The following is a 126659-nucleotide window of genomic DNA, read 5'->3' on the forward strand; positions in this document are numbered from 1 at the left end:
AACTGATTTTTGGCTTCATTTTTCCTGTCTCTGAGGTTGCTGCCTGGTAGCAGCCAAATGCTAATGTGTGCCCTGCATAATCATCTAAATTTACTCTGAAGGGGATGCTAGTTTACAAAATAAACATCATGTTGCTTCAAAGAAGACTTTAAAGTAGAAACTGAGACCATAAACACATCGGGGAAGTGTTTACCGAAGTGAACAGTGGAGCCATTTTTCCCACAGACTTCTATACACTTACACTTCTTTTTGCTCTCAGGGCAGCTGCCCTCTGCTGGCCAGCAGAGAGAATGCAGGTTTCAGGTGCTTCTTCACTTCTTCACAAGTCAGCTACCTCCAAATTTTACATACAATTACAGCTCAAATATTTTGTGTTGTGATTTTTATATCTTAATTTTTAAACAATATTCATTATATATAAAGTCAAATATTTCAAGACTTTAAAAAATAATAATTGTTATAATTATGGCTTATAGATTATGACAATCAGATGATATATCTTGTTTGAGTAAGTTACTGTTCAGACGGCATCAGTACCTCTTAGTCTGTGTCAGTACACACAAACATAACCATGGGGTTGTCAGCTCACCTGACAGCTGTCTGGATGAAGATGATCGACACCACAAGGAGGCTAAGCCACAGGTCATTGCTGAAAAGTCTGGCTGTTCACAGTGTGCTGTACCGAAGCATATTAATGAAAAAATTGACGAGAAGGGGAAAAATGTGGTGCACAAGCATGAAAAAGCACACCAGCATATAGGAAATCAGCAACTTTGACAGGACTGTTAAGCAAAGTCGATTCAAGAGTGCGGACAGCTTCACAAAGAGAGGACTGAGGCGGTATCAGAGCATCAAGAGCAACAGCATCCATCCATTTTCAGAAAGAAGTGGCAGTCATGAACCAGAGACAACAACAGAACCACCTTAATTGAACTAAGAAGAAACAGAACTGAACAGCTGCTCAGTGTCTGAAGGAAGAGTTTAGTGTTTAACGTTTCAGCAGTCTGTGATGATTTGGGATGTCACGTCATCTTCTGGTGTTGGTGGTGGTTGAACAATTGCGTCCACAGTGCAAAGCCAATGCCACATCTACCAGGAAGCTTTAGAGCACTTCATAGGACCATCTGAAGACACTGAGTTCTTTTTCCACAGTGCCAAAACTACCACCAGATTGTTTGCTGATCATACTGTGCTAATGTTGCCTGATAATTCAACTGACCTGAACCCCACAGAGACTCTACTGTCAAAAATAAGGTGAGAAATGTCGAATGCAAAACTGTAGACAAGCCGAAGGCTTCATGGTAATGGAAGATGTTCAGAAGGTCAGAAATATTATTTTTGAATGATCATGGGATATGGGATTTGTGAGATACAGCCATGGTACAATAAAAAGGTAAAAGACATAATAAAATGATCTACTGGGTCTTTAAATTGAGTAAATACAACCTGAGCTTTATTGAGTAAACAAAAACTAGGCTTTTTAGGACCAGAACCCAAGTGCTTGAAACAGGAAGCAGAATGAATGATTTATTTATTTAGGCTAATGGACAGAGTCTAAAACAAAGTCCATATCATGAAGCACAAAATCCAAAATAACTTAGAAGGAAAACACCTCAGCAGGATAACAGACATCCCGACAAAGGGAAAACAGCACTATTTATACACACACACCGGATAATCGGGTAAGCAACCACATCTGGGAAAACGAGACAATCAGGGAAAATGACAGACAGAAGATAAAACTTGAGACAAGACACAAGAGACACAAAGTAAAACAAGCAGTGACAAAACACTAAGTCAAAATACTCATACAGCAACTTGACACTAAGGGATACTGCTGGCTGGGGAAATAACTCAAAATAACAAACTCACAGCTGATGATAAAATTTCAGAAGCAGTGTCTGGGAGAACTAAGAAGATGCTCTGATTGGGTAACTTGTAGTACGACTCTCCAAAGCAATAACTTGATGTAATCTCCATTCTTCTTTAGTGTTGCTTCAATTCATTGAGGTTTGCAGGTATTTGTTTACACGCAGCTGAAGCCTGGACTCTGGTTGGGACTTTGAAACACTTTGATTCCTTTCTTTTTCAGCCCTTCTTTTGCAGATTTGGCAATGTGCTTGCTGTCATGTTATATGATGCAAAGATCACTTTGTTATACAGTGGAGCTCATGGACGACTCAGTGATTGTAAGGTGCCCACGTCCAAGTCAGCACGCCTCCACCACTATGCTCACAGTTGGTAGGAGGTGTTTGTGCTGATATTCATCATGACCAAACATCTGCATTGTTAAAGAAATCTTTTGGTTCCCTTCCAAACAAACTATACTGGTTCACTCTTTTCCTAATTGTGATGAACTTTAACATTTAACATGTCAGCTGAGACATGTAGTGTATGACATGTAGTTTATTTATTTTGGTTTTTATTTTGCAATTACTTTAAGGAATGCAGAGTCTGGCCTTGGGGTGAATTTGCTGGGATGTCCACTCCTGGAAAGATAAACAACTGTCTTGAATTTTCAGTCTTTCTGACTGTAGAGTGAAGTTGTTTGAAAATTGCCTTAATACCTTTCCCGGATTGATGGGCAGCAACAATTCCTTCTCTATTATTGCTGATGTATTTCCTCTTTGTCACGGTGTTAAAACACACCTAAATGCTTCCGACTAGCAAACTGCCCAAACTTCACACTTGCCCATAATCACCTGGCTGCTTCTTACCCTCTTTGTTCTCACAGAAGCCGTATAGGTCTGCTTAGTGTTTTTACATTCTGCTTTTGAATGTTGCTCATGTTTGTTTTGTTTTTTTTTTAAAGATAAATAATCACACAGTGTAATATATCACACCTAATCCTAAGATCTGCGAAGGACCAGATGATTCTTGAAGTCCTGATATATAAAACTTTAGAAGTGACAAAAGGGTGTACTTTCTAATCATCAAAATTAAACCAAAAAAGCATGAAATGGTGTGTACTGAATATAGGATACACAAAAAGTATTGCTTGTCACAATATTCTAATGTTATGAGATGGTGCAGTTCATGAAAACAAAAACTGTTTTACATTTAAAAACAACAAAAACCCACAAAAAATCATTATTTGTCCTAAAATGTCAAATCTAATCTCCCTACCCTTAAAATTAAATCTGTCACCATAAGATTCACATGTAATAATTCAACTATGGCTGAAAGTAATTCACTCACACATAAAATAAATGTTAACAACTGTTTGTTGTGGCTTTAACATTAATAATACTACAAGAATGCACCAGTGATATCAGTTTTATAACTTAAGTGCATTAAATGTTGCAGAGGACCCCATAAATATCATCACCTTGCTATGTGAAAAATAGAATTGCTGTAAAAGTAATAACAGCAGACCTTGGTCAAACAGCATTCACCTTGATCAAATGGCACTAGAGCTGGCTAAAACAAATAAATCTTGGCAGTAGTTTTAGTCTGCACACCAGATGGATGAGCTTTGACATGCCGGATAATAACTGAGTGAATGAGGACAGCAGACTTCATGCAATGACAGCAAAGTATTTGAAAGTCAATTTGATACGGTTTCCTTTTGCTGTCAAATTACCTGTCTGGATGTTTTAATGTGGTAATGCTCACCATCTGCTCTGTCAGATTTGGCCAGAATAAAGCACATATTTTAAAACGATTAAACCTTTGAGAAAATGGGAAAGGCTGAGTTTTAAAAAAAATAATTCTATTAACTATGTCCCACTCCTGATATTTCTCGTTTTGAGTGATCTGTTCATAAAAAATGTTTGCAATATGTTTGTAATAAAACCCTGCTATCGGGAGATGTAGTATATGTACAATTCACTGACTACATAAAGAAGATGGACACAAACACTGTGACAGTAGCCGTACGCTCATCGTGAAACTGAGGCGATGTTGGTGTTTTGAAACTAGATGAAATCAGATGCAGTGTGGGTCTTACTGAGACACTGCATGGTCCAGCTCAATGTGACTTTCACTGATACTTTTGGTTTAGGCAAGGCAAGGCAAATTTATTTGTATAGCACAATTCAACAACAAGGTGATTCAAAGTGCTTTACAGAGACATTAGAAACAAAAACAAATAAAAAGCATGATTTAAAATTGATTAAAACAAGCAAACAAACTAACTAACTAAACACACACATTTCACACCTGTTCGCGCGATCTGAACCCTTATCGTAAGGGGAGCTACCAGTCCTTCTGTGGACGAGCTACTTTCTATTTTAAATTCCCTGAATTTAAAATACTCTCTAGACCCAGTTGGGGAGCTACCCAGAGCTCTAATCCCACTTAACAAACAAACAAAACCGTATATAAAATCAAAACAGATAAAATCAGAACAGTAGATAAAATCAGTAGTTAGTGTAAGTTTTGAAATTTAAGCTTAAAAGTGTGGATTTGGTGCTTTATTCAAATGCAGCTGAGAATAGGTGAGTCTTCAACCTGGATTTAAATAAACTGAGTGTTTCAGCTGATCTGAGGCTTTCTGGGAGTTTGTTCCAGATATAAAAATAATAATATAATAATAATAAAATAATTTCCCCCAGGGATCAATAAAGTATTCTGATTCTGATTCTGATTCTGATATAAGGAGCATAAAAGCTGAATGCAGCTTCTCCGTGTCTGGTTCTGACTCTGGGAACTGATAAAAGACCGGATCCAGATGACCTGAGGGATCTGGAAGGTTCATACTGGGTCAGGAGGTCACTGATGTATTTTGGTCCTAAACCATTCAGAGCTTTATAGGCCAGCATCAGAAGGTTTAGTGACCATTTTAAGCAAAAATGACCTTTTTTTTTTTTTTCTTAAGGTTTAGTCTAGTCCATGCTGTCATCAAGGTCATTTTAGTTTTGAGTCTTTATCTGTTCTCATGTGTCTCTCCTTGTGTTCTGTGTCTCCCCAGTCTGTCGTGTGTCTCCTGTGTTACATGTTGTCAAGCTCTTGTTGTCTATGTCCCGTTTCCTGTTTTATTTTGAAGAATCTTGTGTTCCATGTTCAGTGTGTTTAGTTTTGCTTCTGTTGTTGATGCGTCATGTTGATTTGTGTCAGCTGTGTTTCCCCAGATGTTTCCACTTCCCTCATTACCCTTCTGTATATTTAAGTCCTCTGTCTCCCTCTGTTCATTGTCAGGTTATCTGCTTATCTCGCCTCATGTCTATGGATTATTTGTGTTTCCACAAGTAGGGATGGGTATCGTTTAGGTTTTATCCGATACCAGTACCAAACCGGTACTTTTGAAACGCTGCCGGTGCTTAAACGGTGCTCGAACTGGTGCTTAAAGAATGGAGAACACAAAATTGGTCCAAAAACCTCTCCTGTTCAGCTGGTTTTTTGTAAAAAGATAACAATGTTAGCCTTTTCTGCAGCTATAGGGGATTTATGGCATCACTCTTGGCTGGAAGCAGTGCTTAATCAATGGAAAAAACACAACTTTTGTCCAAAATCCTCTCATGTTCAGCTGTTTTCCACTTTTTCTTTGGTCGTTTTAGCCTTTTTGGCCAGGGTGAAGGGAGTATCTGCCATCAAACAAGAAGACAGCCGCATGTAACTACCACGGTGTTTGCTAGTTCACCTTACATGCATTAATGTAATAACGTGGTTAGCCTACTCAACGTAAATTACACACGGACAACATTAAGCTACTCACGCAGAGAAGAACGGCTGCTGCTGCATCATCATCCTCATCATTTCTGCTACACTGGCAGGGCTAGGGGCCAGGACTCTCCTCTTCGGGTTTTTGGGGGATGTTGCTAACTCCGGGTCCGATAACAGGCACCACACCCGCAGTAGATGTGCTCGATGTGAGGTCTCGCAGCAAGCTATCAAATACGGCGCATTTTTCGGCTTTTAAAAAAAAACGCTATGCGTTGCCAGGTGTTTCATCGGATTCGAGGTGTTACCTCCTTTGACAGTATCACAGTATCAGCTTAAAGCACTTGTTGCAGGCTGCTGAGTTTGCATCTTTTGCTGTGAAGTACAGCCAGACTTTGCCATAATGGCACCGGATATCAGTACCCATCCCTATCCACAAGTCTCCATTTGTCATGCTTCTTTTCAGGTTCATGTTAATGTCATACTTTTCTTGTCTCATTCTAGCTGTTCTCAGTTTAGGTTATCATTTAGTCTTTTCCTCAGTTCGTCTTTGCCTTTGTTTTTGTTTTTACCATCAGCCTAAATAAACGGCGCGCTTTTTGTTATACTTTGTTTTCTTTCCTGTGTCTGCTTTTGGGTCCACTCCACAACACACTGGCCATCCTGGCTGTGACAGGATTCAGGTGTCATCACCTTTATAAGGGGACAAAATTGGCACTCTGGAAACACAGAAAGCAGCACACGATCAGGTGTTATGACCTAGAACATAATCGTTCCCTAACAATAAGTGGTTACCAAGTATCATATGATGTAAACGTGAAATTACCAGTAAGTGAAAAGTTACATTTTTTTGATAGTAGTGTAGAAAACAGTGAGCTTAGAGTCATCAAGACAAATACACAAAAAATCACTTAACATTGATTTCGCCAGAAATTTGAAATAAAGTAAATGACTTCAATGGGAAAATGATTTTAGGAAAATCTTTAATACTGAAATTAAATAGCAGCCCGAAGTCATGATTCCCAAAAGCCATATTTAGTAAAACATTCTCAAGTTTGACTTTTAAATTGTCAGATCTGTGAAGCATATCCTGAAAATCAAGTCAACATTTGTAGAAAATATTTTCTGGGAGCTGCGGTGAACTGAGAAAATGTCATCTTAAAGTCATTTGTTTCCCATCAGTGTACAGAATATTCAAATATGTCAGTCAGATGTTGGCATTAAAGTGAAGGGATGAGTAATCAGATTGCAAAAAGCAGGATTTCTGAAATACTCTCATATGTATGTGCTTAATATTAACCTTTCTTAAAGTAGCCCTTTCCCTAAATTCAGCTTTTACTCTGAACGTCAAATTAAAACTTCCTCCCCGCTTCAAGATATTTCTGCAGCGCCCAAATCCGTCTCACCTTCCCCTCCACTTGGATGGGCTTTGATTTATAATTCTAAAGTAAACCAGCTGGGGCATGTTTGCATAGACACGCACACGCACACACACACACACGCACGCACGCACGCACAGCTTGTGTGCGCACTGATGCGTGAATATACACCAACAGCAGCGCCTCGCCTCTGCAGACAACTTCTAATACACTGTTATCTTTGTGTTTTTTCCACCTCGCGACTTATCGAGTGCAGCCTGCAGGCATATGACCAAAGGAGAGGGGAGCAGAGATGATTGATAATTAAGTGAAGTACCTGTATCGGTGACGTGGGTGGGGAAGACAGAGAGCGAGAGAGAGAGAGAGAGAGAGAGAGAGAGCGATGGAAGGAGGCGGGCCGGAGAGGAGAGAGAGGTCTTGCCTCTTGTCTTGCCGAGGCTCTTTGATTCAGTGGCAGTGGCTGAGACAACCCTGTTACCGGCCAATGTTAACCTGGTAAGTCCTCATGTTCTTCTTCTCTCTCTTTAAATCAGACCATTTGCCATTTATCTCTCTTTAGAAACGAGTAGAAGTTACTTTACAGGTCAGGAAGTCGGAAGAAATAAAGTTTGCGCATAAAATGGAAACAGATGAGGCGACACAACGCAACGCAGCGGCATATTTGGGATCTCCGTGCAAGTCAACATTAAGAATTGGTTCTTTTTTAAACCAAAGTAGCTGATATTGGTGTTTTGAATTATATGAATATAGAAACGGGTCGGTGTTTTTTTTTTACTTTCCGGGTGCTGAAGCGCTCCAGCAAACCAAAGGGAAACTTGGGCGCTGTCCACGGTGCTGAAAGTGTTCGCGTGTTTAAAGACGGTCCGGTTGTCGCAGCTTTATCTCTGTCTGTATTGACAAAGTTTCTCATGGATAACCCCTCTCTTCTCCACAGTGTAACTAAGAGCCCCGATCATACTCGAGACCAACAGCTCGTGGCAAAGCAAAGACAGATTCCCCTGAAGGACTCTGTGTATTTATCGGGTATCTGTGTCCAGATATAAATCCAGACCTTGGGTCAGACCCAACTTTAGAAGAAAAACACGCTCTTTATTGGATGACCACGACGTGTGAAGATGCATTGCGTGTCCGATGAGTGCAAAATCTGCCAGTTAAAGTCCGTGATCAAGAGCTCGGCGCAGACAGGAGTACCCGCGGTGAAGAAACCCGCAAGAAGCTCCACCCGGTAAGAAGTGGAAGAGTGATATTCAGTGAAGAAAGAGAAGAGAGTGGGGGCCAGCAAACAAACACCAGCGCGTCATCAAATGATGGGGATAAAGCACCTTCTGCTTCTTTTGGTTTACTTAGACCCTCTGAATGTCCTGTGCGCCGCCACCACCAACAAAAAGAACAAAACCCCGCCGAGGAGGATCCCAAAGGTGAAGGAGGTCAACGGCAGCACCACCGCGGTCCCCGGAGCCGCCGCCGTCCCGGGGAAGATCACCCAGGTCCAGGCTCCGCCGCTCGTCGCGTTCCAGCACGACACCTGTAAGGGCTACTACGACGTGAGCGGTCAGTTCGACAACGCGTTCGCCTGCAATAATACCGATCACCGCTTCTGCTGCGGCAGCTGCTTTCTGCGCTTCTGCTGCGCGGACCGGGGTAAGCGGCTGGAGCAGAACAGCTGCAACAACTACATCACCCCGGACTGGATCAAAACCCAGCCCCCGTCACCGGCGCCAACAGGTGACACGTACGACCCCGCGCTGGACCAGACCAACACCACAGTGTACATCACCTGCGGGGTCATTGCGCTCATCATTGCCATTGGGATTTCTGCAAAAGTTGCCTACGATAAAGCCACGAAGCCCCCTCAGGAAATGAACGTGCACAGGTGAGATCTTTTTTTCTTTTTTTTAATGTTGTCACAATCCAATCTGGGAAATTATAAATTTTAAAAGATGTCCTTTATGTAATTTCAGTTTTACACTTGTGTTCCTGTCTGGACTCTGTCAGTGCCTTACTCATATAAATCTGAACCTGTTTTCATGTGTCAGAGTAATTAAGACTAATTCTTAAAACTACAGTTTATCAAATGATCAGATGGGGAAGCCTTTTTTGCAGATTGACACAGACTTCAGCTCACAATCAGATTTTTTGCTGTCAATTCCTTCCAATAGATTTAAAACCCAATCTATATAGTTGCTCTCATGGGGAATCAACTAATCTATAGTAACGCACATAACTTACACCTTCAGTATCATGGGTTCAGTCTACCCCATGACCTTTTAACATTACCATTACTCTTTTTCCCAGAGATTTGCTTTAAAAAAAATCATAGATACCTTTACAGGGCACACATCCCATTCTCTGGCAATCCTTGAAGGCGGGTGGTGGTATTTTATGTCCGTCAAACCTCCAGGGAATAAAGCAAATGCCACTGAAAACCATTATAAGTGATCACGTTCATCGTGATGGGAGTGGTCTCTTTTGCAATGACTTTTTTTTAAGTCCTCGAGGCACCAGTAGTGGTCACTGAATTGCTCAGTGAATATTAAAGCCACATAAAACCACATCCTGTAGCCATTTCAGTCACAAGCTGAACAAATTGCTGTATGATGTGTGGAACAGGCCAAAGGCAATGTTTGCCCCCCCCACACACACACACACATCATGATCATCATCATCAGAAAGTCAATTATAAGATATTTTCCATGCAAATGACTTCTGTTTCCATCCTTATGTCCTGAATCAGACCTCTTCGTCTATTTTTTCAGCTTCAAGGCATTTTTTGTTGCCTAAAAATAATTCCGCTGACCAAATTATGGGCACCGTTGTGCATTTGAAAGTCTGCTGTGCTAAACACTGCAAATGGTGTGCTGTTGTATAGAAAGCTTTAACCTGGGTGTAAAATCTTGCAGTTTCTTATAATTTGAAAAATTTATGACTGTCAATTTGAAAGCTTGGAGTATTGCAGCTAGACTCTTAATAAATTACAAAGAATAACTGATCTTTCAGGACTGTATTGTCTGCAGCCCAGAAATAGCCAGATAACTGTGGAAAAATTCAGACTGTGGTTCATTTCAGCAGGATATATCATTTCCAAATTTCTCATTTATTTTCCATGCAGTGCAGTCTGGAGGCTTTGCATTGCATTCTAAGTGATAAAACGTGCAGGACCCTACTCCCTATTTGAATAAAACTGAGAACTTTGGTACTTTATGCAAATCAAAGGCCAGATGCAAGATCATTGGGAGCTTATTTCTCACTTCAAGTGTTGTCACTGTCTGTCTATCCATCCATCCATAGAACCCTAAAGCGACTGAAAACTTTGTTATCTTTCTTATCTTTAATAACAAAGGGATTACAGATAAAGTAAATCTACATTTTAATCATCCTCTTTGGCACGATAGCTCAAAATGCCACACTAGTTGTTCATGTTTGCTACCAAATGTGTGCAGCTGTGGTTTCAAATATGGCTCTTTCACTGTCTGTAGCTTTAAATGGAAGTGAGCCACTGTGGCCACCCCATCTTTCTGGAAGAGGTCTGTGAAATGGCAGCACACAGATCGCATGTCACCTGACACAGACTGAATGATACTTCGAATGGAAAAAATTATGCCTATTCTGCCTTTCTGAACTATTATTTTACAATGAACTATAATGTGATAATAATAATAATGATGATAGGAAACATTTTAGAAGCAACTTTATGCCAAATGGTAGCACAAAAGTCATCATGGAAAAACACCAAAGGATCTTATAGTTATGTCCTTGTTATTTGGCTTCACAGTTTTGACATGCATTGTGCTGACATTAAAGATAAAAGAAATAAACTTGGTGTTCAGTTCCTCAGATACCAGCAAAAGACCATGCGGCCTACTTTGCTCATGGCTGAAACATTTTTGGTAACAGAGGATCTGATGGTGGACTGTTCTGAAGATTTAGCAGAGTGTGGTGACTGTAACTGTGATGCCATAATGTTACAGAAGTCTTTATAGGTTGCTTTCGTCCACAGGAATGACTTTTATGGTATCGTAGTATATCAGCTCATGCTGTTATAGAGTAAATTTCTACAGTAGGGGTTCTTTTATTGTTCGTGTGGTGTGTGGTTAGATAGAATTTCTTGTGTTTTGAATTTTGGTTTCCACCTTGAGATTAAAAAAATCTTTTTAGATGCATCTCCGTCAGCATTCCTGCAGAAAAGGTAAAATGGAAAACCACTGTCTGTTTTACTGTTTGATAGACATTTTCCACGTAGCTGATTGCTTCCATGTCTAATGGATATTCCGTCGTCACTGAAGCAGGTATTAAAAGGATAATTAAGGATAGTGTTTAATTAGTCGTAGGTTTGACTAAAATTGCATTTTCCACCCACAATTAAAGAAAAATTATAGTCAGTTAGTCACTGCTGGTGTTCAATAGTCTCTGGAGTCACCTCGTATTATCCATAGTTGACTCTGGACAGAGCAGTAGAGGATGTCTTGTTTCTCTCCAGAGCCCAGAAGTTGACTTAATGATAATTGCGCATTGTTATGCTCGGGTCATGAAGCTTTGTTGCCTGCTGATTTGAAAATGTCGAGGGAGATTACTCAGCTGTCTTTCTTAGAGAAACACAGTAACAAGTTCTTGATAGAAAATGTCCAAATTCAAGCTCTGACAAACAACACAAAGAAACCTTTTCAGCAAATCAATTATAGATTCAATTTAAGCTAGAGTGTTGGCTTTCTCCTTTCAAAAGCTGGCACAGCAAGCTTTTAATATCCATATGGACTTTATAATACAGTGTTGTGTTTGTAATGGACACAAAAATAACAACAAATATCACGATGCAGATTTTTTTTTAGTCTGTACTCTGAAAAGTGAAGCAACATTTAGATTTATGCCTTCGTACTGCTTTTCCATCCTAGCCATGGGGTGTACTTTCAAGTGGATCTGCTTAATGTCACCACTTCAATATGAGGGCTGGTGTCGAGAGTTTAGAGAGAGGACAATTAAACGAGGAGGCACGGCCTGCTGGGTGCTCAGTAGCATTTTCCCTCTTTTTATGATTTATTTATTTTCACCAGCCATTTGGCACATAGAGCTGTTGTAATGATGTCTGCTGGAATAGACCTCAGAGGCTGCCAGCAGACATTCATGCTGACAGCCGTGACCACAAAGAAGTAGTGGAACATGGGATCAGCTTTATATTTGGCAAGGGCCTGCTCCTGAAAAGTGTGAGCGTCTCTCTTAATTTCCGGTGCTTCTCCAAAGTGATTTAGACTCCTACCTCTGTGACTGAGGGAGGAATGTGAGCAGAATATTGAGCTGTTGGCAGACCTTTGCCGTTTGGTCTGTGACCTTCACCGAAACGCAAGAAATGTGAGTGAGAGCTAAAGTTTTATTGATCGCTTTTCTCGGAAAAAAAAAACAAGATGCAATTTATGCTAGTTACACATTTGGTGCTTGTGAGCGTTTGGGGCAGCGCGGTGCAGGGCGGTTGGTTTGACTTACCTCTTCACATCCACCAGGACACGGGAGACCACATCTAGGGTTTGGGAGTGGAGTCTGGTTAATGTTCAAACCCTTTATACGACAGTTTTATCAGAAAACGTATAACATCAATAAGGACGAGACTTCATTTGAAATGTAAAAGCTCCAAGTTTCCATAATTCTTATTCAAATCTAACCCTGCACAGCTCACCTGTAACTTTGTAGATGTTCAAAGACAAATGAAAGGCGTCTTACAACAATTCAATTCAATTCAATTCAATTTCTTTATTGTCCCACAAGGGGAAATTAGTTTAGCAGCAGGAGGATAAGAACAAACAGAACAATACTATAAAACAATAATAACAATAATAATGATAGAAAATTCAAGGACAATTATTTGCCATTAAGGAGACAAGACGCAGTAGGGATAAAAGAGACCTGGAGTCTTTTAGTCCTCCTCGGAGGTACTCTAAAACGGCGGCCGGAAGGCAACAACTCAAACTCACTGTGAAGTGGATGGTTCACACAATTAATAATAGAATGAGCCTTTCTAAGCACATTTCTATTGTAAATGGCCAAAAGTCCATCTTGCCAGCGCCCTGAAATTTTGCTAGCAGTTTTTACCAGAAGTCCCAACCGATTCTTATTCTTCACCGTCAGGTTACCAAACCAGGCAGCGATACAAAAAGACATCACAGATTCGATAAAACTTCTATAAAACAAGGACAACATCTCACATGAGACGTTAAAAGATCTCATTTTCCTTAAAAAGAACAGTCTTTGTTTAACTTTTTTAGTAGTGGCATCAGCATGAGATTCAAAACACAGTTCGACTCACTCACGTTCACGTAAATCACTGAAATTGGAGGATTTTTGCTTTCATTTCAGTTCAACAAGAAAACATATGCAATATTATACCTATCCTTTATATTAAAGTTGTTACATACACAGTGTTGCTATTAGATCTCTAACAACAGTAGGTGAGTTTAATTGCGGTGTTCCCCAAGGATCGATTCTTGGCCCTTTGTAATTACTATTGTAAAACTTGGTTTACCACAGTAATTATTTTTCTCAGTTCATTTTGAGGCTGCCTTCATTTTAAAATCTCTAATGTTCTGACTGTAAAATATGATCAGATTGGATTATGCATCTTTGACTGATTATTCTTGCTCCAAATTTTTTTCTTATTGTATCCTAAAAGATTCTTCTTTACATGAGCTTTTATGAATATTGTATATAGCCGAGCTCATGTAATCATGGCACAAAGTTTATCTAAACTTGTAACTTACTTTTAGGACTTTATTTTTACCAAGTACTTTTTTACATATTGAGTCTTCTTCTTTGTAAATAACATAGATAGATAGAATATATTCCATATAAACAGTAATCACATTTATAACAGCTGCTCCTACAGTTTTGAAGAAGCTGTGTGAAACTTGCTTCCTTCACATTTTGCAGTTTTATACCTGATTAAAGTTGGGTCAGTTCCTGCAAACTATACAGGATGTGCTCCTGCTGCACGCAATGAGGTATCAACTGGGACAATGCAAAATCAGGTCGCCTCTGTCTGTGAAAACGAAACAGCTAAAGTGTGCTCATCCTGGAAGGGAAATGCTATTAATATACAGTATATCTCCCAAAGTCACAGAGTTATGGAAAAGTGGACTATGTGGTTCCTTTAGGTTGACATTGACACAGTTAAATTGCCCTTTCATTTCTTCTAAGAAAGCGCACTGCTGGCACTCCGTGTCAGAGACAGACACTGAGCCTCCAAAAGTTGGAAGCAGAATTAGTGAAATATCACTTTTATTTTGCGGCTGCAAAGAAAAGACACGGATTTATCGCTTTGCAAACAGGCCTCGAGCTTGAGTCCGGTACAAATAACACTCTGTATCGTGTGCATTGCTTTATTGACCACCTGACTCCCTCGTGATTGTGGATGTAATTAGGATTTCCTTTTCGCCTTGCCCCAAACCTCTGTGGCTCAAATTGAAGCTGCAGCTAAACAAATTAAGAAGAGCTAAGAAAAGAAAATGTTGGCAGTTGGAAACGAGAACATATCAGTTCATGTTTTTAACATCACTGCGGTTTCCTTTCAGAGCCCTGGCTGACATTTTGAGACAACAAGGACCGGTTCCCATATCTCAGTATGAGCACGAAAACATCGCAGCGCTTGACGGGTCCCCCAAAGATGAGACACCGGTCAGAACCTTGAAGAATCATTACACACCTGTTCACGCTAAGGCAGCAAACCACGGTAGGTGACACTGACTGTAAAATAGAGTGTGTGTGTGTGTGAAGGCCAAATAACTGGCTTCATGTGTAGCTCTCACCGTACGTCCATTTACAAATCCAGCTTTACGATGTTGTGACGTGCAGGCGTAAACAGAGACCTCCTTTGCTCTGGTTAATCTGCCACAGCGTCCTGTGATTGGCGTCCAGTGAAACAGATCCTTTTTCTTGAGTTGCTCTGTAGAGCCAGCACTCACGGAGGTGCATAAATGAAGCACAATCCTCTGTCTGAGTTCTCCTCTTCCTCATGCTAAGGTTGCATAAGCCTACTCAGCATTGGCTAAAAATTGAGTCGTAAACTATAATGTTCTGCGGGATTACGCCAGCTTTTTGTCCAGAGATAATTCTGGTGTAACGCTGTTCCTGCTACTTTTATCTGGTTGGTCTCCAGATCCCTGCTCCAGGGATTAGCTTGTTTGCTAAGTGCCCTAGTATGGTGTCCCAGATTCCGTAGTGTTATGTTTTACTCTGGTGTCATTCTGCCTTCACCATTTTCTCCATCAGCACCACCACCCAACATGAAGTGTCAGAGGAGAGCTCATACTGAGTAGCAGGATATCAGAGCATGACTCCTTTTCTGCTACAGAATGACTTGATTTCATTGGCATATATGATTGAAATGGAACTGCTCCAACAGACAGGAGAAGCAACACAAGCCTATAAGTTTGTGTTTTACCAAAGAAAAGCAAACAAGAAAGAAAAGTAAATCACGTCTCACATAATCACCAACTCAGATGGTCGAAAATAATACAGTGTACATTCTTTTCCATAATTTTCCTATAATTTGTTGCCATTTTGCTCTGCTTTGGGATTCAAAGGTGAACTTCATAAACTCTCAAAACAACAGCCGAGACCCAGGGGGATGTTTTCTGAGATATTGCCTTTGCTACTGGAACTTATAACTGAATTAGTGAGTGTATCTTTAAAGTAATAAACTGCATTTTATTTGTCAAGGTTGAGCTAATACAATCACTTTCTGATGCAGTAGTAATTTGGCGTATAAGCTGCAGCACTGGTTCAAAAAGTTGTCAAAGCCAGGAAGCCTGCGGGAGAGGCACACATACACACATGCATGTCTGTTTGACAATCTTTATTGGCATTAATGCATTCTTTAAACATCACAACCAAGCCTGAGACTATTACCTAAACCATAAACCAATTCTAGGTTTAACCCTGGCGATCGTGGCTCAACAGTTGGGAGTTTGCCTTGTAATCGGAAGGTTGCCGGTTCGAGCCCCGGCTTGGACAGTCTCAGTCGTTGTGTCCTTGGGCGAAACACTTCACCCGTTGCCTACTGGTGGTGGTCAGAGGGCCCGGTGGCGCCAGTGTCCAGCAGCCTCGCCTCTGTCAGTGCGCCCCAGGGTGGCTGTGGCTACAATGTAGCTGCCATCACCAATGTGTGAATGGGTGGATGACTGGTTGTGTAAAGCGCTTTGGGGTCCTTAGGGACTAGAAAAGCGCTACACAAATACAGGCCATTTATTATTTACCAACCCTTAACCTGAAACAGGCAGAAGTGACGCCAAAGTAGCAGAAATGCACTAGGGGTAAGTTTAAAAGCTCATCCGCTTTGATAAAACATTGAAGCAGCTTTTAGAATAAGCTTCAGTGTCTGTTTGTGTGAGTACAAACACTGTGTAAGGACTAGTCTGTGTGTGATTCACAAAGTGACACATAACTTTCTTCAGTATATGGTAACACCCACAGAAAAGATGTTGGTAAATTATGAAACCCGTGTTTTATTACCCGGCTATTGTTTGCTGTGTGAACAGAAGACCTCCCAGTGAACGGGTGAATGGTGACCTTAAGGAGGATGACGGATGTTTAGGCTGAGATGGCTGAAATTTTGGACAGTGATGGGAATTTAAAATGAGGAAAACTATCTCGTTTAAGTATTACAGTGTTAGTGCGAGCATTTACACGATGTATTGCAACATATTATTACTACTACTGTTAAGTATGTGGATTTGTGAGCCCACTCATTTACACCAGAAGAATGGGGAGAGTTTGTTGCTGCTTGGCAGCATGCGGCTTTATTTTCATTATCATAATTATTGTTAGCTTTACAGAACATTACAAAGACAGATCAGTTTATGCACAAAACACACACGTCTCATAAGACTGCGTTTGGTTTTCATTATATCGAGAAACTGAGGAAATGTAAGTTTTTATGAGGGCGACAACAAAACACTGCAGTAATTTTAAAGTAGTAGAAGAGGTCTGAGCTAAAGAGGACATGTTTATGTTTTAGTTCTATATTTTTATCCTTGGACTCTATTGGAGCAATTTACATTTCATGTTTCTTCACTGCTCGTCTGTTTCAAACAGTAGATGAACTTGAATTCCTGCTTCATCCTTTCCTTGACCTCATGGTGTTTACTATTTAAGCCAGCTATTTAAGCAGAAAAAGAAAGAAAGATGTCGATGATCCCACAGGTGCAGTATTCTTTTGGCAGCCTGAAACCATCCTCTGGATCGCTGCAACAAATCAGAGTTAATGGGCAGAGAGAATGAAGACAGATTTGAATAGACTTCTGTGAAACACTGATATACAACCATGAAAGAGAATAAAATATACTCAGAAGAAGCTACACTCAGCGGATGGGCTCTAACAGTATGAAGCTCATTCTCTCTTCTTAATCTTTTTTATCACTGTCTTTATATGTTGTGATTAAAAAAATAGCCCTTCAAAGAATTATAAGCCTACAAGAGCCAAGTCATATCTCCCCCAAAAAAAGGACAGAGTTGGAAAAAAGGGGGGAAAACTCATTAAAAGAGGTTTATGACGTGTAGCAAGTTGTGTTCTGGATGTGAACTCGAAACATCAGCAGTGCGTTATGAGCAAATCGCACTTGCTGTTCCGGAGGAGAAACTGTATTATAGCCTACCAAGATATGATGGTGATGGAGTGTGTCTTCTGGTGAGGATAGTACCCCTCCAGAACTGTCCCAGAGTGAGCATTATCACTTCAATTTCCTAAAGTTTTGTTCTCTACTCTCATTTTGTCCTCTAAAGTTTCTATGTTTCTGCGAAAATAGGCGACAAATGTCTTCCACACTTTCCACACGGAGAATGAAATCATCCTTTCAGGACACTTACAGCAACTGGGTTCATCTTAGTTTTGATGGAAACAACTTTGGGCTGAAACTTTCAAAAGATGATGTCATTGCATCAGTTTGCTTGAAGAGTAGCAAAAAACTGTGTCTGTATTATATGTATTATACTTGTACTCCGTTATTTTACTTGACATTCAGATATAACTGTATATGGGAAGGAACCCACTGTGGTGAATACAAAAGACATTAATCCTCTGCTTTAACAGCTTTCACTCCCCCGAGAAAACGTTGCACCGCATTTTTAACCCTGGCTGGAGGGATTTGTTCACATTCAGCCACAAGAGAATTAGTGTGGCCCAGCACTGATATGGGCTAATAAGGCCTGGCTCACTGTCAGCGCTCCAAAGGTGGTGCATGGGACTGCTACCTGACAAAACTGTCAACACCTTGCACCATGTTTCCATCTTCAGTCTGTTGTTGCCTCCTCTCTGAAGGTTTTCTGTAGGTGAGGGACATTTGATTTTTGCTCATATGGGTAATTGTACATCCTCCTGCAGGACTAATGAGCACAATCACCTTTTCAAACTAGAAACCTCGGTGTCAGGTCAAGATGCCAGATGAATCGGCTGTCCTGGTGAGCAGATTCAGAGGCTTTGAACAATGCAAGAGAAAACATTTTCTGCACGCAGATGGTTTTTGAGGAAAAAGACAAATGCTGCTCTGAATAAAGAGTTTGATTTTGTTTATTTGTTTAATCAGGTGACTGATACCATTTTCATCTGTTTATATAGGATATCAATCTCTGCAACCAGCATCTGTTAGATTAGCTTAGCAAACTGGGGGAAATAGTCTGTTTATTTCTGTCCAGTGGTAACGAAATCTGAAATGTCCCTAGAATTTTGACCTAGAACTATTTGGAGCAAAACTGGAACATGATAACAGCAAGAAGCTGGCCTGAAGACAAATATTAAAACATTGTATATTTAGTGCATTATCTGTAGCAGTAACATATGTCCAAAGGAAACAAGGTTAACCTTAGTTTTTGGCCAGAACACACCTTAAAGCGACATGTTTTTAAACTTCCCAGCAGCTGCAGTGCAACTCAACATGTCGATGCCCTTTTATGCTTCTCTATATTTCATGGAGGTGAAATGTCACACTTTTAGGTCCTGACACACTCCATCTCAGTTTCAGGAATAATTAACAATTGTAAAAAAAAAAATGAAGATACCACTATATTTGGTATTCCAAGTATAACAAATGTGTGGGAACCATTTTGCTTTGGTGACACTCATATGGATCCTGCTGCTGTAAGTAACCCTTTAAAACTAAATAAGAGTAAGCCAAACTATTTCAGGCTGGAGTTTGTTGTCAATGAGTGGAGTCATGGAAATAGAGGGAGTCATACAGTGTTTTCCTCAAAGTTTGCAAACACATCAAGTAGAAATAAAATAAAATAATAAATCGAAGCGGCTTTAGGCTCAGGCTGCCTCGCAGGAGCAATTTATATCATGGTGAGCGTCTCCAGCTCATGGTTTTAGTGTTTTAGGTGTTTTCCTTTGAGTGTACAGAACTTGTGAATCATCAACATTTCACCCTGTGAGAAAAAATAAACATAGCTATAGTACAGCATTCATATCTGCACAGAGAGCAGTATTAAAAATCAGGCACTAAAAGGAGTGAAAAATGCTGCCTCCCATCCTCGGATATTTCCTGATTTCTTTCAAGGTCTCAAACTAACAGTGGTGGTCAAAGTGCGTCAGTAATCAGGCTTTAGTCATCCTCTGGGTTTGATAAAAGGAAACAAACGAGCTGTGTTGCCGAGGCGTGATGAAGACCAGGCCTAATGCTCCCACTTGTTTCTTCTCATTATGATAATTTGAAATGCTGTTCGATCTCCGCTTCCCCTGGCCCAAAGGTCTGAGTGATGTTATTGACTTTGAAGTGGCTCTTTGGAGAAATAGGCATTTAACTCTTTGCTAGTTAATGCAGAGAGGTGCGAACCGAGAGCAGAGAGGAGGAGGAGGAGAAGCTGTTTGATGAACCACCTCTACGAGTTTGCATGTTTTTTTTTTTTAAAAACGTTTTCATCTGTTAATTAATGCTGCCGTTTTTCATTTTCTTTTAGGCAGCTTTGTGGGAGACAGGAACACTCAACACTGCCACGGTGCTAGCAGACACCTTGTGTTGCTCCTTTGTGTTCACACCAGGCTCTCAGTTACACCCGTGTTCATCCCGATGAGGGGAAATCACCGATTACAGATCTTTTAACACAAACGGGGTTTAAGCTTTAGCATTGGTCATTCTTACACATACGCCTCCAAAAGTCTTAAAGACTTTAATCTAGTCTGAATTATATGAAAACCCAGTTCTGTCCTTACTAAGGTTCCAAAACCTCTGCAGTTTTATCAAAGGCTTTCAGCTACTTCAGAAAAAACAAAGGGCCACTGAAAAGAGGAAATATGAAACCTTGAAATCTGCTGATTTCATTTCTGGCATCCTTAAGCAATGCATATTGACAAGCTAATCAACCCACCTGAGAGTCAGTTTTGCCAGTTTTGCCATTTTATCCCTGTTTAGTATTCTTGTCATCTGCGGCTGCTCTTTTATAAAATGGCAGAAACAGCTGGGAATTCACTGCAGACTCTCCTTAGTTCAGAAGCGCAGCCACACCAGCATTTAACATGGTGAAATGTTTCTGTTAAATTCTTTCCAATAGAGCGTTTTTAATCAATGGATTTACCTGAGGGGGTCAAGTAAATTCAGGTGAGTTGAACTTTGGCGATGTTGCTCTGGTAGCCAATAGCAAACTGTCTTGAGAGCAGTGATCTGTGAAGGAGTGAGCGACTGACTCTGAAGAGGAAAAGTGTGTTTCGGCATTCGTTGGTCCAATTTATCTGACTTCAGTCATTTTAATTATCTTGAGTAACATTGTTACTGTCATTGCTGCTCACAAAACAGAACCAGAATTCAAAAGTTGTTTGGGACTTTTTTTTGTAGATTTTCAGATGGCTCTCAAAATTAAATGACATTTTAAACTAAAGTACGGTCTTTTAGTTCACGTGCATGTACAAATATTCGAAAGATTTCAAATATTTTACCATTTGTTTGGTTCCGTTTTCGCATCGATGTAATCTGCAGGATTTCTGTTGGCCAAGGTTTTCAACTTGTGAGTCTCATAATGTTATTAGAGGAAAAATGAATGAGACTTCACAGCACACTTGCAACTATGAATACTAAAAAGTCACCATTGTCACAATATGAATGTTTTGAATGCCAGCTGGCCCAAGAAGTGCACAATAATCCATGTTTTCCTTTACTTTTCATGTAACTTTTCATAATCTTTGGAGAATCCAGGATATCGAGCAGCTCTGCTGCTCCAACAGTGACGACAAACTTGGAAAATAACTGAATGTGAAATATGTCAGACACTTTGTGTATCTTCCTTAGGTCCTCCGAACACTAAGATATTCACCAGTAGAGGATCGAACAAATGAAGAGATCAGTAACAGCAGGGAAGGATTCACTTAACAGTTGTCAGTCTTAACATGATGATGCAACTGCCTTTTGAGTTGTGAAACAGATGATGTCAGCTTATCTGAGTCTGCATCACGAAGCCTGTGTCTCAACTTGAGGCACAGTACACAGCACGTCCTTTAAACTCTCAAATTTGTTGCTGAAATATTAATTTTCCACAATCTTTGTCTCACCAGGACATTACGGAAAAGAGAACCTGCGCAGCGGAGGCCAAGACATGCACAACTTCATCTCCTCTGGGTTTGTCACACTTGGACGTGGCCACTTGAAAGGTAGTCCATCCTCATTATCTGTTTTTCACTTCACAGTACAGTGAAGTGCAGAATAACAATCATTTCACTCGCTGTGCCGTGCTGTCGAGCTCTTTCTGCCAAATGACTGTGTGCAGGACTGCGCAGTAAAAAAAAAAGTCAAAGAATGTGACTTTTGTTTCAGCTCAGTGGAAACTGGACGCTACAATTCATAATGGCTTTAAGTGACATCTTGCAAAGTTCCCACACAGACACACATTTCTTATCTATGATTAAATCCACACTTCCAATGACAAAGTAACACTTTCCAACTCTGTAGGCAGCCAGTGTGAACGTAGCATGGCACAGTTGTAGATTTCCCTCCTATTGTCCTGTAAGGAGCATTAGATTAAGAATGAGCCGTAAACAAGAGGCCTGTTGTGTTTTTATAGCGCAGCACTCCATAGACGAATCGGGGCAGATGTCCTGGCAGGGCGATCTGGACATCCCCATGTCCTACGGTATGTTCTCTAAATCTTCCATTTTCCAGCCACACAACCTGTTTTCTGCTCACACCTGATAAGAGAAGTTGCTCACACTTCACACACACACACGGATCAGTGGAGTGCCCTTGGCCGATAATCACAGCTCAGTCACCGGGTGTACTGTGCCAGAGTTGTAATATTTTATTTATTCTATGGGAGGTGGTTCTCAGAGCCCTTGGATTTCTGCTGGTGGCTGTTTGACAGCAGCTCTGAATGAATACACTGGTCGGCTTTATTTGTATGACCTCTACGCACAGGTGAGGATGTCAGACGTTAACAGGGCTGCTTTGATGCTTATAAGTGAGAGTCTAGCCAGGGGTTAACACTTTTCAGCAGTCGGGAAGGTAAGTGAAAGGTTCACAGTCTGAAGTTTGTTTGTTTTTCCTTCTTTTGTTGAGTTAACATGTGATTAGTTGTTTTCACATGTGAATTCCTGGAGAATCAGGTTGAAATGGCCCTTTCTCAGCTGTGTCACGCAGCAGATGATCCTCTGTATCAGATGTTTTATTACTACTGGAAATATTGAATTTGCTTATGGCGATGAGTCGCATGTCACCCACTTTCTGACTGTGAGTTATCCAGATAATTACCTGCTCTATTTGCACGAGGGAGCTGGGAGGGTGAAGTGTGCTTAATGTCCAACGTGACTCATTTGGACATTTGGTTTCTGACACACAGCTCTGCTGGGTAACGTTTAGAGAAGATCGAGGCTGCAGGACGTGATGAGTGACTTTTATGTGACTTTGATCGGGAAAATACTTGCTTCTTAATCGTGTCTTTTGTCTTATGTTCTATTATTGAATGTTGAATCTGCTATTGAATCCTTTCCAGTTCTTAAACCTAAAATGTGTGGTTCATCTTTGAAGTTCTCACTTTTAACATCATAACTGATCCGAATTCTCAGGAGACTGCAATTCAGACCCATGAAGAACATTTTGTTGAAAGCTTGTCTTTTTAAGTGACAATGATGTGCCAAGAGGTGTTTCTCCTTTAGAAAGTGTGGTGGCAGGAGGACTGGTGATTGAACTGATGATTGTAACCTGATAGGTTTCGAGTCCCAGTGATAGAGAGCGACAGAGAGAGCGACAGTGCAGTGGAAATGGCTTTGTGAGATTAAAAAAAAAAGTCTAGTGTCGTTAAAAAGGGGAGAACATTTCTGGATCATTCAGCTTCACTCAACCTGAACAAGTTAAATTTGGACCAGTCGAGTTGACCAGCTCGCAGTCCTAACATGTCACCTGAGAAACGCTGAAACTCGTCTCGGTTATGTCTGCACAGACTCTCACTGAGCTAAAACCAGCGAATAAGTGTGTGTCTGTCTGGAAAGATTACATTTGGATTATTGTAAAATTATTGATTGTTGTAAAAATACCGAGAAAAACTCAGTACTCAACATAAAGAAAAGCTCAAGAAAGGACTTCAAATTGCAAATTGTTTGCAACTTCACTCTATGTATGTGAACATTTATCTCTAAACCTTAATATACATACGTAAAAGATACGCTTTTTCAATAAAACCCAGATATAAAGATCAGAGATGATAATTAATCAATTTAAAAATTATCTTTTTAAATGTATTAATGACCACTGAATGTTTTATGTACAGGACTGTGCAAGAGGTTTGAGCCACCCCTCATTTCTTTATATTCTGCTAGAAAAATGGGAAATGTGTGCAGGATGTTATTGTACATACGTTTTTTCAGTTTTTTTAAGGGCACATTGCACACCGTGCTGACACATTTCAGCTAATGACAAAATGCAATTTCATTCTTATGAAGCTAGATTATTTTCTTTTGCAAAAAAACTAACGAATCATGTGTTTAAGCATCAGGCTGTTAACAACAATGTGCCTAAATAGCTGTTTTAAAGTTGGTTCTTTGCCGTCTGTGTGAACTCAATACTATCTTTCCTTGACTTAAGTGGCTTTTTAATGCTTAAATGACTAACAGGAAAAAACAAACAAACAAACAAACAAACAAACAGTGTCCACAGAATATTTTGGAAACACCTTCAGAAACCCTGTAGATCTCCTGCTGGAGAGCACTAAAAAAAATACAACAACGTCCGGCTCCTTGGAAGCAAAAAAAAAAGGAAATGAGGGGTGGCTCAAGACTTTTGCACAGTACAGTATTTTCCCCTGAGGCTAACTTGAGATAAGAAGGACTTGCTCCGAAGCAACAGAACCAACACCAAATAAAATATAGCAGAATGCGTAAAAGCTTTTCATTTAACAGACACAGAAAAACCTTAAAATCTAAGAGTAAAGCGAAATTGTTGCCACTGATAATGAATTTGTTGACATCTATTGTTGGGAACTGGCAAAATCTCAGCCTTGAAGCTCCCTTACAGTAGCACACTGAAGAAGTTGGAGGTAATGCAGAAACTCTACTTGGAAATATTATGAAAGAAGCAAATCGATTTCAAAAGACACAAAATGAGTCAACAGAAATGCTGAAAGTGAAGCTAGCATGCGCATGTCATTAAAGCAAATACTGAACAGCAGTTCTGAAAGCTGGAAACGTCAGCTTTCATGAACTGGATGAATCCCTCTAACTAAAGAGTAACACTTCAGCTGTTGTCTGAGGCAGCGACCCTCTCCTGACTGTACCTGTCACCCTCTCACTGCACCTATTAGCTGACACGCTTTAGCAGCCTGATGGCGGTAGCTGTCACTTCAAAGCGGAGGTCCTGTCAGCTTCCATCATACGTGTCTTCGTTTAACAGCTGGCTGTCGGCGGGATCCCCCCCCCCCCACACACACACACACACACACTTCCCGAACACACGGCTACTGTCAGGAGGAAGTAGGCTGACAGATGTGCACGTGTCACAGCTGACTGCATCCTGCCCTGGCTCCAAATCTGCTCCAAAAACATTTATTTATTTATTTGTTTTTAGCAAAGATCATCCACAGCGAACATCTGCACAGGTCAGCTGTTCCAGGCAGACATCACGTCCTTAATTCTGGTTCATGTGAAGAGGTGGAAAGTTCATTTACTCAAGTTCTGTTGTAGTCAGAGACCGTTTGGAGGAATTTTACACATTTCATTCTTTACTTCCTCCCCTTTCTTTCTGTTCTCCTTACCTTCCTTTTCTGGTCTTGCTTCCTTCATTGCTTCCTCTCTCCCTTTCTCCCTTGTGTTATTCTTCCTGTATTCCTCTTTTAGTTTTCAGTTTGTTCCTTTCTTTCACTCTTTCTAGATTGTCACGATGCATTCTCCATTACTTTTCTCCATCCTTTATTTATCTTTTACTGCATTTATCATAGTTTTTGTCCTTCCTGCTTCACCTTCGATGGATCAGTTACCATTAAACACACCAGCGTTGGAGATACAAGGCTTTGGTCACACAGACCAGGTTCAGTAGTTGAACACATTATATCAGTGAAAGAAGAACTATTTCATTAGAAGTCCATTTTCTATTCAGGTACATCCTGGATGCGTTTATTGGCCTAAAAGGCTGGATGAGACATTCCCAATCACTTCGTTAGACAATATCTAAGCATGAATACTTTGACCTTACGCCCCATATTGTGTGTGTGTGCAGCATTGTTTTGTTTGTGTGGGGGTGCTATAGTGACAGGAACAGTACAAACAGTACAGATTTGAATGTACGTCAGTCCCACCAAGCTGTTAAACAAAGATCCAAATAATGTCATTAATATTCATGCACCTGTGATATAACATGACTCTCTGAGCTTTGAGTGCATCCACAGAGACACACGAGCATCTCTGGTTTGCCTGCAGGAGTGCTCGGATCAGGTGGTAAAGTGACTAAGTGAGGCTGGATGGATTATATGTAGCGATGCTGCTTAACAGCTCCAGATATCAGTTTATATGCAAGTCAAGCAGATGCAAACAGCTGATGTTTCTAAATATTTTAACTGAATAAAACTGGTTGAGATGCTCCATGTTTTGGTTTATCCAGAAGTGTGATCACTGTATTTGTTTTGTATAAGGTCTGGTTATGAGATAAGGCAGGAGAAAGCAGGGTGAGTGGTTTATTTTAAGGCCAAAAGTAACATAATTCAGTTTATTTGATTTTTCCTGTTTAACTCCATCATAATTACAAGAGGGTCTACTGTTACATTGTTGATTTAGAAAAGCTTCCTTTAGTAAAAACGCTTGCGCTCCCTTTTGCAAGTCAAGGAATGTCAGTTTAATCAAAGTAGCACAGATTTTAAGGTTTTGTCTAAGAACATGTTCCCAAAGGAAAGGAAAATTCAAAATAAGATCTCTTCTTTGTTCAGCCTGTTTCTCTGAGTTTAATTTGACATCAAAATGACATTCAGGGCATTTTCCTTCTTTCTTTTATCTGAAATAATTAATCAGCAGCGCTTTAGATAACAGTACGATTCAAAGAAAGCTTGACTGGCTTGTGCATCAGTATCAGAAATTTGACTCAGTGATGGAATTAAAGGCTCAGCTTTGTTCTCAGAGTTCTTAGATCTACATCTAAACTTCAGATTGTCATTGATGTGACACAAATCTGTCTATTCTGGTTGGTCCAGCACATTTTTTGGTAGATTTTTCAAGTTTTTATTGCTATTTCATTTTTTAGAAATGACTTTCTACCATCCATGGATGGATGGATGTACACGACCGGTGTTACACAAGTTAGCTACAGAGGCAGCTTCTTTCGCTGCGTCCTCAGTCAAACCTGTTTGCACTGGCTGTTGGATGGTTTTATGGACAGAATTTCTAGGCAGAGCCAAGAGGCTGAAGATCACCTCTTTTTGCTGCTGGTGTGGTCCTTCATCAGGCGCTGGCCTTTAGCTCTCACTGGGGTGGTTTGCAGCGTGAAGTGTGAAGCGCCAAGAATGAAAATTAGCAGCTCCAAGTCTGAGACCATTGTTCTCAGCTGGAAAAGGGTGGAGTGCCCACTCTGGGTTGGTAATTAGAGGAGAGACCCCAGGGTAGACCCATGACATGCCTGAGTGATTGTCTCTTTCAGCTGGCTTGGAAAGGCCTCAGTGGCCCCCTGAAAGAGCTGGTGTAGGTGACAGGAAGCGGGGTTTCTGGGCATCTCTGGTTGGACGGCTGCCCCCACATCCTGGACCCAGATAGGGAGCAGAATGTAGATGGATGGACTTCTTTCAAAAGTAGTTATATGACTTTACCAATTATTACACATACATTAGTTTTTCTGTAGTTTTAAATGTCTATTTTGAAACAGAGAACGTTGCTACAGTATTTATTGTTGCGACTACAAAGAAAAGGGTGCCGTAAGCAGCAAGAGTTTTCCTCCAGCTGTTGACATTTAAAAACAATTAGCAATCATTTTCTACTAGTAAAGTAAAATCTGCAGCTTTAAAATACTGTTTAATGGAGTAAATCAGCCACAAAAGCCGTGCAGTAACACAGTCCAGTCATGTTTGGACTGCTGTTTCCCGAATAGTTGTCGACTCACTGTAACTCTGAGGCTAACGTGTAATATCTCGGAGGTTAAACAGTCCCAATGTGTGCATTTAGCGAACATCTCCCAGACATCTTGTGTACAAACATCCCCCTCGTCCTCGGGGCTTATTCATCTCTCTCCTTGCTTTCCCCGCCTGTGGCATCCACTGATGTGCATCCTGCTTAATTACTTTTTCATGAGTTGCTCCCTGTTTTCATCCTGAGGGAATTGTCTTCCAACCTCCCCAACCCCCCCCACCTCCCCACCCCGTCATCCCAATCCACTTAAGGTGACCTTGTCTTATTGGGACGCACTGCTGCAGCGCTCCCACCTCCCCTTGCTTTAATCCCTCCAGGCCTACAGTGTGTCTGTGCCTATGCATGTATGGGGCTGCGTAGCTGAGTGTGAGTACAAATGGAGGGGTGTCAAATTGTGCCAAGTAGGTTTCACTTTCCAGTTTGCCTCCATTACCGAGTCCTTATATAGGCTCGTCTTTACAGATGCTCGTAGCGGCTGAAAATCTGAGCATGCTGTAACTGAAAACGTCAAACGTGAGAATCACTGATCAATAAAATCCTGTAAGGTGACATCAGCCAATTGCATACTCATGTTTACCAAACTAGACTATGACGCTTTATATTGATTCAAAGGGATCAGTGGTGAGTCAAGCTCCTTCTGGATCCAGTGACGGCTCCCTGCTGCTGCTGCTGCTGCTGCTTGAAATTCTTTCTAAAGTTTCCAACTTCATCTGGAAAGATAAGGATGTGCACCAGCAACCGAGATTTTATTGGTTATAGAAGATCATTTCCAGAAGGATTGCATTCCCCCCTCAGTGTGCAGCCACCGTTTGTGATTGGAGCTGATAATGTGTAATTATTTTTGATATCTGATTTTGAATAGGCTTAATGCTTCCTCGACAGTCTTGGTACAAATATCCAAATATCACTGGGTTGAGATTGTGGTCGTTGTGGAATGCGTCTTGAAAAAAAATGCATGAAATGAAAAAAACTCCTCTAAAAGAAAAGAACTATAATATTTTTGAGTCTAAAAGGGAGACAGGTGGTCTAAAACAAAGAATTAGTGATGAAAGAAAGTCTCTTAGAGAATTTTGATTCCTCTGAAGCAAAATATTCTGTTAGTAATAGTCAATGAAGTCAGTGTGTACAGTTGCACTACTGGTACTGAGTGGGTGTGCCCCATTCTACACTCCAATAAATGTCCCATTCAGCTGTACAGTATGTCTCCCATTTAGCCGGTGGATGTTTCCCAGCAAACCTTCTGGCATTTACCCATCTCAGAGCTCCTGGGTGGTGAAATAAGATGAATTGAAGGACCATCTGCATCTGCAGCTTGTCTTTTTCTTATAAATCTGCCGTTTTTTCTTTTTGCCGCTTCTGGAAATGGAAATATTTTTCAACAGTAAATCTATTTTGTTTTTCCCAGTGTGTACCGTTTCAGCTACCTGCTAAACCAAAACAGCCTTTTATTGCTCAACCAAGCCTTCAATTTTCTGGCAGATTTCATGCTCAGTGAGGGTCACAGGCACCAATCAAAATGTTGCTGGTATCATTTTTCGATAGCTACTACATTGTGCATCGACACTACACTCATAATGATAAGCAAAAGTGATGCTGCCTATTTACATAAGACTGTCCAAATAACAACAACAAGAACATTTCATTCACTGCCGGCCTTCAGACTGGTGTGCAGGGTGGTAAAGGAAAACCAGACTGTGCTCACATTTTGGTAAATGACTCAGTTTTTATTGACTTTGCAGTTATTTTTCATCAATCATTACATGCTTTGACCACAGTTTGTTCCACAATTAGTCTTTTCCCAACATTAACTTAACTCATTCACTGCCAGCCATTGGCAGTGAATGAGTTAAACCCATTGACTCATTCACTGCCATTGATGGCTATAGACGTCAATGGCAGTGAATGAGTTAACAATAGTGCATGCTTATGCTCTGTTGTTAGGAGGCTACAAGCAGCATCAATATCATAAAATTCAAGTTATGTGAATATAAACATTATTATTATTATGAAATTAAAATATTATGCCTATATAAGCTGTTGTATGTGCAAAAATGAGTCGTTTCAGCCCATAGGTAGGCGGTTGCTAGGCAACGTGATGATGTCACCATTTCTGGCATAGATAAATATCTTCAGGAGCCCTAACATGTACCTGTGTTTGTGTGTTTGGTAACTGAATTCCTCACCTTGTAGAGCGACATCATGAACAACAAGATGTGGTTTGTTACAGTAAGATTAAAATAAAAAAATTGTCACTGCAAATTGTTTGACAACAAGCCTTTTGATAAGAGCTACTGTTTCTTTCAACCGATTAATATGCTTCCTTCCAATCTTCATATTTATTATTTTATAAAAGATACAAGATCGGAGATGTTCCACGACCGCTATATGTCACAGAGTTACTGAGCTTACAGAGCTACAGGACTTCTATTACAAGGGCAGGAAAGTCTGTGATAGACCCGCTGTGTTCTGCCCACACAGACCAGTTCCCATCCCAACACTTATCTAAAACCAGCAGGGCTACCAGCAGCATCTGATGTATAGTCTTCACAGGTGGTGAAACAGAGCACGGCAATGCTGCTGGTTTTCTACAGGAAATACGACTAGATTAAAAAAAAAAGAAGAAGCTGTTTTGTTTTTCATCAAGTCTCGTCTTCTGCACGCTTACTTACAACCCACAGCTCATCTCCCAGCTGGTCACATCTATACAAATGGCAGACGTGGCGTGGGATCCAGGTGTAGACGCAGCATCAAACCTGCTCCATTAAGATGATCAGAGCATTCAAAGGGCTGAGACTCAAAGGCAAGGCATCACATCGGGCGAAATACAAGTGCCTTATCCCTGCAGCGTTTCATCCTGCTCTGCTTTACATATGAACCTAAACGCACAAATCTTGTAAAGGCAAACTGCGCTACTCTCACTATCAGACACCTTTTTTCAGCATAGTGGGGTGGAATAAAATATTCAACATGATGTCAGGGTCATACGGCCTTTGCTGCGGTTGTTTACTGAGATGAGAGGAGCAGGTGGTAACAAGGTTAAATGGACTATTTTTGCATTGTGTATTTATGCAGAAAAATGAATCTGCTTTTATTCCAAAGAGTAATTGGTTTATTTGCATAATATTGCTGGGCCACCATGGGATTATATTGTCATAGAAACTCCATTTTTAAAAGAAGAGCCCATTAGAAACATTTGTCTGTGAGAGACACTTACACTGTCAGCTATTATTTTAACTCAGTTTAAATGCACTATATTTACATGTTGGATTGAGAAATGAGGTAAAAGCTGCAGTCTTCTGCATTTAATTTGGAAGTAAAGTCACAGGAACATAAATAAGTCTTTCTCGCTATAATAATATTTGTCTGTCTTCATTATTAACATTAAGATTTTTTTAAAAGCATTTATTATAAATTTCAGTTCTTTTGATTCTCCTATATATTGTCTTGATTTCATCATTTCCCTGTGAATGCGATGTTACGTTCTTCGTTGTGTTAACTTCGCCCACACCGTCACCAAAATTTGTATAAGCGATAAAATTTGGTTTGAGCCACCAAGAAATATGAAATTAAGAATTTGGAAAAACACCACAGGCCTGGTTGTCGCTAGCCTACCAAAAACTTAAATGTGAAGAGGGCTGCAAGTCTCTGAGTTTTATGACCACTGGCATTGATGAAAAACAAGGTACAACTTACTGCAAGATGTTCAGTATAAGCTTAATACAAGCCCATGGTACAGTCATGTTAGGCCGCTGTCACACAGGCCTCGAGAGTGGTCGCTGACTGCCTGGCAACCACCTGTTGCTAGGGGAAAATGTGCATTTGAGTGGTTGCTGGCTGTTGCTAGGTGACACTGGTTACAGAGAGACTGCAGACTGCCAGCAGCAGTTTGCACGGAAGATGCCAACTTATCTGCAAACACTCAGCAACTACTCACTGAGTGAAAGTGAAACTGAAGAGTGTGACTCAAAAACCAGAAACAGAGACCAATGATTCAAAGCAGGGTCGCCCTCAAGGCCTGTGTTACCGAAGCGTCATTCATGTCTTCCACAACATTGGCTACTGGATCTGAGTCTGCATGTGGATATGAAATTATAAATAGGATGTTGGTAAAAAGAAATTGTACACACAGACCTCTAAAGCTCTAAAAAGTATGTGAGAGAAGCTGTAGTTTGTAACTTGCGTACCCTCAACAGTGTGATGCTGCAATGCAAAATTCCTTAAAACTTCATGTACAGAGTGCAAAGTCAAATGTATGCAGATATCTGTAGCAAGTGAATCACATTTTCGTTGCACCAAAATATAAAAACGTTCGCAAATATTTAGCAATAACAAACCTTAATAACTTAAAGGTCACTGCATTTATTGCAGTGCCTGTATGCTAAAACCTTAAGAAGTTCATTTCTGGTGCAACTCTTAAAATCATTGATGTAAACCAGCCTCCAGATAAACCTGGTACGTGACCTTTTTGATTTGTAATAACATATTTGACTGTTTCTGGGCAATTTTCAGGCAGCATCAGTCTGTGATTGGTCTTTATCAAGTCATTTCAAGTCAGCGCAGCGTTTTCCTAATCCGCAACTTTCTCAATGAGCGTGATTCCAAACAGCAGGGAGATGGTGCAGTCTCCGTGCAGAGATCTGCGGCTGCCAAATGCACAATATGAATTGATTTGTCTCCTTATCTCCCCTGTCCATTAAATAGGAGGCTAATGAGCCTGATTAGAGTGGTTAGATGAAACTCACACTTGGAGAATCCCACAAGTCTTTCCAACCACATGGCCGAGAACTGAATATTGAGACTCATTCATGCATCCTGACACACACACAGATAGCCTCTTAACACCTCGTCTGATCCAGCCTCTCCTCATGAATTATGTAGCGCTTGTTTGTACACTGAAATAACATCTCGAGAGCTTACCAAATGGAAGGTCAACCCGAGCTCTCGCCGTATCTTTTCCTTACACCGTTTATCTGAAATTGGAAATATATATTGTCCTTTTTGATATCGAGGCTAGTGCATATCTGTCTGAACATATTTATGTATAACATTTTGTATATCGCTTTGAATTCTAATATCAGGTTTAGTAGTCAATGTTTAAATTAAGAGTATGTAATTTTATAAGTGCAGAAAAAAGTCGAAGTAGTGACTGAATGTGGGTAAAAGTTACAAGTAAAAGATAAAAGGAAGGAAAATGTCTTTACACAGAAGGGCTATTTCAAAGTGCTTCACAAACATTTAAACTGAAAAAATAACCAAGAACTGCCTCATACGGGAGGCTTTAAGAGTATTATGAAAAATGTGAATCCAAATTTAAATGTAATCCCAAAGACATACGAGAGTGAGAAAAATACCTTCCACGGGCACTTTCTGCAGTGCAGTTGTACTGGATCTCACCGCACGCCTTTCTTTTATCAATACTGTGAGTTTCTGCAAACATAAATCATTAGTTAACACAGTTCATTAACAGTCCCTAAAAGCTCAAATTAAACTTGATTTATTATGGCTTCCACTAATTTTCTATTCTGTTTTGAAGTCTGAATCATGGAAAACTACCCTAGAGGAGAATCTAAATATGGAGCTGGAAAACAGGGGCCCTTTAAACGATTACTCCACGAATGCTGTGCTGCAGTTCCATCATATGAAGCAGCTCGCTATGACAGGATATGAACTCACATTCACTGCTCAGACACAAACACTCTGACGGTAAAAGGTGATAAGGAGAAAAAAGGAGAGAAGAAAGCCGCAGGGCCCCCATGGTTGAAGTGGCACAAAGATGATCCGACAATGGCTGAAGGACACGTGGCAGCAGCTGGGTGTGGAGGTCATATGGAAAGGTGGACACCCACTGAGGACAACAGGAAGGGAATGGCTGGTTGTATTTGTAATAGTAGCAAGAGAAGGGGAAGAAAGAGAAAGCAGCCTATGGTATTTATAAATTTGGGATTTTCAGAAGAAACTAGAATCTTGTGAAAAAGGAATAGAGCTGATAAAAGTTACGATCTTCAAATCTAATTTGAGATCATTCCAATTATCTTAGATGTTTAAAGGTTTTAAGAAAATCCACTAAAACGCGTCACAGTGTTGTTTTCCTTCTGATCGTTGAGCTGAAACGAAAGAAAAATGCTCTTTAAGATAATATATCTCTCGTTGAAGTACTAAATCTCTCACTGATGCATTTTATTAATGACATGTTTTTTTATCGTGACTGTTAATGGACCATATGCTGAGTCCAATAAGCATTAATTCATCTGCTCAGACAGCAAACCTGTGAATGAGTCAGGCTCCACTTTCACATCCTTGCCTTTGAAGGCCGGAGGCTGTGCCACCGTAATGCTATTAGCCGCATAACAAAGTTGTGAATTGAATGCCGTGGTGACGAGAAAGCACTCTATGACATGTAAAATCCTATTAGGATGCAGATTAGTGTTATCTGCGCCGCACCTGTCAATATCTATTATGAGTAGGGGGCAAGGACACTGCAGAGCTGGACATGGAAATGCTTCAGTCAGCACACTGTCCACAAGCAAATACCAAGAGGACTGCTTGTATTGGTATGCAAAGAATTAGCTATCGTACAGTAGGCAGGCAAGCTCGAGGCAGCGTTGCTTTTATCATGCGGGACGTATTCTCCCTTTACAATGATGAGGGACTGCATGGGACCAGAGAGCTGCCAGAGCGATAGAATAATTAAAGCGAGAAAAAAGCTGACAACCAAGGATAAAGAAAAAGAGTTTCAGTGTTGTGAGGAGAGGCTGAATGTTAATGTCTCTGTTGTGAAGGACAATATGCTCATTTGGAAAACAAATGGGACTCCATTTCGTAATATTTACTCTCGTTTCACCAGCAGAGACGCGCACGCTGACATTGTAATGATGGGCTAAACGTGGCTAAACGTCAAAACTAAGCTTTGGGGAAACAGAGAACGGCCTTAGTCGAGATGAGAAGTGTGTGTTTTGAATCTTGAGAACATCGCTGTGGCAAATAGGGAAAAAGGTAAAAAGAAAACTAACTACCCTGATGTAAGTAAATGGAAAAATATAAGGTAAGAAGCACAAGTAGCAGGGAAAAAACAGATGAGATAAATAATGTAGAGGATGCATTTAAGGATCGATGGCTTTTGGATCTTTCATCATTAAATTCCCTCATAATTAGTATAAATGTAAAAGAGCTTTTTGCAATATGAGATTGAACACCAATCAGGGACCTGGTTAATATTGTGTCGATCCCCTATTTGCTGCCTAAACAGCTCTAACCCTCCACCAAACCCCTGAGGATGTGCTGTGGTATCTGGCACCAAGATATTAGCAACACATCCTTCAAGTCCTTGATGTTGTGAGGTGGGACCACAATTTCATTGGACATATGCTGACTTGTTTGTCCAGCACGCACCACAGATGCTGGATCACTGGTTCGCCACTGCTCCTTCCTTGGACCCCTTTTGATAGATACTGACCACTTCAGACTGGAAACATCCCACAAGAGCTGCAGGTTTGGCGGCCAGTTATCTAGCTATCACATTGTTCCTGCGTCAACTCTGAGGACAAAATGTTCACTTGTCCGCATCACTGCAGCCACTGCACCAATCTCCCGCTCCCTTCTCCCATCACTCGTGAATAAGACCCCGAGATACTTAAACTCCTCCACTTGCGGCAGGGTCTCGCCCCATATTGCTTACCTCCAGATGATATCCAAAATTTGCCAAATATAACTGTGGGGAAAAAGAGTGAATGCTCAAATTATCATAGTGAACAGCTGAGTCTGTTCACCTCAGGACATTCTGAGGGGAGTCCTAGAAATGACCTTGGAACACCTACAGTAGAAGCTGATAGTGTACTTTAAGATGTATGTAGGATTTAAATATTATTAATATCCTTCTTAGACAAAATAAAGCATTTTAAAACGTTTTTAAAATATTTGAGCCATCTTAAGATGCATAATTGACAGTGTTAAAATGCAACTTTGGTCGACTGAAGTATCTATGTAGAAGCACAAGTGTTTTCTGATAGGCGCTCGCACACATTACATAAACAGCTTTGTTAAAGCGCACTGAACTCATCAGAGACAAATCCTGTCCAAACAAATCAGCCTGCAGTTGGGCAGAGATGTGATTCGTGTTCGTGAAATCTTCCCACTCTTCCCGCTCCTCGCTCGTTTTACTGGTGCTTCTTGTCAAATTGCGACCAGTGGCTAGCTTTCACAAAATGATGCTAATTGTATGTAAATCATCATCAGAAATTACATTTGCAGCTCGTCTTCAGGTTGAGTCTTCTGCTCTAAATGCTTCGTTAGTCAGTGCCTCTGCATGTTTTGTGTGAACAGAGCTGCCCACAGATTTCCCGTGACCCTTTGGGCAAACCTAACTTGAATAACTTGAGAGATAACACCCACACACACATGCACTCACACATGCACGCACGAAGACTCGCTCACAGACCAGGCTTCATTCATAAATCCAGCTCTTTAAAAAGCACAGATGTGAAGCAGTATGAAAAATTCAGCTGCCGTACTGCAGCACACTGTGACAGAGAGTTCAAGGCTTACTACACAGCAAATCTGAGGTGTATAAGCTGTGAGTGGGTAGCACTGAGAGGTCTGCGATTAGTATCATCCCTTGTGTTTTGTCCTGGAAAAGCAACCAGCACACACAGCCCTGCATGACAGAGAGGCTAAGAGACAGAATGAGAAATGTTAAAGAAGGAAACCAAAGGGGAGCAGGGTGAATTCACTTCTACTAAAGGTGGCCTTTTTGCCCATAATGCGATGCATCTATCAGGGGTGTTTCAACAAGCCGTGTGGCCACTTTTCCGAGTGCTCATTAGAGTCGACGCAAGCTGGGTGCCTGCAGGAATGCATGATGGTTCATTACAATATTTACGGATGTTGGACTCATTCATCATTGAGTGTAATGTGGTTTGCAGAGAGCTATCAGCATTAGTGTTAATTTAAGTGCGTGCCACTGAGCTGATGCGCAGCCCACGGCATCGCAGTAAAAAGGTTGGGGACAGGTCCAGCTGGGGTTTTGTCTGGATTCAGGTCCTGTTAAAGAGCCGTGTCCAGGGAGTGCCCTTGTGCCTCATGGGTAGGCTCCAGTGCCACAAGAGGACAGTTCACAGAGGACACAGAGGTTTAAGGCCATATCTGCATTTTTTTAACCAGCACTATAGATATGCAAAGGAAAAGTGAAACCAGGTCACCCTTAAAATAAGTCTGTCTCAAGTCATAAGCAGTATGCATATAGACTCATGCATTAGATTCCTAAAATGACATTTTTAGACACAAGTGTGTTTCAATAACTCTTTTAAAAGCCAACCAGTGATGAGACAGAGTCTCCATCTATCACTCTGTATTTTTTCTTTTTTTTGTCTGAAGTTTTCTGATCACACACACTTGCAAATCAGTGCTTACACAAGTGTGAAGTTTTGTTTGTGAGAGTGTGAGTGCCGCTGATACAATGCAGTTGCAGTGATTAAGCGTGCAGCTGAAGGCCAAAAGCCTGTCGAAAGAAGTAAACACAAGTGTAATTCAGTTTTCTTGTTCCAAGCAGGGCTGTCATGGTGTCTGCTTTCCACTTCATCATTACTGTGGCAAAATAAAAAAACACAATAATATTGTTCTCCCAGTATCAACAGATCATTTTTAAATGGCAAGAATGCTGTGGTCACGCATTGCATAAAATAACAATAATTATTACTTATTTATCATATTATCATATGTGCCTTATTGACACAATATCCATACTTAAATTTTAATTAATACTTAACAATTACGGATTAATTATTAAGAAGACTGAGTACCTCGAATACAGCCCCCAAACTGACGGCACCATCAACAGCGAGCCACTGACCAAAGTCACCCAATTCAAATACCTCGGGTCCCTCGTCACCTCGGACTGCGAAACTGGTGGCATCAGGTCACTGGAGTCCTGTGCGACAAGAGAATGCCAATTCATCTCAAGACGAAAGTCTACAAGTCAGCCGTGCACCCAGTGGCACACAGAGTCAAAGTGCTCAAACGACTTGGCCGAGTGATGAACGAAGACATCAGGAAACGATGGGGAGTGGTGCTGATCACGGACAAGATGCGAGAGTCGAGGATTTGATGGTACAGCCATGTTGTCCGTTGCAATGAGAACTCAGCCCAACGATTAGAAACGGGCGGCAACAGGCCGTGAGGAAGGCCAAAAAAGCGCTGGCAGGACCGAATCAAAGACAATATGAAGGCTGCGAAAGGCACACCGGAAGATGCTCTGGATAGGAAGAAGAGGAAGCCGTGCAAAATAGCAGGACTGAATTACGGATGAATAATTATTAACTAATAATACGAAATTAACACTTTAACAAATACTTATTTACTAATAGTTACATAAACTTTGTTAGCTGTTAAACTCAATCTGCTAATTTTCTGTACTAAGCTGACTTCAAATCTCATAAAATAGTCAAAGATTTAAGTTGCAGTGCACAAAGAGACATCGTTAGTTGGTTTAGCTTGCCAAACAATTATCTAAACCTAGTGATTTTCTACATGTGAAGCTCCAATTATCAAATGTTTGGCATTTTTAATCATTTGCAATTGATTATCAATATGGTTGCAATTACTTTTTGCCAGTAAACCAGTCAAGTAGTCCTCGCAGCTCTGACACATTTGAACTTTGCCAATAGGAGCGTCTACGTGAAGCTGTAATTATGCAGTGATTTCTGTATTGATAGGTGCAAGTTATACCCCTTTCACTCATAGGTGTCTTGTGAATGTAGTCATTCATAATAACTGAGTGCAAATCGGAGCCTCACAGTCCTGATGAAAACATTTCTGTGAGACCATGTTTGCTTTGATGAATAAAATGGTAAACTGAGGGCAGCATATCGAGCTGTTTTGGGTGTCTGCAGTGGAGCTATTCCACTATATTGCTTCTTAAATGTTTGTGTTATGATGCAGAGTTTACGTGACCTCCATTCACGTCTGAAGCAGTCGCTGGTTTATTTATTTGTGTGAGAATCCAACAGCCATTTGATCCAGCAGACTGTGAATTAGCTCAAACTCCTTAATGAACTGCATTTTTTCTCCTAAATTCCAACATTTCTGCTGTATGAGATGGAAAAGAGATGTCTTTACAGAGTAGTAATGATGCATGAATCCGTCTCATCTCCCCTTATCGTCGTGATATGAGCTTTAATATGCTGCACAGCCGTGGCACTATCTGATAAGATGTGGCTCCGGGCGATTGGAGCCTTCATGGGTGCAGTGGATAGAGAGGAGGAGGAGGAGGCGCTGAGCGGCTGAGCAGCTGAGCGGCTTTGACTCTGGGCGCATCATATTCTTCCCATTTTTCTCCAGCTCCAGACAACAGGCCCCGGTGAAATGACTGCGGGTGCCGCCGACTGTGAAATTAATTGAACTTGTGATCCGAAGGGTAGAGACCAGCATCCGGCCTGAGGAGGCGAGTGTACATTCGTGCTTACATTAGCCCACGACAAAGGAACAGCCAAGGCCACGGGCGACGACTGGATCTGCGGTCAGTTTCCCCGACGAGATGTCTCGAGTAATGGCTGAGCAGCACTTGACTCGTATGACATTGTGATCGTGTGAGACGTGCTGCCACGCTGCTGGCTCTTGTTAGAGGCGTTATTTTGGAGAGAAATTGGATTTGTTCACAGATCTACCATGTCAAGTTAGTGATGAGCGTGTAGATAATGATTTTGTGTTTTCTTGGCCAGAGATGCAGCTCAGATTGCCAGATTCAGAGCTGAGCTTTGGTGACAAGTAGATGCACACGAGGTATAAAACGTCTCCACAAGTTGTAATGATAAACTAGCTACAGCTAACATATGGTTTTTGAGAGGGGACTCTCTCCCAGTTCATCATGTACTCGGTCAGAATCGGTTGGCGGTGCATCTTAACACTTATCACCCTTTTAGTTTCATTTCGTTGTTGACAGGCAGTGTTGGTCAAGTTACTTGAAAAAGGTAATCAGTAACTAATTACTGATTACTTCCCCAAAAAAGTAATCCTGTTACTTTACTGATTACTTATTTTCAAAAGTAATTAATTACTTAGTTACTTAGTTACTTTTAAAAACACGATTTACAACCTGAAGAGGTGATAAAGCGATAGATCTTTCAGCCCAATTCTACTTTTTCTGCATAATCCATCATACAAAATGTAATCAAATGGAAAAGTCTCTTTTTTTTTTAACTTGTTTTATCAGTTTTAATCTTTTAACTTTATGCATCAAGCAAAAATTAAATTATATGCAACATTCACTGACTGGAAGAAATTAGTTTAACATTTAAACCTATTTTCTGCACATTCCAGCTCATAAAATAAAATATTTTTTGTGTTTACACTCAGTCTTTCAAATAGATGCAAGTAAAACACAGCAGAAAATAAATAAAGTCAAAGACTCAGCGGTCCTGTTGCTCTATTTTCACCTGTAAAGCAGGAGTGGGGTAGGTGGAGGTTTACCCTGGTGCAGGTGTGCCGCGGTCAGTGGAAGGATACGGCAGCTTCTCTGTGAATTTCCCATTACGTCGTAGCTACTCGGTGCTTGTTGGAAGTTTAGGGGTTTTTTCGGTGTAAAAAGAAGTTTTCTTCCCACGCACAACGGACACTAATGTTTTTGTCACTTTTTATGGACTCAAACTCAAAGTAAGGTCAGTACTTCCACGCGTTAAACGCTGCACACTCATACTCTCTCCCGCACTCAATATATGATCCATTGTTGATCTGCACACAGCTGTTGTCACGAACGTCGCACTCACTTACGTCACTGTCGTGAGACATTCTCGCAAAAAAATCACGGTTTTAGTAACGCAGTAACGCAGCGTTCCTACAGGAAAGTAACGGTAATCTAATTACCGTTTTTGCAATAGTAATCCCTTACTTTACTCGCCACTTGAAAAAAGTAATCTCTGTTGACAGGTAGTCTGATTTAACTAAATCTGTCTTCTTAGATCAAGTAGTTCAGTCGCCGTCACCACCAAGAGCTAAACACAAAATACCAGAATGTTATTATGTCAGCTACTGATGTTCTGTGTTGCAGGATCTTTATACTTCCCACTTTCAGCACAAACTGCTTCTAACAGAACTTAACAAGCTTTGTCCAGAACGTGTAACTTTCTGAAACACCGTCTGCCGCAGTGCGAAGGCAGGCAAGGTGTGGACTCCTTCTCCAGCTCTCCCTTGTAATGTCCCTCACTTGTGGATCTTCTGTAGGTACAATTAAGTGCAACACAACAGACAGCTCTGACAAGACTGTCTGACAGTGTGCGCTGACGCCTCGCTCTTCTATTCTGTACTTGAGAGCAGACTTTTTGTGATGCACTCAAGTGTGACTGTTTGACCACACATAAAGATGCTTCTCTTTACACACAATTGTACAATGACCTCATCTGGTGTAGAGAGGTCCTCCGAGCTCCTTTGATTTGTCCTGATCCTCAGAGTAATCCAGGCCAAATTGGATTTTTATACTGTTAGCAGAGACCACAATAAACTTTAGCCTGGCATCAGCATCGGCATCAGGGGTGGAGGTTTTGTTGCTGTTAAAGCCTTTGGTTGCACCTGGTGGATGATTATCTGAACCATAGAAGTATTTTCATGACTTTTGTTTTTTAATTTTCATTGCTCGTCCAACTCCACAAAAGATGAGTTTTAAAATTTGCTTCAGTTTATATAACTGTACACATGTACCAGCATTAACAAGGATCATCATTACATGTGGCGGTAATTCACCTCATTTAACTTCTGGACTCCACTCAAAAATGAGCAAACACAAAGTTATGATTGTTTTTTCTGAAATTTACTGTGAAAGCCAATTTAACATCATAACTGTTGAAATTAACTTTAATTTTCCCCAGTAGTGACCATTGCCAAAGGGGTCAAATTAAACAACAAAAAAATGACTAACTGTTGTAACATAAAAGTTCTTGGCTTAAACGAATCAGTTACATGTTTCCATTTTTTCATTTAGCCTCAGACCAGAGGCTAAGCCGAACAGGCTGGAGACTGGTCTTCTCTGTTAGAGATCTGCTTTCAGCGCTTTGTGTCCCTGAGGTTTCTCAGAACTGTGGTCCCTGGCCCTGTGGACACAATGCAATCTGTGCCGCCCCACATTAGATAAGTCTCCGCCAACTCTCATCCAGGTCACATTGCACCACAGAGTGCAGCAGGGCTTCCAAGACTCTGCTGCCTCCGCTGATGCTCAGGCGGAGAGAAGACTGCACACGTGACAAAGCGATGGGTGAGTGTTTCAGGTCAGCTGAATCCACAGCTCCAAACAGACCTGATTTCTTTATCAACAGGTCACCTTTAGGTTCAAACTAGTTTAGCACAAAGCCCGCCTGTGATGTGACCAAGGTTCTTTTGTGAGTCCTGTGGCAGAGATCTCTCACAATCTGTGAACTCTGAAGTAAAATGTTTTATATGAAGCTAGAAACCATAATATTTCAGCTCCATGCTGTTAAACAACAGACCTTTTGCTTTTGGTGCAGGACACATCCATAATGTTTTAAATCCTATCTAGTCTTGTTTACAGAGTCTTGACTTTTTGAAAGTAAATCTGGAGACAAAGATTCAAGCGACTGACCTTCATCCTCTCCAATTTTTTTATATCTACATGTTTAAGCAGCCACATCTTTTGTGATGCCGTATACATTTTTAACCTTAGTTCTGTTTTCACACAGAAAATCTGCAAATACACTGCAGAAATCTGCATAACAACTTTGCACTTATCACCACATATGCTACAAATGTCCCCCTACTTGATATTGATTGACCTTTACCCTGGCATGTATCTAACATCAGCATATTGCCGGTCATAGATTATCTTCCTTTACCCACACGACCTGGATGAGCAACGAAACTCGAGCGTGGCTCACAACACAGATGCCACATATGGTTGGATGTGCGTTCATGCTTGGAATGACTCAGACCAGCTTCAATTTCACACAGTGTCTGGTTTCTCTGTCGCAGCCTCCCTGGCTCCTCTCACCATTTGTTTCTTTTTTCCTCCTCGGCCCCTCGGAAGGATAAATTACAAATAATAAAAGTGTGTTTTGCAGCCAATCTCCCTAACACAATGCTGACGCCTCCAGTAATGAGGTCATTATTATGCATATCACAGATATCAAGAGGAATGAGCTTAAGAGCTTACACATTTAATTGATTAAGACAAGCAAGCAGCCATGTTATTTGGAACAAAGACAGCTGGGTTTTTTCCGAAGGTCATGATTTCTGAACAACATATCTAACAAGTTCTAATAAAATATTGCTCTCTTTTGGCTGGATAAATAAACGAGTGTCACACTGAGGTTATTCCCTGATGAGAAACCATCTGTTTGGTTTTTATAACAGTCAGCCTCTCTGGGCAGCTGTGATTGATGCCAATCAGTGTCTTTATAGCACATAGCTGTGATTAGGAAGGTTTGTGGTTTAAAATATAAACTAATCCTTAAAATTCAATAAAAATTCAAACCTCTGGTGTTTAACATTTTTCATGATGGCCATCATTCTCCCCCTGAAGGAAGGGAGCATGTAATCGACTGTTTGTTAGGAGTCCACAAATTTCAAGATATAATTTTCAAATTTTGTGTGATGGTGGAGACCAATAACAGCTCAAGCGACTGGATAAAGGACAAGGCCACGTCAAATGTGAAAACCAGTAAAAACTTTACATTACCCACATTTTTCAATGCATTGTCTTCAAGCTTCACAACAATATACTTGATCTTTGGCATTTGGCCTTCATTGTTAAATGGACTGATAGCACTTTTCTACTCTCCTGGAGCACTCAGATCGCTTTATACAACATGCCACATTCACCTTTTTCTATGCATTTAAGTGCTTCCATACTCCGATGGATGCATCGGAGAGCAACTTGGGGTTAGTATCGTGCCCGAGGATATTTGGCAGACTGGGGGAGCCAGGAATCAAACCACCAGCCTTGAAATCAGCAGAGTACCTGCTCTACCTCCTGAGCTACAGCTAGCCCCACTGTTAGTGCTCAAGGTCAAAGTTAATCTTGGAAAGCTCAGGAGTTAGAGCAGGTCACCTACTGATCAGAAGGTTGGTGGTTTGATCCCCGGCTCCTCCAGTCTGCATGCCTAGTATCCTTGGGCAAGGTACTAACCCCAAGTTGCTCTCCGATGCGTCCATTGGAGTGTGAATGTGTGTGAATGTTGTTAGAAAAAGCACTTTAGTGTTTAGTGTCAGTGCTTGTGAGAATGGGTATGATCGGGTGAATGTGGCATGTTGTATACAGCGCTTTGAGCACTCCGGGAGAGTAGAACAGCGCTATATAAGAATCAGTGCATTTACCCTTTACCAAAAAGAAGTCAAGAATCAAAACTTAGTAATACATTATGGAGAGAGCATGAATATATCTTAGAATCTCACGTTTTTACAGCCTGTAGAACCAAAGATGTCATCCAGTTCTGCTCTAATCATAAGGGTAAAAAAGATAATAACATACGTCATGCATGAAGGTCATAGTTCAAAGGTCAAGCATAAGCATTTTGTATTGTAAGCAGGCTGACATTAGCGTGTGGTAATAAAAATGTCATAAAACATGAAAGTTTTAATATAACTCTGGCCCTCCTTTGGGAACTGCGCTCTCTGAGTGCTTTTGTTTTTGTATGAGTTTTCTTTTTTTTTTATACAGTATTCATGAAATATCTGAATTAATTTTAGGAGCTTTGTATTTCAGAGCTGGACGCTCAAGACTTAAACTCGAGAGTTTAATTTGAGCTTAATGAGACTGTTTTACTTAAGACTAAAATCTGAACACAAGCCTGTGATCGTGTCGTGTTTTTAACAGATTAAAAACAAGTAACTGTAAATAACTAAGCAAGAGCGAGGTCCTTAGAGCTTTGAGGCTTTTATGTTTAAATATTTACCTGCAGCTGTTTCTACACAATATTAATAGAGATCTGGAAGCCAAGACAGATGTAAGTGCAAATGACATCAGAACTTTCTCAGGGACTTAAATGAATAGAATATGAATTGTCTTCAAGTGCTCTGACTTGACTGCATATGAAATGGCTTGGTTTAGGTCCAATATGACTTAAGATTTGCTGCAATGATAGGAAGGAGAAAGGTTTCAACGTTGGTTTGACTTGTTTGTAAGTGATTATATAGATTTATTTATATAGAAATAATAGAAATAAATTGTTGGACTGAAGAGTTATTTTGTGAACCTGCAACTGAAAACTTAGCTGGACTTGGACATCTTGTTCACGACAACATGGCACTAAACCAAGTAGTCTGTTGTGCATTTAGACTAAACTTAGAACTTAGAACTTTTATTGCCATTGTACAGATGTTTGCACAATGAAGGTGCAAAAGTAAAGAAAACAATATACAAGAAAAGAAGAAGATAAACAATATAAGAACACTGTGTGCAGTGTATACACGATGTTTGGGTTACAGGAAGCATTGTGGGGGTGTGAACAAGGACATCGTAATAAAATATAATAAATGATAAATAAGAGTGGAAGTGCTATAGTTGTTAAGGACAAGTTAAGAGATGACATTGCACATCTGCCGAAACATTGCACAGGAACAAAATATTGCAGGAAATGGCAGCAAAATAATAAATAGCAAACAAATGCTGATGTCATTCGTTTTCACACCTATAGTTGATGTATCAGTTGATCAGTTTGCAAACTTGTAGCCTTCTTCTGTTTCTTTCTTTTCTTTTTTCTTTTTGTACACAGAGAAAATTCCACGTGAACCAAAAGGCATCACTACAAACCACGCGAAAACGTTTATGCTGCCTGCTGGTCAGACGGGTCGGGCATGAGCGACAAAAGCAGATAAAGAAAGAAAATTTCACTTCTAACATTCATATTAATACGTGTTCGCACTTTGTGTACTCTGCGTGTTTCTGGTATTCTGCTACATCCCAGAATGCTATGGGAAGCCGTTTAGCTCGAACACCTGCTAGTTGAGTTGGCTCGAGGTCGAATTACATTCTGGCCATGAACAAACTGCTCTGGAGTTTGTTTAGAATCAGACAGACAAACCATTAGAGAGCTTTCTTTTCAGTTATCTCCAGCCTGAGTGTAGAAGTGTGAAACCTTTCCTGGACCACAGTCAGCTACAAATAGCCCCGAGCCTTTGAATAGAGCAGATCTCAGTCTATAAGAAACTGAACCATGATTCTTATCAATTCTAGTGTGAAAACATTTAAATCAATGACAAAGTTATTTTTCACAAGAGAGGAATTATGAAAATATGGCAACCAATTGGTGTGAGATCCAGCCAAAGTATCCCCTGGACATAAATCAAGACGATATCTCTCTCTTACAATTCTTAGGACAAGAATTCCTCTGAAACCTTTACAAAAAAATTTTTTTTTAGTGGACAGGTCTCTTTTTACCTTTCGCTGGACTGATTGGAAATTCAGGACACTTCTAGTGTGGTCTAACCTCGTGGCCTCTGGTCCCATCCCACTACTTTTTCCCACTGAGATCATTTGAGAGCTGCCACTCCACACAGCAGCAATAACTTCCTCCAGAGGTTCATCACCTCACCTCACCACAAAACCTTCAATCAACAAGAGACCGACCTTAGAGCAGTCTCTGTTTTTACTGGGCTGACAACTCAATTAAATGCTCACGCCGGGACTTTAACAGAAAGCGCGGTCTGTCGCTGAGGTAATTTGGACACCTTTTGTCACAGAGTGGCTCGGCTTCAAACGCTTGTACCGTCCGATAATTTAGTCTTCAGTTAACCGCTCCGTGATCTTTGTGCTTCATAAAGCAGCACGCCGTCATTTTGATTTTGGTGTCACAAATCTGCGCGTTTAGATATTATGCACCTCATCGCATGCTTCTGACTTACTGCTGTAATTCTGGCCAGTGACGCGCATGCCGTTGCTCCTCTGTTGCATTTCTCAGTTGAAATATAGAGTTCTACAACTTGTATCACTATACTGTGCATAAGCATAGAAAAATAGAACAGCAGTCTAAATTTAAGAAGTGAACTGTTTCTCCTTTACAGTTGTTCCATATGCACACCGTCCTCCAACTAAACTCGTGTTCCCGAAACCTCATAATTTAGGAGTGTTTAAAAGAAAGAAAAAGTCTACATTGGAAGGTATGTGGGCCACACAAACTCTCTGTTTGGGTTAGGCAAGGAAACCCTCACAGTGTGGCCTAACACATACACAAATTTAAAGTGTTCGAAAGCTCCGTTTTCTTCCACCTTTCTATCTAAAGGTGAAAAACCAGTGTGAATTTTACATACACTTTGCTTGTCATCTAAAATAGATCATAATAACAGCTTGCACAACCAGCCTGTGGGTTTTTACTTACACGGAGCGTTTGATGTTGGTATAAAAGTTCTGTGATCAACAGGAACCTAAAGGTTTGATTCACTAAAAATAAATCTTTCATCTCAGAGTGAAGCCTTTGCGTGATTAAAACTTCAAAAATGTGGAAGCTCACGTAGAAAGCTGCTGTGGGATCTGTGGTGACACTTACCTCCAGTTTGACAACCATAAATATGGTATCACCTGAGACCTGATGCTGTGCAGGTTTAAAATGTAAGCAGAACACCGAGTATTCGGGATTTAGCGCTTTTTCTTCCTGGAAAAAATAACCTTAAAGAGCAACCAGCATGAGCATAAGAGAATAATTCAACTTTTCTCAAGTTTTAAAAGACAAACTGTGATTGTTTTCCCTGGTTGTTCCTTAGTTAAGAGCATCCTCGTCTGTTGTTTGCCTGTGAATGCCGGGGTTAGACAATCTGAACATAATCCTGATGTCAGTCTTTCTGAATGCTGCAGTTGTCCTGACAGGCTTGGCTGCTGTGCACAGATGGTGTTTCCTCTCTGACACCATCAGGGATCCTTGTTGGCATGAAAAATGGCTTTGTTTGTGAGAGTTTCACAACAGCTACAAACACATTTACCTTCAAATTCAGTCCAAAACATTAAAGCAACAGTAATTATATTAAACACTATAAAATTTAACTTCCAGCTGTCTTCCTGATGTAACAGGTCCTTAAAATTAAATGCCAGATAAAGGCAACTTCATATGAATTACAAAACATGATATATTATGATGTGCAACTATTCATTTAACTAAAATGAAGCCAAAATGCAAAAACGGTCCCGTCAACAACTACAAAGACCATCAGTGTGTTTATAGGAGTTGTAAGGGTAAGTAACGGAGAGGATAATCACATGCACTCTTAACTGATCACTAAGTTTTAGCATTAGCTCTATAAAAACAGAAGTGTTGACAGTTTGCTGTCCTGAGGCATTCAGGTGTGTAATCACAAGACCAAGGAGGAAAGGCATTAGCAATGATCTTAAAAAATGACAGAAAATGATCAGTCTGGGAAGAACTTTAAGGCCATCAGCTACTCTGAGAGAGCTGCCAGCCTTCTCAGGACGCTCCAGTAAATTCACCCCACGGTCAAACGGTGCTGTGCTCAGTTAGCATGTTAAGATTAAATGTTACAGTTCACAACAGTAGAAATAGACTGAAGAGGTATGGCTTGTTTGGAAGGAAAACGTCTTCTGTCTGAGAAGAACATGGCAGCATGGCTTAGATCTGCAAAGCTGCATCTAAACAAACCACAAAACCTCAACAATGTGAATGGCCACAATGCAAAGCACCAAGTCTGGAAAAAACATTCACCATTTTCACCTCGTACCAACTGTCAGCAGAGTGGAGGAGGGCTGATTTTTGGGGCTTTTTTTTGCACAAACAGGAATTTGGCACCTTGTAGTTACCAACTTTACCATGAAATCCTCTGTATACCAAAACATTCTAGAGTCAGACGTGAGGCCATCTGTCCAACAGCAAAATCTTGGACCAGTTTGGGTCATATAAGAGGGCAATGAGTTTGTGGTGCTGTGGTGGCACCATGAGAGAGCTGTGCATGAATGAATGCTGCACATTTCAATGAACTGAAAGGATGCAGTAAAGAACTGTGTGCTAACATTCCTCCACAAAAAGTGAGAAACTGATAACGTCTCAAAATCACTACCAGCAAAATAATATATCAATTTCAAACAGCACAAAGTTACTGCTGCTGTTTCACACATTGCTTCTGGTAAGAACCAAATGATGTCTTCTTATGTCCTGAGACATGAAACTTGACAGAGGGTCTACTTTTTGGTGTGAGTGCAGCATGATTGCTTCCAGTGTCCATGTGAGGACACAAACTGACACCAAGTGATGCAAACAGAGACTAATGTGTCTGTTTAAATATTTTAACACAATCTCCTTTCTGAGTTTTCACTGTTTGGGTTTTTAAATATAAGTGTCACTATTTTAAAGCAAGGCTGCTTCCCAGCATGACAATCAAGATAATGACTTTGGATTCTGATGATTATTAGCATAGTTTGTTTTTCCAGCGTTGAACAGGTTGTTCGGGAGGATTTTTTCTTTTTCTTTTTATTACCAGAAAATCTTTGTCATTTCCTGCTGTTGCTTGTAAATCATGTCCATCCAGTTTACAAGCCAATAGTGGACCTGTGGTATTTGTATACGTGTATACATCCTACTTGTGGTATTTTGTCAGGCTAATAACTTTTTCAGTAATATAGTAAATTACATATTGAAAAAGGAGCACTATAATGCATGTGTTTTGATTCCCACAGCCTCAGTGTAATTATTTTCTTCCCCAGGTATATTACAAAGAGCTCTCTGCGGAGAGTGATGAAGGTTTTATGTGACCAGCAGCTACATGTGCGGCGCTTGCACTCGATCATCAGAAATGTTATGTGAATTAATGTGCTGGTGATTTTTATGGTGGGCACATTGATCTGTTTTCTTTTCAGCAGAAGTGAACCACACATTAAGCACGTCATGAGAAAATAATAAAGCTAATATCGTGGCGTTGTTAGGAGGATGACACTGGCTTCTCTCTCAGCCTGAAAAGAGAAACTTCTCCAAAAGTCTGGCGGTATGGCAGCAGATACTTGGGTATCGCTTGCCAGATGGCAGAAGGGTGAACAGGCTGTGGCTCGGGTGGGTATTAACTTCTAGTATCCTTTGGGCTCTTCCTCACCTTGGCGATTTATCAGCGTTAAGACTCTGCTGCATCAGTGCTTGGCTCAGACAGGACATATGATTGTAATTCACCACATAAATCAGTCATCGGCTGCAGGTTTCTAATTTTTCCTCGCGTACCTTCAAAGTAAGACAAAAACACAAGTGAGGGAACTGTGGAGCAGGAGATTTTACACAGTGTCTGCAGTGGTGCTGATGCTGTCCCGCTCTGCTGTGAAGGTGAAGCTGCCAATTTACTAGTTAAACTATGTTTCTGCTCTCGCCTATGGTCACAGGCTGTGGTTAGTGACCTAAAAAATTACATTGTGGAAATTAGTTTCTTCCGAAGGATGTTTGGGCTTATCCTCAAAGACCTTCAAAGGATGAGGAGGCTCAGTGATTTAGGAAAGGCTGAGAGGAGAGCAGCTCCTCCTCTGCATCAAACGCACTGAGATGAAGTGATTTGAGGTTCTTGATCCCTCCAGGTGAGGTTGGGTGTTGTGTAGCTTGGGAACTCCTCAGTATACCCCTGAAAGGGTTGGAGGCAATGGTTGGAGAGAAGGCTTCTCCACTTGGGCAAAAGCCTGATCAGCAGAAGATGGATGGACGTGCAGCCACAACAGAAAACCTGGCAAAATATATATTTATGATCTTAGTAACACCCCCTCAGGACCTACACAATCTACCTTCTCGTATTAACTACAAATGCATCTTTGATTCTCACTATAAGGCCACCCTATAACACAAGCACACCCATCGCGTTTAATGATAGAATTTATCGTATCTCATTTAAAAATCCAAAATCTGCATAAAGTTATTTTTAAAAGTGCTACTTTCATTGAGTATTAACAAACGTAATATTCAAATAACATTAAAAGATATAGAAATATAGGGATAAGGCTGGTCAATCCAAGACTAGGGGAATCACAGCTCATTTAAAGAACACGAGAGACATTCAGTCACTGCACTAAAAATGACGAATACTAAACACACGTAAAAGCCAAGCATGCAAATAAGAAGCAAGAAAAACTGAAAGCCACTTATGATAATGCGCTCCGAGATTTAAAGTAACTGCACCCACCTTTAGGAGGATTCACTGTAATCCAATCCAACACTTAAGGTAAAATCCTTCCTGGAATAAATTAATTTAAAAAAAAGAATAAATGATAAAATCTACTATTCATCAAAGACTTCAATAAAAACACGCAGCTGTACAATAAAACTGTAAAAAAGTCAGGATTCTGTGAAATTGCATTGTTACTGCTGCTGTCTGGTTTTACCTTACACCAGCAGAATTAATCATACAGTCTTTAAACAAAGGTACACCTCCACAAACACCCCGAGCCCGTATCCACTGGAGCTGGTGACCTTTCTGTGGGGTTTGCCACAAACAAGGCAGCCTTCACCTGTTTAGACCAGAGAGATGTTTTCAGGGGAAGACGAAGTTCCAGGTTTGGTCAACAGATATTTAAGACTGACGGTTTAACATCCTCCATGTTCCTGCCGGTTAGAGCTGGATGGATCTACAGCTTTTTTTAGACATGTTCATGACTTTATCTCACATTCAGCACTTAATATTCGCAGAAAACTAAACAAAATCTCTCTAAAGGCATCACCCTGCACTAAATTTTCTTCATAATTCTCGTGTTGACTCTTCAGAGGCTTAACAAGACACCGTGTCATTAATATGAAATGAGATTTATTCACTGAACACAGATCTTCCATATAAAACTACCTCGAGACAGTGCAGACAGTCCTGAAACACTCCTCCATTAATTCTTTAAAAGCTTCCTTTTGATAAAACGCGCATGAACATTTAATAAAATTGCATACTCCATGTATCACACGCAGTGAGATCAGTTCCTTTCTTCCTACCAAACCTCTCAGTTGTACAGCAGCCTCTTTAAATATTCACAAAATATCATCTTCCTGCCCCTAGATGTACATTTTCATCAAAAACTGTGACTAAATATAAATAAATATTCTACATTTCTAATATTTGTCGTGATCCACCGAGGCTCAGATGCGTTTCCACGGAGGTAAATGATATTAACTGAGCAGTCAGCGGGGACCGTATATGAAAAGCCGCATCTTTGACGAGTTCATTAGATTTCCGGGACATGCAATGGAGGAAAACACTGATAAAGAGCTGCTGTATGTGCAGCTAACGAAACAAAATGGGCACGGAGTGATTAAAACATATCTGAAGAGGGATTAGAGAGGTTAACAAATGCTTTATTGGCTCTTACAAGATCAATGAAACACTTCATTTTGTGTCGGCGACTCACAACAGGAAAAATGTCCTCTATGTATTAATATAACCGGCTTCCTTATTTCACATTTCTCTCACATCAAACCTTTGCGGTCGCTCTTCATTTCTACTTGGTTTACTGATGGCTTTGATGTTCCTTTGTGATGATTTAACTTAATTGTGATGATTCACTTACTGGCAGCATTTACACGAGCAGCTATTGTGGCAATTGAAATGTCACCGGGAGAGAAAAAGCTTAAGAATCAGAGAGAGAGATCAGAGCGGAAGTGAAATTCACTCCGAGAGGCGGCATATTTAATGCTTGACCTCATTATGGAGATCGAGCAGAGAGGTGTGTCTCTGCTTTATTGGCCTTTGCACTGACGATGTTCATTTCAGAAAATTACATGATCTTTGGCTGGAATCGGTGGCCTACTTTCTGCTATGATAAGCACTCTGTCGAGATCAGACACTGAATTAATAACAACCGCGCTTATTATATTGCGCTGCAATCCTCCGCTTCCTGCTATATTAAATCTCTTTTTTTGGTCATATTCTTTTCTGGGTTTATTTCACAATGTAGCCTTAACACAAAGGCATTGTTCAAAACACTGTAAGTCGTTCTCTAATGCTCTTAATCCACCTGAGAATTTCAGGAAATGAGTCTAAAAAGTGACGGGTATTAGCTGAATATTATCCTCTGTGCTACAATCACAGTAGCAAGGCACAAGAGTAAATTAACTCTTTAAGCTTTTTAATTTGAACATGTGTTTTGTTAAAGATGCTGAATCTGCAATAGGATGATTTATAGGTTTGGTCCTTAAAGACTAAATGTGCTTTGTCAGCGGACAAAACAAAAGTGTGCAAATATTTTGCTTTTTTTTTGCACACTTTTGTGTCACATACTTTGCCACAGGTCATTCCTACACTGTACAGGTAAAACCACTTGGTGCATTGTTGCTTGAGAAGGAGCCACACGAGGAGAGCAAGAACATAAATAGCAAAAATATCCGTGAAAGGTTACAAACAGAAGTTAACTGGGAGAAAAATTGTTTCCCTTCAAAACATAATTGAGAAGGGAGAGCAGTTGTAAGGGAAGGTCATTTCGTAGAAGCTGCACTAACAGGACAAAACACAACTTCAATTGATCGCTAATGGCAACACAAACCACAGTGACCTTTGATTATATGGTTACAGTTCAGGACGGGCATTATTTTACATGCCTTAAAAGTTAAGTGTGCACAGTTCTCATGCTTATTTAGATGTTATAATGATTAGAAACCACTTCTTAAATTACCAAACTGTTGTTTTCTGATTATGATTAAAGCATATCTGCTTAATTAGACACATACAAATGATAACGTGGTTCAATGAGTGAAGCCGAAGGTAAACTTATCTTGCTCCTCTCACTTCTTTGCACACTAACAAACTGCTGTGAAAACACAGTAATACACAGTTATTTGTGAATGCTGTGGAATATTATAAATGCTGATGCCTTTCAGGGAAAACAAATTAACAGCAATCCACTCTGCATCTTTATAATTAGCTATTCTCCAGTGACACTTTGATTGCTGTGGTTTCCATTGTCTGCGTGACTGAGAACAGCGTAAAGATTTCACTGGCAAAGGGCCGTCGTGACCAAGACTGCTGTAGCTAATAAACTGTTTATGGGGAATACAGTAGGAACACTAAAATAGCAATAATACAGCAAACAAACATCAAGACCGGTGTTTTATTTGTGCATGAAGGAAAAAGACATCACAACTGTTATTAATAAAATTTACAGCTTTAATTCTCAATTTAGTGGTTTAATATTGTAGCTGGGAAAAAATGACTTGATTTATTTAATGCAATACACTTTACAGATAAGTTAAATATCTTTGCCATCACTTGTGCATCCAGTTCACAGAAAAAGTTTAATATCCTTCATATGCTTTTATTTTTGTGTATGCTGCAGGTAGGACTGGGGCACAAAACCTAAAACAACGAACTCTAAAAAGCTCCACAGAGCTGAAGGGAAGAGCAGGCTTGAGTAATAATTGAGGATTTGTCATCTGAAAATATTTTAACTAATATTTAATTAATTTAATTTAAATGCTTCTTTTACAGATCGTATGCTGGGCTATATTTTGTAGCCATGGCGACTCTTTTTTTGTAACTGCCTTTGCCTGTAGTGTGCAGCACTGGAGGAGGAGGTTTGATATGACCGCACACAGTGTGATACGGACACGAGCTTCAAACTCTGCGTGCATGCTAATGCCCCAGCCCGGCTGGAGATGCAGGGTGGCCCCGAGGCATTCTGTCAGTCTGTCAGCTGACAAGCTGGATTCTTATGAAGCTGAAGGACTTAGGAGTAAAAACAAAAGTGGGGAGGTGAGCATGGGTCCCTTAACACCACTGCAGAAAATAAAGGTTTTACGGTCAGATAGTTTTAGGTTGTTTGTGGCTGGATTTACCCGGCAGTGCAGGGAAAATCCAGGGTGAATTGCTGAGCAAGACGCTGTCCTCTGCAGAGAGTCTGGGTGGCTGAAAATGTGAAAAAAATATCTCTGGGTTTAATGGAAATGGAATGAACTAGACTTTTTTTAAAGAGCCACAGACATTTGATTTAATACAATTGCAAATCTAACATTTGATTTCTGGTCATGTGTATAAACGACAGGTTTATCAGAAATATGACTGATCCTAGATTTCACTCAGTGTGACAGTACCTCTGTAAACCTTCAGTAAAAACATATAAAAAGATGCTAGTGAAGGACATTTTGGAGAAATTATTTGCCAGAGGGGAGTCTGAGATTGCAAGTTCCTTCAAGAAAAGACTAAATGGATTTGACAGTTGTGATCACACACGTTGTCGACTGCAACTCGAACCATTTAGATATTTATTTAAATGTTTGGAAAATCAGAAACATTAAATGTATGCTGAATTATCCATTAGTAATTCCTGCCTCCAGTGAACCTGTGAATGCTTTAGAAAACTAAGAACCACACTGATTGTAAGGCAAAGCCCAGACTGGGCCTAGTTGCCTGGAGCAAACAGAGGGAACATGGACTGAAAGAATCACGATCTATAAACCAGCACATGGTGTCACATAGCTAATGAACTGCAACAGAACATAAAGACTGTAGTTTTAACTTTGGATGTGTTCATGCTGAAAAAAATCTTTTTAAAAACAACGATTTAAAAAAGATTCAAGTACACGAAAAAAAAACACAACCAGAAGAGTATGATAGGTTTCTGCAGAAAGATGCTGGGACCATCACAAAGCCGCTCAGTCATGCCTTTATTCACTCCGCTCAGGTGTGACAATTACAAAATTAACCCCAATTTACCTTTAAGGCTTCTGAACTGCCACTGCACGGCTGGTAGGGGAGTGCTGACACCTGGAACAAAGAGATCATTCGTACTCAGGTCAGCTTCAATCTGCTTCCTACAATATCTCCATACAAACTTTGTGCGTTCATGTGAAGGTTCTGCCACATTTAGCGCTGGTCCCAACCAGCTGGCCTAAAGCTGAAGTAGGTTAAAACACTGAGTCTACACGCGTGAAGGTGCCGAACCTGCTTTGTGCCGGATAAAGAAAAAACTCCACTCACGTTGTTTTCCTTGGCCACACATGGATGCAGAAACTGAGACTGAACATGCACGTTTAGGTAAAATCAAAGCGCAGTCGCTTTGTCTGGTACGTAAACACCTTTATTGTCATGCGGCGGCTGTGTGAAGGCAAGAGAGGACCCAAATGCACGGCTCTAGACACACGGGGATGAACTCAAAGGCCGGTCTTTATTAACAGGAACATAAGAAGTCATACAAAACTATACTGGGAGCAACTAAAAGCTGAGGCGCTGGGAAGACACGGAAAATGCACACAACCTAGAGGGACGACGCAACACAGAACAAAGGGACACTCTGACATAAATACACAGAAGGTAAAGAGGGAAGTGGGAACACACGGGGAACACAGCTGAAGACAATTACTCATGGCCGAGCAGGGAGGACACGAAACTGACGATACTGACACCAAGATGTGGACCTTAAACACAACACAGTACACAGAGATGAGCACGGAGAGAGAGAGGCAGAGAAGAAGGATGAATACGAGGGGATGAGGAGAACACAGAACACATAGGATGGGAACACGGTACCAGAGCAAACACCACAATAAAAACATGGACACAGGGGGAATCCAAATACCAAACCAAACAATCCAATGGACATAAGAAACAAAATACAAAACTACAGAAAAACTAAGAACACTGGGTCAAAATGACCCAGGACCATGACATTTATTGTTCTGGCGTTGTCGATAGTTTAACAGGGGTAGGAGGAAAGAAACCTGAGATTACAACCCACCCCTTCATTTTAATATCATTACCGGGGAATTATAAAGACACAACTGGGAACTTAAACAGTTAATTGAAGAGAGAGTTAATAGAAGTAACACTATTGTTTGTTTTTCACTGTCTGAATGAGGCGCTTTTGGCAATGATTCAGGTGCTGGGCAAGAACAATTCCATTTGAAGTCTCCAATTAGTTGAATTGATTCCATGTTAAGCTCGGTCACCAGAGACAGCCAGCGCAAATAGAAAATGAGGTGAATGTACCTCTAATATTTGGGTCAGTGCTGCGACTCAGAAATAAAATACATCTGCTCCATTTCAGCTTTTCTTTTTCCATCTTTTTGTTGTATAATTGCCTTAATCCTTTTACTTTTTGTTTCCTCAAACTAATATTAATGCTTTCAGAGTGTGATGCATACAGAGAAGAATCAAAGGAAAGGGATAGAAAATAGCTGGTGTTGCATTGTATAATGCCGGCCATTACCTGCGCCTGCAGGAGCCAAAGAGACTATCATGACTCACTTTAGATTAGACCAGGCTTCTTTCATTGTTCCCCAGGGCAACATTCATCTTGTGGCAGTCACCAAATATTGACTGTAATGGTGACAAATGTGGTCTGCATAGTACAACGCTTTACAGCTCCTGTATAAGGCGGTTCATTACTAGAATTCATTATATGTGCAGGACAGACCGGGCAATGCTGCGAAATTTGAAAGGCACCAATTTACTTTTAACAATATGCAAGGCCTCCCTAATCCCTCACTATGCACCTCATCAGTGAAACGGATGGCTGTGAATATAGAGCCTATGAATCTTTAACCACCTCTGCTCCTTTCATTTGTTTCAGAACACCCCAGTTGTACAAGTTGCTTCGCTGGCAGAGCTGAAATTCAAAGTATAAGTTCTGGAGTTAATCCCCGGCTGGGTGCCGTACCTGCGCAGTCATCTGGGTCGCCGTGCAGCAGGTGACATTTCGGTCCCGATCGCTCGCAGGGCCCTCAACGCTCCCTTTCATTATCGGGAGCTCCAGTTAGCTGGATCCCGCGGTGTCTCGTGTCGGTTTATGTAACTCGTGTCCCGTCTGCGTGGACGGGCTCGCCGTACAGCGTGCTACACCCCGAGCCTCTTGCGCTGCCCTATTTAAGGGGGTATTTTAAGACTTCCCACACGGGTTCATTTGCCCTTATCTCCTTTTCAAGTTCAGCTGTTTTCCTCTTGAAGCATTCTTCAGTGTCAGACCACAGGAAGGAGCCCGAGGTAATTTACACACCATTGTTATAATGAATTAGGAGCTGCGTGTTAGAAATGGGATGGGTTTCCTGGCGTATTGTAAAAGGCGCTCCAACGAGTCATCAAACGGCAAATAGGTCATCGGGCTTGTACGGGTAAAGGTTGGGTGCGAGACTGTCATATTGTTCAAGTAACGGAGACGGATAAGCATCGGTTTCAAACATGTTGGAAGTTGTTGGTAGGAAATGAAACTGTTTTCATTTAAATTTGGTCAGAGCTGCTGGCGTCCCAGATATGTGTACAAGGTGTCCTTTGGTGCCAGTGCTGTAAGGGATGACACCTCCAACTCCTCACGTGTACACTGCAAGTTTTATCAGGGTCCCTTGAATCCACTGGATACCCCAAAGTGTTAAATTCTGCACCTACTGTGTTCGCCTCCATCTCAGTGTTGTCTCTGTCAGCTTATTATTGGTCCCTCTTGCTTACTTTTTCATTTCATTTGAACTCGTCTCCATTGTTCTCTTCCTTTAGTTCATCTGTTCTTCCTGGTGTCTGTATTTAGTCAGCGTATTCTCCCTCAGTGTATGTCAGGTCAGAGTCTCTACTCCGTCCCTGTTGTCTTTCATTCGTTTGTGTCATCTTTTTATCGCGACTCTTCAAGTCTTTGCGTACCGCAGATTTTGGGTCGTTATTGTGAACAAAGTCCTGACAGTTTTGTGCTGTGTGGATTGTGACAGCCTGGACAGGCTCGTTCCACCGATGCCCACAATTCCCCTCGGTGGCTGTTTTTTGCTCGCTGCGATGGATCTGCAGGGAAACCTTGTTTGTCCCTGTGATGCCACTCGGTTTGTGTGGAACATGAAGACGTTTGAAGACGGTCTGTGTGGCACTTTCTGACAACAACTTTAAAGATTGTAAAAGAATAAATGTAAAATTCTTTGAAAACTAACATTTGAGATTTTTTCCCTTAATTATTTGACAGATTGGTTGTTTGAGAGACACATCCACATGTTCACCACTATTGATTTATTGGTCAGTGTGATTACATGATGCAGCTGATAATTTGCTTTTCCTTCCTTCCTAGCTCCTTTCCTTTCTTACTTGTATTCTTTTAGCATTTATTTCATTCCTTACTTCTTTGTATCTTCTTTCCTTTCTTCTTCTTCTTCCTTCATTTGTTCATTCCCTCTATCATCATGCCTTTTCCCAGTTTTCCTTTGTTCCTTCCTACTCCTGGTCTCCCTTCTTGTCTTTCTTTCATCTTACACTTTTTTCCTGCCATTCTTCCTTTGTTTATTGCTTCCATCTTCCTCCATTCATTTGTTCCTTCTTGTTTGGCTTATTTCCTTTCTCCCTTCCTTCCTCTCTCTCTTCCTTCCTTCTTTTCAGTCTTCTCCCTTTCACCTCCTTTTCCTAACTTTCTTCCTTTTTTTAATTCCTTCTTTTCTGGCTGTCTTCATCCTTCCTTCCTCCCTGACTCTAACACTGACCTCTGACATGCATGCAGAAAATCTGGTTTCGCGTTGTTGTGGACCACGTATGAGTGAAGTTATGTTGGACGAGTTGATATTCGGTTGAGTGGAGCTGAGCAGTGAAACCTGGATGTAATGATGTGACCCAGCAGTTGCTCTGGATTTTTTTTCCCTTACAGCCATTTTTATGTCTTTATGTTCTTCACATGAAGGCAATTTCAATAATGCTCCACTCAGACGGCAATGAAATCATTTTAATGGCTTTTGCTCAACTTTCAGAGAAATATAATTAGCAGAACATTATTTGAAAACACATTTCACTCTGCGACGTGTTATTTGTGCCTCTCTTCACAACCTGGAGTAACAACTTCTCAAACTGGCTTTACTCGCACGATGATCTCCGCTCAGATTTCATTCATCACAAACTGCACACTAGGAAATAATGACGAACTCTGAAATGTTTGTGCTTGATTATTTTAATCTGCAGAGATGATGATAGGTTTCCAACCCTGTCAGCAATAAAGGGGACGTGCCTACCACTTCATAATGGAGCCTCTATTTCACACGGTGCTGATCAGCATTTCTGGCAAGTTGGTGGAGACCTTTTTATGACTGCGTTTAAATCTCCACCTTCAGCTGCTTGAAATCCATCAGTCTTATTGATTTGTCAGACACTTTTGGCTGTAGACACTCTCTTAATTAGAAAAAATTAGTCTCTGCTTCAGTTTGAGTCATACTTTGTATAAATTTACAGAATTTAATAAAAACATCTGCTAACTTGAAATCAAAAGCGATGCTCATTAAAGAAGATTTTCATGCTCATTTTATTCTTAGATTCTACAAGCGCGATATGATTGATTGTGCCTCCAGATTGTGTGAAACAATCTCTTCCCCCCTTTAAGGTCACCTTCCTTTTAATGGCTCAGGTACACTAAAGTAAAAATAACACAGCAACCTCTTTACAACTCATCTGCAACACATCTGTTTGCAACAAAGAACTCGGCTCAGCTGGTTGCCAACTGGTTGTAGTCTGGTTACATTCTCATAGAAAAGCAGGGCTGCCAAGCGTACGTGTCACCACGTCACCATGAGCCAAAGTTTTTCTGACTGACTAAAGGTTATACCTTGACCTTGAGGTCGAGGTCCATTAGATTCAAATTCGTCCGAGATTTTTAGTAGATACAACTTTTATATCAATTTGAAACTCCTACGCCGCTTTGTTCTTGACTTATCGCATTCACAAACTTGAGTATCCACAACAATAACCCATAAGCCTTTTATGGCTGAGGGGTAAAAACTTAGGTTACTTCTACACTAATCTGGATAAATTTGAATACGGCATTTTAGTCTAAAAATGCTCCACGTCCGCACTACAGTTTTCAATCATTTCCGAAAAGTTGAAACGACTGAAAACGCAAGACGATTCGACCTTCCTCATTTCTTTCTGCCGTTTATTTCCTTTCCGGCTCTTTGAAACGTCGCGGCAAAATGTTGAGGAAAAGCACCGAGTTTTTTAAATGGACTAACAATGAGGTGGAGTTGTTGCTGCGAGTAACACAAAAGTACAAAGTTACAAAAGCGAGTGAGAGTTAAAGAATTTGAAGAAAAGCTAGTCTGGTCACATGTACAGACTGATATTAATCTTTAACAGGGCTGTCAAACCTGAGAGCAAACAAAACAACCGCTGTATAATGCCCTCAGCTATCTCAGTTTAACTGGTCACATGACTGCATCACGTGACTAAAATATGTCATCATTTTCGAAAAGGCGTTTTCCCAAATGTATCCTCTTTGGAGAGCGTTTTGACCAACAACGCCGTCTCAGTGTGGACGGAAGGCCAAAACGGAGAGAAAAAGATGCTTTTTCAAACAAAAACGTATTCGTGTTGACGTAGCCTGAGCATGTAGGGCAGTCTGAACCTCCCATGGATGATTTTTACATATACCGACCTCGTGATTTGAAACTTTGGCCAAAGTAATATGAATTCACTGCTGTTTATATATGACAGTGCATAAGGGAAAGCATAATAGTTCCACAATAATGTGGTATTATAAAAGCAGGCAGGGTTTCCACCAGTTGTTGGACTCTTTCAGCTCCCATTTACCCACAAAAGCACCTGTAATACCGACATGTTGAAGCAGAGAAAGGGTGCTCCCCAAACCATTTTACAAACTGTACTTTTTCGAAGAGTTGAAATAGTTTCGAGCTAAAATAAAATATCCTGCTGCTCAGTCATAGCAGAGACGTTCATCATGGAGTAGTTAAAAATGCAAGGCATTGGCAGGAGTTCATTAGTATCAACTAATCAATCCCCTGCAGACACTCTGATTTATGCTTGATATATTTTGCTCTGTGGTGCAGCGCACTGGTGCCTCCACCCGGATTTGAACACACTCGTTTATCATCAGCAGCTCTCACGCCTCCAAAGCTCTTGTTTTGTTATTAGGTTTGCTTGTCAGGAGCAACAGCAGACACTGATAGACACCTGAATCTCTATGTGGATTCCAGTCATGCAATGCCCACCAGGATTTCATCTCCGAGCAGTCATAACCTTTGCAGGCTCGCAGACAGATGTGTCTGGCACCCAAAATGAACAGAAACAGCAAGAGGTGGAAAAACGAGGCACTCTGAGAGCTTGTTAGTGCATCACTCTGTCTTGTGGGAAGCGGCTGGACGTTGTTTGTTCCCATATTCACAGACTTGCACGAGTCTTTTCATCTCTCACTTTTGTCTAGTTTCAGTTTTTATTTAGTTTTCAGGCCATCAAAATGCAATTTCCTGTCTTTTTATATATATATATATAAGTGCTGTCTGTGCGATCGTCACGCTGTGTTATCCACAGGCACATATTTGCAGTAAACACATAAAGAAATCTTTGCCTCTGCTAATGCAATCTTCTTTCTGAGTAAATAATAAATAATATTTTAGGTTCAAGTTTTGAAAGAAAAAACAGATGAAAAGTGAAGCAGCTTCTTTCTGAGTCTAATTAAAACACATGTTTGGTTAGAGGCGAGACAAAGCATTGAGAGACATAAAAGCAAAGATCAAAATGTGGCTGGTGGAGGCTCCCTGACAGGAGTCTTCGGATAGATGACAAGAGGTTGCAGAAATTTCATTTACACTCCCCCAAGATACCTGAAGGCACAATGCAAATCAGTCTTACAAACTGTCGCTTGACTCTAGTTTTCTCTTAGTTCGCATCTTTGAATGGATACCCTGGTGCTTATCGTGTCTTGACTATACACTTGTCATTCTGCAAAAAGAGCAGGGTCCATTGTTTAGGTTACTTAAGGCGGAAACTGTTTCGTTGAGTCTACATTTAAGGTATTAAACTGAACAAAGCGAGTAGCTGTTTGTAAGGGGAGGAGGTTGAGGGCAGCGAGACTTAGTATTGGTTTTGCAAATGTCACTACAGAGGGAGGCATAGATGTTTTTCATTTACTACCACTCGGGAAAACGAGCCTTTGCAGATGGATCTGATGTCTGATCGATTTGGTGAATAAAAGAAGAAATGAAAGCCACTCAGCTTGTTTGAGGTTTTGGTAAGGCTTAAAATTATTTAGAAATGTGAAGCTTGTCCACATCATTGTATTGAGAACATCTGGGTTACTGACTAAACCATAGGTTAGGAGAGATATCTTCTTTTTTTCCCTTATATGTTGCTAAATTTTCTTTTACTAGATAAAAGAAAACCTAGTGTAGGACCACAGCAGTGCATTAGCCATGGCATAAACACCAAACACAACCTTTAGGTATGTCTATACCACACATTTAACCCTGAATTTCCATGAAAGAAAAGCAATATGAGCAAATTCTACCATTATTTCTCTAGTTTGAACAGAAAGAGCAACACATCAAGGTCCTAGTCTATTTCACCTTTCTTCATCTTCACCTCTTTGTTATCGCCTACGTCAGAAAATGTCTGGCATCCCTTGGAGGATGCATCCATCCTTCATTCTCACCTGTGTTTTCCATTCTCTTTTGTTTGGCAGTGTGGGATTTCTTCACCTGTGCATATGGCAGACCACCCATTCTACCCTTATCTGTTCACTGACCCTTCCTTTTGTAAGAACCAGACATGTCTTCAAAAGCTCTGACACAAACCTTCATAGACATTCATTCTCTTTCAATCCTTCCTTTCATCTCTGGCCTCTCACCTGCTCCTTATCTTCCCTTGTTTCCTTTACTTCTTATCTTATCTCAGCCTTTTGAAATTCAGCCTTTCAGATTTTGGGTAGAAAAGTATTTTGAATCCCCAGAAATGTTCACTTAGTTGTGTGATTTTTATTTTCTTCTGATTTCACTCGGCGTATTTCTGTCCTGACAGGTAGCAACATTGCAGCTGATGAGTTTTCATTTCCTCTGTATATTTGACACCTGCCTCAAGTCAGGATCATATTTCAAGCAAAAGATTACGCATGAAAAAAGACACATAAAGAAGCAGTTTTTAAAGTCAAGTTATATAGCAATACCATTTTACTGTACACATCCCTGCTGTTGTCTAATTAGTAGTCACTCCTGCAGTCAGCACCACGGGGGGTGCTTTGAGCGTGGGGTAGACAACCAAATGCTGTGGAGACACAGAGTATAAAAAGACCTCCTAAGAAAAGAGTCAATTAACTTGCTTTATAAAAGGACTGCCGTGTTGTTACTTGGCATTGTAATTGTCAAATTGTTAATGCCACATGTTTACCTTTGTACTAGTGGCAAAACTGCAGGGTACAGGCTGCGGTTATACAAACACTGAGCGGCTTTTTTGTAACAGAATAACTGTTTTCACTCGAGGAAACCTTGAGCGGGCTGATACAGTCGATTCAAAAAGTACATATTTGGGTTTTCCACTTATTAAATTGATAAAACTGATGGTTTTCGATATCAATCATCATATTCTCCATATATTTATATTTGACATATATCATATATTTGAACATAGTGCATTTCGTTTCAGTGCTGAGAAATGTGTCATTGCTGAGAAATCTCTCAAAGTTGTAGCTCAAGGAGTCACACAGGGTTCATGTTCATGTGTCAGATGACCGAGCTTTCAAATCTTAAAAGTGGAGCCAGTGGGAATAATGTTCATTTTGTATTTTCATATTTACAGTCAAATGGATTATAAAACAGGCTCTGCTCTAAGGCAGGACAGCCTGTGACTGCTAAGTGGGTGCGCAGTGACCCTCAGCTTTTCTGTAAGAGCCACTCCTCAACTGTCACGCCCAACTTTAAAATATCAGAGATGACAATCTTCAGGCTAAGGCTTCAAACAGGACGTCTCAAACTGATAGGTGACAGTACATTCAACTTTTATCACATATGGAAAAGAAATATAGTGAATCATAGAAGGCTTATATGATTTACTCATGAATGTGACCACTTTCTCATTACTTTCATATATTGTTTTAGTAAATATCCAAAACATACAAGTTTCATTTATATAATTTTTCAAGGGATCTTATATCTGTTTTCACTCTTGTATGCTTTTCATACGAGTTTCACACAAGACCGATACAAACTTTATAAGATTGATATATATCTGTTCCATATGGGATGTTAAACCTGCCAACAGGACTTGAAGTGTGCATTTGGAAACTTCTATATAATATTGTTCTTTTAAATAATGAATGGATGGATGGTTACCATATAGTCTTAAGGCCATTACACACCGAGTGAGTTGCAAAAAAGTGACACAAACTTTTTGTGTAATCCAATAAAAACATCAAAATGCACTTGGAAAAGAAGTTTATCAACATCAAGCGATGATGAGCTGATGTTTCTAAACAAGAGAAGGAAGAAAATGAGATTCTGGGTTTATTCACTTCTCATGACAAAGAGGCAGCTGGACATAATTCATACCTCATCTGAGGAAGCAGAGGAATCATTCAGAGAGCTGATGTCTTGTTTTGTGTCTGAGGTAAAACAGTAACATTTTCCTGTTTGTGTATCACTGTATATTAAGTACCAGGGCACGTTGCACCTGTTGCAACATGCAGTGGTCTGATTGGTCCAGTCTGTTCATTTGGATCCAAAAAATCAAGCTTGGTTTGAAAAAATATTTGTTGCAAATTTGTCTAAAGACCCTTCTGTCCAGAGGTGCATGCTTCTTTTCAGTTCAATTTCCAAAGCCTCCGTTTCCTCTCTGTGACTATATATATATGTATGTATGTACTGGCTGGATTTTGTTCAAGTGTTATATATTGATGAAGTATATCCCAAAACCTGAGAATAAATCCACTAGAGGAGACAAACATATGTTAAAAATGTACATGACATCACCTAAAAAAGATTCCACACCTAAAACTAATAGATATTGATCGTCATGGCAGGTGTAAAAGAAAACAAGCTGGTCATCTTCATAGATGTGTCCTCTAAGGTTGGTTTATTTTACCTCTTTGTTTGAGCCTTTCCAAACTGTGTAATTCCTGCACTGAGGATAATGCCAATTACTAAAACAGAACCCCTGACATTTTTAAAAAAGGGTTGGCACATTCAGTGTGCATAATACTAACACTGACTTTATAGATGCAACAGTGCCACTGACTCGTCATAAAAAGTCACTGTTTTGAATTTTGATTAGAATTTTGATGGGGCTGAAGTTAAACCGGATTTCTGCTGGACTTTCACATATCTCACTCTTTCCAGGTGATGGTGCGGAGGCACTGAATGTATTCAGTTTGGCCTTACAGTTGTGGAGATGTTACTGATAAATGAAATTACAAAAAATAGCCGAGAGCATCGGGAGTTAAGGTCAGCGAAGATCACCTTGCTTGCTTTAAATAAAGCAGTGTTAGTTCAACTCTGAGAGAGGCCGAGAAGTGAACCACATTCTTTGTTGTCATGTGTGGCTTATATTCATCTCAACCTCCTGAAAGGGTTTATTCAGACTAAATATTTTCAAGGGTTTTCAAAGGCTCATTTTTAAGGTATAGATTGGTGAGGAATGCAAACTACAGCTGTAGTCTTTAAATATCAAAGCTCAGGATGTATTGGGTTTTATTAAATGCCCCATATTACTAGCAGCTGTCTGATAGAGGCCTGTGAAACAAGTTGTTATTGTTTTGCTTGACACTTTGAGTCATTCAGGCCTGGAAACCAGTAAGTGATCCCCTGCAAAACTCCAGCTGCTAGGGAAAAGTGTGTGTTCCCTCGCTGGTTGGTGAGTGGCTGCTGGAGGTTGCTAGCTGTCACCGCGTGAAATTAGCTTCACCAAAAACCTCCTGGGGATTGCTTTGGTCACTACTACATTGTCACGGTCACCAGTAGTTTGCAAGTAAAATGCAGACTGGGTGCAGCACTTTATACTTATTTCCAACAATATCACCAGTTGCATTGACCAACCCCCCCATGACCCAGTCAGGGAACATACATTTTGTCCTTACAGTCAGTCAAGCTTGCAAGGAAAGCCTGTGAGCTTCATAAACTGACCATGCTGTAGATATATGACACTTAAACTTTGTGAAGATAGCCTTTCTTTAAATAGTGAGAGGATTATGTGCACCAAACTGTTCATGAAAAGGCTGTACGAGGCATACATCAGTCAACTTTATACTGCATGTGTATAAGATCATCTCACGAATGTGACAGGTGCTACACCGAAATCCTCAGCAGCTAATGAGTAAAAGTTTCTAAGTGTGTCAGAATTATTACAGTACGTCAAAGGAAATCAAGGATCATTTTGACCCGAGGTCAAACCTCCTGCCAGCCGCATTTTGCACCTGCAGCCAAGTGGCAAGCTGCCGACCTTTTGGGCTTAAAGCCAACATTTTAATAAGTAATCTGACTATGTACCTGTTGAGGCGCGACCTGACTGCCGGGCATGTTTGACACAAGGCTGCACAGGGTGAGCAAATGGTCTCTTCAGGCAGGGCCAGTAAAAATTAAAAAGCACAGCAGGGAGATCTGAAAATTATGAATGCACAATCAAGATATTGTTGCTCGTTGTTATGAAAATGGGGTTTGTGGCATCTATTTTAAAAGGTCCTCCTGTTTTGAAACCATTTGGGTTTGTCTTGACATTTCCGAAAGTCCCACTGCGCTCAGATTTTAACGAGTGCTGGCATTATCGCTGGAGTGTTCATTTGAGATTCTTATGAGGGTGGTCGATATTGTGGATGACAGCACCTCATCAATTAAGCCTGTGGCCTCTGCAGTCACTCTGAGTATGCAACTGAGAAAACACAACATCTGACTCCTTATAATCACAAGTCTTCGAATAAACACTGTGAGATGCCATAGCAGCGTCTCTCCACACATACGGCCTCGCAGCGTTGCGCCGTCATTAATTAGCGTCATCATCTCCGATTGTTTACTTGTCGCGAATGATCATTTAATTAGGTAACTTCAGATGGAGGATCCAAATATTATGGATAGATTATAACAAGATCAGTGCCAAACGTCTCCGGCAGCAGCTTAAAGAAGCTGAAGCTCTGTAGGAAAAATATCAATCACATTTATATGTAAATAGATGTAATTATCTGTTGTAATCATCGCACATTACTCAGGAGGCGGCGGAGGAATGGGCGTTTGTTGCTTTAATTCTGTGAATGTGACAGAAGTGTGAAGGAGACAAAGCAACTCAAAGACATGCAGGGAGCCAGAAAGGCTGTAAAATAACACCCACTTACACTGAAGCCTCCCGGAAAAAGATCATCTCAGTAGTCAGTAAATGGCAAGACACTGATGCTGCTTTTCAAGGTTAGCCTGGGAAATAAATGGCCTAACATATACACAGAGTAAAAGCCTCACAGTGCTAGTGTATATACATTAATATACTCAAATATTTATTGTTCCTCTGACACAACAGATATTAGCAATGGTTGAAATCGTGTGAACTTTAAATGTTAAGCTGCCGTGACCCATCGAAGAGCATCCTTGAGTATAAATATGTAAATATGTAAATATATAGATATGTAAGAAAATTGTGTATGTTTCTGTTCTGTGTCCTGTGTACTGTTTGTTTGTATATGTGTCTTTTTGGCTGCTGTTACAACCAAATTTCCCCTTGTGGGACAATTAAAGGATTATTCTATTCTATTCTATAATTAATTAACTCTGTTTTCTGAGCAAAACCTCTAAAAACCCATTGCACACCACTAAACTGGTGACCATAAAGCAGCAGATAGCAGCTAAAGAATCAGATGGAGGGGACCAAAAACAGAGCTAAAAAAAGGGAGCTAGTGTTAACCTTAATAATGTTTTTTCTCTCTTTGGATATCTGAAAAGGCAGATGGCTCAACTTATCATCTTGCAGTACATAGTAAAGCACCTATTCCCAACCTTCATGCTGTAAACTGAAACCTTCTGCTGATCGACCAAACCTTTCACAACGACGATGAACAGACGAAACTGAGAATTTGTGATTTAAGGTCGACAGCGGTCTAAGAAGACCTCCCGGTCACCAGACTCCACCTCCTCCAGCTCAAACTTGATTAAAACAGTAGCCACATATTGAAGATGAGATTTAGGTGTTACTCTAGAAATTGTAACCCTGTAGCTGATTATAGCTGAATGATCTTGAAGCCTTAATCTTGAATTTATTTATAATTTGTTGTGTGATAAGTAGAATAGAGATGGGAGAGCCGATTATTAAAGAGCCTTGATTCCTTCAGATAGCCCACAAAATGCAAAGTACAGAGCGCATTCCCAGAATGGGAGCACAGCCTTGGCACAGAAAGAAATATTGTGCATAAACACAGCTTAGGTTTGTCCCTCCACACCTATGTGTTACTGCTTTTTGCCCTGCAGGGTCTGCAGGTATTTTCTTCTTTTTGTTAAAAAGTCACAAGGTCACAGGAGGAGAGGGGAAAACAACAGGCTGCGCTTCCTCTTGACTGGAAAAAGCATGTCAGGAGCACATGATGCATCCAAGAGCTGTGACACACAATCCCTAATCGATACTGGAGAAACAAAGATCCTCGGCCTCGCGGGCCCCTGGTGGGAAGCCATCATGTAATGCCAAGACAGTCGTCTCGGTTCTCCGGTCTGTTCTTTTCGGCAAAGAGGGAGAGCTCTTTGAAAACAGACCAACATCTGTCAGAACTGTGGGCACAACTGACAGACTGACAAACAACTAAAAACATACTAAATCACTGGAAACAGAGACCGCACTCGTCTGTTTTCAGAGTGTGGAAGTGCACATCAGAGACTAAACAAAGAGCATTCTTCAGCTGTTTGTTCAGAGCGATTTTCTAGTTCACTCTGAAGCTTGCGTGACGCCTGACTGCGCAGTCATCACTGATGAAAGTCTAAACTTGCACGAACTCCAATTAGCTGTAACTAAAATGAAATGCATTCCCAAATTGAAGGGAAAGACGTAAACATTTTATTTTAGTATTCCGTGAGCTCTCTGTTAAATGCCAACGAGCAGATGAGGCTGCCTCATAATTACAAAGTCATTAAAAGATCCCAGTTGCAATTTTCCAGTTATGGTGTCTTGACAAAACCTGCCCATTTCTCCTTCATTTCATCGTTTCATCAGTCTGCTTATCAACAGTTGCTCCGTGCCAAACGACCAATGTAATTACGGGAAAACACGGAGCGCAATTATGGAAAATAACTTACTGGATAATTTGTTTTTTGAATACTCTCCTGTCTTTCCTTTACATCAATGATTTCCTTTACATCTATAATGAGAATTAAAACGCTTTGCCAGTTTTTACTCATTTGCTTCTGTTCATGCAATGAGGCTTATTAAATTCAGCTTTTTGCTTGAGCTATAATCTGTCTTGGTTACACACAAAAAGTCTGTAAACATATTCTTTGGCATTAAAAAAATAAAATCAGCAAAAAGCAATGGGCCAAAAAGTTCAATCTAAAAATGGTAAAACAACAACTACTGAACTGAAGAGCTGCAACAAGCAGGAGGTTTGTTACTAATATAACTACAGTTTTTTTGTGAAAAATTGAAGTAGCAATCAGGTCTCGCCAATTAAAAGATTGACGGACCTTCTGAAAAGTGAAGGCAGTGCAGTGCAATTCCTTCCAATGGCCACCAGGGGGAAACAGCATAACTCTGTGGGAAAGTTAGCATTTGTTTCACTTGCTTAAAATCCTCTGTTAACACTTTACTGGTCTCAGTCACAAGTTGAAGGATAAAGCAGGTTATGATTGACAGGTTGCAAGCCCATGAGTCTGCAGTGTGCTTCAGTCTCTCAGTCTACCATTCGTCGATCATTACACCTGGTTTAAAACAGCAAATAGAAAATCAGCTTGGGACTGTCACAGTGAGTCTGACAATGAAGGCTGTATTTTAACTAATACTGCATTAAAACAATCTTTCAGGAGCACAGAATATAGTTTCATCTGAACCAATGAGCACGTGTGTTTTACAAGTATGATCACAGAGTTCTGGGGTTTTCCTTTAATACTGAGCAGCTTGTCTATGTTCTCGCTTCCTCTCCTTCAGCCTGCCCAACTTTCCACAGACAGAAGACGCTAGAACAGGAATTCAGCGTTGCTCATTAATTACAGCTCTCATTAAATGTGGTCATTTAATGAGAGCTACTCTGAAATGAATGCAGAGATGTCGGCATTCTTGCTTCTGAGAGGACACTGCATTGATGCGAAGAAAAAGTTCTAATAAAAAGAAATCTTTTGGCAGAATCATTAACGATATGTGCACATTCTCGTTGTTTTTAATGAGGTCAGTGGCTGAGTGACGGTTCAGGTACTCATGTTCAGTTTATTGCTATGCCGACACGTCGAGCACACTTTTATGGAACATAAGACGTCGGTGACTTCACGATGTCGCTAATTTCGATTCGCCCAGTGTCAGCGCTGTGGGACTACCATCCAGCAAAGAAGGAGTTAGTATCATAGCTGTGGCGTCCAGAGTTTGGTGTCTATCCCCTGTGGGGAGTGAAAAGGTCAGTCTGCTTTCCAAATATCAAAAGCTGCACATATTATATATTTCTATTATAATCCATTACACATTGGATAGCTGACTTAAATTTGCTTAAATCTACTGTGAACCTTGTGAACCTTCATGGATCTTTTGCTAAAATGGATTTTCCTGGAACATCTGCACTTTAAACACTCACACTAAAGGAGGACTTTTGTGTATTTCTGTAAAAGCATTGCACTTTTTGCTCCATTAAAGCTGGACATTCTGTTTCCAGTTCATCCCTAAAGTGTTGGATGGGGTGAAGGTCAGAGCTGTGTGTACACAAGTTGAGCTTCTCCACACTAAAATGGGAAAAGCATTTGTTTACAGGGCTGGCTTTATTGAAACAGGAAGAACAGCTAACAAAAAGATCCCCCCCAAAAACACTGGAGGATGTAGCAGAGATTTCTCTGCAGTGGAGGAAAGGATGCTCCTAAACCAAGAAAAACAGAGCCAAACTATAAGTGGATGGAAAGGCGTGTCGAAGGAGAAAGCTTTAGATAAACCTTTGGGGTGGGGAGACGGTTTGTGAATATGTTCTTCAGTAATCCGTTTCACTTCTGGCCAGTTGCAAGCCTGCTTTTGTTTTTTATAAGTCTGTTTGTTCCAACTTCAGCTGCTTACTTGGATTCTTCAGGTTTCCTATCCTTTTTCAGCCTTCTGGTTCATGGAGTCCTCTATTTCACGGCAAGGATAACGGCAGCTTTGTGTGATGTGACTTCTGACATATCGAAGAAGACATCAGATAAATCTGTGCTTATCCTTGTTAGTAATTCACAGACTCCAAGAAGCCGTGCTCCCCGAAACACCATCGGTCAAGCTCGTGGCAGCGTGTGGGTAAGGCTCTGAGACTTGTGTGGATCGCGTTAATGTTAGACACCGGCGTTTAAATAAGCAAAATGAAGCAACTTTCCTTTTCACCACAGCACCATGTGAGATGGAAAAGCATGAAAGGATTGGTGAAAGGATTTCTTTCCTGTTTTTTTTTTTTTCAAATCCTGGTCTTTACAGGATGAGATGATTTCAGTCAGATGTGGTTTACTTGTAGAATGAAATAAGATGAAGTCATGTGCACAGAGAAATGCTATAATTACGCTGAGTGCAGAAAGTGAAAAATGACACTGAGAATTTTTAAATACCCGATACGCTGAGATGAGCAACAACCTTCCAAAACTCATCAAAGATGGGCTGCAGCCAATAAACGACTGAACGTTGCATGCCTTATCTAAAGTCATTCCCCTGAATGTTCATGAAGTCTAACTCTTTGTAACTTCATGTGTGTCCTCCAAGAAAATGTCTGATTAATAAGTAGCAAGTAATTTATTTTTTGGTGAAAGAAAGAAGGGGAAAAAGAATCGTTTGCACCACCAGCTGGTGTTGTGAAACCATAAAAGATGGATGTTGCTTCCGAGTCTAAAAAGTGAAGCTGGGAGTGCAGATTTAAAGCAGGGGGGCCTTAAGTCTGTGTTCTTTTAATAGCTGCCAGGGGGTGGAGCCTGTTCCTATAGAAATCCTGACCTATAAATGCTTTTGTGATATTATTATAGATGCAATCAGTCATTTTGGGTCATATCTAAAAGTAGATTACAGTCACTCCAAGAGTGTGTAAGGAGGATTTTTCAGGGCATGCGTCGGATTTACCCCTTTGTTCATACTGTCTATGCTTGGAAGGGACAACAGTTAAATAATAATGGGATAACACGTTCCTGTGCCATGGCCTAAAAATTAGCAGACGAAAGAAATATCGTCGAGTGAGATCACAGTTAATTAGACAAGTGTAGTCCAAAGTCATACAGGATGTCCTTGTCATTGTTTTTTAAAAGGTTTGTTTGTTCTAGTAGATCGTGAGCTTTCTGACTCACATTTTCTCTTTTCTGATTCTGTGTTTTAATTTTTGTCTACATTTTTCAGAGTACAGTAGTTGTTTTAGTATCCTTGGTGTTTACCTGTCTACTCCCTCTTTCTATGTCTGTCCCCCTGTTTCAGTTAAATTGTCGTTTGTCTACTTTCTGGTTCATTTTAAAGGTTTACTTTCCTTCAGTGTAGTTTCACCTTGTTTCAGGTATGTGTTTATTTCCTGTTTTATTCTGATAGTCTGATTTATTCTGATAGTCAGTTTTTCCTTCCATTTCTGATGAGCCCCCTGGGGAAACTGTTAAGATATTCATTGTGTGTACTCATGGTGTACAGTGTGTTTAACTGCATTATGGTAACTGTTGTTTAACAGAGAGACAGTATTATAGTTGTCACCACAAGGAGGCACTGTTTCATTGTAAGGGCACGTATGCTGAGTCATCACGCCCCTGAGGGAAAAAAAAGTATACAACAACAAAAAAGGCACCCATGAGGAAAGGTTTTGCCGCATGTTGATGTGGAATAAAGTTCCCAAAATATTAAGGACATTTTTGCCTCCGTCATTTTCCTTCGAGTTGATCGCTGTCGATGCTGCAATACTCAACAGAAACAAAAAACAGCACTTTACACAACAATGTTTTACCTGTATAACTTTTAAATATTTCTACCTTGTCAGTATTTTCCAACCTGCCTCAATTTCCTTAGTGTAGTGCAGTAGTGCATATATCTCCCATATATATCCCTGTATGTAAAATGTATGTAAAACTGTGCCTGTCTAAAACGTTGCTGTGCATAGAAGGCATTCAAACATGAATGACTAAAGTCATTTGTTTCAGGAAAGTAAAGCAATTACAAGTAAGTATAATCATATATATATATATATATATATATATATATATATATATATATACACCAGTGCCCAAGAACACCTTGTGCATCTCTCTACAAAGTCAAGGCAGTCCTGCCTTTGACAAAACAGCAGAGAACCAGCTGGCAATTTAAATGTAAGCTGTAGTGATAGTTGAGTCACAGTAGGGTTTTTAGGTTGACCAAAGTTGCTAATTAAAATGTGTCATTTCTTTAGTTCAGCTTTGACGAAGGTTGTAGAGGAAATCTGATAAATAGCATGTGCAGAATTATGTAATTGTCGTCAGTATAGCAGAGGTGTAAACATGACTGCTGAATTTAATATCCAAAGCATCTCATCTTGTCTGGTGTCACATTAAATTTTAGTTTTCAGTTTCTGTATACACGTTTTTCAGTTTATTTTGCTTTGATTCGGGAATTTATTCCATTTTTTTCCACCAACATTAACAAATAACACAAGTGGGCTCCCACAAGTAGTGCTCTATTCATCTGTTGCGTTATGTGATTAGTCAAATTGCCTCACTTCACTTTTCCAGTTCAAAAAAGCGACATTAATTTATTATATATCATAAATTTGTAGTTGCCAAATACACAAAATGTCACTAAACTGCTTCTTTTTTTTTTTTTACAGATGTAGTTACTCTGTGTCAGATTGTAAAGTGTTAGTAATAATTCAATGTATCCATCATAGCTTCCCTTTACAGATACATGAGAGCTTAAAATCCTGAATGGCTCTAGAGAAACTCGTCTTCCTCTGTAAACTGGCCTCTCCATAACACATGCATATGTAGAAGGGCAAAATGAGGTGATCTGTCCCACCAAGTCCACATGGTACTTCACACTCTGCCAGCATAATGACATAGCATGGGCTGTCTCGGTAGCCAGCGTCTGTCCATCAGCTTCCCCCAGAGCGAGGCGTTTAAAATGGATCTGGGTCACAGTGGGATCCCCTCTGTCCACCCGCTGGAACCTGGAAGCATTCAGTTCATTTGTGACAGATCTGCCTGAATTACTACAGCCAATCCATGTGACACACTTTACTGACAGTGAGAGCTGCTGCATTATGTATTAACACCTAGACGGTGTGCTCTTTTTCAGTACACGCTGATGCATTCAACATGCCACTATCTCTGTGTGAATGACAAAACTGACATTTGCTCCACTTTTTTGATTCCGTACTCGAGTGACTGCTGTTTAGCACTTTAATAACACTTTAATAGCAGTACTCAGTATCAGTATTCTCTCATTCTACCTTTAGTCTGAGGCTCTTCTCTTGTTAAGGCTCATTAGTTCCAGTAAAGGGAAATTTTCATACAAGATCATTTTCAACTCTGGTGACAGTCGCAGTAAAAACCTGGGTACATAAAGAATCTTTTTATTTATTTTTACATTTTGGTTTAGAAGAACTCGACTGGTCGGCACAGTCTCAATCTGAATCTGAGCTTTGCTAAAAGCATCGACTGTCAGCTGAGCTTTAACATTCAGTGGTTAAATAAGAGCAAATACGTGCAGTCTTTTCCAAAAGCCTGACGGCATTCAGCCCTGTGGCAGCTGGGATAGGCTCCAACCCTCCCATGACCCTGAATTGGATAAGCAGAAGAAAATGGATGGGTAGATGTATGGTTGGATAGACTAATGGCATTACCTTTGCAGATGGGTGAAGGCTATTAATTATGCCCACATGTTTCAGTATATTTCAGTAGTGCATTAAACTGCCAGGTTTTGTATGTAAAACAGTGTTAAGCCTTATCTATGTAATGCATCTGTAGTGCATCTGTGCACTGTTGTTGCAGCAGACTGCATAGCCCTAAGAGTTTTGTTGTGTTGTCGTCCTGCTGGGTTTCAGGCTTTAGTGAAAGAGGACATCTTTTAAAAGGCTCGGCTTTGCATGACGCACTTGATGTTCTCTAGTGGGGGAGATTTTCTTCTTACTTTTAAAAACAAAATACTTTTTGCATCAAGTTACCTTCACTTCATTTGGTAATCCCCTGTAATTCTTAATATGTAGCAGGATTCTTTAGCTGTCAGTTTATTTGAAGGCACGGACTTTAAATTTCATATATTTGATGTGAAATGTCAGCTTGCTGACCAAACACATCTAAAGAAATAGAGACTCCAGCCTCATGAGTAACTGAGTTTGATGTGAATGAGCTCCATGCTCCATGTTGCCATGCATGGGACTAGATCTGATTTATTTTTTTTGTATGTATATATAATATTTAATATTTTTCTTTAGGTCTCCGATATGTGCTCAGTTTAGTACCAGAGGCACTGCACAATGCTGGTGATCCCATTCATATTTATATAAAGGCATCACACCCATGCATACTCTGAACCGGAGATTACCTCAAAGCGAAACCATCTTTGCCGGGTGATAAGCTTTTGAACCTTGGCTAAACATTTGTGGTACATTTTAATGTGTGAAATTTATCTAGAGGTCTGTTTTTCTGCTCTGGGGAAAAAGCAGTTTCCCCAATTACTCAGATAGTAAAAGGTTATTTACTCGGTACAAAACCTCTGTTCATAGAAGGGTAATTTAACTGGGTTTTCTATAGCTGCTATAATTGGCCCCTTGATCAAACCTGTGTGACTGGAAAACAGAGTACAGCTGCAGGGAGGACGGACCGAAGACATGCTTTATAATGATGCAACGCACCTAGCCAAAATAGTCAAAACCGTTTAACTCTCAAAGCCTTTACATTCAAAAACTAACTGAATGTAAAAGAGACTCCACCAACTCCACATTAAGGATGTTAGCAAAAGTCAACATTTGTCTGAAATGTCACAAACTCCCACCGGCAAATCAGCGTCGGTGACCTACGGGCACCGATCTTTCACAAAGGCAGAACTCAAGCCACTGTCATCAGCTCAAAGCCTCTTAAAGAGCTCACACGCAGCTATCAGAGCTGTGCTTTTACTGCCTTATTGAATGATAGATGAACATATTTAAATGGAAATAAGCCACAACTGCATAACCATGAGTTGTATGTTGTTCAGGGGGGAAAAAAAGAAGATATAATTGAATAAAGGCAATATTTTCACTTATTGGAATTCCCATTGCTTCTCAGTGACAGAGGTCTCACAACATATTGCTTTGTTCTATAGCCAACAAAACAACACATTACAATATTAGCGCAACATCAAATGACACACCCGTCGCAAAGATGGATGACCGTGAGGTGCAGCCGCTTCCACGTACCCAGACAAAGTGACTATAATCAATCATCTTGGTAAAGCGCTGCTAAACAGTGGATTCTGTCAAATGGAAGAAACACTTACAGGCTCATAACTGAGCAGTGGCAGTTTACTGCTCACTTGAGACACTGAACAAATCAAAGCTTTCATGTCTGGGGATATAGCAAATACTGACTTGAGTGGATGGAAGGGCTGACTGATACTCTGCTGAAATAGAGAACAACATTTGTCACGTTATTATAGAAGAGCCAGTCGTGCCGAACTCATAAAGGTCAGTTTTTCACTACTTCAACACTGCGGCATAGATAATGCATAAAGTGTAGTGACTGTCAAGGCAAAGCAAGGTTATTTGTATTGCACAGCAGCTATGGATGGCCTGTATAACACGGGTGTATAATGTATTGAATAGGACCGATAGAAGAATCTGTTCTCAGATTCTGAGTCTTCGAAAAACCCCGAAAACAAAAATTGGATCCCTTGAGGAGATACGTTGACATTTTTCATAAGCTGTTGTCAAACAGGCATATTAACAGTATTATAACAGTAATCCGGTCGTTAAGTCTGACATCACTAGCCGTGTCTGGACCTAAACTCCGCTGCAGGTCCATATATCAAACGATCACTATGGCATTACTGAGAGTTGAAAAACTGTCTAAAGTCTTTCATCTTTAATAAAATGATCAGCGTTCTGCTCTACCAGGTGTAACAATTGAGTTTAACATCCAGGCATCCATGAAAACGGAATTTATGACATTTAACGGAGTTAGAAGTTAGCAGGACGTTAGCTCGCTAGCTTCTATCTAAATACAATATAGCATGTCCTGACTGCAGGGTTTTGGAAACAAATTAAAACGTACAGCTCTGTTATCACTTCCAACATAAATGAAGACCAAAAACTAAACAGCAGTGACATTTGTAGGGTTACTGAAGTTTGGCTAGCTGGTATATAATGATGTGCTACGTGATCGCTAGCGACACAGCTATGTTAGCATAATTTAAACAAGCTAACTGTTTTTCCACTCGATTAAAGTTAACGTGAGTGTTCTCGGTGGTCAGGAACAAATGTAATCGCATGGCAGGATGCTGTAAAAGGACCAAACTTCAGCCAGGAGAACAACTGAGATAATCCATCCACAATACGAGGTTAGTTACATCCTAAGGTTTTAAAAACTGAGCTTAAATAAATGATTAGCGGTAATAAAAGCAGAGGGAGGTCAACAGTGATCACTGACTGTTTTAGGAGCCTTTTGAGATTAAATAGAAGAAAATACAAAACATTAAACATGTTAACAACACAAAAGCCATATTAAACGCAGACTACTTTAGGCCCGGAATTAGGATTCGTCACGTCATCACTTAACGACCGGATTAGATTCCAGTTATAACCATCTTATTTTTATTTGGGCTGTATACCTCATGTTTGCTGTGCTGCTGACTGGTTTAGTTTAACTTGATTTGTAATATGTTTTTGACTTGATTGTTATTACTTTTGAGTCGGGTCAGTTATTCTATATAATAATGCAGTCTGAATAAATCAAAAAGGGGCTTCTTTTTTATTACCTTTCTTTGTGTCTGCTGATGTTGACACACTTTTATTTGCTTTTGTTCTTCTCGTAACAGGAAACCACCACCATGACTACCAGCATAGCCACCTGGACCTGACCGCCCTGACACCTAAAATGGGTAAGAAACTGCTTGACTGCTGATGTGTAGTTACAGGCAGAGTCCAATTCACTGTGTAACCCTAGACTGATAACGTGATATACTCTTTTTAGTTTAGCCTGATTTCATGGCAGTCATTGGCTTCATTTTCCAAAATGATATGCATTATTATCTCTAAGTGATAGAAAGCCGAGCAATTTCTGTGATAGACTATTTCCAATTTCAAAAACAAAAGTATGCCTTTCACAGGGAATTTAAAGTACGAGGAGCTGATAAAGAAATCCTCGGAGAAAATGAAAAGCAAAAAGTGTGATAATCAAAGGATCGCCTGTGCAGTTTGCTCGAGTTATTGAAAACCCAGTTACTCTCATAGCATCCCATCTATTTTTCTAAATGTGATTTTCTGTGAAAGGGGAGCAGCTCTTCACTGTGGAATTACTGAACGGTTCTGCATCTAAATGGCTGTGAAATGAAAGAGGCAACCTGGATTTTTAATTACTTACAAAAATCCCCTCTGTGATATTCTAAAACTGCAGAGGCCAGTGTTTTGTGTCACTGTTTCGGGTTAAAGTTATCGTCATTGAGTCATTAAACAAAGTTTTTTACCATTAACGGAGCGCTGCCATCCACATCCTGCCTGCGCTTGTCTGCCTCTTAAACAGGCCGGCTTTTCATGGGAAAATGGGTTTCGAAAGTGCTTTCAGAACCAAATAAAACTCTTCAAACAGCACTTTTGAAGTCTATTTAGCTTCTGATGAGGATCATAGCTGCAATGCATAATTCAAGAGTTGCTGGTTTGGACGTTTTTGTTAACCCTTGGCAGCATTCCTGCAATATTGTTTTTGACCAAGGGCGACCTCTAGTTTGAAACATACTGTGCACATTGATTGTTATTGATCCTTTCTTTCTCACTTGGATTTGTTAGCCCACAGACAAATGAGATACGGTAAGTAATACACATACACATGGTGTTTATGTGTATCTTTTCATCAGTTTTTCTTTAACATAATTCATGTATAGTAGCAACTGAATTCTTTTCCTGCACACTGAGGGTCATTATTCTCCTTTTCTTTCCTTTTGTTCAAGCGCTTGTGTATATTTTGCAGTTGCAAAACTTCACATTGCTGCATTACAATCCATGACCTTTAGTCCAACCTTAAAAATCTTTTCTACACACATTTTTTTTCTTTCCTCTTCCTTCACTCAACCTACCCCACAAACCCCCACACACACTTTCTGATTCTGTGAATGTCTCCCCTCTACACCATATGTTCCTTGGTGTTGTGTGTCCCTATCCTCCTTGCTGCAGTAGTCGCCCGGTCCTATTTTTAAATCCAGCACCCGCGTCCCTGCCTGAATCCCAGCCCTTTCCGCCCACCGCGCCTCCTGACCCGTGACTGGGCGTCCTAAATTCTGAAGCCACAGGAGCTCTGTGCAGTGCAGGGAGCTGTAATGGTGTTATACATATCACAGATATCCCCAAATGAACTGTTAAAGGCGTGCAAAATGATCTGTCGTTTGAGCTGCTTAGATGCAGTTGAGTGACGCAGTTTCCCGCTGACTCAGAACTGCAAAGAAGACAAATTAGTCATTTCATTGAAGCTGCAACTTCAGTAAATAATATCCTTGAAATGCCTTGACGCAAAATCCTCAGCAAGCCTTAGCAAGCAAAGCGCTCTTTGTTAAGCATAGTCCTTTCTAAAATACAGCCCATTCTGACTTTTTAATTTTTAGTTCAGTTCAGTCTAACATGTTATCTCTTCTTTTTAAAGTTCTGAGTATGTTTCTGTCCAGCAAAGAATTAAAATTACATCTTCCAAACTGGGATCCCAGTCTGAGAGGTTCTTAGTGCCAGAAGTAGCCATGTTTAGACAAAAGGCTGAAGTGTAAACTATCAACCAGTCCCAGCAAGCTTGGTTCACATTGTGCATCCATAGATTGTACTGATGCAACCAACAGATACACTATATGGTCAAAAGTACTGAGCTACCTTTACATTACCTACAGAAGCTGCTCGGCAATGGAAACCTATACCATGAAGCTCCCAGTGCACACTTTTTGTGCTGATGTTAATCCCAGAGGAGTTTTGGAAGTCTGGAATTACTGGTGAATTTCATGCACCATGTGCCTCAGCACTGGTTGGGATGCTGTGATTTCTAAATGTTTCCATTTTGCAAAAATACAGTTTACAGTTGACTGTGGAATATCTAGTAGGAAGGAAATTCTGTTGCAAGAGTGGCATCTTATGAGAATACCATGCTCGAATTCACTGAGTTCTTTAGAGCACAACATTCTTTCACAAATATTTGGAAAGGCAGAGTGCATGCCTTGATATATGCATACTTGATTTTTTTCCACCAGTGGCAGCGGGACTTTTGTCCATAAAGTAGTTAAGGCTGACGCACTGGTAGCTGTTGGTCAACAAATGTTGAAATGAAAAACAAGGATTTGTAAAGTTTTTTTGCAGAACTGTTCATCTTGAAAATGAAATATGTGTAGAGATGTTTGCCTGGCCATGCCAGATTCCAAAAAGCAGGACATCACAAGCTGAAATGATGCCGAAATTCACCGCTCAGTTGTGGCTATTTTTAACAAGCACCACAGTTCAGAAGAAAAATGACAGTGATCATTTGGAGCGAGCCCCAAGTTTTTGGCATTTCTGAGAGAACTCATGCAACTATCTTAAGGATACATACACATATGCCCAAAATAAACTATCCAAATGTCACAAAAGAAAAGATGTTCTCATCTGAATGGAGCCATGTACCAGGCTTAAATATAAAAGGGTGAGAGCGACTTTGAAAACAAAGGGGAAAAAACCAAGAAAAAGTTGCAGACGGTCGCAAGGAATAGGCGAAAACTTTCGACATGGTTCAGAAGAAAGCTACAAAAACCACTTGAACCACATCATTTCATGAGTGGATGGAGGAGGAACAAGGAGCATATGGAGGATAAGAACAGAAATAACTGGCCTTTTCTGTTAGTTCTGACTTTAAAACAGCCCAAATCTGACCAGCATGCACATAAGATATGGTGGGTGTAGTTACAGTGGTTACCCCAGTTACCCGTGCCCACATTCACATTTTTAATACTCTAACTTGCTGTTCAGTGTCTCAGTTATTTATTAATTTTATTACCAAAAGTTGAAAAAATGTGTAAAACAGTCCCTAAATGCTCTGTAGTCCTGCTCAATCTTTCTCAACACACATTTCCCACTGCATCACTTTCCTTTCTTTTTCCCTCAAGTAAAGACTCCCAGTGTAGAGCCCATCCTTTTGACTGACTGTGTGCTGACTGCAGTGCACCACTTCCTCCCCTGTCCCCTGTAGAGCGACCCCAGCGGATGAACAACATCCTGACCTCAGCCACGGAAGCCTACGACCTGTCCCTGTCCAGATCCTTCCAGAACCTGAGCCATCTGCTGCCTTCCTACGAGCTGGCCCTCAAGTCTGACTTAAGTAAATACTTTCCACAGATCTAGCAAGTGGTCCTTCAGTCGTCCTCCATCACTGTGTCATACCTGATACGCTGCAAAAACACAGGCGATGACATCACCCTCATGTCGGGCCTGTGCATTAGAGGTTTTACTCGATTCACCGCGCCGGGCCCGATGAAACATCTCAATGTCCATTACAGAGACATGCATCATGATAACTACCTCCAGATGTTTGTTAGCTCATCATACAGATAGTACTCTCACTTTTCACCTTTTTAGGGAAATAAACTTTTTAAAATGCATGACAGCACGCTCAGAGGCTCCACACTCATTCCCATCCACTCATCTATCGGCTCATAGACTGACATCTAATTGGCGTGTAATTTAGTTCCATCTGTGGCCCATGTCATGTTGCTAATGTCTCTTAATGACATATTAAGAACCATTTTTTTTTCAGCTGAATGGCTTCTATACAACAACTGGATGGCACTTTAATGTCTCGCCAATACTACAGTTCATTATCCTCATGGTGACATTTTCAGTTTGATGATAACGTGGATGCTGCTGCTTTAACCTCCTCACTGGTGCATTGTCCACTGGTTCGTAGAATGGTTTCATGTGATGAGTCAAGTTTTTCTTCATTTATTTAACTTTCATTAAAGCCACAAGTTTCCTGAGGTATGCTCCATCTGTGTGGAAGGTCTTTCCTAAATGACAGTAAATTACATTTACCTTTATTGCACAGTAAGATGGGACATGAGGCATGAACAAGAAAACAAATAGGAAATCTCGACTATTTATGAATTAAACATTTTTTAATGCGATCTTTAAATTAAGCTGTTTATTTAATGTTATGTTTATCTTGTGAATTAATTCAGTCCCAGGTCATTAAACTGCAGCTTTGCTAATTTCTAGGCTGGGCACGTGGATTGTTAGGGTCCATTGAGTTGACGTATTTAGTGAGATTTTATAATCAAATATTGATTGCATATAGCCTTATTCATGCTTGACGTTTCTGGGGCATGTTTCCATGTAGCCAAAATTAATCAAACTCAACAACTGCATTAAAAGTACCTCCACACATTTGCATCAACATAAAGTATGAATGTTTTTCTATTGCATTAAAAAGAATACACATGCATCTTCCATACAAAATACAGGCATCCGGTGTAATGATAAGGAGGTTTTTGTTCCAGCTGCATATACCTATTCCCTACCAAACACCAAGCAATCACTTTCCAATCTGTCGGGGAAGACACATTTTTCCTTACTCACTGAGTCACTGGCAGATCTTTAGGTCTGTGTGTCCTTGGCTTTGCAGACAATTTCACAGCAACCGCCTATAACCTCCAGCAACTGCTTTTTCTCTAGCAACTGGTGGTTGCCAGGCAGTTGCCAACCAGTATCTAGGCCTGTGTGAGTGGGGCATTAAATAGTTCAATTCAATTCAATTTTATTTATACAGCCCCAAATCACAACAAGAGTTGCCTCAAGGTGCTTTATATTATAAGGTAGACCCTACAATAACACATGCAGAGAAAAACCCAACAATCATATGACCCCCTATGAGCAAGCACTTTGGCGACAGTAGGAAGGAAAAACTCCCTTTTTAAATAGTATGCTCTAAATGCTCTAAAATTCCACAAAATATATAAAGCTGAAGCAGATCAGTCATTCCAGCAGCTGATGTGGGCTGACATGACTGTTAACAACTGGCATATATATTATATGTATATATAAAATTGCTTTTATCCTACTCGCTTATAGCTTTAGCACCCAGAAAGTACACATTTCATCGCTAACTTCTGGGTGTACTTTAGTTTTCCCTTAAGCTCAGAAAGAGCTTCACAAGAGTTTGCAAAAATGGTTCAAATAAAACCTTCAAAGCATCAGGAGGAATCTTAAGACAAGGTACGCACACAGAGAAAGCCACTTAAACATGTCACTGGTCCTTTTTTACACTGTGTGGTTATGTGATAGAAAAACATGCATCAGAGCAATCTCCTCTCAGCGCATTCCACATTTGTCTTTTATAAGTTTGTCTTTTCTTTCACTTATCAACTCAGGGCTTTGCTCTTATCTTGCCAGAGTCCTGTACAAACACAGAAAATCACAGAGATGAATCATGTTGAACTACAAAGAAGCTTTTTGAATTTGAGACAGGGGCCCAGCAGAATTTGTCAAACACGCAAGGAAAGTCATCCCTTGAAGAAAAAAGAAGTTCTAGCATGAGTGAGATCTTTGGAAACAAGCCTAAAAGTAATATAATTAGTTGCAATTTTAATGGAAACCATCTGGAGAGACGATGATTAGTAAATTAAATTAGCATGGTTTATTTGCAATTTAAAATTGGCAATTATAAATCATTTCTGGTGTGTAGTTTTTGTGTGTGTATGAGAGAGAGAGCGAGAGCGACACTTCCATCCTCTCCGTCCTTCAACGACGTCAACGACGCAGGGATTGAGGACGCAGCTCTAAAATAACCCGCTTAGCTCCTCCAAGGAGGCGGCACAAAGAAGGAGAAACCAATCATATTTGGCTCTGCTGTTTTTCCCCTTAATCACCCTTAAAAGGGATTAAAACACCTTTTAGAACAAATAAGCCACCTTTAATCCGCCCAAAAAGAAATACCTAAATGATATTACTCTATCCCCCTTTTACATTCTACCACTCCTACTCCAAACCTCTGACGATCACTTTATAATTGATGTTCCACCAATTTCACGAGTGTTAGCGCATTATATGATTACGGTGTCCTGTGATCAATAGCTGACACATAAATACACTGGCTATACTGCATGTAATCTAGCAAAGTGGGAGCTGGGGTTTAATTAGCAGTTGTTAGCAATTTCCTGTGTTGTAGCTCTGCTTCACATTTGGGACCCTTCAGCCTCTCGCAATCATTTTAACAGTAAAGTGCTGCGTTTTATCTGAGCCGCAGAGATGAGATCAAGTAATTTCCATTGCCCTTCTTAAATCATTTCAGCCACTTACACTGTAAACAGTGGAACATGTGTACATCCATAAAGAATAAGACCTAAATCAAATGGAAGCGGAGGCAGTTATAGAGGAGCAGGCCATTTCGAGGATGACTTTACTTATCTCAGTGGCAGAAAGGAAAAAATAGCTAATTTCAGCTGATTGTAACAAAAAGCATCTCTTGTTTTCTGATCTGTTCTTGTCCTGTCCTATGAAAACTTTGACTTCAAATATAAAAGTAAACAATGTGTAGGAATTTGTAGAAAGTGGGGGACGTTGCTACATTTTACTACATGTGTCAATAGCAAAGCATCAACCCTAATGAATGACATCCTTCAGCATCCATCTAAAGATAAATACTGAGTTATATAAAGAAAAAGTAGAGATTGAGACAATAAACTGAATAGAAAAGTGGTTACTGAGGTCATAAATCATAAAAGCAGTACAGTCATTTTCCCATAGACTTCTATACTAAAACAGGCATTTTGCACCACAGTCGAGACAGTACAAAAGATAGATGTCGTTACTGTGACGTCACCTGTTGGTTTGCAAATTCCTGTTTTCAAGCCTCAAGATGAGCCTTTCAGGCATCTTGACTGCAAAAAATATATGTGGGGAGGAGTTGGGAAGACTTAAACTGCTTGCTCATTAGCTAACGACTGACAATTCGTTAGCAAACAAGTTCGCAGAAAATACCACAGATGGTCATCCTTTTGGAAACGAAATCAGAAAGTTGCTTCTCGTAGACTTTTTATGAGACTTTTTGCAACCTTAGATATCCCCATGGTGGTGTTCACATAGACCACAGTTTACGACATTTTACCACAAGGAATGAATGCTAATTTAATCTTTAATCTTCCCTTTTCAGACCCTAAGGTTATATAGACTCCGCTCCGTGTTGTGGGTTTTTTTCTTATTTATGCCATATCATTATCTGAGTGTAACTCTTGAGATCTTATTGACTGGAAACTTTACTTTGACCTGTCATTAGAGATATGAGCCGCAGCTTGTCAGTTGTGTCTATACTTGTAGTTCGGTTGACATTTCCCGCCGTAATGTCATATCTAAACCAACCCTTCGGGGAAGAATGCTAGACCGCATCGCCACAGGCAAGAGTTTGGCTTCCCTCATTAGGAATGCACAGACTAGTGGACATTAAAACCTCATAGTGGGAGAAAATAAGGTGACCTTCTGCATCCAGGCGTGACATCTCTCCCAGAGAGACGAGCATCCAGACAAACAATTCCCATCATCCCCTTTCTCCACGACCTGGTGAAGCGTGATATAGTCCTAAAGCGCCAATTCAACCTCTGTGTTCTGCAGTAATTAACTACTGCAGAGGTAACAACTGCTCAGCACAATAGTTAATCAGGCAGGCACCTTGGTAGCCTTCCCCTTTTTGCGAGCACGGCCAAAAACCAGGTAGACAGAAGTCTGCTGAGAGCTACCTGTGGCTAATACTGCGGTAATGATTTTACCATTAGGAGTGTGTGCACACAGCGGAGCGGCGGCCTGCTTTCTGGCAGAGGATTAAATGACTGGTTGCCCGTTCAGGCACCACCCGCGCATGAACTGTTGAGTACTGTGGTTTGCTGATGAGTGTTCTCAATGCTGAAGGACAAATACATTGACAAGAGCTTGGAGTTATCCTGTTTTTCACGAAGGGAAAGGACAAAACAATTCAAACTGCTTTGAATAGCACTTTCCAGCTGGTGTGGGATTATGTTATCAGTTCTTACTGCCACTATTACCGTGGGGATCGCGTTTTTGTGAAAGACCGGGTTAATCTGCCGCCGCAGCTGAGTGTTTTGTTATTTGACTTAATGATGTCGCGAGACGCACTACGCAACCATCATCTGTACTTAGCCACACAAATGGCACGAGCCTGGCCTTCAGTAATAGTAGATAGAAAGCTTCTAATACCCAAATAGCCACAGAAAAGAGATTTTATGCTCAGTAAAGAGTCTCCTTAGACTGGGGAGAGTTTTTTTTTCTGATGCAGGTACAGGCTCTTGCTTGTGCAATAATTTGTTTTGATTACTAAAACGTATCAGAATGAAAAATGATCTAATATGCTGCAAAGCACGACTTGCCCAGGAAACATTTTGGCAATGAGCAACCATTGCTTTAATATTCATTCAACACATTGTGTCATGATTGGACCAAATTTAGACTTTCTAGCAACGGGGTCTTATTACCCAGAATTCTTTGTAAATCAAATGGAAATAAGATAATTTTTAATTCACGAGCTACAAGGTGGGATTATTCTGCAACCTTTGATTCCTAACACACTGACTTATGCTGCTGACAGTCCAGGGTTAGACACGACTGGATTATATTACTCATACCGAAAGAGCAGAGTGATGATCGTCGGGCATTATGTGACAGTCTGAAGGTCAGTACAGCTAAGCTCACTATGTGTTCCTGTGTACATAAACGACATAAACATGTTTATTCAGTGTTCCCTGATTTACTGGTGCCTTTCTGTATATGCATGTTCTCCTAGTACTCTCTTAGTTTTCCTCCCACGGTTTAAAGACTTGGCCAATGTGTGATTGTCTGCCTTTCTCTGTTTGTTCTGGACTTATGACTTGCCCAGGGTGTATCCTTCCTTTTGCCCTATGAGAGGGGAGACAGGATCAGGCTGCTCCTGATCATAAGCTGGATAAACAGTTAAGAAACTGGGTGGATGCTCATAATTTCCTGGTTTATAAGAAAGGTTCCCGACTCCCGCTGTTGAGCATGGAAACAGCACCCCCACCCCCCATCTGTCTTTCCACCTCATAAGCCACACTGCAGTTTTTGCCAGTGTACTGCAGCTATTTTTGACCAGGGATGCAATGTTGCTGTTTCAGTGATTGATGGGTGCATTTTGCTAATTTGTTGAAATAAAGCTAGCTGCGGAGAGATGTGGCATAAGCCAAGCTATCCAAAATTACAGCCATTCAAAGCAAAGCCATTAAGACTCAATGCCTGCCTCTCCCTGATGATCTTTGTCTCCTAACTCCCCAGGTGATAAAGACATAGATGACTACTACGCCAGGAAGCATCATCCTGACTTTGGTGGACGGGGACCAACCCACATGGTGAAGCTGAACGCAGAACCCCAGCAACACCAGCAGCACCAGCAGCGGCAACGTCCTCGTCGAGTCCAAAGGGCCATGTCGCAGGACCACGTCCTGTCTCCTCCCAGGACGCCGCGACGTGGAGAGTACGGCCTGTCTTCCTACGGTGTGATGGCGGCTGCAGCATATGGAAGCAGCCGCCACCTCTCGGAAGAGCAGCTGCTCTCAGCGGACCGCCTCCATTCCCAGGATCCGCTGTTGCTGTCCCCAGCAATGAGGCGTGACAAGTTCCGGGAGAAGGCCATGGCGAGGGCGATGTCTCATGCTGACATGCTGATACCCACCACGCCAGTTATAGACCGCCACAAGGTGACCAAGATGTACTCTCAACCCAGTGCCTCTACTGACTCCTACAACACGCTGACGGTCAACCACCAAGTGACCACGTCTAAGAGGCAGGCGTTTGCTTCCCGACGAACACACACGGTGGACCACCTGAAGTACATTCCCGGCCACCACCACACATACCACACTGCCAGTAAGAACGAAGTAACTGTTTAACTCCGGGGTTGAAGCATTCCTGAGACCCACCACCAACATCGACAGAAGGATACTCAGCAGAACTGTTCAGTCTTCTCATCAAAACAACCTCCTGCATTTAAGAAAAGAGAACAAAAAAATAACTCTTCCGGCTTTTTAGCACAAGCTTTCTGTGTCATCCAGATTTTGGATAATTAGAATCAAACCCTGGCAAAGACATCTCTCTTTTAGAGCATCATAAGGGCTTTGCGCGGCGACACAAAGATCCTTCATGTCGGACATTAGACAATGTGAAGAAAATATTTTTTAAACTGGATTTGGGACTGGAAGGGAATTGTATCAACTTTATAAATATATAAATATGATATATTTACTATTTGTATTTTCAGTCCTTGTTATAGCTTTAGAGATTCTCATTAACTGATGTAAGCACTTCAGATGGTGCCTCTTGAATTGTCCCATTTCAGCGATGAAGTGGATTTGTGGGTTAAAAAGCACAATTAATGACTTCCCTTTTTTTCGATTAAGTTTTCTCTTCTTCTTCTTCTTCTTCTTCGGTGAATGGCCAGAACATATCAGCTTATTAGTGAAAAACAAGGCTATTTTTGTTGCATATAATAGGAGATTGTAAATAGGCTACATTAGCAGCATTAACCTAGAAAAGCTGGCCCTCCGGCATTATTTTTTCTCCCACCTGGAATCCTTGATTCCTACTTTAAAATTTTGTTTTAGATAAGGTGAATTCCCCCAAATAACATTATTTCCACAGATGTCGGCAAAATATGTGGATTTAATATATATCTGGGGGGTATTTTTTTCTTTTCTAACTGTGCTTGTAGCATAGAATGATTGTGTGTGAAAAAAACTTTTACCAGTGTTGACTGGCAGCTTCAGTCTGCAGAAATAAGTCTACAGGTGAAAACGGAGCCTGATGGTCATTCAAATTTGCTGAATTTCCATATCCTTGCTTTGTCATCCGTAACCCCATCCATCCATAATTCTCAGTTTGTGATTGGTCAGCTGCTTCCATCTCTACATATCAAGCACTCCGTGTTAAGAAGTGCACAAGTTGTGTAATAGTTTGTCGATGTGATGGACCAATCAGTACTAAAGAGGACATCACATCGCCTGTCAGTGAAGCATTGATTAAAATGTTTGAGATATTTTCATTAAAGCAATTGCCTTATTGTATGGAATCCCATATGCTCTTAACTGAACAATCATGCTTGTTGTCTTTGCTTTCTGTGCAATATTATTGACTATAGTTTACCAGCAGAACCAGCAGCGAAAACCTATACGGTGAGAGATGTTGCAGTATATATACCTCAAAAATTCAATTGAAGAAGTCTCAAACTTTGCAGCCAAAACAACCATTAGATATATCAATCTTCCAATTCTTATTGAAAGTTGTTTAAACTTTACTCAAATAAGATTTATTAAAGTTTTATGGGCTTACAGGTATGTGAAAATACTGTGCTTCTGTTTTCAGTTGACCTGGGAGGTGGGGAAGGTTTTCTCGGTTGCTATATGAAGATCCAGTCCAGGAAGTGAGACAGTCGGGGTCCAGATTTTATACTATTAATAGAAGTGTGGCTGTTAGGATTTGTGTAATTCCTTCAGGGCTTGGGTTTTCTACATGGACTCGCCACAGTGTGTCATAAAGATTGCCAAAGACAGTTTTTTAAGGCAAATTTCTATTAAGTGCAGGAAAATTTAAGCGTGCCATTGCACTTTTTAACTACAGGTGGAGTGTCATGCTGCTTCCTGCCAATCTAGTCCCTATTTAAGTCCCAATTCAAATCCCAGGGAAAGCCAGTTAAGCACCTCCTTTAGGAAATGGTCACATGTCCAAAAAAATAGCTTTCTCACTAAGACAAGTCCCATCTTAATTTAAGCCTAGACTGAATATAAAAGATGGACGTAGCCACCAACTTCAGCTTTCTGCTGAAGCGGTGTGTCTGATGGAGAATCCAAAAACACTTTCACACCCTTTAGAAATAAACATCCTGCTAAATTAAAGATAATTTGTAACTAACAATTGAAACTATGAACTCATACAGAAAGTGTCACACATCAAGTGAGCAGTACAGTCATTTTCTGATAGACTTTTATAAAATTAGTACGGAGCCCCGCAGGGGACATGGGAGAAGAAAAATTAAGGCGGACTTTTGTGAGATCCCGCAAAACTAACTCGGGATCTCGCAAAACTTTTGCGAGATCTCACAAAACAAACTCTTTCTGGGTCACAAAATACACTTTTAAGATATTTTGAGGCGTGAATGTAGTTGTGTAAACGTCAGATACCTGCTCGGTTTACAAGACATCACATATTTGCAAAAGTGCTCCGACGTTTTCGGAGATCTGACACCCACCATCTCGAAGCTAACGGGAGGTCTAGACCTACTACAGCCGGGAGGAACACCGCTTTCCCGGCACATCGTGCCTCGACCTCCCGGTCGGCTTCGAGCTGGCGGCCTCCGAAGAATGCGGCTAAAACTTTTGCGAGATCCCGAGTTTGTTTTGCGATATCTCGCAAAAGTCCGTCTTAATTGTTTTTCCTCCCATGTCCCCTGCGGGGCTCCATAAATTAGAGATTTAAAGCTACATCCAACTTTTATATTGTAGCTCAGTTTATGGTATAAAGGCCAGAAATGACATTATGTTTTCATTAAAGGTCAGGAAATGCTCCTCAGAATAACCTTTGTATTTCTACAGACTTGCTATTTCCATTCCCAAAATGTCAGGAAATAAGAAATTGAAATCGTGTCTCTTTGTGACAACTCTCAGCAGACTGGACAAGTAAGATATCAGGAAAACTGTTGTTTCTTTCGATATTTGAGTGGTCAGCCACTGTATATACAACTTGGATACAATGTTACTTGTGATTTGGACTGTGCAATTTAAATGGAAAACTTCAAAGGAAAGCAATGGCTCATTCCATTCAATTCTGTGATTATGCTCAAGTACGCTCATGCATTGTTGCACGTTTTCCTTAAGTGTGCTTCATTTCTTGTCATAACAATACATTTAAAATTGATTTACGTTGTGGAGCATGAAAGGTTGGCCAAATGTATCTTAAGTTCAAGAAATGTATTTCTTTGTTTTAATGTGCCACTTTATGTTTTAATGTCAGATATGCATTTAATGATGTCAGTTTGAGGTTGTCTTTTTTCCAACTTTACCGTCTTTGTACACTATTTTTTTCTTCCTATATTGGAAAGTGCTTGCACAAATGAGGGCCATTTGAAGAAGGCGTGATTAATAGACTGCTTTAGACAGATATGTGTTCATCCAACTCGCTCGACTAATTTCACAAACTTCTGCTCCTTCTTTTCACTTAATTAATAATGATGTCATCCCAAGAGCCTTTTCTCTATGTGCAATATTTCCTGTTCATGCAGTATAGCTCTATAGCTCTATTACTCTTTTTAAAAAGTTGTGAAGTTCATTGGCTGCCGTACAGGCTTTGTTGTCCTTTTTATTTAGGATTGTATTGTCTTTCATAGTCAAAGAGGAGTTTTTATAATACAGATAAATGTGGTATGAATGAAAACACGTCTATGTAACTGCACAAATAACCGGAGACTAACTTAAAGGCTTCAACAAACAAATTATGACTGTTCTTGTGCATTTTTCTGTTTACAAATTATTAAAGCAAACCATGTGTGTTGTATATATGCGTTTAATAACGTGTGCTTATATAAGTCCAAGATAACAAAACTCGGAAACCCGTAGCGTGAACCTGGGGAGGACTTGGATATTATGCAGATGCAGAAGCACCAAAAACTGCAGTTCCTCAAATGGCCACAGGAGTTTTCCTCCAAAAGCCAGTAAAAAACAAAGTAAGGTCTCTGCCACATAGGCCTGGTCACTAACCTTACTGCTTACGGCTGGAAAAAATGTGAATTCGGGCCAGTTGGTAAGTGTTTGCAGGAGGTTGCTTGCTGTTGCTAGGTGAAATTAGTCACAAAGAAAGATATGATGCTGCAGCAAAAACCTCCTTGCAATTGCTTTTGTTGCTAGCAGATTGCCCTGACAGTCAGTACTTTGCATTGAACTCTCGCCAACTACTCACTAAGAGGTTGCAAAACTGTGAAGCTTGCAATGCAAACCTTTGGAAACATGATGGTTTCAGCAGTGAGACACAATTATTGTTTTTGTTTGTGGTTTGAGCATTTGACGTTTCACTACCCTCGTCTGATAGCCTTTTTGCAAAAAAGTGGGCGATCTACTTCACTAATTAATCCTTCACAGGTGGCATACTTGGTCAAAACTGGAGCCTCCCAGCAAGTTTCCTGGTTTGAACCCTGGTGAGTTCACTTCTGTGTGCTTTCCATGGATACTCTAGCTTCCTAACACAGTCCAGTGCATGTCAGGTTAGCTGGTGATTCTAAATTGGCCATAAATATGCTCTAGATCAGTGGTTCCCAAACTTTATTGCTAGGCCCCCTTTTGTTTTACAAGAAAAATGTTCACATCTTTTTTCACATCACGCTGTGCGCCACGTTATTGTTTACATGAGATGAATTGCAGAATCGCAGTTACTGTTCCTCCATTTAGAAAGGCAGAGGCGTCACAGTGTAATTATTTTACGTGTAGTTGTTTTTTTCCTGTGTAATAATATTCAACATTGCAATAATTACAATACCTTTTTCAAAAAATGCCTCTCTGTGCAAAATAGGTTTAAAAACATAAACAGCTGTGGGATCCTGTTTGTCCGTGATTTGAACCGGGGGACAAATCGTGGCAGGATCAGCCTGATGTTATTTGTATCCAGCTGTAACTTTACTGTATAAAGAGCAAAGATCTCCAAAATGTCAGGAGTAGTTAGTCATTACAACAAGTGTTTGTGAACTAAAAATCAAGAATGTGGGATACTGTTTGTCCGTGATAGGAAGAGCCCAGCGCTGCTCCCGAGGAAGGGAAAACCAATTCTGCAGGGGAGACCTACCTCGGCACTTGTGCAGGTGAAACCAAAGGGAAGATTTGCTTCACCATATTTTCTAGTCTTTGGCTTAGAATGAAGTTGGTTTGGAAACATATTCAGCGATGCTTCATCTCCTGCTTTGCGTTTGTGTGGGCGCCCCGTACTAGTAGTGTCCAAGCGTTGTTGTTTTTTTTCCCCTTTTCATACCGCCCCCCGCAATGGCTCTGCGCCATACCCCCCCAGGGGGGTAGGCCCCACACTTTGGGAAGGTCTGCTCTAGATAAAGTAAGTAGAGTAAGATTCTGCATTCAAAAATGAGTCCAAAGGGCTGTCTTACAATAATCTACAGTGAAAAAAGAATTTATGCAGTCCTGGAAGTGTTTCCATAGGAATTCTGGGGGTAAATAACAGTTAAGTGCACTTAATAAAATCTACTTGATCATCTGGAAGTGTGACCACCTCTATAAAAGCAAAAGGTTTTAGCAGTTTACTGATATGCAGCATTTAGGTGCTGACCATGCAATGCTCAGTGAAATTACAAAAAAAAAAATTAAGAGCTACATTCAGACTCTACAGGCCTCAGTTAGTGTGAGAAGTCAGCGTGCATTACAGAATAATTAGAAAAATACCGAGTATGTTTTTTCTTTTATTCACTTCATTTCCTTTCCTTTCATTCACAGTACACTGTTACTCACAATAACAGTCAACTCAAGCTACCTTCCAGGAATTGAGTTGACTGTGAACTCCTCGGTACACCAAGCTATCCTAGAGTCAAATGTGAGGCCTTCTGTCGGACAGATAAAGCTTGGCCTAAAAATTGGATCATGCAACAGGATGATGATGATGCCAAGCAAATCAGTGAATCTACAGTAGAATGGTCCAGTCAGACTACAGACCTCACCCTGACTGAAATGCTGGGGCTTGGCCTTAAGAGAGCTGTGCTTAGATGAATGCCTGCAAAATCACAGAACTGAAGCAATTAATGAAGAAGAGTTGGTCAAAATTCCTACAAAACAACCTGAGAGGTTGTCATACAGAAAATGTTTACTTCAAGGTTATTGCCGGTAAAGGTTGTTCTATGAGATTAATTTTTCACAGGACTACATAAAAGATGAGTTGGGCATAAGAACCATCTCAGCATTGTTATAACCAGGTGTGTCCTGGCACACCAACAGACACCTTGTGCATATCTCTAAGACAAAAAAACAGATTTGGATCCACTGAGAATTACAATGTGGTTGGTTTCGCTTTATAATAATTTCAAAGAACACACAAAAATACCTGTACCCCAACCTGCCTTTGCATTCCTGGTCACTGACACCATCAACAAAAAGCACTGAGCCTCATTACTTTTATGACACATGTATTAATACCTTTTGCTCCCATCATGTCCTGGTCCATCTGAAACCCTCTTGAAATTCATAGTGGAGTGAGCAGGCCATGCATTTTGTACAATACCAGAACAAAACCTAATGGTCACAATAGTGCACACACAAATGGGCAGATGGCAAATAGCAGTGGTTTCCACTTTCTTCAACACCCATCCATTTGCATTTAGATGGAAAAACGAACAAGGTTATTTGGACAACTGTGGCCCAAATTGAGGAGCAATGGTCAAATGTTTGGCCATTAAGCAATTTAATCCTGTTCCCTCTGTGTCCTTGATCAGGTTAATTAATTCAGATAGCTGCTTGAATGATTCCGACCATCATCAACAGCTACTGGTGTTCAAAAAGGTGATATGGTGTATACTGTAAAGTGGTCCCGCTTACTATCAGCAAACCAACAGTCAGAAGGATATATCCTTGTGCTATTGAGCCCTAGTGCTAATCCCAACAATGCAAAATAACCAAGTACACTCATGAATCATTCCTTTGTTGTTGTTGGTATTTTTCTGAAGAAAAAAACAAAAAAAACATGCAGAGAACTTCAGGGTTTTATCTGTGCTGAAATATGGGATCTGAGTTGTCTGGAAGGACAAAGGATTTCGAGCTGCTGAATCACCACTGTGATCCAATCAGAAGCCACAGCAGCGTGAGGGACAAACGCTGCTCTGATTGATTGATGTGCCAAACAAAGAACGGACAGAAGGCAAGCAAGCAAGAACCAAAGGAAAAAACCCATAGCCTTATCCTCACCATCCACTTTAGACAACTTTTGAATTTTTTATAGCGCTCTTTGGTGTTTACCTTTTCACTGTGTCTCCTCCATTTGATTGTACGAGTCTCTCTCAATCTGTGTGTTCTAGTCTTTTAACTTATTTACTTTTCTTCCCCTTCTTCCTACCTGATGATTTTTTCCAATATTGCAGATTCACAATTGGCACTCCTTGGTTTTATTCAGGGCCCATTTTTATAAGATCTTCATGAAATACTTTGAGTTTATATTCTTTGATTTATACTAAAAACGTTTTTATTTAATTTTCTTGAATTTCCAGTTTTCTCTTACTTTAACTTAGTCTGTTCGTCACTTTGTCAAAACACTAAAACTCTCAAACTCATCAGAACTGAATTTCATCTCCTCCGTCTATCATCTCATATTTGCATCCAACACTCTTAAATTTCAATCATTCTACACTGTAAACTGTAATAATACCTTTATATAAGCTCCAACTGTGCAACACATACTCATAGCTGGCAGATGAGTGAATGCATTAGATTGTTAAGTAGAATATTTACCTAACCATAAAGAGGAAATACTCAAATAATAAATGCGGCTGACCAGCCACAGGGGTGGAAATAGAAGCTATTATCTTTGCTGCTATTATACCAATAGGATCCAACCTGAGCAGAAATTGGACAATTCATGTAATCTATGGTTCACTACGAGAGTTCTCACCTCCCGGGAGAAATGAATGGATGTGGGCACCATGTAAATGCAGAGAGTTAATAGAGTAGGGTGCTTAAGGAGCCTGTGTAAACACCGTGCCATTCACTGGTGACCATAGCACCATGGGAGTTTGAAGATGAATGCAGCTAACAGGCTGCGGCTGTTCCCACTGCAAAGCACACACACATACGACTTTCTCGTAGGCGGCTGCTATCGATCCCTCCGACATACTGCTTCGCTGTTGCTTAAATGAGAGCAGTCAGTAGCAGAGCTGTGTGTGAGATAGCCTCTAGTGATAGTTGGTGAATGGGGGTGGAGGGGATGGGTGGGAGGAAATTGTATAACTATAACATAAAAAGTAACAATAACCTGGAAAGGATGTGCATTCTGCAGATAAATACAGTCTAAGTTTTTTTGTGTTAATTTTATGAGTTTGACAGCCAATCGAGCATTCGTCTGAGATTCTTACAGTCACAAGAGAGTGCCTTAAGTGTTTTAATCCTTTGTGTTTTAAATCATAATAAAAGGAAAAAGAAAAGCATTCAAAGTATATGAAAAGTGCTGCATACACTGTATAAATACAATTCAGTTGTATTTATACAGCGCCAAATCACAACAACAGTCGCTTCAAGGTGCTTTATTTTGTAAGGTAGACCCCACAATAATGCATACACAGAAAAACCCAACAATCATATGACCCCCTATGAGCAAGCACTCATAGGGGGTCATGGCGACAGTGGGAAGGAAAAACTCCCTTTTAACAGGAAGAAACCTCCAGCAGAACCAGGCTCAGGGAGGGGCGGGGCCATCTGCTGCGACCGGTTGGGGTGAGAGAAGGAAGACAGGATAAAGACATGCTGTGGAAGAGAGACCGAGGTTGATAACAAGTATGAATCACTGCAGAGAGGTCTGTTAACACATAGTGAATGAGAAAGGTGACTGAAGGTGGCTGAATTTACTTGACTGAAGGCTTCTGCATAGGACACATCCATGTTTCCTTGACTCCCTCTAGAAGGGAAGAACCTCAGATCTCTTCATTGACTTAGTTTCACAGATTTGACCTGGCTTTCAATCCTAACTGTGTGATATGTATTGGCATTTATGCAGCATAAACTTTATAGTATATAAATAAATGACTTTATTTCTGACTAAATGACTAATTAAGAAACCACAAATGACTCTGCTAATCAAATGTGGTTCGCATCATTTACAGGGCTCTCCTTTGATCCAAAATGACTGTCTCTGTGGGAACTGTGTGGTGTGTCTTACCTTCTTGTGGTCTGCACTGATGTGCTGCTGTTCATTGCATTTACATGAACCTCATTATTTCCTTTCTGTCACATAAGACATTTCTCATTGTGAATCCTACACAGGATCCACAGAATGATCCCTTTCGTGATTTTATAACCCACAAATTAAGCAGTGAATGATTATGAAGTGGCTACCTGCAGATGATAATAATCCATAACTCGGATGTGATTAGAGTAATTTCCTAATGGGCTCGGCAAAGCACCGGCGGACCACAGATGGATTAGTTGTATACCTCAAATGATCCCAGACCTCATCACCTTGGTCAATTTTACCCACCAAGAAAAGTTAGAGGGCCGCTGAGCTGCGCATCAGAGATGAGGACTCTGTCCAGAAAATGATTATGATAATTACCGTCATAACGATAATAACAACAGTTATGGGAGTTCTTGCAAACTCCCTCCTCAAATATCATGGAAACATCCTCGTTAGGGTAGACCAAAGGAAGCCTTATGTTTATTAGAGTAGCTGCAGGGTTTTACAACAAATAAGAGCAGCCATTGCTATAAATGTCACAATGCATCCAAATGGCCACGGTTTCATGAGTGATTTTAACATACCTGAAGAGAACAAAGTGAAAACAAGACACAAAATCTGCAAATTCATTCCAAATCCCTCCAAAATTGACCATAATTAGATGTTTGTTGAATGTAACTGCCTAAATTATATTGTGATATTGCACATAACTATCTTCCAAGCTCTTAAAAAGTCCTGTTTCTTTGCTCCAGTGTTCAATTAAATACAAAGCTTACTGCCTCACAGATATCCTGCCTGCATTGTCTTATTGACAACAGCCTTCATTAATCACACACCATACACACCATTCATTCTCCATCTGCTACCGAGATAACAACGGCACTAGTTTTGCTGAAGTCACACACGCTGGATGCTCACAATTCTCAGTCATTCTTTACCTCCTTCCCTTCTGTTTTCTCCTTCATTTTTTTCACACATTCTAGGCAAACTCAGAGTTTTTCCCTCCCTCAACCTGGACTTTAACTCGTGAAGCACAGCAGATACTCCAGACTTCAGACAGTACAGGTCACAGAGCAGATCAATGTGCAGAACACCAGAGGCCGGGCCCTCTCCAGAGTCCAAGCTCGGCTCTCGTGTCCATTTGATCAAATGCCAGCAGAAAAAAGTAACACCTTTCTTTTCATGCAACCAAAATGAAAGCACTCCGGATTTTTTTAAACTATTCACAGTTTATTTGCAGTCAGAACAGCTCAGTGTTCAACAGCCCTGTTACTTAAAGGTTGCACTCGAGCTGCGCTGCAACAGTACAGCAATTCCATGAATGATTAAATGTCCAGAATTAAAGCTGCTTGAAACTGTTGAACAGTTTAAGACAGCTCCCGTGTAAATGAATGGTCATATGCAGTTTTAATAAGCATGTAAATATAAGATGGATATGTTTGTAAGGTTTGTAAATGTGTACACAAACTTCAAAACTATTTTTTTAAAACTTAAGGTAATACGTGCGAGAAACAGAGGAGGAGATTTCCAGCAGGCATTTGGTGTTCGATCGGTCTCCTATAACTAAAGTTGTGCTCTCATCTGTGACGCAAACAGGTTCCAGTTTTGATATTCTCTGAAATACCAAATGAGTTGCAGTGCTGGGCTGTGAACACAGGTCCCGCTAGAGGGTGTTAGGTGATGGCATGGAGTCTGTTTCTGACAATTTGGTCTATATGCATTTTGTAGGAGTCTTGCAGCTCCTCACACTAAGCAGCAGATATTGGTTCTGCGGTGTGATTCATGCCCTTCTACAAGCTTTTGCAGCTCTCCATGTGTAACAGCCTGTCTCCTGGAACCTCTTAATACTGTGCTGTGAGACACAGCAAACTTTCTTGCAATGGCACCCATGAATGCACCATCCTGGAGAAGTGAAACTGCTTGTTCAACCTGAATGGGCTGTAAGTATCGACTCAGGTAACAACAGGTACCTGAAACGTGTAACTGTTTCATTCTGCTTCGCTGTGAAGTTGTACCTGGACTGAAACAGAGGTTTTCTGTCTACAAGAGGCCAAACTGTAAATTACAGTGTATGGTTTTTAGTATATTGTAATAACATTTTCTGGACATTTTTAAGTTAAACATGAAAACCCATATTATTGTTTATATAATCAAAAATTAATGAATTTATTAAAATTAATATTGTAGTTATATACCCATTTACTAGTATTGTGACATTTTTTATGGGTGGTTTATCATTTCATTACATAAAATATAGATTATATAAAATTACATTATAACACCCTATATATGTTATACCTGATTATTTGCACTGCAGCAGTGTTTGACCATATTAGGTAATTTACCCATTATGGTTTTACCCATTTAACAAGAAATACACACAAAAATACACAAAGTTTTTGAGTAAATTAAAGCTAAAAAAAACTGAAGAATGGAAATATCAACCAACTATTAAAAAAAAAGACTTCAGTGCTTTCTTCAAAGCATTAAACATGCTTTAAATACAGCTATACTAACTGTATGATATATAAATAATAGCCATAGCTAACGTGACACCTATTCTCCAATCCACATTTTGAAGTGTGTGTTAACCTTTTGGAAACCTCCCTGTTGGTTTTTTTTTTGGAGCGAGAAGTGGCCATGTTTAGTCCAGAACCTGGTGTGCAAGATAGCAAGCTACATCCATCCTCTCTGGGTTCTAACTGGTGCTAAGTAACATGCTAATAACAACCATAATATACGAGAAAATACCAGAAGTTTCTCACCAAAACTCAAAGGACAAAGACCGTCTGTATCTCTCAGCAAGACATATTTATTGTTTTCACTTACTTCCATTAAAACGCTCCAAAAGGCACCAACAGCACAAACATCCATGAGAGGTCCAATTAGCAGTAGGAAGCCTAGCAAACAGCTCTCAGCTACAGCTGGCTGATCAACAAACCTGCCAGTCAACGTGTTCTAACTTTAAGCCTTAACAAAATTCACAAGGTTGAGATATTTAAAAATACCTATGCTTGCTTCACTTTTCAGATCCCTTCACCTTGACAAGCTACACCTATCCTCCATGTACAGTGTATGGGTTATCCTCAGTGGCCATTCAAGAAATCTTAAGCTTCACTTTTATATCATCAAAGGTTTAGCTTGAGCCTTAGCCAAAATTAACCTCGAGGGTATGTAAGGGCTATTTGATCAAGAAGCGGAGTGAGTGCGAGTGCTCCATCACATGGGCTGACCTGAACGATCACCAGACCTGTACCCGTGAATGGCGTAGTGAAGGAAAAGAAAAAAGTCCTCAGCACATGTAATTTAAACCTAACGTGTGATAGGTTACATTGATAAGCGTTACTTGTGCCGGTCTGAGTGTGGTTTCTGCCAGCAACACCGTAGCACGTGACAACCCTCTTCACTTTGTGCGAGGATGGGGCTGAGGTGGGATGTGAAGCTTCCCACTGTGTGAACATGATGAAACGAGGATGTTCACAAGCCATCAATGAGATGCTGCTAATCTGACTGTATCCTGCTGGGAAGCGTCTGACAGAGGGAACCACCAGCAGAGACCATCACTTGTTTACAAAAAGGTTTATGTGTATTGCGCGCGTGTTCACTGTGCAGGTTTATCTTTAAGAGACTATGATGCAGTAGACTTAGTGAATGGTTTAAAAACACCTCCTCTGTCTAACACTTTAACATATTTAGATTCATTTTACGCCACTGGTTGCATGCAAGCTGAAACATGCAGACAGAGTCTTAAGCTGGGCATACACTGTGCGATTTTTGGCCCATTTTGAGCCGATTTTTCAGTCGTGCAACCGTTTTGGCGATCGGCCCGATTTGGGCATTCATCGTGCATCGTCGTGCATCACGTGGTCGTGAGCAGTGTTGCCAACTCCTCAGTAAGGAAAATCGCTATTGGCTGTCCCAAAAATCGCTAGAAGTCGCTAAATGATGTCATCGCCTAATTTGCATAATAGATCATGCTAATGTAATTTTTTTAGAAAAAAAAAGTCGCTAAGGGGTCTGAAAACTCGCTAAATATAGCGACAAACCCGACCAAGCAATTGATGATCAGGAGCTGGTCGTGAGGTGTTAATTGATTCTCGTTACCCCACGTATACTACACGATGCACGACGCACGATGAAGGCCAAAATCGGGCCGTGACACCATCATCGTCGTGAGGGTGTCACTGCAGCTTGTCACACTGCGCACGGGCAAACACATAAATGTCGGTGAAAAAGACGGAGTAGCGCGGCAGTGCAGCGTGTGATCTGGACACAAGCGATGGAGGCACTTGTAGAACTTTGGAAAGGTCGTATAGTGTGAGACCTGCATCGTGACCTACGAACTTCTAACCTCTGCGAGTCAATCGTACAGTTTGAGCAGGAGCTGAATCGCACAGTGTTTGCCCAGCTTTAATCTGGGCAACTAGGCTGAAGCGTCTCAGAGGAAACAGGAGGGGCACAAAGTAAGCACACAAAAGAAAGAAAAATGGTCTGCAGCTTTCTCAGCTGTCACATGCTTCTATAGTAGGTGGCTTGTTCAAGAGATCATGTAACAAATTCATCAGTTAACAGTATTGATCCCGCAGTGGACACAACCCCGAGCCTAGGATCCTCCAATGGATCTCTGGGTCCTCAGATATGCCAGGATTTACATGAGAACAGGTAATAATATTTATACCACCTTGTTGTGGGCGTTGCAGTAAACCTGTCCAGCTGTGCAGTGACATTTGTACTTGTGCTGCTGATTTTGTGGACTTGCATGGTGCCACCCCAGTAATATGAGGTAGATGAGCAGCTTGTCTCATGAGGCGAACTGTCCTAGATTTAAAAAACAGTGTATGACCTTGATTTCTACTGTAGAGAAACCTACAGAGCTCTGATTTATTTCCTTAAGCCTGGAGGAAAAGCAGCACCCTGTGTTTGAGCACTGCGATCTGGTGCAGCCTACTTTAACTCAGAGTTTGAGATAGCACCTTAGAGTCATTGACACTAACAATACCAATGTTGTATTCTGCTTGAGCCTTAAATTTCACATATAAATCTGACGAGCTCTTTAGCTCGTTAGATACCTACTCATAGATTACGCATGCAGCCATTAGCCAATCTAGCCTTCCTGGACTGTTTTTCATCACCTTATCTGTGCCTGTAACAATACACCTACCCACACATCCAGCATGTTTTAGATAAAATGGTGAAAGCTCAGCCTTCAGGCTGTTTGATGACTGAAAAGCTACATACAGGCAACATATGTAGGCATGTAAAAGAAATGCAAACAGACAGTTTACACCACACTGGCAGGGGAGTCATGAAATGAACATAATATATATGAAAATCAAAAGACCTTGGATTTATAGGAAATCAGTTTTTTAAAACATATACATGTTAATACTCACTGTATGTTTGACTGTGTTTCATTAAGATAGGCCCAGTCGTTAAGGAGATAGGGCACATATAGACATATATATACTATGATCATTATAGTAACATATCTGTACTCATTTAAAAGTCACAGTTCTGATACATAGAGTAAAATATAATTAGCCATGCTAAAAGCTTCTATTTGACAGAGATATTTATTTAATTATTGTTTGTTTATTTTAATCGGGGGGGGTTGTTGGGTAGACTGGTACCACTGTTCTGAGGAGTGTCAAACAATGCCAGCCGGTCCAGGCTGCTGGTGTGTCTCAGTATGTCCTTGAGCATCAGGCCGTAACTGTAACTACTCATTTTTCACTGAAAAGGGTTACTGGCGTGAAAGACAATCTCATACCAACCATAACAAACACGTTGTGAGAGCCTAAACGTGACCGAGAATGAAAGTGAAAATAAAAAGAGAGTAAAAAATAAAAGAAATGATCATTTTTGTCATCACAACCCCATAGGCTTTATACAAACGATGGACATTGCCATTGTGATCGGCTGCAGACTTGGTTCCTTCTGGAGCCCAAAGTTACATATGCAGAGTTATTACCTAGTGTGGTTAGTTTTGGTGCCTCTTTAAAAATAGCACACAATGGGTTTTTTAATCTCGCCCTTCTTCTGGATTTTTCTAAGGCTTAAACTTGATTGGAGCGCTTGACTGGCAGGTTTGTTGATCAGCCAGCTGTAGCTGAAAGCTGTTTGCTCCCCTCTGCTAATTAGACCTCTCAAGCATGTTTGTGCTATTGGTGTGTTTTGGAGTGTTTCAATGGAAGCGTCTGACAAACAGAGATGCAGAGCATTCAACAAATTTGTGCTTCAGTTTTGGTAAGTGAAGTTTTAGCATATTAATAGCATGCTACTTAGCACCATTTAGCTGATACGTGTCTCTGTGCACTTAATGTGCAAAGTTTATGAATCCTTGTTAACCAGGTTTGCTAATTTTAATCAGTATAAGGTGACTTCTGGCTAAAAGCCACTGGGTGACATCAGGGTGGCTACATCCATCTTTTATATTGTCTGTGCTTCCAGTTTTTAGACTGACTCATCTGAGCCCTGCTTTAGATTTAAAAAAAAAAAAAAAAAAAAAAAAAAAAAGCTCAGTTACTTACTTTAATGTTAATAGTCAATGTATTCTTTTCCTCAGACTTTCTATGAAACTTGAAGTAAATCTTTGTCATACCGTACAAGTAATGGAGCTAAAATGAAGGTTTCTCATTTTATGGCTCAAAGCCACGCGGTTCAGCTTATTATGCTAATATGGCTGAGATCTGAAAATAGAATTTATGAAAATTACACAATAACTCGACAACTCTGCGGGGGGGTCATCTGAAATTTGGGACCCGAAAACGAGGTTATGTGCCACAAAAAATTCAGCGTATGGGTGTAGAGGCATTTCAGAAAAGGGCACAGCCAGACTGCATGAATTGCCAGATGAAAAGTGCTGCATTTGATTCCAGGGATGTGAAAACCAGGCTAACTGCTAACCTAATTAATATTGTTTCCCTCCTGTGATTTGCCAAATCAGAGAGTGCTAATTTCACCCAGCACTGCACACACACTACCTAAAGTCTAGAAAAGGGTGTCCTTGCTTCTTGGTAACCACAGTTACGTGGTGCTTATGTGTTGCTCTCGGTGATGTTTGATGCTTTCAGCTTAAAAGAAGAAATACGAGATGGGGGTCCATGATAGGTGTGTATGTTCTTATTTGATCAGTTAATTTTAGTGCCTCAAGGATTCAGAGACTTTAAAGATTATCATTATTATTGTTATTATTATTATTGAATTGTGGGTTTACTTCTGAATCTTTTGCTGAGATGGTAAAATAAAAATAACAGACAGTAAATATTAATAATAATCCCCAAATTCCTAAGTTCCTAAGACCCCCTTAGTGACTTTTTTTCTAAAAAGCGACTAGCGACGTGGGGCAATCATGGCTCAAGAGTTGGCAGTTCGTGTTGCAATCAGAAGGTTGTCGGTTCGAGCCCCGGCTCCGACAGTCTCGGTCGTTGTGTCCTTGGGCAAGACGCTTCACCCGTTGCCTACTGGTGGAGGTCAGAGGGCCCGGTGGCGCCAGTTTCCGGCAGCCTCGCCTCTGTCAGTGCGCCCCAGGGTGGCTGTGGCTACAATGTAGCTGCCATCACCAGTGTGAATGTGTGTGTGAATGGGTGGATGACTGAATGTAGTGTAAAGTGCTTTGGGGTATTTAGGGACTGAGTAAAGCGCTATACAAATACAGGCCATTTACCATTTTTAGCGACAAATTGTAGTTAGAGACTTATTTATGATGACTTTTTGACATGAAAGCGCGTATCGCTCTTACTCTCAACAAGCAGCGGGTGCTGCCGTGGGCCTGTGCCAAAGCGCTCACAGGCGGAGGATAGTCCTCCCCCAGCTGCTATCAGGGCAGGAGATGTTCACACCTATGCATCCAAACTGCAAATGAATCGCCCATGAGCGAAGTAATTGGTTACCTTATTACTTAGTCACTTTTTAAAAACATGATGCACAACCTGAATACGTAATAAAGCAATAAACCTTTCAGCCCATTTCTATTTTTCTGCATAATCCATCCTATAACATGTAATGAAAGGAAAAAGTCTCTTTTTTAAAAAATGGTTTTATTAGTTTTAATCTTTTAACTTTATCTACATTGCATCAAGCAAAAATTAATTATATGCAACAGTCTTTCACAGGAAGTAATTTGTTTAACATTTAAACCTATTTCCTACATATTCCAGCATATAAAATAAAATAATGTTTTGTGTTTACCCTCACTCTTTCAAATAGATGCAAGTAAAACACAGCAGAAAATGAATAAAATTAAAGATTCAGCAGCTCATAAATCTATTGTCACCTGTTTAGCAGGAGTTTTGCCCGGTGCCCCAGCGGTCACTCTATGAATGTCACAATTCTGTAGCAGCGTGGTGAGTGCTTGCTCAGATTTGAAGTTTAATTTTTCGCTGTAGAAAGAAGTTTTCTTCCCACACAGAGTGTACAACGAACACTAATGGTTTTGTCACTTTTTACAGAAACAAATTTAAAGTAATTTAAAGAAAGTAACGTCCAAGCTTTAAACGCTTCATGGTCGTACTCTCTCCTGCACTCCATACCATCCATTGTTGATCTGCACACGTCTGTTGCTGCCACGGACGTCGCACACTCAAAAGTCATTGTCATGAGACACTCACAAATCAAATCATGGTGGTTTAGTAATGCAGTAATGGAGCATGCTTACAGGAAAGTAACAGTGATCTAGTTACTTTTTTGCAATAGTAATCCCTTACTTGTTACTTGAAAAACATAATCAGATTACTGCCCATCTCTGCTCACGATGTGCTGCATGCTGCCTTGCTTGTTGGTGTGAATGCACTTATTCAGTTTCATTGAAAACAGAAAACCTTTTTTTCAGCAATATTTTCTCACAAACTTTTTAGCATTTTAGCACAAAGACACTGCTTCAATCTGTACCTCCTGCTGAGCTTAGATGCTAATCTGCTTCACGTGCTGCAGACAGTGGTTAGAATATTGTCATTAGTGGAGTTGATGCATCTCTGCTGGAAAACTAGGCGATAAAACAGTTTCTAAAATACTACAGTCATCTTTTCTGCAGTATGTTACAAGTTCATACTGGTGTGTATCAGATAGTATCTGTTGGTCAGTATCAGCTGCAGATATATCAGTCAGGCTTCAGTATTTATTCTCTGGATTATGAGGAGCTGTAAAGAGCTGAGATCAAAGAGATATGATCGTTACTATCCCAACTGTCACCTCTATATTAATGCTATATTGTAAGATTGTATCAAAAATATTTGGCAGTGGTTCCACATGTAAAGCATAAATCTTCAAACTACAGAGTGGGAAACAAATGAAAGACTTTGTAAACCCCACTGCTGCTGTGTTTTGTTTTACAGGTTTTATTTCCTGTTACTTTTTTGTTGACTTGTCAGATACATTACCAGAAAATGACACTGCAAGCTCCACCATTCAACTCTGCTATCTTTTTTAATTCACTTTCTGTGGAGCAGCTCCTGGCTGTATACCTGATGATATCACATTTTTGAGTCCTCGCTCTGTGGCTTCTGGCTTTGGGAGAATCATTCACAATCGCATGTATTGATTTGAGTGTAAGAAATTCTTAAATACATGCCTCTCACTGGATTTATGGGTTGCCTGATAAAAGACTGTTGACCTTAACTGGTATGTACTGCAGTAAAAGAGAAACTGTGAAAAAGAGGAGCCTCTTGTGGGAATTGGTGTGATGTGAATTTTCAGCTGTCCTGCAAACCCCTACGAGAAAAATGCTTTAGAAAAAAATTCAGATGTTTTGATGGTAAATGGTAAAAAGATCGCCCCGTTAAGGTCAAACCTCTTTGTGTTCTCTCTATAAGTCTGGGGAGGCTTCAGAACAATTAAAATCTGGCGTGACAGTTCGGAGCAAGCTGCAACAGATTCAGGAGAAAAACAGTACACTCATGAATTATTCAAAACGATTGTCTTTCAAGCGTAAAAAAGTAAAGTCTGCCAAGAATCTTTTTCTACTGACAATGTTTGAACGTGCAGAAAGCAGTTGACAGATACAATCAGATATGTACAGTCTGAGAGTGTAACCGCATAATAAACTTGTTCAGCCAAACAATCGTTTTGGGTAAACGATGGTTTGTTTTGAGTCTTCAGACACAGACGAGCTGCTGTAATTATAATCCTGTTCCTTTTCTGAAATGAAGTGAGTAAAAAAAACAAAATCAATGGCTGTCTCAATAGAGAGATGAAAATGAAGGGAAAAAATCAATTGTATCGATGTAATCCGAGGCAGTAAGTGTTCCTCCGTTTGTTTGTCGGATAAGCGCTGAATGAAATCTTTAAAGCTCAAACAGCATGGTTGAAGTGAGACTTTCATCATCCGACAGAAATTTCATCAATAAATTGCATCAACCAAATGTCTAATGGAGCGACTCCTGGCCACAGTGGTCGGCAAACACGTTGACTGTGTTGTCATAATCTCTTCCAACAACGCTGAGATCTGCCGCACACTTTGATGCGCATCCAGATTTATCATGTGTTCATGAATTTATTGGAGCACTAAATGTAGCTCAGTCAGACAGCAGTCGATCTGGATAAGACTTCCTAAAACCCACAGCAGCCATCTGTCTCGGGAAACGTGCGATCCTTCTGAAATAACATTTTATAGATTTATGTCTTTATTGTGAAAAGAAAGGGTTTGCATAAAAACAGACAGACCAGGATAGTTATTTGGTACTAACAAAGACATTTTTGGGTCAATTTAAAGGTATTGAAAAATACAAGATGATGTAAGAAAACAATATATAAGTGCAACAAAGGCAACATTTGCATTCCCTTGTTCGGCTACGTTTGCCACCCTCAGACTGTAAATAAAAGATGAAAAAAGAGCCACTATGACATCACCAGGTTGGTGTTTGTTTTAAGACCATACCTGACCTGAGAAGCCAGTGGATATGGCTCAGTCATACAGTAGCAGCTTGACAGTGAGAAAGTAGGTCTATATCATGGTTTACTTTGCTTGGATGTAATTGTTTATGTTAATGGTACCATAATTTAATAAATGTAAGACACAATCCCAGATACTGAGTCACAGGTAAGGTGTTTACTGAAGTCATTGATCAACTTCATTGATCATTTTCTAGGAGGATTCTATACAAATGGGCTTCTTTTTGCAGCCAAAGATGCTTGCAAGTTTATGACACTTCTGCAATAGCTGCAAACATGTACTGCATACATGAATCAACCCTTTTCACTATTTGGTTGTTAAGTGATGACATATGAGCCCTGCATCCAGGTCAGAACTACTCTGTGTTTAATAAGGTTGTTTTGTTTTTAACATGTTTTCATGCGTTGTATCTTGTTCTGTTCTACAGGGCGGGCCATTTATATGGATACAGCGTAATAACATGGGAATGGTTGGTGATATTAAAGTCTTGTTTGTGGCACATTAGTCTATGTGAGGGGGCAAACTCCTCTAGATGGGTGGTGACCATGGTGGCCATTTAGAAGTCGGCCATCTTGGATACAACTTTTGTTTTTTCAGTAGTAAGAGGGCCATGTGACACATCAAACTTATTGGTAATGTCACAAGAAAAACAATGGTTTCATTTCCTCCTCACTATGAATTTATTTTTCTTTAGTCCGAACGTTATCCCGCATAACAAGAAATGCAAAAATAATCATACTCTCCTCAAACTGACACCATAATGGACCGAGGAGAGCGAGTGGTCTGACTTCATCTAACCCCGTGCCATCTACACCGTAATTAATGAAATCGCCTCACACAGACGCAAAAAGCCGGAGCAGCCCGTCATGCTGATTGCTTGTGAGATATTGCCAGTGGATGCAGCTCATGGTCACACCAACATATGTGATTTTACATCACAGAAGATAATTTTAAGTGCATTATGTGAGGTGAACCTTTACCTTGAGAAAATAATTTTAATACCCAGAAAAGTGTCTCTGAAGTACCGAGGAGTATCTTTGTGGAATTTTATTTTTTCCAAGCTCAGTGTCTTGCTCTGACTCATCCTCACTCTTATTTCTTGGTTTCAAATGACCAATGTCTGCTATGTTCAGACCAGGCAAGCCAGTTATCACCTGCACTTCCCATCTCATGCTTTCCTACCAGCAGGCACCATTGTGAGTCACTGTTGTGAGTCACTGCTGTGAGACTCTCAAACCCACAGATGGACACACTCTAACTCAGCAGCCTTGGATTGAAGCTGGCGAGGGAAGTCCCGGTCCTGGATTAAGATCTGAGACGCCAGATTGAGATGGTCTCCAAGCTTGTTACAGTTCCCGGGATGTAATTGTGATATACGATGTCTCTTACTGACTGTCCTTGATGGTACAAGAAGGAAAGATCATTCAGGTCATTCAAATGTTTTGTTGGTAAACACACAGTAGTGGATGTTTATTTAACTACAATCTACTGTGCCAAAAAATAGACTAATATGCACGGATGAAAAATATGAAGCATGGTTTGTATTGCAAGTAAAATTCACATTTTTGTAAAAGGCATTCAAGCCTGTAGGTACACATTGCACATTTCTAAGTTTATATTGGCGTATACTGTGTTGAATCATTTTCTAATTACCAAGCTACAGTAAATGTCTCTTGAAGCTGAAATTGCAGAATCCAAGCAGTGAGGAGGGAAACTTGCTAATTGCTGCTTATTTTCAGAGTCCTGAACTGTTTCCACCGACTAATCTAAAGTCTGAGAGGCCTTAGAGCTCCACGGGGAGTTTCTCCAGGTAACTCAGCGGGATGGCCATATCGACTTCTCAGCACACAACAGAATGCTCCCATTTATCTTGATTAAGCTCGAACATCTGTACGGCCTCGGCCATCAAAGTATCATTGAACATTAGCCTTGGTTAGCCTGCTCAGCATCCACACAAAATCTTGGGGTTCTAAAAAGGGGAAAAAGGGGACATAAAATACTAATCTATACGACTGCAGGATTGTCTCCATGCTCCTGATGGGCATGTGGATCAATATGATTGATTGGTCCCACTGCTCAGAGGGGAATTAGCATTTAAAAGGAACTTCAGCTGCACCTACTGGAGGGTTTCTCCATCAAAGGTGGGACATGACTAAGCTGTGACCTGTGATCTCTGTGCTTCGGGAGAAACTGTACCAAACACTATGCAGCTTTACAGCTCGGTTGCCGTGGAAACCTCTGCATTATGGATTACTGATTGTGAAATCTCAGCCATAAATACAGGCAGGGGTAGTGGCCTTTCTGCACTGCCTTTATCCCTTTGACCCCGGATAGATTGCTCTTATTTCCCGAGGTTCACGAAGCCAAGCCCTCTTGATATCTGAAAATTAGATGTCAGGCTCTCTCCTGTGAAGCAAGAGTCATAACTTTCTGTATATTGGTTTACTTGGTTTGAAACCTTTGCTGAATGCTTTCAACTCAGTTTCAGGGCTGACATCATTAGGGTTTTATTGCTTCCAAAGCGAGGATGACTTCCTGTAATAGACAGTGGTCGGCGACTTCAGAGTCTTCTTATAAGCTGGAGTTTCCCTCTTTTCCTCTCACTTTACTTCAGAGTGTGTTCAATTTCCACATTTTGTGTAAAATACTAAGAATAATAATTTTCATGCTGCCTGCATTTCTCTCGAGACAGCCTTATGAGTTCAGGGACAGCCTTGGTATTCACAAAAAGGGCATTCACACTCAAAAACCTGATGTGATTTTATTTGACATCTTGAACATTTGATATTCACAGCACAGGTTCACCTGCTGGCTGCCATGCCCTTTAATTACAGAAACACAAACAGCCAGGTAGCATCACTGTTCCTCCTTTTCACATTTATTTTTTATATAATCAAGAATTTCCTTGACTTTAAAATCTCCTTAACAGTGGATGTCTGGCCACCCGAAACAGGGTTATAAACAGCTTATATAAAATGTCAGAGAAAACCCACAAAACTCTACAGGGTCCTTAAAAGAAAAACAACCATAAACCTTCATGTTTATGCTTTCAGACACTGCTGACACCTATTAATAGCTTACTGTCCAGATCCATCCTCACCGTCCTCAGTTTCTGTCTTCATGGCACTGGACATGGATGGTGCTTGTTCTCTGTCTGCTCCATCTACTCTGGCTGCTATTGTCTTCATCAGTTATTATGCTATAAATAGTTTTAACTACCTCCTGTATCATGCTAATTCTTCCATTCAACTTCTTCCACTCATCCAATTCAGGGTTGCAGGGGGCTGAAACACATCCCAGCTGAGACAGGGTGACGGGCATGGTCGACCCTGAAGAGGTCACCAGGCCGTCACGGGGTTAACACAGAGAAACAGACATCTTTTCACATTCACGTGCAGGTTATAAGACAACGTTTGAATTGAACGTTAAAGTACAAAGTGGTTTCAGGTCTTTTAGTTTTCCTCTGGGCACACAGAGGAAATGCAGCCAGAGCGGGATCAAACCCCTTTCTTGCCCGTGTCTGCTCTACTCCCTGGCCAACAGTAGCAAGGACAAGGACTAGCATTTGAAATGGGTTTCCAAATGGAAACTTTATGCGAAAATGCAATTTTCTGATGATACTGTGATAACATTTGGCATGCACGTCTTCACATACTGAGTGAAAATGCAGGGGAAAAGAATGACATCATTCCCTTGAACATTATCTTCTGTGGCAATAAACGTTTGTGCAGGAAAGTTACAACTGCTGAGGAGCTGGCTTTTGTCCTTTTATTAAAGTTTCTTAACGACACACTATCACTGAGGACAAAGCTGTGAAACACCCTTTTTTCTAAGTCTCAACCTAATTCAAACAAAACTGTGACCTCCATGAGAGTCTTGAGTGTGGCTGTTTTAAGCCCTTTCAACAGCAGGAATATGATTAATATATACTTGAACCTTCTTAAACACTTTTTAGGCGGTATATGTCAGCGGGGCCACCATATAGCCTGTATTAAAGGGTTATTCATCTTAAGTACACTACACAATCTTTTATATAATTGCTGGCCTGGAAGTGCATACAACACAGCTTTTATGTTTGGCAGTTGAGTGTAGGTGCCGGTCTTCCAAACAACACTTCTGATGCTCTTTGATGAAAGTTGTATGGATTCTGAATTGGATAAAAGTCTCAATTGAAACGTAGACACTGCTATTTTTAGAAGGAGAGTTTTATCATCCAGTGGCCTCCTGGGTACAAACAAATATGTTGAAATCAATCTGACCAACATCAAACATAGGACTAGAACAAGGATTTTGGTTTATTTTCAGCAATTTTAACAGTTTCTATGATTTGTTTTTATCAAAAACACTGCAAGCCCTTCCTCCGGTGCCTTTTTTCAAAGTCAAAACGAGACGAATGCATGACTCACCATGGACTCATTCTGAGATAACGTGTTAGAAAATATCAAATTATTCATGTCAAGTGTGAAAATCGCCCTTTGAGCGTATTCTTCTGGCCAGTGTGCTTCACCCACTGAGGCTCGCAGTAATATGCAAAGCCACAGTGGCCTGTTAATTTCTCACCTGAAGCATCATATTCATGCGGACTCTCAGTATCAGTGCTGAAAGTGACCTGAGATCTTCAGGTCACGTCTTCTCTTTTAAAGAGGCTATTAGGAATGCCTGTTAATTGATAAACTTTGTCATCTGGTAACTATTTCTCTGCAGGTTTTATTAATCTATAAACCCAGTTCTGAAAATGAGATACTGTGCAAAATGTAAATCAAAAGAGAAAGAATGCAATGATTTGCTAATCCTATAAAGCCACATTTCCCTGACAACAGAACTCATAAGTTTATGAAGCTTCTATACCATTCCATGAAAATATTAGCTTTTCAATTCGATGCCAGAAACACACAAAAAAGTTTGAATGCGGCAAGAAAAAGTCATATTAGGAAAAAGGAACAGCTGGAGGAACATTTTGCAACTAATTATATAACTGGCAACAGCTCAGTAACATGATTGGGTACAAAAAGAGCACCTTAGAGAGGCGGAGTTTATCAGAAGATAGCAGAGTTTCACTACACTGAAAAAACGGGATCTACAAACAATTTCAGAATAATGTTCGCCAATGAAAAATTGTCAGGACTTTGAATATCTCATCATCTACAGTACCAAATATCATCAATGATTCTGAAAATATGACGCATGACATAACTTTTCACCTTATCACATTAGTTTGAAAGCACATTTGCACCAAAGAGCAAACCCCGCCAGCCTCGTTGAGCTTTCCAAAGACACAAAATTCAATTTAATTTCACAAACTTGCATCAGCAGCTAAACAGTCATCACCTTGTTTTTAGTGCATAAGAATCTTTGCTGGGACAAAGCATCAGCTAGCCAAACAACTTGTTTGTATGCCCAGACAGCGCTCTCTCTCTCTTTTATATATATATATATATATATATATATATATATATATATATATATATATATATATATATATATATATATATATATATATATGACTGTAAATACTAAAGTAGAAAATTACACTAGGATTCCTTTTATGTGTAGACATTGTTACATTAATGACATCGTGGTTTTTATGGAGAGTCCAGAAAATGGCTGGTTTATCCAGTGTTATGATAATGATTGTGAATCCCTTTTGCCTTTGATGTACAACTATACCCATTTAAACCAGAGTACACAGAGCTGTATGGAATAGGAAATAAAGCTATGTAATATCAACAGAGTTTTCGTCTGCGCGAGTACATATTGTAAGAGTCTGCATTATGGTCGTGGCGATTGCTTTGCCTTGCGACTGAAATCCAGCAACATTCATGAGAGATCAGGTGAGAATGCAGCCTATTCTTATTCCTGACATGTCATTCAAAGATGTTTTCGATAAGATCACCTTTATTAGTCCCACACGTGGGAAATTTGTTTTGTTACAGCAGAAAGTGGACAGTGCAAAGTTACATAGCAAAAATGAGAAAAACACTGAAATAGGATCAGATGATAAGAATAAGAGAGTACACAATAGAATAAAACATGAAACGCAACTGTCTTCATTCACACACATAACGTGTCCTTTAGTGTCTCTGGCCTAGTGCACTGGAATGTGGAATTAGTGAGTCTAAATCTCCTAACTCGTCATCTGTCAACAAGCTGCTGCTGTGAGGAGGCGTGTTTTAACCCAAACTATGATCTTTTCCAAATCCTGACTAAGTGGCTAAACCAAGCCAGGTGAGTGAACAATGAAATCCAGTTTAATTCAATTCAATTTTATGTAGCACGAATTCACAACAACTGTCGCCTCAAGGTGCTTTACATTGCAAGGTAGAGACCCTGAAATATAAGAGAAAAAATTCGAGCAATCAGACCATCCCCTATGACAAAACACTTTCAGCAAGTGTAGAAAATGCCAACTTATGCATGTAAAGTAGAATCCATCTTGCTTTGCTTTCCTGCTTTGTGCTCGTAGCTAAAGCCACCGTCTAGTTTAGAGGAAATGGTGTTCAGGTTGTCAATAGATTCAGTAGATAGAGGGTTCTGTCATGTCCTGGGTTTCTGATCCTAGATTTTTAATTTTGACTTTCAAGATCTAATTATGACCTCTGCAAAGACTGTTATGTTTTTGGTGACGTCTCATTTTGTTTGTAAACACAATTGCATTAGTAACATTTAGGACATTGAACCCAGTGGGTGTTGAACTCAGGGCTGCCTTTGTCATCAATTCTGTTCATAATTTTTATGGACAGAATTCCCACTAAAACAGTTCTCAGTGAGAGAGTTAGATGGATTGGGGCAGCATCTGCCGTGACGCTGATGCTGTATTAGTCCGAGAGAGCTGAGCACAAAAGTGAAGCGGTCTATTTTTCGGTGGATCTACGTCACTACCCTACATATGCTAACGAGCTCTGAGCAGGGACTAAAGGTGAGATCGCTGATACAAGCGGCAGAAATGGGCTTTCTTTGAAGGTTGGCTGGGTGGCCTAGGTATGGGGAAAAATTAATATATATACAAAACACAATCCATTTCCCTGCAAATGCTCCCAAGCAGCTTAGCTGCCTTGGTTTAGTTTGTTTCCTCTGATTAGTTCTTGTTATTTAAATTGTTATTTGATTCTTAGTTTGCTAGTTCTTTACATTTTCATCTGTGTGTATCTCCTTAGTGTTTTTATTTATCCGTTCTTAGTTCTTCTTTTATCCCTCAGTGTTTCTCTTTCATCGCCTTTGTTAAGTTCCTTCATGTGGCTGAGTTTCCCTGATTTTGTATTACTTCTCACTTCCTGCTTCCTTTTGATCATCACTTTTCTTTTGTGCTTCACATTTACTTTTACTTCCCCCTCCTTGCTCATTGTCTTTGATTACTATCACCTGCGACTCGTTACCCAGCTGTGTTCACTTCCCCTTTAATTGCCCTCTAGTGTATAAATGGTGATGTCTTTCCTTTAGTCTTTGTCTCAGCATCTACTAATCTCCAATTGTGTGTTCACTGTAATCGCTGGCTTTTGTTTTGCCTGTTGCATTGTGAATTTTGTATTTTTGGACTGTTTCAACTGCCAGGTTAAAAGGTGTGTTTGGAGTTAACGATGGCCTGTTTCTGAGTCTGCCTTTGGGTCCTAATTACTTGGTTCATGACAGCTTAATTCAGTCACTTACATTGTAAATATATGTCTATTTAGCCTTGCAGCTTGCTTGCCTTTAAATCCCCTCAGACTGTGCCTTTGTTCCTATTTTGTGCTTTCTCTGCACCTCGATTTCTTAGTCTGACTTAATTTTGATCAGATTTAAGATCTGACTGAAGTTACAAGCTGAAGCTAGAAGATGATAGATGATAGTCAATAACCTCTAGCTGAAAGGGGGGGTTTCCAACAGTTTCCAAGGATGAAACGGTCGAGACTGTCTAATGACTGCCCACTTTACCCCATGATTGGACAGGGTATTCACTTATTGCAAATATCGATTTTTGATTTACAACACTTCATGCAGATCTGCTCTATTCTGGCATGAATAGCCTTAATTATGAGTTTGAGAGTGAGAGAGAAATTGAAAGAAATTGCACTTTTTCTTTCTTTCTTTCTTTTTCTCAAAAATGTGTCCACCTGCTCACTGAATGTGCCGTTGAAGGAATGACAGTATTTTCTTTCTAATATAGAACGTACCAAAATAATGAAAACCACTAAATAACAATCAATAGCCTCTCTGGAACAACAGTCAACCTAAATTTATCCTCTCCAATGACAAAGGGTCTTGCAAAAATCTTACGGGTATAATTACTGGCCCCTTTTAGGACCTTCCAGCATCTCCACCTTGAACTGAAACAGCTGTGAACCCAGAGACCACACGCAGTCAGATCAGCAGGCGCATGGCATGCTTTGTTCTTTCTCCAATTATCAGACTGAGAAAACAAATCTGTCAGAAATGATACGTGGCTGAGCTATTGATCTGTTTATACAGTCCACATCTTTTTCACTTTCCCACAGAATCTATTAGCACTGCTTGCCTTTCTCCATCTCATGCCACAGCAGGGGAGAACAGTGCAAGCCATTTACGTCATGAAGGTCCAAGGACCACTGGAGGCCAGATACCTATTCTCTAGCATGCAGGAATCAAATGTGTTATGGGCTCTATTTTCATTTGAGCTGTATGAATAAACTAGATGGCCATGACCATTAGGCTGCTCCTAAAGAAATGACACACAGAGTGAAGGTTGCATCACACCCTGATGGTGAACTCTAGTAAATAAAATGTTCCCCTATTTAATAGATGTTCACAGTTTCAAGGTGTATAGCAAACCTGTTAGTATGTGTTCCCTTTATTCTCTAGAATTTCTTAGTCGTTAAAGGTAACCTATTATGCTTATTTCCAGCTCCAAATGTGTACTATTAGGCTTTGCTTGATTCACAGCTCAAAACGCTGGGCTTCAGTGCTTTCCGAGCTGTTTTAGCCCCGTTCACTTTAAGCCAACTTTCGTCTGACTGACTCCCCTCATGAACAAAGGATGTGAACAGCAGGTGGGTGGTTGCATCTGTGCTTGCAGCCAAAGCTGTACACTCCCCTGAAGCATGAATCATGCTTCTTTTTTTTCAATAAATACCATCAAAGTGACTCAAATGAAAAGTAGGGGTATGCTTGAAAAATCTCTGATTGTCCAACGTGCATTCTTGTGCAAGATAATGAACCCCAAGTTACACCCAAAGTGTGTGTGTGTGTCTGTTATATCTTTGTGGGGACCAAATGTTTGAAGTTTACTATACTTATGGGAACCAAAATCCTGGTCCCCATAAGTTTGAAGGCATTTTTGAGACTTAAAATGTGGTTTTGGTGTCAGGGTCACAATTGGGTTATAGTTAGGTATAAGGATGATGTCTCTTAGTTCTCTTTCATTAAAGCTTTAGTGCACGGTCCTAGGGGCCGACTGGATCATCCAAACTATCCCTTAAGTCTCCTGTTCAGCTGTTCTGCTCCTCTCCTCCATCCCTCCCTCCCTCGTAGGTCATCTTTGGGGTTCCACTGTAGTCACTCCCATCTGACTAATTGGTCCACATGATAAGTTATTGTGAAGCTCTTAAAGTTTTGGGCTATCAGAAAGAGTGGTCTATGAAAAAACAAAAAATTCAAAATATATTCTATTATAACCCAAAAGGTAGACCGATCCCCCTACACCTCCGTGGAGAGGATTTAGCCTCCACAGAACAGTGTTTTGTGCTCTTGAATCAATTGTGAGATCATCCACTTGTTGTTAGTATTTACAACAATCCACACAATTTCATGTTAGTTGTGATTCACACTGCTTTCACACTTCTATAATACACATGCACCAGTGCAGGGAGATCTGTCTTACCTGTTTGGTACAATTATTTTGATATATTTTATAATATTATTCTAATATTCTTACTACAAAATGAATTATAAAAAAGAATACAAAAATAATAGAGCCTTGTTTAATTTTTTTGTGCAATTTAAGTGCAGTTTGTTGGCTTAGCAATACATCGCTGTTCTTCCTCAACTCTCGGCTGCCACTTTCTCTCATCCTAACACCGCCGATCCTTGACATACGGTGTGAAAAACTCTTCCAAGGTCTCTATTCCGTCTTTCCCTCCTCTTTCCTATCCACACCTCTTCATAAAAAAAGAAAAAACAGGGTTTCTTCCAAAAGTACTGTGTGAATGTGGGTTGTACTGTAGAGTGCTCTGAGAAATCAATAAGAGTGGAAAAGATAAGTAAAGGTATAAATGCAACCTGTTTGTAAAATACTTTATGGGTTCAGTCTATAAGTTAGCGTTTTATTAATGCCTGGCTGCATGTTGGGCTCCCTGAGTGCTACTGCGACAGTCAAACCACAAAGACAAACCTCATAAATGAAAAATTTGAGTAACAAGTCTTTAACTTCTTCAACAATCAAATTAAACCCAAAACAATCTGAGAAACAGTTACGCACTTCTGAATTAATCAAAATGGACAATAAAGTTTTCATAAGCATTTCTTATTTTACTCGCTTCTATCAAATGTGAACAGTCTTGTTTATTCCTCCCATCTGGACCTCAAATGATGTGTTCGTGTGAAGAGGAAGGTGGACTGGTGCAGGCACAAACCAACCTGACATTTTATTCTAATATGTTTCAAGCAACAAACTCTGAGGCTGAAAAATGAAGCCAACGCCGAAGTATTAAACATCGCAGTTCTTCTAATGGCCACCTGGAGCTTGCTACAAAAGCGAGTAAATTCCCCCACACTCCCATGTTGAAATACCCAAATTTGGAACAGAAATAATCATGTTTGCAGACAGGTAGAATAAATTGTTTGGTTTTGAAGTATCAACAGTTTTTCGGTGGGTGAATTTTCTACCAAAGCATCTAAGCTGGCTTGAAGTAAACATCGATAATTGCGCCCATGGTGGAGGTAAACCTAACTAATTTGAGTCACTGACCTAGATCCCTTGACTGTGTTTGAGCTGTTGGTGCCTTTTGAAACCTTTCATTGACTGTCTGACAAAGAAATACAGTTTACTATTCAGATAATCCCAGTTTTGCTGCACAGAATTCGAGGCTCATGTTTGTATGTTACTTTCACAAAGCTACTAAGAAGTGCTATCTGTGCGTTGCATCCATACACGTTGATGGATGCAGCATGCTAATGAAGCTAATTAGTATTAGCACTCCAAGTACAGCAGCAGTCAATACTACAATGTTGAGGCTGCTGCAAATGGATAGCATCATGGCAGCAACATGCAGCTGGTTTAAGTCCCTGGCTGATGCTCGATAACAGATGCTGAAGCAGTATTTTTTTTCTTGATTACCTGCAAATAAGTAATATATGCATATGTAAAAATTATTAAAGCTGAACAGGCAAAGACAATTTGCCCTCACTTAATCTTAATAATACACTATTCCAGGTTTGGGTTGACTTTAGGCAACTTTAAGTTATTGCTTTTGCACTAAGAGCTTATTAACCTATACTCAATATAAAATCTCCCCCACTTCAGATAGTGTTAGGACTCTGTATAGATATGTATGAAATTTGCAGGAGATCGCAGTGCATGGTGGAGCTGAAATGGATGACTTTTTGCAGGTAGAGGGGGATTAGATGGGTTTATTTTCCCTAGATCTCATTGGAAACAGTGCAGGGGGATCACTGAAATGAAATCTGGACAGACACGTCACAGAAAAGTAGCAGTGGATAGCAGCATGTACTGACAATTTGTTGGTTTGGGAAAGAGTGGAATCCTTTACAAAGTAAATGCTTACATTTCCTCTTAATTCATTTATCATTACAGAGCACTGATATGTAGCATGGTGTTAGTGGCTGCTGTTTACCTTTCAGAAAAACAATGAATATCACATTTCCTCATGCATTTGCAAAGGTGAAAGAGCCTTTATGCTACAATTGCTTGTATGCCTCAACCTCTGGGATTACTCTACAAAAAGCTGTAAATATGCAAAGCAGATTAATTAGTTTTCCAAGGTGACCTGTGCAAAGAAAAGGGCTCCATGTGTCAATAAATCAGTGATGTAGTACCTAAAATGTAATTTGTCTGCAGAGGAATGAATATCTGCACAGTTTTATTGATATTTGCTCTGGAGTTAACGAGGCTCTGTGCGTGGCTTCATTGGCCAAAAAGTATTTCTGTTTAATCCACAGCCTTAAAAAACCGCAAGGGTTGGAGTTGTTAGAGCATCTTAGTTCTGGTGGCTTTAACCGGGGGGCGTGCGCGCTGCACCTCAAAGTCCACAGTTCATTTGAATCCCATCCTAAAGCTCCTGCCAAACCAACAAACTCAGCATGCTGACTCAAGACGAAGCTTATTAGCTCTAATCCCTGGCAATGCTCTCTGTTTGTATTATCAAACAGGATTAGACTGATACCTGTATGTTGGTTTACCAATATACTGGCTCAACTTTTAACTTTTCAACACTACTAAGTCACATAATCTGCCTGTGATATGAGAAGTCTCTCTTTGACCGCACGTCTCGGAAACCTGGAATTATATTTTGAAATTGCACGTAATTTTATTTTACATTTCAGTGTTATTTAAAAAAAAACACAACAACAGTGGATCTAAAGGAAAAGCTGACATAAAGAGTCTCAACACCTCCAAGCAGGGAGACCAGGCATCACGCTTTATGTGGGACTGCACAGCGTTTGCATCCCTTGTTGATTGGACCACATACTGAGACAACGTTCCAGTTTAATTGGCTCTAGTTTTGAAACTGAACACTGCAAATCTAAGTCTGTCTTTTATCCAATGGCTAAGAAGAAAGCAGAGAAGGCTCTCGTCACGGGTCAAGTGTAGGTTAACCCATCTCGTCTTTTACTGCCTACACTGTACCCAATGGAAATCTTTACAAGGTCACCAGCTATGCAGACTACAGCGAAATATGATGAAAAATATCTCAAAGAAAACAAAATCCACAAGAACCAGGAAACTGCTCCGAACTGAGCAAAGCAGTTATTTTTCACACAGTGAGGGAATATGAAGTGACGTGACAGGACACGTGGGTCCCACGAAATACATGTGGCTGGAGAATAGATGGTCCAGTCTTGGGACGCGTCTTTGCTGAGCCCCACAGATTAGTGACAGTTGAAACATAACAGTTCAGTTCAGGTTTAACTTGGACAATGTTGTTGTTGTTGTTGTTGGTTGTTTGTTTGTTTTTCAGAAGGGTTTTTCATGCATTCATTAGAAAATGCTGCCAAAAGCCTGGAAAAAAAGCGTTTGATCATATTTTAGGGATAAAACAGTTGTTAAATAAGCTTCTAATTACAAGAAAAAAGCCCAAATTCAAACCTTAAGTTCATTGGATGTACATGTTTATTACAGAATTGGGGAATTCACCCTTTAGGGGATTCATACAACTTGTGATTTTAACTACAGGTTTGGCATTGTCCCATTCTTACCTCAGATCGTGTTTTATCGTTCACCTTAAACTCCATCGCTCTACGTTCTGCTCGGTCTTTTGGTGGCTGTTTCTCTTCATCTTATGTGTTCTTGGCGTATCCTTGACCTGCATCGGCGCCTCAGCACAGTCAACTGCAGCTCATGTCACCTTCGTAAGACCGGGCCACAGATTCTGAGCCAGTTAACCTTAGTAATGTTAGACCAATCGAGAGGATCATGAAGATTTGTGGTCTTAACATCAACTTCAGTGGGACAGCCATAGCATTAGTAGTAGTATTATTGTGAGTACTACATTTGCAAAAATCAGTTAAATTATGTGCAATAATACAGTGAAATTCAAGCCCAGCAAGTAATCAACTGTTAGAGATTAATCCTGATGTCTCAGAGGAAATATTTTTACTCTATCCAGCTGTAGTGTTTTGACATAAAGTACATTTAAGCTACGTCCACATGTACCCGGGTATTTTTGAAAATTTTTATTTTTTTCTGTGCGTTTGCACCTTTTCTCTACATGTAAACGGCGTTGTCGGTCACTGAAAACGGAGATTTTTAAAAACGCCTGCCAGGGTGGATATTTTCGAAAACTCAGTTTTTGCGTTTACGTGTGGACGAACTAAAAGGAGAAAACGCCGCGTCAAAGGTGTGCGCCTTTTTTGACGTCACACTGTGCGCCACGTTATTGTTTCGGTGAAATGACAAAATACTGTTACTGTTACTTGTACTCTCTGCAGTGTTTAAATGCTTACATATACACACAGTTACTGTCCCTCCACACATACGACTCGGTTCTGCTTCTATGCCCCATCTTTGTTTACTATTTTCCACGAGGCTTCTAGACTTCTGATTGGCCAACATTTCTACATGGTTAGGAATATATCGCCACCTGTTGCTTTGGCATGTTCCTAGCAGCGTTTTCCTTCATTTTTGCGTTTACGTGTAGACGGGATTATTTTTGGAAAATCTCAGTTTTCAAAAATACCCGTGTACGTGTGGACGTAGCCTTAAAATCACTCATGTGCATTGTTGTTGGGCTTCTTACAGGACTTGAGGTTTGGTTGCCTTGCAGGCCACCAGTGTTGGTCAAGTTACTTGAAAAAAGTAGTTAGTTACTAATTACTGATTACTTCTCCAAGAAAGCAATCCTGTTACTTTACTGATTACTTATTTTCAAAAGTAGTTAGTTACTTTATTATTTAGTTGCTTTTCAAAAACATGATACACAATCTGAATACGTAATAAAACAATAGACTTCTAGTTTTTCTGTATAATCCATCATATAAAATGTAATCAAATGCAAAAGTCTCTTTTTTTAAAACTTGTTTTATTGGTTTTAATCTTTTAACTTTATGCGCATTGCATCAGCAAAAATTAAATTAAATGCAACAGTCTGTAACCGGAATAAATGTGTTTAACATTTAAACCTATTTCTGACATATTCCAGTATATAAAATAAAATAATGTTATGTGTTTACACTCACTCTTTCAAATAGATGCAAGTGAAACACAGCAGAAAATAAATAAAATCAAAGATTCAGCAGCTCTGAGTCCTGTCGCGCTTAAATCTATTGTCACCTGTTCAGCAGGAGTGGGGCAGGTGGAGGTTTGCCCACAGCGGTCATGTCAGTGGGAGGATCCGGGGGTTTCCCTGTGAATGTCACATTCCCGTGGCAGCGCGCTCGGTGCTCAGATTTGAAGTTTATTTTTTTTGCTGTAGAAAGACGTTTTCTTCCAACGCAGAGTGAACAGCTGACACTAAGTTTGATTCTGTAAAAAGTGACAAAAACATTAAAGTAATTTAAGTATGTCTGAGCTTTAAACGCTACATGGTCGTACTCTCTCCATCACTCCATATTATTCATTGTTGATCTGCACACGTCTGTCGCTGCCACGGACGCCGCGTGCTTGTACATCATCGCCATGAGACGCTCTCACAAACAAAATCACAGTCCAATAACGCAGTAACGCAGCGTGCTTACAGGAAAGTAACAGTAATCTAATTACTTTTTTTGCAATAGTAATCCCTTACTGTAATTGTTACTTTTTTCTAGTAACAAGTAACACATTCGTTTTAATGCGTTACTGTCCATCTCTGGTGGCCACAAGAAGACCTTTATTGTGCCTTAAGATTTTTGATTCTGTGGAACTTTATGGGATGGGTGTATCTTTTGGGATATTCCCTAATTTGGAGTTTTGATGAAGTCGGTGGAGAGTGTTGCCTACTGTATTTGTCCAGTCTGAGTATGAAGGCCATATCCCGAAAGAATCCACTCCCATCAGGACCGAAATATTTCACCAACAGATAAAGGTCATCTTTGTACTGATTTCCAATTACCCTTCCTTTAACTGACCCAAACCAAGCATTTCTTTAAATGTATCTGCCAATCGTATATTCCTAAAGGTCTAATGTGTATTGGAATTTGTCCAGATCACTTAATGAATCATAATAAATCATTTCAAAGATGCTATAAATGCGGTGAGTCACCCTGTCTTACACAATCTTGCACAGCTACTCTTATTTAAATCAATTCCTTCACTCCATCATACAACAGTCATTGCTTTTCTGTCACATAATATCATTTCAGCGTGAAATATCAACAATGGGGGGAAAAAACGGATGTATTTGCACAAAACCAGGATTTAGAAAGTTTATTTCTATAGTGTTTCTCACAGGGATGAAATCGATTCACAGTAAAACGCAGCGAAAACATGTTAAAATAGAATAAAATCATAATAGAAACAGTGATATAAATATATATAATAATCTCCGCAGAAGTCCTGCTTAAACAGGAAAGTTTTCAACTACTTTTTGAAGGACTCCACAGAGTCAGCTAAACGTAGATGAAGTGGCGTATGTTCCAGAGTTTTGGTGCCGCAGACTGAAAGGCTGTCAACCCTGGTCTTTAATCTTGTACGAGGAAGAGCTAATAAATTTAAAACCTGCGAATGAAGACTGCAAGCAGCAGAGAGTTTATACAGCAGTTGAGATAAATTTTTTTTATTTTTTTTTTATTTAACCTTTATTTAACCAGGAATGTCCCGTTGAGATCAAAGACCTCTTTTTCAAGGGAGTCCTGGCCAAGAGGCAGCACATTTCAAGACAAATACATACGAACAAACAAAGTTAAAATTACACAAAACAATTACACATTATTGAGGCAGCCTGTAGGCCTTTGAGTTTAGTTTTAAAAACATTTAAAGACAACAATTCATAAATAATCTGTCTGTGAAGGGCTCTGTAGGTAATTTAATTATTTAATCTATTATTATTATTTTTTACTTTCATTTAAAGGGAACTGCAGATGTAAAGAGCATAAACCAGGAGTAATGTAATGTCACGTACTGGAACATGGTGGATCTGCTGTGGAGGCCCAGTAGAGAAAGAATTTCAGTTTTTATTGTGAGCACCGGCGTTACTTTGTACAATGAGCTGACCCACGCTGCTTCACTTCTAAAGTTCATGGCTCAGCACACCAACATACCATTCCTGGCTTTGGATTGAAGGAGAAGGAGAAAAAAAATTCATAAATATTAAAGCTTGATTAAAATTTAGGACCTCTGACTCCTGCTGCTGTCTAACAAATGATTAACCCTAAAACACTGACTCCGTTGAGATGACTCAGTTGCACAAAGCAGATTGTATTATCAGCTTCTTATTCCTCTCTTTCTGTCAGCAAAAACTCACAGCTCCGAATGAGTAATGAGGATACAGTTTCTGTGTGTAACTGTGCGCCACCTTCTTCCTTTGGGCACGAGCATGTGGATCCTATGAAGCTGAAGGGAACAGAACCGCAGCTCCTCTTAATGTTTGTTCCACCCAGGAATAGCCAACATTAACCTGAGTGTCACACAGACGGGTGAGACAGGCTTCCTCATGCCGCCGGCAACTCAAGCACATGAAATCACAGAAAACAACCAATGATCAAGAAAAATTAACTTGATTAACATTATTATGTATCAAACTACCCATCAGATTTATTTATCTATAAACTGAAGGTCCCAGGAACGCTACTCTGGATCGTTACAGTTAGCCTGTAGCAACACAATGCTAGAAAAGCAAGCAAAACGATTGGTGTCCAGGACAGCTATTTAGCTCGGACATTTCTCAAACGTAGGGATCAGACGTCCACACTAAAACTTTATTCTGCAGTGCTTAGTATCAAACGCATTACAAGACCAGCTCTAAATCATTTGTATGTTTCTGTGTTCATCTCCCAATGCTAGCTCATTACAGCAAGAAGGAAAAGAGCCACCACGTCGTGGTTATGATCAGTTTACAGGTTAATTAGTGTCAGCATGTTGAATTCTCAGGGTGGCAGACCACTAAGTTAGGAACTGTGAAACAGACAACAATATTATACTGTAGCATATTAGTGCAGTCATCCAAACACATCAGGGCTGCACATCCTTGTAGCTTTATCAGGTAATCTTTTGACCCTTTTACATCCTCCAACCTTTTGGCTCGTGCACAAAACTTTGTGTTCAAAAAGACGTTCAAATGAGACACGGTTCTTTAACTTTTGTCTAAAATGATATATTAACTCAATCTCACATCACATCTAGTCTGCAGGCCTGCAGGTGGAAATGCCCTCAGATGACTGATCAAATGAATGAGATAAAGCCCATCTAAATGGGCCGTTTAAGAGAATTAGGCACGTCATGATCACAAGCACTACATGGAACGGGCAATTAATTCCTCATATGTCAGTGCAAAGTAAAAGAACAAACTAAGTTAATTAGTAAAACATTGAATTAGCTGATCAATTAACAGCTCGTACTGTTTAAAATTTCACTAAAAGTTAATGACACAGCAAGCCCGAAGTCCAATTCTAAGCCACATGGCAGCGCTGCCCTCTGCTGGATCATGCTGCTCATTGCAAGTATAGACAAGCTTCATGTATCAGCGCCACATGATGGTGCATTTTAAAGAGAGGACAGCAGTAATCTAATGAAACCAGGGAGTAGGTGCAGCCTTTGCTAAGTAGAAACAGCCCCGAAGAGCCGTCTTCATAGCTGAGGAGCTCTCCATCGAGCGTAATTGTGTTAATGTGTGAGCT

The 126659-nt window shown here is 40.3% G+C and overlaps 1 protein-coding gene across 3 annotated transcripts; it reads left to right on the forward strand.

The window, feature by feature from the left end:
* Positions 1–7339: 7339 nt before the first annotated feature.
* Positions 7340–91904, forward strand: shisa6a (shisa family member 6a). 3 transcript variants are annotated; one of them, XM_085272140.1, is made up of 9 exons: positions 7341–7475; positions 7915–8853; positions 14534–14691; positions 21496–21591; positions 22002–22070; positions 78232–78294; positions 79199–79219; positions 81603–81731; positions 87701–91904. In XM_085272140.1, the coding sequence occupies exons 2-9, from the start codon at positions 8285–8287 to the stop codon at positions 88312–88314; spliced, it is 1719 nt and encodes a 572-aa protein (XP_085128266.1). In that variant the 5' UTR covers positions 7341–7475; positions 7915–8284; the 3' UTR covers positions 88315–91904. The 3 variants fall into 3 exon arrangements, with proteins under 3 accessions (XP_085128268.1, XP_085128266.1, XP_085128267.1); XM_085272141.1 differs by lacking the exon at positions 79199–79219; XM_085272142.1 differs by lacking the exons at positions 79199–79219; positions 81603–81731 and having other exon boundaries at positions 7340–7475.
* Positions 91905–126659: the final 34755 nt, after the last annotated feature.

This window comes from Mchenga conophoros, linkage group LG4, assembly GCF_057382185.1.
Source record: "Mchenga conophoros isolate Kocher_MC1m ecotype Shallow Benthic linkage group LG4, M_conophoros_male_GT1.1, whole genome shotgun sequence".
In the NCBI taxonomy this organism is placed as follows: Eukaryota; Metazoa; Chordata; class Actinopteri; order Cichliformes; family Cichlidae; genus Mchenga; species Mchenga conophoros.

Coding starts and splice junctions, on each gene's coding strand:
- shisa6a (XM_085272140.1), top strand. CDS start 8,285: ATGATGGGGATAAAGCACCTTCTGCTTCTTTTGGTTTACTTAGACCCT. Junction 21,592..22,001: donor TGGACGTGGCCACTTGAAAG/GTAGTCCATCCT, acceptor GTGTTTTTATAG/CGCAGCACTCCATAGACGAA. Junction 22,071..78,231: donor GGACATCCCCATGTCCTACG/GTATGTTCTCTA, acceptor TTCTCGTAACAG/GAAACCACCACCATGACTAC.